This window comes from Pholis gunnellus (genome assembly GCF_910591455.1).
Source record: "Pholis gunnellus genome assembly, chromosome: 7".
NCBI lineage: Eukaryota > Metazoa > Chordata > Actinopteri > Perciformes > Pholidae > Pholis > Pholis gunnellus.
This window is the reverse complement of record NC_136533.1, coordinates 1,138,547-1,275,141: the sequence shown is the minus strand read 5'-3', so window position 1 is coordinate 1,275,141 and position 136,595 is coordinate 1,138,547. Positions and strand designations below refer to the sequence as shown.

The 136,595-nt window shown below is 43.0% G+C and overlaps 9 protein-coding genes across 10 annotated transcripts in view; 2 read left to right on the top strand and 7 right to left on the bottom strand.

Moving 5' to 3' along the window:
- Positions 1–5,441, bottom strand: part of syt8 (synaptotagmin VIII) — an 11,587-nt gene extending 6,146 nt beyond the window's left edge. The window contains exons 1-4 of the mRNA XM_079162819.1: positions 5,305–5,441; positions 1,509–1,667; positions 470–639; positions 111–206 (exon numbers count right to left, since the gene is read on the bottom strand). Of these exons, the coding sequence (XP_079018945.1) occupies positions 111–206; positions 470–639; positions 1,509–1,644 (402 nt within the window). The 5' untranslated portion in view covers positions 1,645–1,667; positions 5,305–5,441. The remainder of the gene's footprint in view (positions 1–110; positions 207–469; positions 640–1,508; positions 1,668–5,304) is intronic.
- Positions 5,442–5,961: 520 nt separating this feature from the next.
- On the bottom strand, positions 5,962–14,027 carry dld (deltaD). The gene is made up of 14 exons (XM_079162797.1): positions 13,905–14,027; positions 12,085–12,160; positions 11,758–11,837; positions 11,272–11,340; positions 11,039–11,108; positions 10,810–10,910; positions 10,571–10,714; positions 10,320–10,421; positions 9,781–9,971; positions 9,519–9,689; positions 8,858–9,047; positions 8,460–8,597; positions 7,340–7,429; positions 5,962–7,025 (listed from the first exon to the last, which is right to left on the bottom strand). The coding sequence occupies exons 1-14, from the start codon at positions 13,944–13,946 to the stop codon at positions 6,960–6,962; spliced, it is 1,530 nt and encodes a 509-aa protein (XP_079018923.1). The 5' UTR covers positions 13,947–14,027; the 3' UTR covers positions 5,962–6,959.
- A 1,616-nt stretch (positions 14,028–15,643) lies between these two features.
- LOC306698937 (uncharacterized protein) lies at positions 15,644–27,977 on the bottom strand. Its single transcript, XM_079163438.1, has 4 exons — positions 27,880–27,977; positions 23,181–24,568; positions 17,429–17,438; positions 15,644–17,202 (listed from the first exon to the last, which is right to left on the bottom strand). Exons 2-4 carry the CDS (start codon positions 24,557–24,559, stop codon positions 15,685–15,687), a joined length of 2,907 nt encoding a protein of 968 aa, XP_079019564.1. The 5' UTR covers positions 24,560–24,568; positions 27,880–27,977; the 3' UTR covers positions 15,644–15,684.
- Positions 27,978–31,026: 3,049 nt separating this feature from the next.
- Positions 31,027–32,725, top strand: pdcd2l (programmed cell death 2-like; the record flags this gene model as incomplete). Its single annotated transcript, XM_079162824.1, has 2 exons — positions 31,027–31,522; positions 32,064–32,725. 2 exons carry the CDS (start codon positions 31,027–31,029, stop codon positions 32,723–32,725), a joined length of 1,158 nt encoding a protein of 385 aa, XP_079018950.1.
- A 276-nt stretch (positions 32,726–33,001) lies between these two features.
- LOC306698466 (nuclear factor of activated T-cells, cytoplasmic 3-like) lies at positions 33,002–48,421 on the bottom strand. The gene is made up of 10 exons (XM_079162770.1): positions 48,048–48,421; positions 44,094–44,739; positions 43,572–43,973; positions 42,603–42,765; positions 41,122–41,321; positions 40,862–41,034; positions 38,763–38,903; positions 38,610–38,665; positions 36,743–37,424; positions 33,002–34,222 (listed from the first exon to the last, which is right to left on the bottom strand). The coding sequence occupies exons 1-10, from the start codon at positions 48,121–48,123 to the stop codon at positions 34,026–34,028; spliced, it is 2,736 nt and encodes a 911-aa protein (XP_079018896.1). The 5' UTR covers positions 48,124–48,421; the 3' UTR covers positions 33,002–34,025.
- Positions 48,422–49,539: 1,118 nt separating this feature from the next.
- Positions 49,540–58,118, bottom strand: dus2 (dihydrouridine synthase 2). 2 transcript variants are annotated; one of them, XM_079162800.1, is made up of 16 exons: positions 58,050–58,118; positions 57,010–57,147; positions 56,764–56,809; positions 56,558–56,649; positions 56,415–56,458; positions 55,944–56,004; positions 55,810–55,857; positions 55,412–55,477; positions 53,918–53,988; positions 53,381–53,467; positions 52,731–52,899; positions 52,372–52,493; positions 52,110–52,250; positions 51,601–51,688; positions 51,001–51,074; positions 49,540–50,303 (listed from the first exon to the last, which is right to left on the bottom strand). In XM_079162800.1, exons 2-16 carry the CDS (start codon positions 57,130–57,132, stop codon positions 50,033–50,035), a joined length of 1,503 nt encoding a protein of 500 aa, XP_079018926.1. In that variant the 5' UTR covers positions 57,133–57,147; positions 58,050–58,118; the 3' UTR covers positions 49,540–50,032. The 2 variants fall into 2 exon arrangements, with proteins under 2 accessions (XP_079018926.1, XP_079018927.1); XM_079162801.1 differs by having other exon boundaries at positions 51,004–51,074.
- Positions 58,119–62,603: 4,485 nt separating this feature from the next.
- Positions 62,604–75,929, bottom strand: slc7a10b (solute carrier family 7 member 10b; the record flags this gene model as incomplete). Its single annotated transcript, XM_079163437.1, has 12 exons — positions 62,604–62,734; positions 62,836–63,013; positions 63,281–63,430; positions 65,426–65,522; positions 65,614–65,717; positions 66,212–66,335; positions 67,110–67,263; positions 67,355–67,480; positions 70,894–71,045; positions 72,345–72,549; positions 75,728–75,804; positions 75,847–75,929. 12 exons carry the CDS (start codon positions 75,927–75,929, stop codon positions 62,604–62,606), a joined length of 1,581 nt encoding a protein of 526 aa, XP_079019563.1.
- Positions 75,930–90,388: 14,459 nt separating this feature from the next.
- The window catches only part of immp2l (inner mitochondrial membrane peptidase subunit 2), a 93,615-nt gene continuing 47,408 nt past the window's right edge, over positions 90,389–136,595 (bottom strand). The window contains exons 4-6 of the mRNA XM_079162843.1: positions 103,208–103,273; positions 94,041–94,143; positions 90,389–91,098 (exon numbers count right to left, since the gene is read on the bottom strand). Of these exons, the coding sequence (XP_079018969.1) occupies positions 90,973–91,098; positions 94,041–94,143; positions 103,208–103,273 (295 nt within the window). The 3' untranslated portion in view covers positions 90,389–90,972. The remainder of the gene's footprint in view (positions 91,099–94,040; positions 94,144–103,207; positions 103,274–136,595) is intronic.
- lrrn3a (leucine rich repeat neuronal 3a) lies at positions 116,712–118,844 on the top strand (the record flags this gene model as incomplete). Its single annotated transcript, XM_079162777.1, has 1 exon — positions 116,712–118,844. The coding sequence occupies one exon, from the start codon at positions 116,712–116,714 to the stop codon at positions 118,842–118,844; it is 2,133 nt and encodes a 710-aa protein (XP_079018903.1).

Sequence of the window (136,595 nt, the reverse complement as noted above, 5' to 3'; positions counted from 1 at the left end):
CGTCGAGTCTGTCAGCGTTGCGGGAGTGAAATGATTGAATCAGTGGAGCCCTGTGATGACGCAAAGGGACAGCGTGGAGGCTCAGAGGTGGGATGTGCTGGTTTAAACACCTCAGACTGAGCGGCGTTGTAGTCCAGAGAGTAGAGCAGCTTTCCTCTGTACTGTTTGGTCGATCCGTAGCCGACATCCGCCACATCGGGCTGAACCTGTCGGAGTGCAGGAAACACATCAGCACACCTGTTTTATTTAACAGAGAATAAGTCACAGGACGGACCCCAAGTGCAGACATAAGTTGTGGCCACACAGTTAAACAATGAACTCAAACGGACTATAAAACCCCTCGTTCATTGATTCTGAACACACCCAGCTGATCGTCCGACTCTCAAACTGTTTTCACGTTGTCGTTTGTCAGCGATAGTGAATCGTGTCATCAACATAGAGTCGGATTCCCCCCTCAGGCGGCGCTCACCAGAGCTGTGGTGGTTTTTCCGTTCACTTCGTTCAGGTTGATCTTCTCGTTCTTCTTCTGCCGCTTCTTCTTGTTCCCTTTGCAGCAGCACTTACAGCAGATACACAGGCAGCAGATCAGAATCAGCAGAACGCCGGCCACAAAGATGGCGTAGATCGCCCATCGAGGCACTGAGGGAGACGAGGAGGTGAAGCATAACAAGCTGATTAAACAGCATCATTGTTACACAGGTGAGCTTTGGTCTGAGGAAGCGTCTTAAAGCTGCATTCTCTCTAGTGTCCACCAGGGGGCGACTCCTCTGGTTGTATAGAAGTCTATGAGAAAATGACTCTACTTCTCTCTTGATTTATTACCTCAGTAAACATTGTAAACATGAGTTTATGGTCTCAATCTCTAGTTTCAAGTCTTCTTCAACACAGCATGATGTTCATTTAGTAAATGATGGTCCATTTAGAGTCACACAGACCATAAAGCAGGGGATGCTTTAGGGGCGAGGCTACACGGTGATTGACAGGTCTCTACCACGGCGTTGTCCGGTCTGGGAGTTGTCCGTGTTTTCGTCTCACAACTTTAACTCGTTCACAGTGTTTGAACTTCAAGAAAGTTAATTGTAACATTCTGGTCGACTACAAATATCTTTTTCAGTGTTTAGTTGTAGCTCCACCCTCTGGTGTCACTTCTGGTTGCATAAAAACCAAGATGGCGACAGCGAAAATGCAGAATTTGAGGCTTCAAAACCTCAGTCCACAAACCGATGGGTGACGTCAATGTGACTACGTCCACTTCTTATAAACAGTCCGGCTGGTCACAGTGAAAGGCTGCTCGAAAATGTTCACATTTTAATACACAACTACTTACTTACTTACTTCTGATACTTTAAGTACATTTTGCTAATAACATTCCTGTACTTTTGCTGAAATGGAATCTTAAATAAATGTTTACTTGTACTGGAGTATTTTAAGACAGTGAGCACTTCTTCCTCCTCTGATTTTTGTCTCTAAACTTTGGGTTTGGTTGAAGCTGCAGCTCGGAGACTCACGGGGAATCTTGTTGAGAAGGTCGCTGACGAAGTTTCCGGCCGGGTTGAGGGTGGAGTTGGTGTGGGTGGTGGTGGAGTAATTGGTCAATGGCAGGGTGGTGGTGAAGGAGTTTGGTGACGAGCGGAAGGCCGGCATGATGAGGAGGACGAAGAGCAGATCTGTGGAGGAAAGAGAAGAGAAAAGAGAGTCAGTCTGGAAGAAACTAAACTACGGTGGAACTAAGTACATTTACACAAGTAATGTACTGAAGTACTTGAGTATTTCCATTTTGCTGCACTACATTTACTTAAAACCTATAGTTAGTTACTTTTATATATATATATATATATATAAAACAAAACATACGCTATGTTGTTGTTGCTCCTATTTTGTTTTGAGTATTTTATCAACACATAAAAGAAGTAAAGTTAAGTTCCGTCATCTTTCAGTTAATCACAAACATTATTCCTACAAAAAACATAAACACGTCTCCATTTGTTACGGCGCTGGCTCCATAAATTAATTTGATATTTCATTGAACCGGAAACAAACTAAACGAGGTTCTGTCTACAACCAGACGTCAGATCACACCAAAACAAACGGATCATTAAAATAATAACAAAAAAGAAAAATTATATTTTAGAAAAAATTGAAAAGAAACATAATGTACACTTTTAAAATACTTGTATATTATACTTTAATATTTCCATTTTACTGCACTACATTCATTTAAAACTTTTAATTGATCTTTTTATAGATAAAATGTTGATGTTGCTGCTGCTTACTAATTCATTTGTATATTTTTAAAATGTTCTTTACACAGAAAGGAAACTTTAGTTCTTTCATCCTTCAGTTCATCACAAACATTCAACATCAGCACAGTTTTCATGCAAAACAGCAGCTAAAGTTATTGAAGTAGAAGAATAAAGTAGAATATATTGGAAATTGTAAAGGTACCTCAAAAACTCAAGTGCAGTACTTGAGTAAATGTACTTAGTTACTTTCCACCACTGCCTAACAACGGTGACGTATAAAATCAAACAAACATCAAGAAACCCTGAAATTCCGACATGACGGTGAAACTCCACCTTCAGGCCTCCACCATGAACAAACACGAACACATGAATCAGGTCTGATTCTCACTCCGATAACGACGACAAAGGAATCCGTCTGGTTGAGTCAACAGGCCTGGAAGCAACAGCTCACTGCAGAATACAGTCACCTGAACCCTAAAACCAGGTCTGGACCCTCAAAACACACTCTTCAAACGGTCTTTAACTTACAAAATACAACACTTTCCAAAAGAAACGCTCACTGATGCATCCAGACTGGACCCACGCACCACACACTGGTTCTCACTGGTCTGGACTGGTTCAGGAGTCCTGTCAGAGTCACGCATGCTTCTTCTTACTTTGACTTTCTTTAACATATAGTTTGGATGGTTTTAAAGGAGCGTCGTCGTGATTCTATTTGACACTTCCATAAAGTCGGAGGACCCACAAGAGAAAGAAGAAGAACGGTTTAAAACAGCAGAGTTTAAGATGTCTGACTTTTAGTACAAAGCGATAAAGCACATGGCTCATAGTTCCAAAAACACTGGAGCCTACATTTCCCACAATGCAACTGATGGCGCTCTTATTCAACTTTTCCCGCAGCGCACGGGTTTTAATGGCTCCAGACAACCTGGAGGTCGGAATTTTCCCGGTTGAAATTTCCAACTTTCGACCTGCAAACGTTCCAGATGCCAAAACGTAAACAAGAAACATGGCCGACGGCCGACGGCGACACGTCTCTCAGCTGAGCTCCTCATTCATTTGGCATTTTTAAAGTTTCCCAGATAACGTTCGTTCAGAGACTTTTACCAGCTAACAACGTAGCGACATATGTTGAAACCAATTTACATGCAGAAAGGTTTTACTATTTGACAGTATGTATTATTGTAATTAAATACAGACAAATGTACTTAACGCTGCCTTTTGGTTGACGCTTAACTATTTACAGCGTGCTCCTTGTTGTTGTGTGACGTCGGAAAACTGCTTTTAGGAACTCAGACTCAGAGTGATATTCGTTAGCAGTCGGTGAGCTAACTAGCTAACGCGGCCGCTAACGGGACAATAAGCTCACAAAGATTGTTCATCAAATATATTTTTACAGTCGACTCCTGTCGGCTGTGATGGACCGAACAGTTTGAAGATTCGATCTTAACGTTGACACTTGAATTTTAAATGAACATTTGAATGTATTTGTGTCGGACACAGATCAGGCTGAACTAAGATGATTCATATTTGACTGTTTGTAGACATAGATCCTAATCGTGGCTGCATGATCGTTCTAAACTGTTCTAATAACTTCAGAGCGTTTTAAAGTCAAAAAGACAAACTTTATTATAACTTACATGTATTTACCTACAATAACAAACACAACCTTTTTGTTTTAGGGTGATCATAAATTAGGAAAGATATTCAAACGCTTCATTCAAATAAAACTAAAGAACATTTGCTACATTCTAACTGATCTCCATCGAGCATCGTTACTGTTGAAGTAAAGACTAAACTCTCACGGAGAAAAGACGGAACATTTTACTCACTGATGGAGAGTTTGACAGAAACGTCGACATCCCGACTCGCTGATGAAGAGTCGTGTTGGAGAACGAGTGAAGAGGAAGAAGAGGAAGGAGGTGAAGAAGAGGAAGGAGGTGAAGAAGAGGAAGGAGGTGACGTCACACTGAGACTTTTTAGGAAAGAAAAGAGCAACAACAAACCTTCTGAACAGAGAGAGGAAACGTCTCCTCCCTTCATCTCCATCAACACCTCTGTGTACTCACACACACTCACAGCATGTACCAAAGTACTAACACGGTGTACAAATACTCTGTGACAAGTAAAAGTACTGCATTCAAAATCTCACTGAAGTAAAAGTACAAAAGTAAAAGTACTCATTCTGCAGAATAACATATATTATAGTATTGGATTATAACTATTACATTGAAACAATGTATGAATGTGTTCATCACTTCAATGTCAAAGGAGGAAAATATTCTGAAGACAGCGAACACTTAAACTGATATTGATTCTGTTAGGAGTCTAAAATACAGCAGTACATCTACTGTAGTAATACTCTGAGTATGTAGAAGTACCTCAACCAGCCTCACTCCTACACGTCACTACTGGTCCTTTAATCATCATCATGATGATAATAATAATGATGATAATCTCTTTTTACACGGCTGAACTCAGAGTAAAACATCTCAGAGTTCCAGATCGACCACCATAATAAACACCTGTAAACAGTGACCTCACCGTCACGTCACACCTCACTGAAGGACTCACTTCCTGTGTTGGAGCTGAACGTCGGCACCAGATGAAGACTTAAAGCTCTCGTTCTCTTCACGATGAACAGAATCTCTGTTAAAGTGTTTTTATCTTCACACAGACCAGATACTGAAAAACACGGTTCCTCAACTGGAAGAAGAGCCGACGGCTTCACAGACGCATCGTGTCGGTTCAATCAAAGAGTCAAACAACCAATGAAGACGTCACATGAACACCGGACAGGACATGGAGAGTAAGAGTGAATAACAACAGAATAACAACAGAAAGGTGGAGACGTGGAAGTATTAAGGTAATGGAGGGATGGAGTCAATAAAAGAAAGGGAGGTCTGGAAGAAGAGATGGAAAGAAGTGGAAGACGAGAAGAAAGGTGGAAAGAGAAGGAAACTAAAGGACTACAAACAATAAAGAAAGAGAAGAAGAGCTGATAGACGAGCAGCGAGAGTCCGTTAATAAAGAAATAAAGAATAAAAGAGTTTAACAGCACCTGACTCACGATGACGCTTTCTGTCCAGAAGTTTTATTTCCTTTTAATTAAATCTCATTTCTTCTTCTTCTTGTGTTCAGTCGGCTGAATGTTCTGTTTGTTTTCTGTCCCGTTGAACTTCAGTCGTCATCTTCAACTCTGACAGTGAGACGACTTCAAGCTGCAGCAGCACCACGCCTGCTGAACACACACACACACACACACACACACACACACACACACACACACACACAAACACTAGTTCAAACAGAGGTGGAGTCGTTGCTAAAATACCAGTTATTCTAATACGCGTCATGAAGTCTTGATGTCAGTAAAGAGAATAAAGTTCCTTTAATTAAACAAAGAGACGTTTTATTTGAATTCAAAGATTAAACTTCTGGATTGATTCATTAAATTAGTTTTTTACCATTTAATCCACTTATGTTTATATCTTTAAAAATGTATCTTCACTACATATATACACAATCATATATATATATATTATACATAATCATATATATATATATATATTATACACACATATGTATTTATATTATATACATACATATATTTATACACATATAAATATTTGTTTTATTACTTTTACTGAAGAGAACTCACTAAAGTAAATCAGTCGACGACGTCAGTAAAGTAAAGTTCCACTCGGAGGTTTTGTTGAACAGCATTTTATTTGATTAGTTGATGATAAACAGAGCAGGCCAGAGCCAATCACAGCGCAGCAATCAGAGCAGGAAACTCGTCTCCTGAAGTCCCGCCTCCTTTAAGGTGAATCCACAGCAGCTTGTTGTTCTTAAAGGTTCCGCTCGATGGCGCCAGTAAAGGGTTAAATTCTCCACATGGAACCTTTGAAGCTTCATAAATGAATCAGCTGAACTGTTCAAATCTTAATCCTCATTTTGTTCCTTCAATTCAAAAACTTTAAACCAAATCAGAAATAATCCTCAAACTCAAGGTGCACTTACGAGCTTCTCTCCGGAGCTTTCAACCACAACTCGGTGAATTGCTGTTATGACAAAAACACGCCAGTGAGGAGATCTTAAAAAAATGTGTTTAAGTACAAATGATGATGATTCTGTGTAGTTAGTTTCCTGCTTCAGTGGAACTTAACTTATTAAGTTAAGTTAGTTAAAAGTATTGATTTTGGGGGAACAAATGATTTAAAAGAGGTTTAACATAATTAATATAGTTCCCATTTTAAAAAAGCTTCTTCTGCGTTTCTTGTTTTCATATTTAATATATATATATATATATATTATATATATATTATATATATTAAATATGTAATCCAGCGTTGAATCAGCTGCTGTGATTCATCCGACTGAAGCTCAACATTTGAACGGTTTCCTGCTGCGATCACGCGTCACATTTGTGCCGTTAAGTTCTGTAAAAAAAGAAACTTCCTTTACAAGAGAAAGCCGCCCAGACAATAATAATAATAATATGTATACCTCTATGTGCTGTAAATGAATAATACGCTCTTTAAACTATGTGTTCGACCCTCCGTTATGGTTTTATTGAGAACATTTAAATAAGATATAAATGTGGGACAGTTTGGATGAACACAGAGGATCCGCTGGGTCTGGATGAAGCTTCCTTGTTTCCTGCTTCCTGGTTCCTCCTCTTGTTATGTACACTGAAGGTGAGACAGCCGGAGATCAGAAGTTGATCGCTTTGCCGAAGGAGGCGGCGAGGTTCGCTTCTCTGAAGGCCTCCGACACCGTCTGCAGGAGGAGGAGGAGGAGGAGGAGGAGAGGAGGAGAGGAGAGGAGGAGAGGAGGGAGGAAGAAGGATGAAAAGGAGAAAGAGAAGAGAGTTGAGTTTTAGTTTCAGTCTGGTTGTGTTTTAACTGGTTATATTTCTTTTTCTCTTATGATCTTTTGTGTGCGTGTGTGTGTGTGTGTGTGTGTGTGTGTGTGTGTGTGTGTGTGTGTGTGTGTGTGTGTGTGTGTGTGTGTGTGTGTGTGTGTGTGTGTGTGTGAGTGTGTGTGTGTGTGTGTGTGTGTGTGTGTGTGTGTGTGTGTGTGTGTGGACATACAGGGTGGGCGTGGCAGACTCTGGCGATGTCCTCACAGGAAGCTCCGTACTCCATGGCCAAAGCAGCTTCATTGATCATCTCTCCGGCCCCCTGCAGAGAAACAACGAAACGCGTGTGAAACACTAGAATCAGGTCATACAGGTTATAATGCTAACATGCTACAAGTGTGCACGTTACACTAACCGTGTTAGCAGAGCACAGTACCGGTTTAGCAGTTAGCATGCTAACTGTGGGGCGTGTTAATGTCAGCATGTTGCCATGCTAGCTGTGAGCATGCCAACACGCTAAATGTTACATCCTTACATTAACGACCAATGACGTTTAACCTGCACTTTAAGATATGTTAAGATGCTAATATTTAGCTCAAAGTACAACTATGATATGTCCTAAAGTGGCCACCGTACGGTACGGGTCACGTGTGTAGATGATGCACCTAATGTGGAACCAATGTTCACAAACGCGACACTTTAAGCCGGACGCTGTTAACGACATATGCTGTGGTTAGCACAACAAGCTAATTGGCATGCTAACTTCCTTATAACCAATCATGCTTCTTATCACAGCTTAGGAAAGCACGTTGCTGTCGCCAGATGAGCGACAACTTTGATTTAGCATGCTAGCTAGCTGGCTAACCAGCCGCTAAATGAGTAAAACAACTTAGTGCTTCATCCACACACTCTTGTCACAACGTGAGAAAGCACATTGTTCCCGTCAGATGAGTGACAACTGTGGTCGGCTCATTTTCGGTAACCAGTGTAGCATTAAAGCATTGGTGGAATTAGCGAGATAGCTAGCTGCATAATTCCACCATGCGTTAATGCTACCTAGCAGCCGCTGGTTAGTATAGTAGCCTAGTTTGCTGATTCCACTCTACTTTAATGCCAACTAGCATACAGCTCAAGAGTTAGCTAGCTAACTTGCTGATCCCACCATGCTTTAATGCTACATGTAGCATTAGGAGTTTTCCTTCTGCTTATTTGGGCGTTTCGGCATCAAAATGTGGAACATAGCAGCCCCGAAAACCTTTAACTTGATCAACTACAAACAGCAACTCGAGATCTACAGCAGGACTGAAAATGGCCGCCGGTCGTCTGCTCGGTGATTCAAAGTCAAGTCTTACGGTTCCCACGATGTGAGCTCCCAGCATCCTGTCCGTCTCCTTGTGGGCGATGATCTTCACCATGCCGTCAGTGTCGGCGTTGGTCTTGGCTCGGCTGTTGGCGGCGAAGGGAAACTTGCCGACTTTGTACGGGACGCCCTGGAGGAGGAAGAGGAGGAGGAAGAGGAGGAGAGGATCGTAAAAGCACTGCTGGAAAACATCTTTCTTATACTGAAGATAATCCACAGACGTGCTGTGAGCAGCTTCATGAAGGAAAGCAATTATTAACGCAACGTTCACAACTTGTTTCTGCTGCACCCAAGTGGCCAATATGAGTAATTACAAGATTTACACATCGGTTATATTTGATCTGTAGACAGCTGTACTATCATCCTCCTCTTCCTCCTCCTCCTCCTCACCTCCTCTTTGATCTGCTCCTCCGTCTTGCCCACCCAGGCCACCTCCGGGTGCGTGTAGATGACGGAGGGAACGCAGTTGTAGTCGATGTGCACGGCGCCGCCGGCCATTCCCTCCACGCTGATGATGCCCTCGTCCTCGGCCTTGTGGGCCAACATCGGGCCGGCGACCACGTCGCCGATGGCGTAGATGCTGAAAGGAGGACGAGAGTTTATTTACGCTCCGTTTCATTCTGTAGTTCATGGTGTCAAATTAAAACCAATGATGCATAATAGTAATTAAAGCTTTATGTAAAGCTGCAGAACTTTTAACTTAGTTTCTAATCTCTCAAACTTTAATCAAAGGAACTGAAACAAAAGTTGCATTTATTAAAATCAATAATTGATGATTTATATGATGAAGAAGCTCCATCTTACTGCAGATATAAATCACTGCACTAATATGTATTTAATGCGTGTTATGAGCCACATTTCTATACATAAATAACATTTTATCATATCACTATTACTGTTCTGCGTTGATATTGATGCTAAATTAATTTATATTATAAGTTTTCTTTGAACTGTGATGATTATTTAAGACGTGTTTTCATCGTAGGGAGTCTGGTTTAGTTGACCAATAAGCTGTAAGCTGTTTTATTGTCTCCGTGTCTCCCGGTGGTACCTGGGGACTTTGGTCTGGAAGCGGTTGTTGACGGGGATGCGTCCTCTGTTGTCCAGCTCGATGCCGACGGACTCCAGACCCAGGTTCTGTGTGAACGGCCGTCTGCCGATACAGACCAGCAGCACGTCGCACGTCAGAGTCTCGTTCTTCCCTCCGGCCGCCGCCTCCACCCTGAGACACCAACGCGTGGGTTACACACGGCTGCTTTACTTTTAAAAAGAACAGATTCGGGGCGTTTTCTGGATTTTTTTTTTTTACTCACGCCACGTCGATCTTGCCATCGGGCCTCTTGGTGGCGCCCATGACTTTGGTGCCGAGCTTGAACTTGAGGCCCTGCTTCTGCAGGATGCGCTGGAAGCTCTTGGACATCTCCATGTCGATGCCCATGCCGCCCACGTGGCCCAGGAACTCCACCGCCGTGACTTTGGAGCCCAGACGCTGCCACACGGACCCCTGCAGCAGGACGGGAAGACCAACAACGGCGTGACTTCAGGGAACGTTTAACGCTGAAGACGTCGCTGTAGTTTAAAAAGCTTGTGCAGGAACAAAGCTGTTATTGGAGCGTTTAGCGAGGACGTCATGATATTATTGGATGGTACTAACTCACACTAGAACAAGTCAATACATATGTCAATACCAAACGTCCGTTATCAGTTTATGATCCCTGTTTTGAGCTTTTCCTCTGTTTGAGTCTCTAAAGTACTTTTATGTCTCCGGTTCTAAATGTGTGATCCCTCAGCTGTGGCTACAGGCTGCTGTAGCGCGAGTTCTAGGCTCTGATTGGACAGAAGAGATGCTGACCAGCTCCACTCCGATGACTCCGGCTCCGATCACGATCATCTCCTCTGGAACCTTCTTCAGGGACAGAGCTCCTGTAGACGACACAACGGTCTCCTCGTCGATCTGAGAGAGAAAGAAAACACGTTACACGTTTCATTTTCACAGATTTAACTCCAGTACGTTGAGGAAACGGTCCTTTATATATCATCAGACTATGATCTGGTGATGAATGCCCCAAAAGTTCAGCGTCTCCCGGCTTCATGGAGTCCTACCTGGATGCCGGGGAAAGGCATGACCTCGGAGCCGGTGGCGATCAGGATGTTCTTGGTGTTGATCACCTGCTCGCTGCCGTCTGCTGTCACGGCCGTCACCTGGTTCTTACCGCTCACCCTCCCGTACCCGCTAACGTGGGTCACCTGAGGGGAGGGGGGGGAGAGGGTTACATTTAGAGAGAGACAGAGAGACAGAGAGAGAGAGAGAGAGACAGAGACAGAGACAGAGACAGACTGACTTTGTTCTGTTTGAATAGATGAGCGATTCCTCCGGTCAGAGCCTTAACGGCTCCGCTCTTCTGAGCCATCATCTTCTCCAGGTTCAACGTGAGCCCTGAAACTGAGAGACAGACGTGGAGTCAGCATTTATCCTGAAGAGACGACAGTGACATCCAACGTGAATAACAGAGTTATTGTTGAGCCGCTTGGTCTCAAACGTAAGACCTAACCGTGTTAACGGTTTCTTACTCTCGATGCCTCTGCTTTCGAAGTCCTTGCCGTGAGCCATGTGGTAGAAGTAGGAGTTGTTGAGCAGAGCCTGAAGACACAAACATCCAGTCAACGGTGGTTCATGTTTCATCATCTTAACCCACGAGGTGCTTCATGTATCTCATGTTCCACTAAATGAACTAGATAAACTATGTAAAACAGGATAATGTTGCTGTCGCTCAAACCACAGAAGAAGAAAACCAGCTGATCACCTTGGAGGGGATGCAGCCGACGTTCAGACAGGTTCCCCCCAGAGTGGCGTTCTTCTCCACACACACCACCTGTCAAACAGCTGCGTTATTCACCAAAATATAATATATTCCATCAGCGAGGATAAGACAGAAATAACCCTCAGATATAAGATCACAAATAATACGTTCATGTTCTGAAAACGTGGATCAAACTGTTGTTTTCAGACCGTTGTTGTAATTATTAGATATTCTGCAGACTTTATGAGAAACATGCAAACAGATTTCATTTAATTAATTACTTTCCAGCAAGATAACAATGATCAAACAAGCACAGATGCATCTTATCAGGGTTCAAATAGGATTCACAATTAGTAGAGCAAAGAATATTTAATAGATTTGTGTGTTAACATGAATTAGTGCGGGACAATACATCGGCTTTATATCTATGTCTATATATTGACAATAACAATACGTATTATATATATATATTATATATTATATGGTTACCTTGAAGCCGAGCTGCGCCGCTTTGATGGCAGCGACGTAGCCGCCTGGGCCGGAGCCCACCACCGTGACGTCTGCATCAACTACGGAGGCAACGCGGCAACTTTTATCAACAGAACAACAGAGAATGTATCCCTCACTCATGAAGAGCTGAGAGAACTAGTTCAGAGTCCTACGATAGAACGTTATCGTAGGATGAAGTTATAATAAACGATGTTTTCAAGTCTCTCGTAAGTTCACATTCAGTCCAGTGTCTCCTAAACGTAAACACAGTTCAAAGAGTCTCGTGCCGTCAACACAGCCGGTGATCAGATGTACGAGCAGACTCACTTGCTGCTTTGTCGGCGTAGGTTCTGACCGACAGCACCGAGGCTCCGTGCAGTTTGCAGGGAAGGTGGTGGCTCCTCTGTGACGGGAAGACAGAAAACAAACCTTAAAACAAGATGGTCGCACACACACAACGATCAAATACAGGGTCACCAACCACAACTAAAGCCAGTAAAGGTAATCCAATCAGTTCCTCTAATAACAAATGAAACATCTCAGCGTTTTCCAGGAAAATCTCAGACTCAACAACCTGCGTGTTATTTGTTTCATGATTTTCCTTGATCAGCCGCTCAAGTGTGTAAAACACACAAACACACAGTGACAACAAGACATCATGAAGCTAACGTCTGCATCACAGTGAAGACATCATGAAGCTAATGTCTGCATCACAGTGAAGACATCATGAAGCTAACGTCTGCATCACAGTGAAGACATCATGAAGCTAACGTCTGCATCACAGTGAAGACATAATGAAGCTAATGTCTGCATCACAGTGAAGACATCATGAAGCTAATGTCTGCATCACAGTGAAGACATCATGAAGCTAACGTCTGCATCACAGTGAAGACATCATGAAGCTAACGTCTGCATCACAGTGAAGACATAATGAAGCTAATGTCTGCATCACAGTGAAGACATCATGAAGCTAATGTCTGCATCACAGTGAAGACATCATGAAGCTAATGTCTGCATCACAGTGAAGACATCATGAAGCTAATGTCTGCATCACAGTGAAGACATCATGAAGCTAACGTCTGCATCACAGTGAAGACATCATGAAGCTAATGTCTGCATCACAGTGAAGACATCATGAAGCTAATGTCTGCATCACAGTGAAGACATCATGAAGCTAATGTCTGCACCACAGTGAAGACATCATGAAGCTAACGCTCTGATTTAAGATAAAGTTTATGTATCCAGAGGACAGTTATACAAAGACAGAAGAGTGCAAATAAACTCTTTATAAAAACATAAATATCATCAATGAGGTGCAAAAAAACAAATGTCAGAAATACATACAGGTGAAATGAGAGGATTGTAAAAAAACAAGTTAAAATCTAATCTGTAGTTAGCATGGAGCTAACGTCACATTAAGGAAACAGGAAATAAATAAGTTTATTAACTAATTAGTAAACTTATAGAATACATGTTTCTGAAGACTTTCTCAAAAAGAGAGAAGCTGTTAGGAATAAATGTGTGAGACGTCACAGCCAGAAGTCTCATAACAGTTAGCATTAGGTAACCACTGCTAACTAGCTTAGCGTGCTAACACCAGCTTAGCATGCTAACATGGTGTGTTGGGAGACGGCTGTCAACTGTAACGACAATTAAATTGACTAGTTAAGTTAACGTTACATCTAGAAACACGTTACCCTTAAACATAATACAAATGTCACGTGAGCTCGTCTCAAAATGTGTGCAGTTAGTAAACGAAGCGCCGCCAGAGAACACTGACGAACGAGCTCCACCAATGCGTTTTAAACATCCAAAACACCAAAATAAGTCTTTTTATTTAAAGGTTTTGTGAATTTAGCTTATGCCGAATTAATAAAAGAGGAAGTATAGAGTTAGTTAATGTATCAAATTGTATTAAGCGATATATTTATTCGCTGACAACCACAACAACCCTGACTCTCCCGTGTGACCGGTGGAGTCTGGCGCTACGTTCTCTCCATACGAGTTAACCAGGCCCGCCGGGCCGTAGGTCTCTAAACATCAGTACCCAGTAACCAGTACCCCTCAGGACCACACTCTAGTCGGACCCAGTTAGAAGCTGCTCCGGACAACACACGCTGGTTAAAATAAATATAATCCGTCCTTACCGTGGCCAGGGAGCGGTATAACTGCGTCCAGCTCTGCTGCATTTTAGCCCGTGTTGTGTCGCCTCTCACCGGATCGGTAACCTACAGCAAGGCCGACGCAGCCAAGGACTACCGTCATTGCGCACGCGCAATACACACCTTCCGTGTATGTCGCCCACATGTGACGTCATTGATTGTGAAAGCTGAAAGATCTTTCTCATCTCGTCACACCGACTCTCTGTTTGGGGAAATACTTTAAAACAAGTAAAACAACAAATACAGTGTTTCCAAAAAATATTGTTTCTGTCCTCTGTGAAATATCCAGAAGTATTCAGATCCGTTACTTTAGTAAAAGTACTAATACGACACTGTGGAAATTCACCACTGCAAGTACAAGTCATGCATTCAAAACCTTACTGAAGTAAAAGTATGTTTCTGCTAAATGAAGTCAAAGTAAAAGTATTTATTGATCAGTAAAATATCTTCAGATTATATCTTTTACTGCTGCATTCATGTGTATGTTACATGTTTTTAACTCCTTTATATCCTGTTGGTTGGTTTAATCTACATCAATTCATCATATTCTATAAAATCCTCATATGTTTGTAGACATAAAGGAACACTTCATCCTTCAGTTTATCACTAAATCTTCACTGTAAAAGGCGTAAAGCTCTCAAAGCACTACATTTGTTGTCTGATGCTGTTTCCTGCTTTGATCGTCTCCAGGTTCTCAGGAGGGCCGAGAGAACCCCTTCAGAGGGATTCAGGAGGTGGAATCTGAATGTTCTGGGTCTTTATTGAACCAGGAAGGTTTGGATTTAAAGCTGATGCAGATGCACTTTTGCTTACGACACCAACTGTTAAAGACAGACTACGAAAGATTGCTAAAAATGTTTAACTTTACACTTTTTCTGCAAGTGTAAAAACATTACAAAACAACATTTATTGCATCGTCTCAGGAGCGTAGTGCCCCACCCTCTAGCACTGTTAGCCTCCAGCCGCTGGCTCAAACATCAACACGTTGGAGGCAATAGATATGCTCTGAATTTCAAATTTAGCACTTAAAATACTAAAATAGAGAGCTTGTGATTTGTTTTTCACTTTTGCATCCACAATAATGAAATATCAATCACTTGTAGCATCAATCATCCCTTTTTACCTCTAGAATTCTACCATTTTCATCAGTTTGTAATTCCTGGCTTTTCCTTTTTAAACCTCTTATTGTACATTAAAGGTATTTTCATTCTCTTGATTGGACTAAATATATTTATACCTATGATTTAGTGAATACAGATGTAATTAACTCACATTTTTCTTTGTCAGAGGTCAGGAGGTCCTGACAGCTTAATGCATACAGTACGTTTACTGCCCCTCATTCAGTATTAATGTCGGTTCTGTGCATGACTTTTAAATGACTCTTCTTTGAGCTCCTTTGTTGTTTTTTCCACCTGTTTTAAATGTGTATTATTCATGATGACCTGAAGAGATATCCAGTTAACATACCCAGCAGAGAAAAGTGAACCACGCATATCTTTAAAGTATAGCGTTAAATCAAATAAAGTGTCAAACAGGTGAAACTGTACGGCATAGTTATCTCTGGTACTTGGATCAGAACCAGAGTCTAATCTCACTCCATCAGAGAGTACAACTACACTGCCAAAACAAAGACTACAAATTCAAACCAGGGGCTGAACATAAGAAAAGAAAGCAGTGATAAGAATCTTATAAAAACAGCACATGTATACGCCGTCATTCAAACATACATTTATTACATGAAAGTGAATCGAGAAAATCAAATGTATTACTGTGCAGAGTGATTGACAGGAGAGATGATTAATGGGGCAAAGTTAACATTATAAACATCATAAAAATAAACACCAGGACTAAAGAGTGGGTAGAGTTTCTCAGTGAAGCAGCAGCCAGTAAAGGAGTAGATCAGAGCTGCAGCATCAACGTCATAAAAGGAGACCAGACCCTCCTCATAATCCACAAACACCCCCACCTTCTGAGGCTGAGACTTCAGAGAGAGACGGACTTGAGGGTCAGCAAGAGCTATGTACTCATTCTTATTCCTCAAACATATCGTCCAGTAACCATTCTGAGGAGTCAGTGCGATTTGTCCCTTCCTGTTGATCGACTCTCTGGCCACTCCTAACTCCCACTTCTTCTTCTCTTTAACCTGAACCTCGAAGTAAAATCTTCCTGAAGAGAAACTCTGCTTTGCTAAGACAATAGTATGAGTATCAAATCTCTCTGGGTTATCTGGGTGATATGTCCATTCGTCACCATCATGTACTTGTTTTCCATCATCAGACAGGACAAGGGTGGGATGAGCTGTATCAGGATCAAGTGTCACATCCACTGCAGACTGCTGGACCCTCTTCAGCTCGACGAAAAGCAGATCATTTATCTCTTCATTAAGCATCTCCTCCAGCTGATTCACAGCTCTCCTCACAGTCCCCTCATGTGAAGGTGGACTGAATCTGACTCCTGTCCAGTCCTTGGTGGGTGGAGCAGTGTTCAGGGTCCTGAAGCTCTGGAGGAGGTGGAGGTGGTCTTCAGAGCGTGAGAGCTGCTCCACCTCAGTGCTTCTCTTCTTCAGCTCAGAGATTTCCTGTTCCAGCTCTTTGATGAAGCCTTCAGCCTGTTTCTCTGTCTTTCTCTGCTTCTCTTTGATCGTGTAGATGAGCTCGGCCTGGCTTCTCTCAACAGACTCCTTCAGAGCGGTGAAGACCTGAACACCATCTGCTATCTCTCTGTCTGCATCTTCCTCACTGAGCTCCACTGAGTGTTTGATCTCCTGAATCTTTATTTCTCTCTCCTGGAGCATCTGCTGGATTTCAGTCTTCGTCCTCTCCAGCTCGGCCTTCGTTCCCTCGTATTCTTCTTTCAGTAGAACAACAACCTGTGTTTTGTGGTCTGAAACTATCCAGAGGATGAAAACACACATCAGACCCAACAGGTAGAGCATCCAGGGCTTCAGTTTGGTTCCAGTGCAGACGTCACAGGGAACTTCTCCTGGTTTGGCAGCTTGTTGCTCTGAGCTGCTGCTGCTGGCTTTCTGTTGAGCTGACTGTCTGAACTGAGCAGCCACCTCAGAGATGAAAGTATTGACTCGTAACTCAGGTCTGCTGTTAAAAACCTCTTTACAGTTGGGACATTGATACGGGGCATCAACATCCCAGTGTTCAGTGATGCAGGTTTTGCAGAAGTTGTGTCCACATGATGTGCTGACTGGATCAGTGAACACATCCAGACAGATGGAGCACAGAAACTGATCTTCAGTCAGCAGACAGCTGGCAGCAGACATATCTACACTCTGAGGACAACAAGAGTACAAAACTGTTATTACATAACTTTTGATTGTTTGCTTAATGAAATCAAACTAGGATCAGTAGATTATAAGGAAAATCATCATTATTGCTGTTGGGATATTGCACCCAAGAAAAACCACCTTCTCTGTTCAAAGTGCAGAGCATCTCATTGCAAGTTTCCTCTCGACACAGTTGTCATTTTCATGCCCAGCGCCCACATTGTGTAAGTACTTGCGCCCATCTGTGCGCCCGTGGGCATGCTGGTCTTAAAATGAGGTGTGAGGAGAAGATTGGGGGACGGTGGAGGCAGCGGGTCCACCAGCCAAGAATCCCTTCCCTCCTTTCACAACATGTCAGGGCAACATTAATTCAGCAACCGCCGTCAATGGACAGCGACATATAATCTAAACTATCTAAACTATGAATATCAATATTTGAATGCTGCGGAGCTTTTTGTTTAGTGTGTCTATTCATTGTGTTTAAACACAGTGTTTCTACACAGGTCAGTGGCGGCTGGTGGAACATGTTCTAGGGCCATTCAATCAATGTCAGCAAACATTCCAGTACGATTTAATGCAAAAAAATTAAGGTATCAAACACGCATTACTACTTTGCAGTTAAATATTCAACATTTATTCCAACACAAAAAAAAGCAGTAAATAACACCTTGATAAACACGCCAGGACGTCTTATTTTAGTCACCTTCGCAGGCAATTTAGTATAATATATATATATATATATATACAGTATAATATATATCATATAATAATATTCAGAATACTATAAAACACACGCTTATAGATATAAGCGATGATGAGTTTTCACTGTTAATTTACCATCTCAATTAAATGTTGATGCCTCCATGACCAAGTTGTCATGAAACTATATAGAAGAAAAGATGTTCACTTTGCCTAATATGTAGCTTGACAGAGTTCTCATGTGTGCCCTGGTGTTCTCATGTTTCCTTACCTCCTCATCCCTCACTCCCTACCCTGGTGTTCTCATGTTTCCTTACCTCCTCATCCCTCACTCCCTAACTGTCCGTGCTGGATCTGTACCCGTTGTTTTAAAAAGCTAAATAAGTTATTAGCATGACATCATCCAGCTAGCCAAACCTGTCTGGTGCAGCTAGTAAAGAAGCTTCATGTTCTGCTTCCCTTTCCTGCTAGTCTGCTGTGTGATTGTGAGGTCAGGCTGATCTGGGATCAGCTCTTTGGCCTGAAGTTTCTCCTCAAACTTCTCCTCTCAGACGGGTCTTGGAGGAGTAGTGCTGGCGCTGGCGCTCACGCTCGCCTGTAGAGACTTCTCCTGACGAGAACGCGCAGCTAGTGGGGCCAAAACGTTTTGGCCCCACTCTGAATCTATTTGAGGACGCTGATTGGCTAAATTGTATGTCACTCATTTCTATCTTGAATCAGCAATTGGCTAAACTGCTTCATAGACCCGCCTCGGTGGGGCCAAATTGCGTTTTTTCGGGGCTCAAGGTGGGGTCAGGCCCCATGGCCCTCTATTGACCATCCGCCACTGACACAGGTGCAGATAAAGACCAGGGTCCTCTAATATTATCAGTATTATACTGTTTGTACAATTAGATTCCAGTGGTGGCCGAGGAGGATTGTTTCTGACTTCTGTGACTTGAGTCCAAAAGTCAAACTGTATTTAAAAAGGATGTTTTTTTATGTAACGAAATATTCTGCCCCCACAGCAAAGGAGCGATGTTAGTCGACCTTACAACTGAGGATAAAGTGGTGATATGATGTCATACCGAGCGACCTGCAAACGCTTTTCTGCCAGAAGAAGACGACGTGGACTCAGGCCCTAAATGTTTGTTTGTTTGTTCTTGTAAATTCTCTGCTGGCTGAGACAAAGCAGTGAAGATGAATTATAACATCATCATGATGTGTTCACGTGTAATCTGTAAAATGTAGTTTTGGTGATAAACTAGAATAAATCCAGTAGTTTGAAGGAGATGTTTTCACATGAATATAAAACAGATATTAGAGATGAATTATGAGCTGTTGAACTTCTAACACGAGCTCTAAGCACATTATTATACATCAGTATAAATAATAATGATGAGATGTGTTTCAATCAATACAAATAAAATCTTTTATTTCCTTTTTTATGCACAAAATAATGACTATAAGAATTTAGAATTTCTGATTGACTTCAGAGCTGTGTAAATTATTTTTTTGGGATGGTAGCGCAAAAAAAAAAAAATAGCCTGGAGCTAACCAACATGCACGCTCACATGCACTAAAAGGCACGCGGCCGGGTGGCTGTGTCAACAAAGACTGGAGAAGCTCTGACACCACACACACACACACACACACACACACACACACACACACACACACACACACACAGAGACTTTAATCTCTAACCAGGTGGACATTAGTCCTCTATAACTTCACAGAGACAATATATGTTTGATGCTAAAACAATGCTCAGAATGTGAAACACAACTTCTTTAAAGTTCAAGGCTATTTCCTATTATAGGACATATACTTTCTGTATATTCTACAATACAAAGGGAGTTTAAGCTAAAGGCTAGTTAGCTGTTAGCAGGCCTAGTTTCTCTGGTGTGTTGTCTTTGTTCTGGATCCTGGTTTGAACTAAACGAGGACCAAACATGAAGAGTCTGTAGAACAGTGTACTCACCAGTTAGTCAGAGACTCTGCTGGATTCAGGTGAATGTTTCTTTAGAGAGAAACAGAGAGACTTGTCTCGACTGCAGCTCTGCTGTCGCTCAGACTAACTTTCACTTTCACTTCAGGAGAAGTGAGTCTGCAGCTCTCCTCTTTCAGAGTTGCTCCTCCTCTCAGTGAAGCTCTGTGAAGGAGCTTTTACTGCCTCTTTGTGAAACACCCTGACGTTGTAGTTTATTCTTCCTTTCCTACTGAAGTATACAGCAGCCAGAAGAACACACAGCTACAAACAGACAGGAGAACATTTACTCTCCCTCAATCACTGCAATGTTCAGCTCACTGTTCATCCTGTAATCTTCACAAACTGTTCACCATCTGTTCTTTGAAGTGAAACATTTCTGATCATTACAGGAGAATAAAGTAAAGAAAAGCTTCCGTCAGCTGGACAAGTAGGCTTCTCTGACATGTAGAGGTTTGAAACGTTAAACTAGAAATAAGAGCTCTTGAAAGTAAAATAGCGTATTTTAGGAAAATATGTTTTATATTTATCTTTTTTATTTCTATGCAATATGTTTAAAATCCTTAAGTGAAGACATTTGAAAGAGAGAATAAGAGTTTATTCGTTTCTGTATCAATCAGACTGGTGAAGAAGTTATGAGCAGTTTGCAGCACCAGAGGTCTAGTATGAACTTATTGTGTTAACGGTAAATATGTGTTCGTGTTTTTCCTGTTTCTGTCTTATTCATGTTTCATGCTTCAATGATTTCACTTATTGTTCTGTACTAACTAAGAACCTCTCAGACTGCAGAGTCTGAGCTCAGTGGGTCACATATGAGTTGTTGATATTCTCCATGTGTTGGAACACAGAGACACGAGAGCATGTCTTCATATGAACACAGGCTGCAGTTTGTTATGAGCTCCTCTAGAGGGCGCCCTCACATCTCACTCATTCTCTACGAACTAGTAGTTCTGGTTTAACGTGATAAAACACTACATTATGTTACACTACCAACCATCTAATACGGGATGTTGTGCTGGAGCTCGTCAGCTCAACATGATTCTGAGGTGATTAATAACATTGTTTTATTCAACTTGATATTAATCAACAACAAAGTACCTACCGACAGACAGACAGGAGGACTGATTAAGAAACGTTACAGTAAACAGTGATTTTGAACAAAACTCCTGCCTCCTTTAAACAAAAAGCAGGTACCGTCTGCTTTCTTTGAGAAATGAGTCAGATTTAACATGGAGTCTAATGGAGCAGTTGGTTGGAGTTCATGTCGCTCTGCGGCTCTTTGAGCCAAATGTGTAAATCTGTTGGATTCCACAGACATCTGTGTGCGACAGCACAACATTTCCAAGCTTTTTGGCCAAAAATTGTGTTTAAAGAGTAAGAATTGTGGGAGCTGGAGCAATTTGTTTGGAAAAATCACAGAATATTTTCCTGCTCCGCTCCACTCTGACAGTTATATCATCACTCTAGCGCTGAACATTCCGTGCAATACACACCCATTATAAAATGGACCCAAAATGTTCCTGAAACTTAATCTGTGACTTAAAACTGTGCTAGCTATCAAAATGTCCATTTGGCTCAATAAAGTCCAGCATTTTGTCTATGTTTTAAACTTTGAATCATTTTTCTACGTTAAAGTATGGCTACTCAATATGGGCCCAAAGTTAAGTGTTTTTTTAGCTCTCTTCACGACGAAACCCCATTCAAGTGAATGGAGAAACTTTGCTCAGTTTTTCGGGATTTTCGGGAAAACCGCTGGGCAAATCTCTGAGAAAAGTCATTGCACACGATTCCCGATCAGGCCGCACGTTTTGATGTATTTTTTGTGCAGGTGTTGGCAAAGCTGTGTGAGGAGAAGCACGGCAAACTTTCTGGATAAAGATTTATTATTATTACTAGAAAATTCCGCAGGAAAGCCCGATGGATTATATACAGTGTGCTTTGACACAGGCAGTTTTACTGCCTTTGTGCTACAAAGCCACACATAATAGAGATCATGAACAACTCAAATACGTTTTTGTTCACTTCATTTTCTTGACCGCAACACATTTGACTTGATTTTTATTTCCTCAACTTTCTTTATCTACACCTTGATATAGTGATCGGATAACAGTCTATTGAACGATATATTTTATACTCGTGCGTAGAGACCAACAGATATGAAGCTCACGGTTGTTTATGGCCGGCTTGGGGCGGGAGTTTCCCTGATTCTCTCTTACTGTCAGAACGGATGTGAGTGTGTGAGTGTTTTGATTTGTGTGTCAGTAGCGTTGCTGTGATGTGATGTCCTGCAACTCACCCCAGAGGCTGAGCTCCTCCTAACAGGAGACCCCTCTGTTTAGATTCTGGTATTCTGTCATAATATACAGAATAATGTAATGATAACAGAAAAATGTAAAGTTTCCACTCGATTTATTTAATCCAATTCAGAATAGATTTCTTTTTAGTTCCAATACAGAGAAAAGGTAATCCACAGAAGGATTCCAACAATTAAGAAAAATAATAAAAACACTTTAATCCAGTGAGCAAGCGTTTCTCCAAAAGTCCAGAGATTTGATAAATCTACTTTTAATCCACACCTGATAGGTTTCCCCCCAACTACCGCCACGATCGTCAAAGATCGAGGGATTTTATAGCCAGCTTCGCAAAACCAGGGAAATCTATAGCCCCCCCCCTCGGGGCATGATAATTCCCCCCCTGCTTCTAACTCTAACACACCGACCTCGGCTGGTGTTCAGGACGTATGGCACACTTGCTCACTGGTTGACAACAATACAAAGTATCTGATAGATACAACATCGTATTCTCAACAGGTTACAATGGATACATGATATCACAACAAATATAAATGATATAGTAACAAGATACACTCTTTTCCCAGCGTAGGTTAAATACAGAGTAAACTTATATATATGTACCCTTCAGCAAGGGTGTGGACTTCCACCGCGTCTCGAGGTAGAAGCCACAGTCCTAAGCAATAATTGATTATGGTCAAATATCAAAAAAGGAGAAAAAGGTTATATGTCTGTATGTGTATGTGACTTTATGCATTAAGCCCTGCAGCACAACACTACGTGTGAATCACTGTGTACATCGGGGACCTCTGGAAAGTCTCTACGAACCCAACGACTGACATCTGTGTTGTAGTAGTAAGAAGCAATGTGACACATCAAAGAACAACAATTACAGAAAAAAACAGGGACAAAAACACTGATCAGAATCTGAGAAAAACCCAATAATGTATAAATTGTACATCATCAATGAATCTACATTAGATCATTAAATGATCTTTCTGTTGAAAATCAAATGGTTGTTCTACTCAGTGTGACTGACAGGAGAGATGATCAGAGGAGCAGAGTTATTAAACACATTCCACTTATGTGCCCAATCAAAACCAGGACAGAAGAATGGGTAGAGTTTCTCAGTGAAGCAGCAGCCAGTAAAGGAGTGGATCAGAGCTGCAGCATCAACGTCATAAAAGGAGACCAGACCCTCCTCATAATCCACAAACACCCCCACCTTCTGAGGAAGAGACTCCAGAGAGAGAGGGGCTGGAGGGTCATGAAGAGCTTTGTACACATTTCTCCACGAACAACTTATCGTCCAGTAACCATTCTGAGGGCTCTCTTTGTTTTTTTCCTTCCTGTCGACGGACTCTCTGACCACTCCTAAAGACCACTCATGCTTCTCTTTAACCTGAACCTCGTAGTAAAATCTTCCTGAAGAGAAACTCTGCTTTGCTAAAACAATATGACCAGTAAAAAATCTCTTTGGATTGTTTGGTCGATCATTCCATTTATTACCATGTTTAACTTGTTTTCCATCATCAGACAGGATGATGTTGATCTGTGCTGTATCAGGATCAAGTGTCACATCCACTGCAGACTGCTGGACCCTCTTCAGCTCGACCTCAGTGATCAGCATCTCCATCTGTTTACTGAGCGTCTCCCCCAGCTGATCTAAAGCTCTCCTCACAGTCTCCTCATATGAAGGTGGACTGACTCTGACTCCTGTCCAGTCCTTGGTGGGTGGAGCAGTGTTTAGGGTCCTGAAGCTCTGGAGGAGGTGGAGGTGGTCTTCAGAGTGTGAGAGCTGCTCCACCTCAGTGCTTCTCTTCTTCAGCTCAGAGATTTCCTGTTCCAGCTCTTTGATGAAGCCTTCAGCCTGTTTCTTTGTCTTTCTCTGCTTCTCTTTGATCGTGTCGATGAGCTCGGCCTGGCTTCTCTCAACAGACTCCTTCAGAGCGGTGAAGACCTGAACACCAACCGCTATCTCGCTGTCTGCATCGTCCTCACTGAGCTCCACTGAGTGTTTGATCTCCTGAATCTTCAGTCGTCTCTTCTGGATCATCTGCTGAATTTCAGCCTCAGTCTTCCCCAGCTCGGCCTTCTTTCCTTCATATCCTTCTTTCAGAGGAACAACATCATGGTTCTTGTGGTCTAAAACAGTGCAGAGCATGCAGACACACATCTGGTCGGTCTTACAGAACACCTCCAGCAGTTTGTTGTGCTTCGTACACATCCTGCCTTCCAGGTTCTCCACAAGGTCGATCAGCTTATGTCTTTTCAGACCTGATCTTGTCAGATGAGGCTCCAGGTGAGTCTCACAGTAGGAGTCCTGACACACCGGGCAGGACTTCAAGGCCTTCCGTTTGGTTCCAGTGCAGACGTCACAGGGAACTTCTCCAGCAGCAGACATATCTACACTCTGAGGACAAGTGTGTGGCAAAAATAAAACTGTTATTCATTTATTAATTAACAGTAAATCTATTATCACAGTAAAAGTCCTGCATTCAAATGAAGTGAAGAGTGAAAGAGAGTCTTCATCAGCACAATGTACTTAAATGTACTTAACGTCAGTTCAAGGTGGAGGTTTAAATTCTAATCAGATGTTGGATAGTTTAATGAATATTATTGCATCATAGTTTAATTGTTATATTTTTTTAGTCAAATCTGAATCTTCAATGTAACAGTAACATTTCCAGGTAAACGTCGTACTACAACTCATCCGTCTGAAGTAGAAGTACACAGTAAGTAGTATACGGTTGAGTTGCATATTTTCTAAATGTTCACACCTGGTCTGAGCACCTGTCTGGGATGATGTCATGACAACAGGAAGGTTGGAAGAGATGACATCACTAGAGTCACTAACATCATGCATTCATGTCTGTCTCTTTTATGACTGTAGCATTTGACTCTTAGCTGCTTGTTAGTTATTCTAATAATAGAATAAACTAAATACATAAATAAAACAATGATAAACCGATCTGATGTCTTCAGCATTGCAGTGAAAACATCCCAACACATCTGGTTCTAGTTTATATAATTTAAATAAGAATAAATCCCCCAAAACACAGAGTGATCCCTCCATTACTGTCACATCACACATTAAATAATATAATAATAATAATAATAATTAAAGCTGCGAGCAGCGATGAACGGGCCCTCGCCTCCCCCGGCGCGTCGGGGGTGCCGGCGGGACTCCGGGCAGGGCGGGCGAGAACGTCTGCGACCGTCGCGTCCGCGAGTGAGACGTTTTTAGTCCTGCTGGAAATGATGCTTTGCAAATAGTCCAATGCTTCCTGTATCCGCTGCCTGGCTCTATGGAACACGTGCAAACATGCATTATGTTGCTCTATGTCAAATGTAAACCACATTGTGTAAAAGTCATGTAAATCGGATGGTGTTTGTCAGAAAACGCAGAGTATCTTTCGCCAGCAGGTGGCGCTGTGAGTTCTAGTGAAAATTAGCTTGTAGACATCCTCAGGCCATGAGTGTTATCAAGCATGTGAAGTTTGGGACCGTTTGGAACAAGTCCAGTTGAGTTACATTAGTTTTTTGCATGGGAAATCACGTAAAGTAGCTGCCCATTACGGCTAAGCAATTCTGTCAAAAGTAAAGCTTTTTATAATTTTTAATCACAATGGTCTTGAGATTGTACTGACAAAATTTGAAGTGGATCTGACAAAGTCCCTAGGAGGAGTTCGTTAAAGTATAGTGACTAGAAATAGGCCGACATTGATCAAAAAATGACATAAAAATCAAAATGGCCGACTTCCGGTACAGTTAAGAGCATGGTCCCAAGAGCCTTATTTGTAGGTCTCTATGTGATACATGTTCTGACCAAGTTTCATACATGTACGTCAAGCGTAGCCCCGGTGCTGCTCTTTTGAACTGGCTAGGAGGAGTAAATAAAAGTATAAAATATGACATTTGCTTTTGCCAGTAGGTGGCGCTATGAGTTATTTAATTTATTTCAATTGATCTATGTTTAGGCTTGAAGTGGCATCATGCATAAGAAGTCTTGTGCGGATTGGATAATGTACCTTGGAGTTATAACAACTTAATTTGTCATGCCCAATGAGGTAAAATGGCCGCCACGCCACGTCAAGGTTCTTTGACGAAAACTCTAGCTTTTAATAATTTTTAATCACAAAGGTCTTAAGAGCATCCTGAACAAATTTGAAGTTGATCGCATAAAATCTGTAGGAGGAGTTCGTTAAAGTACTAAGGCTGAAAAATGGAAAATGTGCCAAAAAACACAACTTTGCGGGTTTACTGTAGCGCCCCCTATTGGTTGAATGCAAAAAAAATCTCAGGCTATGTTACAGGATGTGATGTGCACAAATGCTGAAAGTTTCGTGAATTTTCGACAAATGGTTAAGAAGTTATGTGTATTGATATTAAGCCACGCCCATAGGAAGTTCATTGGTCCATATCTTCTCAACGCAAAGAGATATAAAAAAGCTTTTGATAGTTCTGAGTGATCTATATCCAATAATGATCCGCAGCAAATTTGGTAGCAATCGGAGCCAGCGTGTAGGAGGAGTTCGCAAAGATGTGTTTTTCACTAAATTCAAAATGGCGGAACATTTTTCTAGGCGTCCTTTTGGGATCTAGCGGATTTGGACATGTGTGTTGAATTTCAAGTCAATCGGACAAACTGGCCGAGGGGCGTCGCCGGTCTGCCTTGTAGGGGGCGCTAGAGAGCCATTTTTTTACACACAAATATGACACCTATATCACACCTTTATTTTCGCCAGACCTGACACGTCTGCAAAATATGGTGAGTGTTCATGCATGGCAAGTATCCCCAAAAAGCCCCTTCCTGGGCAGAAAAACATGGACGCCTAGAATAACAATAGGGCCTTCGCTGGCCCGACGTTGTCGGTGGCTCGGGCCCTAATAATACTGCTACTCTGCTGCTTATATTGTTATTAGAGTAAAATATATGTTTCAAAGGTTAAACATTTTTAACATTTAAACACTCAACACAACTACATTATATTTTGTTGTTTGTAATGTATCGATTTGTTGTCATGTTTCGTGTCTGGTAAAAACATCTCGTCAATAATATTGTACGTAGTCTGATCTTATGCATATTCATTTATGTTCTCTGTAATATTGTCACATTTTAATATCATATCGGTGGAGGCTTCAAATAAGCCCAGTTGGCTTTTTGCCTCTTCCTGCTCTGTGATATTATTTATCTTTGTTATGCTTGTTTATTGTTATTGTTTAAATTGTGCAAAATCAATAAACTAAACTCAGTAACCCAATTCGTGTTTAGCAATCAATTTGTTGCCCTTGTTACATGATTTTTGTCTGTTTCAAGACGAAATGCTTTTATTTTGAAGGCGGCTGTCCGAGCTAAATGAAGGAAGTTGCTCTGTGCGCACGAGCTATGTCCCAATTCAGGGGCTGCATCCTTCGGAGACTGCGTTCGTAGACCGGTTATGCCACAGCGCGGCGACTAGGCTGTCCCAATTCGCATGTTTGTCGAAGACTCCTTCGAATGCAGCCGACGAATGCAGCCTTCAGACCCCAGATTTGAAGGATACATCTGATGTATCCTTCGCGGCCCAGCACATCCCGAGATGCATTGCGTGCCGGTGAAGATTTTATTTGAACAAACATGGCGGCGACTGATGCGAGAGCTGGTGTGTTGTCTTTGTTCTGGATCCTGGTTTGAACTAAACGAGGACCAAACATGAAGAGTCTGTTGAACAGTGTACTCACCAGTTAGTCAGAGACTCTGCTGGATTCAGGTGAATGTTTCTTTAGAGACGAACAGAGAGACTTGTCTCGACTGCAGCTCTGCTGTTGCTCAGACTAACTTTCACTTTGATTTGAGGAAAGGTGAAGTTGCTCCTCCTCTCAGTGAATCAGACTGGACATTAGCATCCCATGTTGTTCCCGCCTCACTCTCTGGGCGTGTCTAACCCGACATACTGTACGTCTCAGGGGAACAAGGCTCGTTTCCTTTCAAAGCTAGCCTGCTTTAGTAGACGGACTAAGTGTCCTCCACCATTGACAGCAGGAGGGTCCAGCTCAGCCTGGGTGGCGTCTTGCACCTTGGCCACATGTGTGTAATAGTGTATATTTTTACGTAGTTAGCTTAAAAACACATAAAGGTTGATGATCTGGACAGGATTTACACAGAAGTATTTAGATGTTGTATAGAACTAGATAAGCTACAACATAAAACAAACAACTTTAGGCTGAGTTTTACTATGAGGAACTTTAACTTTGTGTTGGTTCTGTCGCCCCCTGTGGTCTAAAGCTGTAGTGTCTCTGAGCACCAGAGTCCCTTCAGAAATCCGCTCATGTTACTGCAGCAGGTCTGACAGTCTGCTCCTCTCAGCCCTGGTTCTGGTTCTCCCTTTGCCTCCCTTCCAGCTGGTCCAGCAATACGTCCTGGGTCTCCAGCAGAGAGGAGAAGCTCTGCTCCTGGAGGAGGAGGTAGTGCTGGGCGGTATACCAACCCGGTATACCGGTATTAATTTCCCCCGTATACCGTCATACCGGAGCACAGCTTATCAACAACTGTCAATCTTCAGCAGTTGGCAAAATTCATTGTTCGCCGCGGCTTGCGTCACAGTCGGAGCTAGTTCTATGAACTGTATTGAGAGGGACCCTTGATCATGGTTCTAACTTTATAACACAACAATGAATAACCCACAACTAACGCTATTTAACAGGGCAAAACACCACGACACAACAGTTTGTGACACAGAAACAATTTGTTACACTAATAATTGTACATTTATAAAATTTCACCGCCGAACTGCATGCTGGGTACAGCTCACTCGCCTGCTAGCACAACAGTCTGCTAACAGCTGGGAGAGGCTCATCACGTGCACAACGTTACATTAAAGAACAGAACAGATTGATGCAGGATGAACATAGACAGACCGGAGATGCACCGACAGAGTTTGACACATATGCAACGCTGATTACGTTTAATATGTGTGGCATTTGTAATAGATGTACGTTGGTATATAGAGGGTGATAAGACGCTGTAAAGGGAGGGACTTAGGACCCAGGGGAATGTAGGTAAAGGAAAGCGGAAGACACGCCACACGAACAGCTGTTCACCGCTCGTCACGATCCTGCAGACCAGAGATTCTCAACTGGTGGGTCGCCGCGGACCCGTTTTCAGTGGGTTGCGGGCCTTTGCCTTATGCAGCGCACTCATTCACGCTCCTTTCCAGCATTTACGGCGCTTGTTAAGCGGTGCAGGAAAAACGCCGACCAATGCGTTGTAAATCACGTCACGTGATGCAGTTTAGCCAATCAAATAAGGGTATTCTGAAACGTTTCCTTACTCCAGTGAGATGTACCCACACCGTGACACAGGGAGGAGAGACAAGGAAAGACATTATAGAGCAGATCTCATGAGAATCTATTTTTGAAAGTCAAATATCTCTGGTCGATTTTAACAATTGAAATTGCTGAAAAGACCGTATTCACAAACCAGTGCTGCGGAAACATTGAAATAAAAGTTTTTCTCTCCCGCACACTTGGCCATATGGTAAGATATATGAGATTGAAAAGAATACCGTGATATACCGTGGTACCGTCGAAGTTATGCAAAATACCGTGATATGCATTTTTGGTCATATCGCACAGCACTACGTCAGCGTTGTGGTTGTCTGTCGTAAACCGACGTTTTAAGCCACATTTTTACGATACACATTTTAGATCTCAGCGGTGTTTAATTGGTTTTCAAACACTGAAAGAATCCTGCTGTGAAGACAACAACTCCCATGATCCCGTGCTGCTTCACCACGTCACCAAACTACGTCTTTTGTTATTGTTTTGATTGAGAGACCTCTAGTGGTGGAAAATGTTGCGCGTTTAACGAACTGAAGTGCTGATGTGTGTACCAGAGGTGTGGACGTCTTCTGCCCCCTGGTGGCCAAATAAACGTCCAGGCTGATCACACAGTCATCTTATTGGCTGCCAGTCCCTCTGCAGATGGAGACACGATGAAACTTTAGCTTAAAGTTAAAGTGTTTTTACTTAATAGACACACGCACACTCGTTTGTTTTTTAAGAATCAGCTTTATTAGCAAAACATGAACAAATGTTAGGGATTTGACTTCAGCGTGTTTACAAGTAAACCATTTGACTACAATGTACACACGTGCATGTATATAATGAACTTTATAAGCAGTAGGACACTTTTATTATTTGTATTAATGTAGTGTATTATTTAATTAAAAGGTGTGTGGATCCGTCTCAAGTCTGTTTTCTTATTCTTTTACAATAAAGCACTCTGTAACATTATACCTCCGGAACTGTGTTATTTAAATAATCTTAACTACAAAAAAGGTAGATCGACATACATATTTGTCCTTTTTTATTTTGAAGGCAAAATCACTTCGACGGAAATTACATCACTGTTCTTCCCCGTAACTCGAACGTCAACTTCCGGTAGGGTCTTTTCTAAATGTAGCTAAAGAATGAAACCAATTAAATCAGTAAATTATAGTAATTTATTATTTTGTATGTGTAACTAATAGCTTTTACTAAATTAACATTAGCGTAAGTATATATATGTATTTATTTTTTACATCTTAAAACTGTCACCCAGCTGACGGTAATATTTTGGTAACGGACCACATTCGCATACTTTGACTTCCGGTCAGAACGTTTCTCAGTCTAGCTCACAAAAAAACGAATTAAATGAGTACGTTTTCCATTTGTACCACCTTGTTGCATTTATAACGTTTTGTATGCGCAACCAAATGAACAGAAGCGTAATTATATATTTGTTACATCTTAAAACTGCCACCCAGTTGACGGTGATATTTTTGTAACGGACCACATTCGCATACTTTGACTTCCGGTCGGTGTTTTTTTTCCCAACATATGAGAGAGATGGCGTCACGTGCTGAGGAGTTAACTCTGGTCGGTCTGTGTGACGTAGAGGTCGACTCTAAACGACACGCGTGCTCGTTTCTGACCAACAAAGTCGGCGGTCTTCCGGACTGGTCTCCGTTCACCTCCCGCCGGTCTCCCCGCTGCGGTCGCTGCGGAGCCCCGCTAGCTCACGTGGTGCAGGTGTACTGCCCTCTGGAGGCCTCGCGCTACCATCGAAACCTCCACGTGTTCGCGTGCACGGGAGCCGAGTGCAGCAGCAGGTCGGACTGTTGGAAGGTGCTCCGGTCTCAGTGTCTGGAGGAGGAGGCGGTAGCGCGGACATCCAGCAGACCTGACCCGGCTCAGGAGGCTCCTCCTTCGGCCACTGACTGGTGTGACACCGCTGATGACTGGGGGGTGATGGAGGAGGAGGAGGAGGAGGAGGATGGATGGGGAGGAGGTGTGAAGAAGGACAGACAGGTTCCTGAGGAGGCAGCAGCTCCTCACACAGAGGGTGAGCAATATAAATACTTTATATATGTTCATAAAATAAACTTAAAGCTGTCTTAATATTCATATGTATGACCACAAACAGGCAGCAAATACTACAACTATCTTTGTACATCTGTAAAAAAATAAATAATCATAACCGCGTAAAGACTTTTGTGGGAAATATATTTACAAGTACTATTACTTAAAGTACAGTGTTTCATCTATTCCTATGGAATTAATATGGTTTACAATCAACATTTATTCTTCAGTTGAAGAGTTATATTTATTTCTATTTTTTAGTTGTTTACAAGAAACTCCTGACTTGCTTTTTAACATATATACACAAAATATATATATATATATATATATATATGTGTGTCTATATACGTGTCTATAATATATATATATATAGACACATTATTCCTCTCTTTATCTACTTACTCGTCTTTATAGTCGAAGTAAAATAAAAAGTTCTGTTAATGAACAAAATGAGTCACCGTGTCGTTTAATAACCTGAACTCCTCTTTGGTCATTTTGACTCATTTTATTTTTCACCTCAGCAGCCGGTGAGGTCGACGTCAGCAGCCAGCTTCAGGATCTCCGTCTGGTGGACTCCCAGGAGGAGGAGGAGGAGGAGGAGGTGCCCGTCCTCCGGGCGTTCTTCATCAGCGTGGTGGACGAGTCGGATCTGTGTGGAGAGGAAGACGACGACGACCTGCGGCACGCTCAGCGGCTGCTGAGGGAGTACGAGAGGAGGGAGGGCGTGGCGGTGGGAGAGCTGGAGGACGGGGGAGGAGGAAGAGGAGGAGGAGGAGGAGGAGGAGGAGGGGAGGAGAAGTACGAGAAGACGAGAGCCAGACACGGAGACGCCGTCTTCTCCAGGTTCATGAAGAAGATCTCGCTCTGTCCTCAGCAGATCCTGCGCTACTGTCGCGGCGGGAGGCCGCTCTTCGTCTCCGAGCCGCCGGCCGCGGTGGCGACGATGCCGGCGCCGTGCGGCTCCTGTGGAGGAACCAGGACCTTCGAGCTGCAGCTGATGCCGGCTCTGGTCAGTCTGCTGCGGAGGACGGACGGCGGTGGTGGTGGTGGTGGTGGTGGTGAGGCCGATCTGGAGTTTGGGACGGTGCTGGTTTACACCTGTGTGAACAGCTGCTGGACATCAGGATCAGCTGTGGAGGAGTTCTGCTTTGTTCAGACGGACCCAGACCAGCAGCTCTTTAAATGATGATGATGATGAAGAAGAAGATACATTTCTGGTTCCTTTTGAGGGGCCAAAGAATCTCCACAGCGGCTGAAAGTCTTTGTGTGTTTGAAGAACTCAGCTTGCAGCAGTGATGTCACTGTGTACTGCAGTACACAGTGACATCACTGCTGGGTGTGGCGGTTAAAGGAGCCGCAGAGAAACACGGATAAATACGCTGCTGCTACGGATTCTCATTGGAATCATGAAACATGTGTTTTAACCAATATTCACAGAGAAATAATACTCTTTAAAAACATGAACACAGCATTTTTTAATCTTGTGGATTGTGTCCTTTAAATGTTTTTATAACAAAATAAAAACAGATTATTTTGTGTATTTATTACGTGTTGAATGTTTTTCTCTCTGTGGTTCAGAGCTGATTTAACCCTTTAATCACATTCCTGCAGCTCGACCTGCTCTGAGAACCCGGAGTCAGTGCCTTAAAGGGACAGTACTGATGTTTAGAAGTACTTCTACATACTACGTAGTATTACTACAGTAGATGGAGTAATGTACTGCTGTGGACGTATCAGTTTAAGTGAAATCACGTCTTTATACTCCAGAACTTTATTTCCTGTCATGAACCAATCACTACATCATAACGTTATAATGTAGCTTCAGCCAGTACTCGTGTTCACTGAGCAGAGCCTGAAGGCATCGTGATGTCACTGAACCTCCGTTGGTTAGCCGTTAGCGGTGCTGCTAACGTTACTAGAAACATGAATGAAGCTCATTGATAAACACACAGACTCTCGTTTACTTTCTTTTTACTTCAACCTTTACGATACATTTCTATAACTCTGAAGCTTCATAAACATCTGAAGTTGAACATTAACGTGAAACGTAAACCGTCCAGAGAGTCAAACCAAACGACAGTGAACGATGGTCTGAAGGGCTTCTTACTGGATCAGATCCAGAGTATCAAAAATAGATTCCTTAATTAACTGGCCAATAAATAAAGATCGTTATCGTAGCCTCTGTGACGACGTCACTGATTGTTCTGATTACGTAAAGTTGACTTTCAGCCCTTTGGTTGTTTTTTTTTACAATTCAGTCACTTAAAGCTAAAAAACCGGCGTCTTTGGTTTGTCAGCGAGGGTTCGAGTCCCGCTGAAGATTCCTGAGGAAACCGCCGTGTGACGCCCTGATGAGTTCGAGCCCGCGGACTCGTCGGAGGCTTCTGATTGGTTCTTCAGGCACTTGAGGATCAGTTCGGTGACCGTTTGTCGCTTTTCGTCTCCAAGAAGAAGCAAATAAAGCGTCGCCGTCGTCGTCTCCCGACTTACTGAGCTCCTCCTCCGCAGAACGGCGAGGCGGCGTCAGCGGACGACTTGTGCTCCCAGTCGTACTGGTGGTACGGGTCCAACGGGTGGTACTGGTCCAACGGGTGGTACTGGTCCAGCGGGTCCAGCGGGTCCAGCGGGTCGGGCTGGGCGCCGCTGCTCAGGCTGCAGATGTCTCTGTCGATTATCTCGTTTACTGAAAGGAAAACAGAAGCACGAGACACGATTATTCATGACGTAACAGTTCGGTTGCAGTCTTTACCCAAATTTAATTTATTTGCTTGTTCTGGAGCTTTCGACTCCGTTTCAAAGTCTTCCTCAGAACTCAGCCCTGGAGAAGTGGTTGAAAGCTCCAGAAAAGACACGTAAGTGGACCTTTAGTTCAGACTTTTCTGGTCAAACAATTGTTTTCTAATGAACTTTCAGGATGCAATATTTTCACCAGATATCGATAAAGAACCCGTTTTTTCTCGACATCATTTTTTCAGACGACATATTTCCGTTCAGCTCGTGTTGCTTTTCTTTTTACAACCAAATCTTCCTTCTTGGTGTTTTTCTCGGCTCGGAGTCGACCGCCTGCTTTGGTTCTTTGGTTCTTTGGTTCTTTGGTAACTTGATCCAGAACGGTTGTGATTGGTCGTTTTTCCTTTTGGATCAAACATCAAATAAACTTAATCTGCTTTATTCAACATCACAATGTCGAGAGTCGGGTGTTTCCAAAGGTTTCTAGATGTTTCAAATCCTGAAACCTAAATTGTGAATCTTAAAAAAAAACAAGAAGTAAAAACATCAAAGTCATGGGACAGACTTTCCGGCCCAATGCATGCTGGGATTGAACCCCCAAAACACATTCTGCAGCTGATATCGCTTCATTTCCACCGTAACAAGTGCAAAGGCTCATGGGTGTTGTAGTGTTTAGAGCCATCCGTCAAAAAATGTAAACAATTACAAACGATGGTCACAACATAAAAGATGAGCGATCGTTGTCCAGGAGACTTATGTGGGAATTTAAATGAGAGTTAAATAGAATTAATGGTTCAAATATAGGTCAAACTAAACTATTTAAAACATCATTTTACAGACTAAATGAGAAGAAACAATAAATAAATATTAATACTTAATCTTTCACTGATGCATCTTCACGTGATGGGGAGGGGGAGGGGCTTAACCACAGGAAACATGAAATGTTTGTTTGTTTGTTTTAAATCATGAAGCAGAAATGATATTAAACCACATTGTGACCACATGCAGGTAAACGGCCACCAGAGGGAGCAGCTGCACTCAAACTGAGTCTGAGACGCACGCTGAGCTCTCAGAGGAGAGAAATGATCGAGTTCATTGTTGTTGTTGTTGTTGTTGTTGTTGTTGTTGTTGTTGTTGTTGTTGTTGTTGTTAGTGGCAGTAATGAAGCTGCTCTGCTGAGTCTAAACATAGCTCTGATGTGAAACAAGCGCGACAGTCAAATAGTGGACTAAATTAAAACCATTAATGTTGGTAAATATTCCCGGTGAGGAGGATCCTCAGCTTGCATTACGGCCGTCGCCATCTTGGTTTTTTTGCAACCAGTGAACAGGAAGTGACCACATCTGGACTGAGACGTAGAGACGCCGTATACGTCTCTGGTAGAGACCTGTCAATCACTGTGTAGCCCCGCCCCTAAAGCATCCCCTGCTTTATGGTCTGTGTGACTCTAAATGGACCATCATTTACTAAATGAACATCATGCTGTATTGAAGAAGACTTGAAACTAGAGAGGCCTGACGACAGCTGCTGTTCACCACAACAAATTTAACCCCATCTGCATCTTTCAGAGCAGCAACAAGCGGACTATTATTAACCCAGATCAGAGGGACACACACACACACACAAAACCACAACCACACACACACACACACACACACACACACACACACACAAACGAACAGGAAGTCTTTGACTACGGTTCAGATCCAGATCTGAACCTCAGGACCAGATCTCACAATTCTTTCTGTGGTGAAAGTTTTCTACTATAAACTACTACTACCACTACTACTATTACTACAAACTACTACTACTACTATTATAAACTACTACTATAAACGACTATAAACTACTACTACTACTACTATTATAAACTACTACTACAAACTACTACTACTACTACAAACTACTACTACTACTATAAACTACTACTACTATAAACTACTACTACTACAATAAACTACTACTACTATTATAAACTACTATAAACTACTACTACCACTACTACTATTACTACAATAAACTACTACTACTACTACTACTATTATAAACTACTACTATAAACGACTATAAACTACTACTACTACTACTACTATTATAAACTACTACTACAAACTACTACTACTACTACTATAAACTACTACTACTATAAACTACTACTACTATTATAAACTACTATAAACTACTACTCGGCTTCACCGTTCCGAGTCACAGCTGCAGTGTTTCATGTTTCATCACTGTTTCACAAACAGGTAAATACCGTAAAACAACACAAACAGTTAAATACCGTAAAACAACACAAACAGTAACTTGGGTTTTTGTGATCTGAGATATTGTTTAGATGAGTTTGAGATGTTTCTGAATGTTTTCTTTCCGGAATCTTTAAATCTTTAGTCGCTGCAATGAATCCCGGAGGACTACGGACCCGAAACCTCTAAACTCTACAGAGGAAACGTTACTGAACGAGATCTCCTACCGTCATCTAGTGTGATCTCCTGGAGGCCCAGGGAGCCCGGGTTCGGACCGTCATCCGGCTCCTGCTTCACGCTCGGGGCCCGTCCCGAGCCGGAGAGCCGAGGGTCCTTCTGGGGGTTTGGGGGGGTCACAAAGGGTCTTCTGGAGCTCAGAGATGGAGGGTTTCCACTCTGAAGGGCCACCGGGGAGGCCTGTTGTGGCAGCGGGGAGATCCGAGGAGGGATCGAGGAGGTCTGAGGTGGGACGGTGAAGGTCTGGAGAGGAAGCAAGCTCTGGAGGGGGACGGAGGAGATCTGGGGGGGCAAGGAGGAGGCGTGAGGAAACACTGAGGAGGTCTGAAAGGGGACAGAGGAGGGAGGAGGAGGAGGAGGATGATGAAGACGGGGCACGCTCTGTGAAGGAGGACCACAGTGCACCGGGATGTCACAGGAGTCATAGTAAACCAGGTCTGGGAGCCGGGAGAAGCCAGATGGATTGTGGGAGATGTGGTCCGTCCCCCAGCGCTCCTGTTTGACTCCCACAGCGGCGGCGGCGGCGTGGGGGGGGCGACACCGGACTCCGGGCAGGAAGGTCAAGCTCTGCGTTAGACTTCTTCTTCTCTTCCCGTTGGAGACGTAGAACTGGACCTGGACCGGATCGCTGGTCTTCTTGTTGTAAGGAGGAACCTCCACCACGATGCAGGACTGAAACACAGACGGGAAGAAAACCGCTGAGACCACGAGTCTTTAATAACTTCTATCTGTTCTGTAATAACCTCTATCTGTTCTGTAATAACTTCTATCTGTTCTGTAATAACCTCTATCTGTTCTGTAATAACTTCTATCTGTTCTGTAATAACCTCTATCTGTTCTGTAATAACTTCTATCTGTTCTGTAATAACTTCTATCTGTTCTGTAATAACTTCTATCTGTTCTGTAATAACTTCTATCTGTTCTGTAATAACCTCTATCTGTTCTGTAATAACTTCTATCTGTTCTGTAATAACCTCTATCTGTTCTGTAATAACTTCTATCTGTTCTGTAATAACTTCTATCTGTTCTGTAATAACTTCTATCTGTTCTGTAATAACTTATATCTGTTCTGTAATAACTTATATCTACTCTATAAATGTATTCAGATCTACAGAGCATTCTCTGCAGCGACATGTTTGTGACATAAACACACGTTTCATTGTATTTAATGGAATGAAACAGAAGTAAATAATGAAGACGAGTAAATGTACTCAGACGTCTTGGTGGTCTTGGTGTAGTACAAGTACTAGAAGTATTGTGTTTGTCAAGAATCCTTTAATGTGTAAATGTATGATAATATCTTTTGTCTTTTTGCTCATTGTATGTGTGATCTCTAGCTCTGTATGTCCCTCGTCATGGTTTGTCATGTTAGAGGTTCATCAGTGACGTCATCTACTCCAGTGGTGTTTGAGGTACTTCTACATACTCAGAGTATTACTACAGTAGATGTACTGCTATATGTAGCATGTTTTCACCTTCATGATGAGGAAGTGAAGCTGTAATCTATGATCTCTACACAGACACTCCTCCATTCATAAAACAGGAGTTCAGTAACTTAGTCTACCGGCTGGTTAGTTTGTGGTATTGTGTGACTTTTAGATCCAAACTAATCCTTTGCTCTACTCCATATAGATCTATATATATTATATAGATATATAGATCTATTATATATAGATCTATATATAGATGTCATGATGCAGAAGGGCTTGGGTAACTGACGCTAAGACATAATTAACTCAAAACAGGAATTGACTACAGGCCGTAGCAGGAAGCCACAGAGTGATATAAACACAAAGATAGCAGACTCGCCCTTTCCTCTTCTCTGTGAACACAGACGTGAAACATGTTTCTACTCACTCCGCTGCTTTTCTCTGGCACAACTCTGGCGTCCATTTCCCACAACGATCTTCCATCTGAGGGGACAAAACGCGTTAAAAGTTAAAAACATGTACGCAGGACGTTTGAGAAAACGTTCCACATGTGCAGTAAATGAAGGTGAAGCCGTCTCACCAGCTCCTTTCTCCATGAACACCACCCTGGACTGTGTGGAGATGTTGGAGCCGGTGATGAGCAGCTCCTCTCCTCCGTCCACAGAGCAGCTGGCTGGACTGAAGCTCTCCACCAGAGGAAGCTCCTGACCGGAGCGCTGGGCTGCAAACACCACGTGTACTTCAGTATATATACTACAACACGCGTACTTCAGTATATATACTACAACACGCGTACTTCAGTATATCTACTACAACACGCGTACTTCAGTATATCTACTACAGCACGTGTACTTCAGTATATATACTACAACACACGTACTTCAGTATATCTACTACAACACGCGTACTTCAGTATATATACTACAGCACGCGTACTTCAGTATATATACTACAACACGCGTACTTCAGTATATATACTACAACACGCGTACTTCAGTATATATACTACAACACGCGTACTTCAGTATATATACTACAGCACCAGCACGCGTACTTCAGTATATATACTACAACACGCGTACTTCAGTATATATACTACAACACGCGTACTTCAGTATATATACTACAACACGCGTACTTCAGTATATATACTACAGCACCAGCACGCGTACTTCAGTATATATACTACAACACGCGTACTTCAGTATATATACTACAGCACCAGCACGCGTACTTCAGTATATATACTACAGCACGCGTACTTCAGTATATATACTACAACACCAGCACGCGTACTTCAGTATATATACTACAACACGCGTACTTCAGTATATATACTACAACACGCGTACTTCAGTATATATACTACAACACACGTACTTCAGTATATATACTACACCACGCGTACTTCAGTATATATACTACAACACGCGTACTTCAGTATATATACTACAACACACGTACTTCAGTATATATACTACACCACGCGTACTTCAGTATATATACTACAACACACGTACTTCAGTATATATACTACAACACGCGTACTTCAGTATATATACTACAACACACGTACTTCAGTATATATACTACACCACGCGTACTTCAGTATATATACTACAGCACCAACACGCGTACTTCAGTATATATACTACAGCACGCGTACTTCAGTATATATACTACAACACCAGCACGCGTACTTCAGTATATATACTACAGCACCAGCACGCGTACTTCAGTATATATACTACAGCACCAGCACGCGTACTTCAGTATATATACTACAACACCAGCACGCGTACTTCAGTATATATACTACAGCACCAGCACGCGTACTTCAGTATATATACTACAGCACCAGCACGCGTACTTCAGTATATATACTACAGCACCAACACGCGTACTTCAGTATATATACTACAACACGCGTACTTCAGTATATATACTACAGCACGCGTACTTCAGTATATATACACTACAGCACCAGCACGCGTACTTCAGTATATATACTACAGCACCAACACGCGTACTTCAGTATATATACTACAACACGCGTACTTCAGTATATATACTACACCACGCGTACTTCAGTATATATACTACAGCACCAACACGCGTACTTCAGTATATATACTACAGCACGCGTACTTCAGTATATATACTACAGCACCAGCACGCGTACTTCAGTATATATACTACAGCACCAGCACGCGTACTTCAGTATATATACTACAACACGCATACTTGAGTATATCTACTACAACACGCGTACTTCAGTATATATACTACAACACGCGTACTTCAGTATATATACTACACCACGCGTACTTGAGTATATCTACTACAACACGCGTACTTCAGTATATATACTACAACACGCGTACTTCAGTATATATACTACACCACGCGTACTTGAGTATATCTACTACAACACGCGTACTTTAGTATATATACTACAGCACCAGCACGCGTACTTCAGTATATATACTACAGCACGTGTACTTTGAGAGGAACAGGAAGTATTGACTGATTGTGATCTTGTAGTTTTGCCTCCTCTGCTTGTTTCATAATGAATGAAATTAACCTTTGTGTCTCTCGACGTCGACCTCACTGGAAGTCGCTCTAAATGACAAAAATCTCACGTAAATGTGACGCCTTCGCATCAAAAGGCCGACTCACAGCACTCCACCGGGTTGGACGTCGTCTGCAGCCACAGCATCCGGCCGTCCTGCTGCGGGAGGGCGACCCTGAACACGACGCGGACCCTCGTGTTCTTCCTCCCGATGTCCATCTCCCCTTTCTTCAGCTCGATGTCGGCGTTACGCAGCTTCAAGATGCCGGCGCAGTCGATGCTGAGGAGCAAAAGGATGCACAGGAAGACCGCCGGTTGGTAACGAGATGCACCAGCAGAAGCAAACACCGTGAACCCTTCTGTTTACCTGGCGGCCATGTTGTTATCTGGGAGCAGAGGGATCTCCAGGATCTTGGTGCCGCCCGTGATCTTCTCGTGGCAGGTGGTGGTGACCGTCTTCCCCGTCACGCGGTGCACCTGGTAGAAGGGATGAGGCCGGAGGTAGCGGTCGTCCGCCGTGCCGATAAACAGCACCATGCTGAGCGGCTGCTCGCCGGACCCGCTCAACTGAGGAAGACACAAAGACTCAAAGACTCAAATATGCAACAAACCAAAGATGCAAAGAATCAAAGACTCAGATATGCAAAGAATCAAAGACTCAAAGATACACGTCTGATGAAGAGCTGCACAACATCTCACCAGACATGTGGAGCATCTTCACCACCAGAAAGAACTCTACTAATACAATTAAATGTAAAATAATAATATTAATATTAATCAAATCTGTCCAAGTTGTACTAAACTCAGAGTGAAGTTGGCAGCATGTTCTAGTGTTTTATATAATATAATATAATATATAATAGATATAATTAAGAGTCCAACATGTTGGGTGAGAAGGGAAGATCAACATTTACTTCATAATTAGAAGTTAAAGAAAGTCAGACTAGCTTAGCTTAATGCTAATAGTGAGGAAAGACGAGCAAGAAGGATTTCTTTGTATTTGAAATATACAATTTTATTAAAAAAAAGCCCAATAAATATTACTGAACAACGACAATAAAAAAAGTAAATAATGAGAAACCATAAAAAATAAAATAAATAATAAATAGAAAATAATAATAAGATAGTAAATACAAATAAAATAAATAATACTAAAATGAATATAAATTAAACAAATAAAGTAAGTTATTAGAATGTGTGTGAACACATTGTAACACATGGACCCCGTCCCTCAGTAGAACACAGCGTTGCAGCAGCAGGAAGCTCCTCTGGCCTCAGAATGTGACACCAGAATAGACCCGCTGGTGTCCGTTACATACGAGGCCTTGATGGAGCTTTACTTCGCCTCCGTCCTCTGATCCACGAGCTCAGCTGCTCGGTGACGCGTCACCGGAGGACCCGAGAACCTTCGGACCCACAAACCGACCGACGCTGGTGGACGCTCGGTGTTTCAGAGTTCTTATCTTCTTAATAACCTAAAACGATGAACGATTATCTAAAGTGTTGTCGGTTCATTTCAGAAAGTACCGGATGAATTCATGGACCGTTATGGGTTTGATTACAGGTTAACCAAGTCATGACATATTCGAAGGGATTGCTCATGTTTTGTGTAAATACTTCATATCTTGAAGCCTCCAAACAAACATCTCTTGACGTCGTGTGTTCCCTTTAATGCTTGTTTCCTAAATAAAGAACCCGGCTGTGAGTCATGTTCACTGAGATCACAAGGAGAGCTTGTGCAGGAACGCAATCTACATCTTGCACAATTTGAGTGTAAAGAGAACAATGTGTGTGTGTGTGTGTGTGTGTGTGTGTGTGTGTGTGTGTGTGTGTGTGTGTGTGTCTTACTTTGACGAGAGGATGTCCTACAGTAGCTGCCTTGATGGAGCCTCTGCTGCCCTCCGTCTCATAGTGCGCCCTGTGGTACGATCTGGGCTGGACCTCCACCTTCAGCTCACACTGGTCGTACTGGTTGGGCAGAGGCCAGTCCAGAGGAGGGGGGGACGAGGTCCTGGAGGCAACGGACACATAAAGAGTAAAGATCCTTTAAGTACTGGATCCTTTAAGTACTGGATCCTTTAAGTACTGGATCCTTAAAGTACTGGATCCTTAAAGTACTGGATCCTTAAAGTACTGGATCCTTAAAGTACTGGATCCTTAAATTACTGGATCCTTAAAGTACTGGATCCTTAAAGTACTGGATCCTTAAAGTACTAGATCCTTAAAGTACTGGATCCTTAAAGTACTGGATCCTTAAAGTACTGGATCCTTAAAGTACTAGATCCTTAAAGTACTGAATCCTTAAAGTACTGGATCCTTAAAGTACTAGATCCTTAAAGTACTAGATCCTTAAAGTACTAGATCCTTAAAGTACTAGATCCTTTAAGTACTGGATCCTTTAAGTACTGGATCATTAAAGTACTAGATCCTTAAAGTACTAGATCCTTAAAGTACTGGATCCTTAAAGTACTGGATCCTTAAAGTACTAGATCCTTAAAGTACTAGATCCTTAAAGTACTGGATCCTTAAAGTACTGGATCCTTAAAGTACTAGATCCTTAAAGTACTAGATCCTTAAAGTACTGGAGCCAGGCTAGCTGTTTCCCCCTGTTTCCAGTCTTTGTGCTAAGCTAAGCTAACCAGCAGCTGGCTGTAGCTTTATCCTTAGATATGAGAGTGGTGTCAATCTCCTCATGTCATTTAGAATGTTCTCACACTACGTTCTTTGTATTGTTTCAGCACTAAATTCATCACTTACATGATATCAAAATCAGAGAACGAGCATGTTTTACTAATAACGGTTTGAAGACAAACCAACCTGAACAGAGGAGGGTTCCCAGGTTTGGGTTTGTTCCAGCTGAAGTGGGACGGCACCTGAAGGAAGAGATCCTCCAGGATGTCCTGTTCATGTCCCTCCTCACCGGGAGAGTCCAGGAAGGGCTCCATCCCCGGGTCTCCCTGACCGGCCAGGAGGCCCAGCTGGATCCCCGACGTCCTCCTGGTCTTGGAGGGGACGTCCAGCTCCTGGTAGCAGGACATCAGGAGGGGCCCCAGGGCGCCGGGGCTTCCCGCCACGCAGGCGTCGTCCGTCATGCTGCCCCGCGGCGAGGCGCCCGGGGTGGGACTCGGGGAGTGGTGAGGCGAGGGCGAGCGGGTGTGGGGGGGGTCGGCGCTGGAGTGGCGTCTCTTACCGCAGGGGGACGTCGGTCTGGACGACGGCCTGAGGAAGAGGTTCGGTCAGGATTAGCAGGGTTTAGAATGAAGAAGAAGACAAGAGATCTTTGACCTAGTTAAATAAATAAAGGTGCTAATCAGACGCTAGTGGACCTGGAGGACGTACCTGGAGGCGGGCCGGCGGTTCAGCCAGCTCTCCTCGGTGACGCTGGTGCGAGGGGAGTGGCAGGGCGACTGGTGGGGCGACAGCGCCGGACTGAAGGCCGAAGGATGTTGGTATTTCTGTTGCCACAGCTCCACTCCGAAGGCCCCGCCCCCGCAGCCCGGGGACCCCAGGGGCGACCCGACGGGGGAACCGAGGGCGAGGCGGGCGGCGTCGCTCAGCTCCACCTCCACGTCGTCGTAGACGTGGGAGAAGGACTCGCAGGAGGAGAGGTCGGACATCCAGCTCCTGGAGGACAGGCTGCTGCAGGGGCTCGGGCAGAGCGCCGGGTCCCGGTAGCAAGGGTCCAGGGGCAGGTAGAGCTGGCCTCTGGACCAGGACCCCTCGGGGTAACCCCCTTCAGCGCCACCCACCGCCAAAGCTCCATGGTTACCGACCGGCTCCACGTGGTTGTTGGGTGCGATGGAGGTGATCTGGATACTCGGGCAGTCAAAGGTTCTGGGGTTCCCCAGGGCGCCGTACTGGGGCCCCTGAGACTGGTAATGGTCATTTTGCTGGTAGGGGAAACTTTGCAGCTCCTGGCTGACGAGCTGCTCGACCAGAGCCTGAGCGGAGGAGGAGGGAGCAGTCCTCACGTTGAGGTCTGGACCTGAAGAGGTGCAGAAGAACCGACATGTAAATCAGACGTGTGATCATTTGCATTGCAAACACTCGTTTTGTTTTTCTCCTTTGTTTGACGAGCAGCTGACACTCCTCCATCATCTGGACACCAGCAGCAGGCCGACGCTCTGAAACCTTCACGCAATAAAAAGGAACTCGTTCACACAGAAAATGCTAAATATTGAATATGTGGCTGCTGTTTAGGTCGACGTCTACAGCATCAGTTTACAGTTCAGATCCTTGTTAATACGCAGCTTTTCTCTGATTAATATCGCTGTGAACTGAATATATTAATATAGTGACGTTAGAGATTGTTTATGACAATAATATTTATTTCATTTATTCAGATTAACCGCTGATAAAAATGAGTTGCAGCTCCTGTTAACACGCGTCTCTACCTCTGTGACGTAGTTCACACCTGTGGACGTCTGGTGTCACATGTTCACTCAGGACTTCTTATCTGCAGCTCAGTGAATTCATTCACACAGCTGCGCACACACACACACACACACACACACACACACACACACACACACACACACACACACACACACACACACACACACACACACACACACTCACCACAGCCGTCTATTATTACTCCGACACACATCTCGTGGGTAACATGCAAATAAATAAAAACTAAAAAAAGGCGTCAAAGTGATAACGGTGATCTGCTTCAGCGGCTCCACTCGCTGCTGCTTTTTGCATGAAACCCTCAAAGAGGCGACGAGAGGCCCGCTGCCAGCTGGCTGCCACAGAGCGGTTAGAAAACCAGGAAGTAAAACCTGCAGGCGACACGCTGTCTGTCTGAAACACAGCCAACACGCATCTAACATGTCTGTCTGTCTGTAAAATGTCTGTAAATATTTGTTAACGGTTCCTGTCAGAGAGCCACCAGAAGATGAAAACTAATAACTGTTATTTTCATAAAAATCATCTAAAAGCTCACATTCCTCTGGAGGAGCAGGAACCAGAGAGGAGCACCAGAGAGGAGCACCAGAGAGGAGCACCAGAGAGGAGCACCAGTGAGGAGCACCAGAGAGGAGCACCAGAGAGGAGCACCAGAGAGGAGCAGTGAGGACCACCAGAGAGGAGCAGTGAGGAGCACCAGAGAGGAGCACCAGAGAGGAGCACCAGAGAGGAGCAGTGAGGAGCACCAGAGAGGAGCACCAGAGAGGAGCACCAGAGAGGAGCACCAGAGAGGAGCAGTGAGGAGCACCAGAGAGGAGCAGGCGGATCGCTGGTGAACTGTCAGTGCAGGAAATACTGCTGCAACCTTTCTGTTCGTCTAGAATCCTGTTTGTGAGGAGAAACGAAGAATATTCACTGAACTCCACGACGAGTATTTAGAGAAAAAAAAGACAAAAGAGCCGCTCGATTTAACAGAACGCTCCCGGTGAACTCCTCAAAGCGTCTTTCAGACAGTCAGTTGAAAAGCAGTAAATTCTTCCCGTTAACAAACTGGAACTTAAGATTTTTCCATATTTAGCCGCCATAGCAGCGTTTCCTCCCTTTGGTCCAGACTGAAACATCTCGTCATAGCGCCACCATCAGGTCAACGTGTGAATGTGTCCAAACCTGCAGAACTAAACACGTTCAGTCAGCCTCAGATGTATAATCGCTAATGTTAGCATGCTAACACGCTGAGCTAAGATGGTGAACGCAGTGAACTTTGCACCAGCTAAACGTTAGCATGTTAGCATTTAGCTCCACACCACTGGGCTAAAGTACAGAGCTGCTAGCGTGACTGTAGACGCTACGTGTTGTTACTTAATAAAGTATTTTAATGATTAATCAGTTAATTGAACAAAAACATTTATTTATCAACAAATTATTAACAACTTTTTCCAGTTTTGGTTCGTTGGAGAAAACCAGCAAACGTGATGTGAATTTATCTCTTTTTTTCCAGACATTTTATGAATCAAACAATTGGTAAATTAACTAAAAACAAATAACGCAAATCATAAGAAATCAAATAATCAAAGTGAATAACAGACTCGATACTCGATTAGTTGTGAATGAATTTCCCTGATTCTGACACTCGGTTAATAGTTTGAGTTATTTTAGTTTCTTGAATGTGAATATTTTCCTCCTCTGTGACGGTAAATTAATATATTTGAGTTGTGGACACACAAAGACATTTGATGACGTCATCTTGGGCTTTTCCCCCCAATTTTCTGCCATTTTATGAACAAACAATGAATCAATGAATCAAAAATAAGTTTAATGACCAATAAAAAACAATCATTAGTTGCAGCGCTCACAGTGAGGACTAAATAATAACTCATATTTAATATAATTTAATGAAGGTTTAGCGAGTTAAATCCTAAAATATAATTGTTAACGCGATATAAAACACGAGCTGATCAGCTGACCAATAACAATAATCAATGTAAAGAGTCTCTGCAGCTTTCACTGGTTTATTTATAAAAACAACTCAATTTAACAGCAGACAGCTGGAGGTGTCACATCCACTAAAGTCAGACAGCACAAATTCCGGTTTTCAAAGTAAAAGCCCGCGCTCTAACAACCCAACAGGGAAAGTGTTCTCTTCTACACATCTGATATAAACATGTAATATTATTATATATTATATAATAATTCAGGTCCAGGTGATGAGATGGCTGACTGTTTTTAATAATATCTAACATTTAACAGTCTAATAATAAATAATATGAACACATTGTTGTTACTAAACTCTAAGACACAAATATACACATAAATATACAAACTACATTTATCAAGCTTGATGCTATTTATTAGGAGTTTCAATCATAATTGCTCATATTTGATATAGCATTATTGTTTTATATTTGACTGAATCCTTTAATTATTGAATTATATGAAGCTGCTCATCACACTGCTGTACATGCACTCACATAAACTCACATAATAAATACAGAGAAGTAGTCCTTATATAAAAGTCTGAGGCTCTCTCCATCAACACTCATTAAATATGTTTATTTTATTTCATGTAAGAATAAAAACACGATCATTTAAATATAAAATAGTGCAAGTTAGAATAAAATAATAAAATATAACATTAAAATATAACTTTAAAGTTAAATAAAACAAGTTGCACAGTAAAATGTAATGTCAGCTATTAAAATTAAGAGGAAATATCATATAAAAGATGGTTTAGTGACTTATCTAATCATAAATTATGTTTCCGGAACAGTGTTTTATTTTGACGGCCACATAACTTCCGGTGTAACGCTCGCTAGTTCCCGCCAGCTTCACGCTTCGTGTTGACAATTTAACTAACTAACGTCGCCAAAATGAACTGACCCGTACCTGCCGCAGTCCGTCTGGCGTCCTCCTCGAAGACGAGCCTGAAGTCCAGCTCCTCCGCGCAGTTTGCTGAGGACATTGAACCGGAAGACACGCAGAGCGTCCTCAGAGAGACAGCCGTTAAAACGACCTGTCTGTCTGTTAAAAGTGACCCGTCTCACTCACTTCCATCAGAACTCCGACAACAACAATAAAACACGTCGACTAATTTACAACTAATTTCCCCCTCGATTAAAAGTTGTTAGCCGGTAATCGACTCGATCAATAAATAAAGTATCGTACTCCGAAGTGTGAAAACCGGAAAAAGTCTCATTGTTGTGTAAACTTGTTGTTCTTCTTCGGTGGTTTCTGGTTAGAGAGTTTTTTTTTTACTCTCCTCCAGGTTGATCCTTGTGATGCGTTCACGGTCTCCTCGAAAAACTCGGGACGTTACCTCTTCCAGCGACGTATATAAATATAAAATATAAATTAAATATATTATTCTAAAAAAATAAATATATAAAATATAAATTAAATATAATGTAAATAAATAAAAAAATAAATATATATATATTAAATATAAAAATAACGCCAAATATACGGAGGCATTTAACGGACTAAATTAAAATGTAATCTCAAAAAAATATTTCCCACTTGTGTCAAATTTTATATTTAAATTAAATCCTGTAATTTGCATTATGAAAATTCTATTTGACTTTTGTTCTTGTTTTGTATTTATATATATATTTTATATAACTATACATTTTCTTCAACACAATGTTTGTATGGTGTAGTACCTTTATTTTGTTGTACTTTGTTTTACTATTATTAATTCATATATTGATGAATGTAAAATAGCTCTTTGACTTAATAAATGTAGCGCAATAACTTTTATATGTTAGTTTATTTTGAGACGTAGATGAGCCGCATTAACAAACATGGTGTCAGAGTTATTGTCATAATTCCCAGTGCTCATGAAGGCACCATTAGCCAGCCCGGTGATGACGTCAGGAGCTGGGCGTCAACATCTCTCAGGTTCAATTCAGGACTTTTTAATCATTAGAGCAGAGACGAGGAAGTATTTACATCCTTTAGTGTAGTAAAAGTACTAATACCACACTATGAAAATACTATGTTACAGTGAAAGTACTAATACCACACTGTACAAAATACTATGTTACAGTGAAAGTACCACACTGAAAATACTTTAACATTATTATTATTATAAAACATTACATAATACAATATTACATGTTTGAGCTGCTTGTATGAACTTGTTGAATTCATAACTAAACATAATATTCTATAAACATGTTTATTTGTAAAGTAACTGAAGCTGTCAGATAAAAGTCGAGCAGAAGGAGAAAAGAATGAAGTAAAGTAGCTCAAATGAATGAAGTAAAGTAGCTCAAATGTGTACTTAAGTACTCGAGTAAATGTACTTAGTTACATTCCACCACTGCATAAATACATAAATAATAATAAATAACACACAGATAAAGACATGCATCCTCTTTGTTTGTGTCTTTTTAATAGTTTTCAGTTGAGACTTTAACTTCAGAAAACAATAAAATGAACAAACATGAAAGCTTCAGGTTCATCATGTGAACGTTTCTCAGCTGAAAACTTTAGTGAACGATGACGACGAATAAAATAAAACTCAATCCATCATCAACGGAGGAAGCAAACCATTATACGTTTCCAAAATCATGATTTAAAAAAGTTCCATAAGGCACCGAGTTCATTCATGAATATTTAAACCATCAATCGTGAATATGAAGGTTCAGCTCCGCCCCCTACTGGCTGAACACCTGAACCTCTTCAGTTACCAGCTCAAAAAGAAACGGATTCTATTCAAATACAAATATATAATTAATAACCGTTGTATGACCGACCCAATAGTTTGTGTTTGAGACACAATAATCTGAACTTAATGAGAATCATTTTGATGCAGAGAAACTCAAATAAAGACGCTGTTGATTTGTTTCTCCGTCTCGTCTTCTGACTCCTCATGACGTCATCGTTTGTTTGTGACGCTCACCGTTCTCCACGCCGACGCTCTTCTTCTTGTCGTCCGTCTCCTGTTGGGTCTCCAACACGTGACGTTTGTTGCTCCCCTCTTCCTCTTCCTCCGCGGTGCCGTTCGGCTTCCCCTCCCCCTCCCTCTTCCTCTTGCAGACCAGGCCGGAGTCTTCCTCGCCGATGCGACCCTCCGGCACCCCGAGGACTCGCAGACAGACGACGGCGGCCGCTTGCTCCGCGAATTTCTTTGACTTCTCCCTGAAAAAAAACAAGATCATTCAGCAGCTGAAAATCTAAATAAAATCTGTTATTAAAACTAAATAAAATCTGTTATTAAAACTAAATAAAATCTGTTAATAAAACTAAATAAAATCTGTTAATAAAACCAAATAAAATCTGTAAATAAAACTAAATAAAATCTGTTATTAAAACTAAATAAAATCTGTTAATAAAACCAAATAAATCTGTAAATAAAACTAAATAAAATCTGTTATTAAAACTAAATAAAATCTGTTAATAAAACTAAATAAAATCTGTTAATAAAACCAAATAAAATCTGTAAATAAAACTAAATAAAATCTGTTATTAAAACTAAATAAAATCTGTTAATAAAACCAAATAAATCTGTAAATAAAACTAAATAAAATCTGTTATTAAAACTAAATAAAATCTGTTATTAAAACTAAATAAAATCTGTTAATAAAACCAAATAAAATCTGTTATTAAAACTAAATAAAATCTGTAAATAAAACTAAATAAAATCTGTTATTGAAACTAAATAAAATCTGTTAATAAAACCAAATAAAATCTGTAAATAAAACTAAATAAAATCTGTTAATAAAACTAAATAAAATCTGTTAATAAAACTAAATAAAATCTGTTATTAAAACTAAATAAAATCTGTTAATGAAACTAAATAAAATCTGAGTGTGTGTGTGTGTGTGTGTCTCCTGACCACCGAGTAGATCTGTATCTCTTCCCCTCCAAAGTGACGGTGGACTGGAACGATCGGTCCTGAGAACGCTGCGCCTGAAAAACACAAAACAGTAAACTTCATCTCCACCGATCAATAAAACACAAATATGATCTTTAATGTTTTGACTGTTGGAAACCAAACATCTTGGAATTGTTTGCTTTAGTCGTCACATATTGTCATAGTACTGCAAGTACTGTAAGTACTGTAAGTAGAAGTACATTTAAACTTTAAATGTGTACAATCAAACGTAATGAATATGGTGCTTTGGAATAAACATTTTGCACATTTCTGCATCTCTTTAATCATTAAAACAGATATTTGTTTATAATACTTTTTCATATTTTAAATAGTATTTTTTCTATTTCCTGTTTCTTGTTTTGATCTATTAAATAACCGCCTCCATTCCAGCAGCAGAAGAAGAACAGAACCAGAATCCATCATTTTGACCTGTTTCAGTGTTTCAATCTCTGACGGGTGAATTCACTCAGATTTCATCACATGTTGATGAAATGTTCGTCACGCGTTGACGAAACGTTCGTCACGCGTGAAGCCGTCATCTCATCGGTCCATCAGACTCACCATCTCATAAAGCGGCTGCTCCAGCTTCTCCTTCCGGCTCCACTCCAGCAGGAACATCTTAGGAGTGATGTGAGGAGGATACTCCCTCCTGGAACCACACACACACCAGATCACCACACACACACACACACACAAACACAAACACAACACACACACACACACACACACACACACACACACACACACACACACACACACACACACACACACACACACACACACACACACACACACACACAGCTATAAATAAAGTCAATAAGAGGTTTTTACTTTTTTTAAATGAAAGAAAAATGGTTAAAAACTCTGTTATATAAAATAATTGAATGAATCAAATGTTTATCATCTGGATTTACAAAGTAAAAAATATCTTTAAGGTTAAAAGAATAAACAAAACTGGAAGAGAAGAAGAAGAAAAAACAAGAAGAAGAAGAAAAAACAAGAAGAAGAAGAAAAAAACAAGAAGAAGAAGAAGAAGAAGAAGAATCTTCTCATTGAGTTCAGTGCCTCACCGCTCAAACCTGACGGCCATGGTGGTGACGTCTCCGTCCATCACCAGCGTCTCCGGCTGGCTGCTGGTCTGCAGGCCGTCCCTCTTGACCTGCAGCTGGTCCTGGGTCTGCTGGTAGAACTCCTGCAGCCCCAACGCCTCGCTGCAAAAAACACACACAAGGTCACCGACCCGCCGCTCAGAACCACCACGAGACCACGAGACCACGAGACCACGAGACCACGAGTCACTTCAACAAATAAAACACAAACCGGCGGTCGTACCTGAGCTCCGCGCTGGTCTGAGCCGCCTGCACCTGCTTCCCCAGAGGAGACTCCACCTTCTCTCTCAGCATCTGACACAGACAGTACTTAGTGTTGAAGGCGTGGTTGTTGTACCGGATCGCCTACGAAACCACAGAAGAAGAAAGTAGAGTCAGAAGTTTACACTCTACAGGTGAACATGGTAAAAACAATGTAATTAACTCAGATATCAACATGAAACCTCTCCAGTTCATTACTGACATCAAGATCATTATTTACTGTTTTACATGTTTTCTGACATGTGATGTTTAAATATGCAAATGAGGCGTTATCTGATGGTAACCTTTGGTGAATTTGGTAGAAACTCTAAATGTTCTCACGTGTTTGAGGTAGTCCTCCATGACGGTCTCCAGAGGAAGAGGTCCCTGGTCTCTGAACACTGAAGCGTTCCACATGGCGGCTCGAGCCAACATGACCGACGAGGCTCCGGTCGCCTTCCTGAAGTCCTCGATGTCCATGTTGGTCTTCACCAGATCCAGAGATCCTCCACTGAGAGACAGAGGTACTTTATACCACACCTCAGAGGTACACGGTGTACTTTATACCACACCTCAGAGGTACACGGTGTACTTTATACCACACCTCAGAGGTACATGGTGTACTTTATACTACACCTCAGAGGTACATAGTGTACTTTATACCACACCTCAGAGGTACATGGTGTACTTTATACCACACCTCAGAGGTACATGGTGTACTTTATACCACACCTCAGAGGTACATGGTGTACTTTATACCACACCTCAGAGGTACAGGGTGTACTTTATACTGTAAATACAACAACGATCACATTTTTCAGAGTATAAATGTGTTTTATAAATAAAGGTGTAAATGCTTCCCTGTGATTATTTTTTGTCCCAAACTGATCTCAAGTCTCTGCCAGTTGTGTTCACTGCCCTGTTTAACAAACCGAAACCGTAGTTCTCTGTGTCTGTTGGCGCTAGAGGGACGAGGAGGTGCTGAAGCTTACTTGGCGATGACGGGGATGGAAACCGCCCGAGCGACGGCCTGAATGTGGTCGAGGTGGAGCGGGTGGCGAGGACGCTCCTCCTTCAACCTGAACGTCACATCAACCGGTCAGTGAACGCACCGCAACACACCAAGACAGCAGCCAATCAGGTTAATGATCATTAGTTATAACATATATGAAGAGCAGCACGATGAGACACGAAAGAAAATACACAAAACTAGACATTTACTACACAACTTTACTACAAAAATATTTAAATCAGCTTTTAACCTGTGATGATAGTAAATGCTTCTTTCTGTTTGTTTACTGTTAAAACGTCATTTATCTGCTTTGTTTATATTGTTATTACTTTTACTGTTTCTGTCTTTACCATGTCAAGTGCTAGTATTATTATTATTATTATTAAAAGCCAAATAAAAATGTTGAAATAATATTCAAAACATGTCAAACGTGGCTATTAGAAAAGACCAAATATTGAGTCAAATAGTGTCAAATATAATGTAAAGTAATATTTCACGTCGTCTATATTTAGTTTACCTGCCGTGAACGGCGACGGCAGCGACGCCCGTCTTCTCGATCCTCCGGACCAGACGGACCGTCTCCTCCAACTGGAACCAGTGAAGAACATGGAACCAGTTACAGGACATGGAACCAGTTACAGGACATGGAACCAGTGAAGAACATGGAACCAGTTACAGGACACGGAACCAGTGAAGGACATGGAACCAGTTACAGGACATGGAACCAGTGAAGGACATGGAACCAGTTACAGGACATGGAACCAGTGAAGAACATGGAACCAGTTACAGGACATGGAACCAGTGAAGAACATGGAACCAGTTACAGGACACGGAACCAGTGAAGGACATGGAACCAGTTACAGGACATGGAACCAGTGAAGAACATGGAACCAGTTACAGGACACGGAACCAGTGAAGGACATGGAACCAGTTACAGGACATGGAACCAGTGAAGAACATGAAACCAGTTACAGGACATGGAACCAGTGATGGACATGGAACCAGTGAAGAACATGGAACCAGTTACAGGACATGGAACCAGTGAAGAACATGGAACCAGTTACAGGACACGGAACCAGTGAAGGACATGGAACCAGTTACAGGACACGGAACCAGTGAAGAACATGGAACCAGTTACAGGACATGGAACCAGTGATGGACATGGAACCAGTGAAGAACATGGAACCAGTGAAGGACATGGAACCAGTGAAGGACATGGAACCAGTTACAGGACATGGAACCAGTGAAGGACATGGAACCAGTTACAGGACATGGAACCAGTGAAGAACATGGAACCAGTTACAGGACACGGAACCAGTGAAGGACATGGAACCAGTTACAGGACATGGAACCAGTGAAGAACATGGAACCAGTTACAGGACACGGAACCAGTGAAGGACATGGAACCAGTTACAGGACATGGAACCAGTGAAGAACATGAAACCAGTTACAGGACACGGAACCAGTGAAGGACATGGAACCAGTTACAGGACATGGAACCAGTGAAGAACATGGAACCAGTTACAGGACACGGAACCAGTGAAGGACATGGAACCAGTTACAGGACATGGAACCAGTGATGGACATGGAACCAGTGAAGAACATGGAACCAGTGAAGGACATGGAACCAGTGAAGGACATGGAACCAGTGAAGGACATGGAACCAGTTACAGGACATGGAACCAGTGAAGAACATGGAACCAGTTACAGGACACGGAACCAGTGAAGGACATGGAACCAGTTACAGGACATGGAACCAGTGAAGAACATGGAACCAGTTACAGGACACGGAACCAGTGAAGAACATGCTAGAAAAAGCTGGAATGAACTTCATGAAAGCTCTTCCTTAGACTTAGACTTCATAATAGAGAAGAACTATTATTGAAGGAAGGAGGAAAAACATCGATCCAACAGCTGAATCATAACTTTTCAACAGGAGCGTATTTATCTGATATATTTAACCAGAAGCAGAAACAATCAGAAGACGATAATAAAGTTGTTCACATCTCACCGAAGGCAGGATTCGGATTTTACACGTGACCGGTATAGAAACTCCTGTGACGAGCTTCTTGAGGATCTACGGATAAAAGAGGAAGTGACATTGACTAACTAACTAACGTTGAATTAATACGTGAAAAATGACAAAGAAAACATGTCAGAAAATATGAGAAAAATGTCCGACAATATTATAAAACTATGTGAACAATATCCAACAAATATGTGAAAAATGTCCGACAATAATTAGTAAATAAATATATTACAAACACTTTGGCATCAGGCTAAGAGACGCCTTCTTCTTCTTCTACTGTTGATATAATGGTGGATGGTAGCCGTGCGTTTTGCTGCTGGACTGAATGTTGAAATGTTCCTGAACGGTTTCTCTCGTGATCTACAGGAAGCCGTACTCACCGCCTCGATCTTGTCGGGATCTGACAGAAGAGCAGCTCCCATCCCGCCCTGCAACAAGTCAACAGGTCAAGAGGTCAGAGGTCAGAGGTCAGAGCTGCAGGCGGTTGGGAACTCACACACTAACACTAACTCACCTTCGTGGAGTATTCTTTGGGACAGCCCATATTCACGTCGATAGCAGCCACATCGTGCTCCCTACAAGACGGGGAAAGGTTCAGCAATGCATCATGGGAAACAAAATGGATTCTGATCGACTGATGCTGTGTTTTTAGCTGAGCCAGATAATGTTCAGTTAAAACACATCGACGATGCCGTTTCTGAAGACGGACACAACAACGATAGCAGCGAACCAGCTTTAAGAGATGCATTGCATGATAATTATTATAAAAGAAACGTTTACATTTGGTGTTGTGTAACTTTACTGAACTGAAAGAAGCTCAAAGCATCCAAACAGCTGAGTTATGTGATGTGTAGAAGGATCAGTGGATCATATTCCTCCACATGTTGTTCTGTACATGTGTATTAAACTGCTCTGAGACGGAGCAACAGCCTTTAACTTTTAATTAAACACAGTTTAAGGTTCAGACGTTTAGCGGTGGACTCACACTAGCCGGGCTACGATCAGCGCTCGGTCCGGGTCAGCAGTTCCCTAAAAGTAAAGAAGAAGAAGAAGAAGAAGAAGAAGAAGTAAAGTCACAGCCGGACTGAGAACGGTCTACACATTAAGTGTGAACGTCTTCTGTCTCACCATCTGGAAGACGACTCGGTCCTTCTCTCTCTCACAGGTCCTGAACATCACTCGCTCATCCGGGGCCACGAAGTCCACCGTCTGCAGCACCTCTGGAAACACACATTACAAAAAACCTTTATTCATCTTAACGCTGTGAAACACAGGATCCAAGTACTGCCTTCCAGCGCTGACGGTGTTCAACTTAAAGATCAACAGACTCTCACCGTTCACCACTCGGTGACATTTCGCCATTTTGATGTCGATCAACTCCTGAAACAGACAGAAAAGAGTTTACAGCACGTCAGCACTCAAACACACACCGACAGCAGGAGACCAAATACAAGTGTGTGTGTGTGTGTGTGTGTGTGTGTGTGTGTGTGTGTGTGTGTGTGCACTGTCCTGTACGAGGACGGTAACATCCACGTGCACAGAGCTTTGTATTTCCCTCGTTAGCCCCTAACCCTCCTCACCTCACAGTAAACCACGTCCGCTCCGTAGTCCAGAGCCAGCAGCCTCATGGGCAGAGTCCCGACCCGGACCATCGGGGCCAGAGCGGTGATGTTCCTGAAGCTCAGCCGGCCTGCTGCCATCATGGAGGCTCAGAGGTCCTGTGACCCACACGGAGACAATATAGTACAATTATATTATATAACATTAGTATTATTATTGTTCAACATCCATCAACTGTTCTTGATTCATGTTTATTATTATTTATTTTTTAATTACAATTATTGTCATATTATAATATAATATTATGATATTATAATATAATATCACAATATAATATTGTATATAACATTATAATATAATATAATATATTATGATACGATTATTATCATATTATAATATTATAATTATATAATAGTATTATATAATATTATCACATAATATTATTATTATAATAATAATAATTAGACATCGAAGCCTCGTTTTCTCACCAGACTTCGCTCAGAAACCAGCTGATTTAATGAGGTTTCGGGTTTTACACAAAGTTCACATTTAACAGCCGACAACTAAAAACCACAAACTTTAAACCTGAATTATGTTGATTAATAGTTCATCCGGCAAACACAATACAACAAATCAACAGTGAGCGTTAGTACCGGCTGTGCGGCTCCATTTCTAGCTGACGTCCCTCCTTCAGGTCGGAGGATTAATCCGTCTCTCTCCAGCGGTGAGAGCTAAACATTAATGAACATTTTATTGACTTGTAATTGCAATAAACGCTGTAAACGTATGCCGGAGTAACAACAGAGCGCTACTGATTGATAAACCGATGATATTTACACTCTGTCATGTCTGTTAACAAACCGACAAGCAAACGAACTTTAAACTGCGAGTTTTCTGAACGGAGTCTGGTTATGCTAGTGCTAGCATTGTAGCTAGCTGCTCCATAAACAGTCTGTTTGAACCCAATGCGAGCTAAAGGATTAATTAATATGCTTCAGATGCTTCTGCTGATACACATGTGTATCTGTATAATGTATAACTGTACACCAAATGAACTCACCGGCATTTATGTAACAGCAGCTGTAACGTGGGGAAGAAAAACCGAGCGTGCTGTTTCTACTTCCTGTTTGGACTCCTACGTCAACACAGCGTCATAGTCCACGATCATGTAGATCCGCACGACATAGAATAGAGCCATAGTTATATATACTGTATATGTATACTCAGAGCTATGGAAGCCCATTCCCGATAGCAAAAAAAAAAAAAAAAGTTAACTTAAAAAAAAAGAAAAAGAAATCCACTTTTTTGGGGGGGGGGGGGGGGCTGGCAAAAAAAAAAAATAGTTTATTATTTTTTTTTTTCTTTTTACTTTTTTTCTGCCAGCAAAAAAAATAAAATAAAAACCCCCCAGATGTTTCCATTTGCTGTTTATTGAAGGATCAAATAAAGAGTTGAAAATGCTCTAGAAAACAAACTAAATATCTTTTATCAAAAACATTTCCTTTCACTGTGAAGTTTAATTTCAGTCGTCCGATGTTGCAAATGTTATTTAATCCACATTTGGGTTCTGTTGTACAATTGAGGTACTTGTACTCGATTTGAGTATTTAAATGTTATGCTACTTTATACTTCTACTCTACTACATCTCAGAGGCAAACGTTGTACTTTATACTTCACTGAATTTATTTAATAACTTCAGTTAGTTGACAGATTCAGATTATTAAAACAAAATGTAATCAACTAGTAAATCATGTATTATTATAGATTAAATGACTCAACAGTGTATAAAGTCATTAAAATGAGCTCCACCCTTAAAGTGATGATCACATTATTGCATTGATAATTATAATTCAATAACATAATATATATTATTCTGCAAACAAATAGAATTTTAACAAAGTATTTCTACTTCTACTTCTGAACCCTTATTCCACCGCTGATAGTTTCCTCTTCAGTATTAATTGTTTGGTGATTTCTTGTATACTAACTAAGAAAACAGTGTACTGTAAAAATGACTATAAAGCAGGTGCGGTACACAGCTCGTGTGTTTTATGGTTCCGGGACACAGTTTTGTTTCAAACCAATATCAATAACTGCATGAATCATAAACGTATCATCAGAACTATTGAAACCAGAGATTCAGATTCGTTGTGATAAAAGTAGGATCAGTAGGATTATCACATTTTACAAAGTGTGTGCAAACTTAAACTCTGATTATTATATTTAATAATATATTATTATATTTATCATTATGACACAATACAGACAGTCTTCTCATATGATAGTGGTTATGTGCCAAATGAACTCATAGAATGATAAGTGAGCGCAGAGTCGGGAGGAACTGAAAGTTGGCTGTGTACCGTTTATAGAGTCAACATGGGCAAAGTGATTCATTCCTATACCAAGAAGAAGTGGAGCTACATGTATAGTATTAGTCACACATTTCATTAGCATGGCTTAATAAACATAACAACATTTTAAAATCGTACTTTGCTGCAAAGATTTGTGAGCACGTCTGCAGTAAATCAGAGGATTCCAACAGACCAGAGCGATGTGCAGCGATGTGAGAGAGCAGCAGGCGAGATGGACACGACTACTTCCTGTTAACAGCAGATTCATTAACTCGAGCTGCCACTGGGGCTCAGGGAGTCGACGGTACTTTGTGCAAAGAATGAGTCCAGCGCCGTCTGGATTTACAAAGAAAAGAGTTCAGACGGTGGAAGACCAGAGTGCTTCTCAAATATACAAATGCAATACACTAAAGCAACAAATATATTAACAATCTAATAGAGTGAATCAGTTAATAAACATTTGAATATACATTCCCCCGTAAAGGCCTTTTCACACAAAGTCTTAAGTTTCCATGAAAATACATATTTTTAAAGTTAACACATTCAATCTATGATTCAAGCAGTCTGCCAGTGTTGGAAAGTACATATACTAAAGTACATTTTCGAGGTACTTGTGCTTTACTTAAGTACTTCCATGTTCTGCTACTTTATACTTCCACTTCACTACATTTATTTTAGCTTCTAGTTACTTTTCAGATTCAGATTAAAAAAACAAAATATAGTCAACAAATAATCAAAATATAATGAACAAAAGTGATAAAGACACTTTAATGCATCAAGAAATATAATGCACCAATAGGATATGTATTATTCTGAAATAGTCTGCATAATGAGTTATTTACCTTTTGTACTTGAAGTATATTTAAATGCTGATACTGTTGTATTTTTACTTCTTAGTATAAAACGATCTCTCTCTATGTGTCTGTGTGTCCTTCACATATCTCGACAACCGTTCATCCGATCTACTTCACACTTGGCTGGTGTATAGCTGGGGATCCAAAGATGTGCAGTGTTCAATTTGGTGCAATTTGGCCAGATGGTGGCGCTATAACGACGAAACTAAATTCCAGACGTCCAAACTAATCTATACGCAGAAGCCACGTTGCAGCTAGATTGATGTTTCAGTTGTTTCCAAATCAGTGTTATTAATGCTCCGACTCTACATTTTGGAGAAATTGTCACTCAACTTGGTACAGAACTTCTCTGGACCAAGCCGGTAAAAAGGTTTTGGGTATTTGGGATGTTCCATACAGTTTGTCTATAGCTGGTTAGCTCATTACCTGTGGGCAGGTTTTATATATAAAAAATGCCATATCTCCTGAAAGCTTTGTGCTATTGCTACCATGATTTGGTGGACATGTGTAGATATCATGTCCGAGTAAAAATGACAAATTTGGTACCATTAGGCCCATAGGTGGTGGTGCAGCAGTATCATCTATCTATAAATGGAGGATTCTCTGCTTGTCTGTCTGTGTATGTATGTATGAATGAGTTCCCTTTGCATATCTAGAAAATTGTTTATCCAAACAACTTCACACTTGGTGGACGCAAGCACTGCACAAGGAAGTCCAATTCTGAATGGGGGACTTGTAACTAGTACACTGTAGTATACTAACTTACTTACTACTACGGCTAAAGTAAAAGTTGTGACTACGTTTTTCCACCACTGCTGTCTGCAAACACTGTGTTTTGTTGGTGCATTTTTATTCTACGCTGTGTTTGAAGTTTAGATTTATATTCTGCCGCTCACATCATAAGTCTAAAAACAAATACATCGTCCGAACAGCTGAAACTTGCACCAAGAGTTGTATAATGAACGGGACGCGTTCCAAGATTTGACATCAGCACATGTTCTAGATTTATCCAGACGACTCAGTAAACCTGCCGTCTGGAGGAGAATCTGTGGCAGATTGCCAACAACATGGAGAAATAGGAAGCTGAAGTCTTGACGTGTGACGTCCGGCCTGCACGCTGTTCTGCTAGCTTCTGAGACTCAATGCAATCTCTCATTGAGAGAAACTTCTACTGGTGTTTCTGAAAAAGTGAAACGCGTTCTGTTTCCATATGCTGAGATAAATTAGCTTCTATCAGAGGATATAAGAATTCAAGTTAGCAACAATTAATTTGTTAGCATGAAACAGAAAAACCCCAGTCCTCTTAAAAAAGTAACTATTGAATTGGCAATATAATAAAATAAACATTAAGATCTAATTCAAACCAGTCTACAGCCATGCAGCTCTGGGCAGGTTTGCAAAGTTCTCCTTCTCAGTTTAGCGTGTTAGCATGCTAACATTAGCTATTTTGAGTTAACACAAAGTCTATCTGAGGCTGATGTGAATGTCATTAGTTCTGCAGGTATTTGGTCATGAACCAAAGTGTTGGACACATCAACAATTAACAATCAGAGGATCCCCAAAGTCATTAGGGTTCATCATCTGGGGAACATGAATGTCTGTACTTAAATCCATGGAAATCATGGCCGTCCTTATCTAGACACAGAATGAAGTACACAAAATGCTTATTTCTTTTGTCATTTCTGCCAATGTGATTAAAATCAAGTTTCCTTATTTCTGTTAAAGAAGCCAAAGTTCTGGTTTTCACTTTGGCTCTTCATATGGACGGTACTATCGTGTGCATTATCGATCTCTAAACTGTGTCTCAGCCTCTTATTCCAGTAGAACAGGATGCAAGATTGGTAAAAATGTCAAAAATGTGTATATTAGTAGGAACAACATGACACTACAAGCAGTCATGCAGCAAGAAAGAAGAACAAAAATACATGAAGGCTGTTGGAGTTGTACTTCACTCAACTGCAGATCTGTTCTGTAATAATACATTTTCTTAATTCTTTTCAGAACACTGGCGACAGATTGGTTTGGGACTTAGTGTGAAAAGGCCTTAAGGCACGATAAAACAGCAGCAACATTCAGAAGAAAGTGCCGCCAGTCGGTCAGAGTTCTGTTACGCTACAGAAAAAATAGGAACAAATGGGAATAAAAGTCATTTCCAACAGTGTGAAACCGTTGGCATTAGGTTGTTGTAACTTGGCGGCTTAGTAGAAAAGAGGAGGACATAAAAAGTGCGAGCAGCCCGCTCAGAAGAACAGGCGTTTCCACTCGACCGCAGGGGAAACCAGAGTCTCAGAGGGTCAAAGGTCAGACAGGAAGCTCCCAAACCAGGAAGAAGTGTCTGGACTTGTGACGGAATAAAAACAAAGAGGCAAAAACAAAAAATGATCTTCATATATTCAGAGAAAAGAGTTTTTAAGAATTGGCAGACAAACTGCTCCTGCCTGATGACCGGTCAGTCCATTCTGAAGGATCGTCGGTCTCGATGGGGTCGATCTGAGGAAAGACCACGAAACACAACCTCTGGCCCACGTATGTCGCCCTCTCTGCAGGAAAACAAGAGTGACGTTAAATTATATATACAATATATATTAGCTACAACAGACAGAGTCACAATCTTTTAACAAACCTCCTTTTGGAAACTCACCAATGAAGCTGTAGATGCACTTTGGTTTTTCTTTCCAATGGACGCCCAGGAAGTAGACTGGTACACCGGTGAGCATGATGACTAAACCGACGCCACAGACCACCGGCTCTGAGTAAAGACTGAAACCCAGCAGCAGCACCCAGAACATCAGGTAGCACACAGGAACCAACAGGTTCACCTGAAGGAAACGTGGTTTAAAGTTACAATCATTCCCAGATTATGCATATATATATATATATGTAGGAAATAGGTAATAAATCAAGAGAGAAGTTGAGTCATTTTCTCATAGACTTCTATACAATCAGAGGAGTCGCCCCCTGGTGGACATTAGAGAGAATGCAGGTTTATTTGATTTCCCTCGCAAGTAAAGTACCTAAAATTTGCAAAGTACTTTTGTAAATCTATTTGGTTATATTCCACCACTGGTATAAAGAAGTATCGGTACCTTGATGGGTCGGAACAGGTTGGGTTTCTTCCAGCGGTAGTACAGCAGGCCTGCGATGGTGACGCCGTATGATAGGTAGTTGATGAAGGAGACATAGTTGATCAGGTTGTGTGTCTCTCCGATGCAGAGTATAACAATCGTGGCAGCGCACTGAAAAACACAGCGAGGCATGACAATGTGATGAATATTAAAAAGGCACTCCACAGATGTTCCATCTTAAAAGATCAAAAATACTTTGGAAATATACCATTACATGCATTTTGAATTCAAAAATAAAAGTGTCTTTCCTTTCTGTATGTTCAATACAACATAATATGGGATATCACACCCCGCACCACCTAACTAAAGACACTTATATTGACGTTCTTACGCTCTTAACTTCGAGAAGAACATCTCTGCAGAGTAAGGCCATTTAGCCTCAGCTAGTTAACTCTGTTTCGTTAGCGGGCTACTGCCAGCTCAAAGTTAGCTTGACAGCCCCTGTTGGTGAACTTCGAAGCGCTGACTTCGAGTTCCTCTTTCCACAAGCTTTATGTCTCGGATTGAGCTTCAGGCATTCTGTCTGCCCCTGTCCTCGGGGGGTATGGCTTCATGTTACTATCACGAGGGATGTCCCGTCTGCTCGTGGATTGTCCATCCAAGCCGGGAGAGCGTTCACTGAGCCCGAGTCCTGTGCCTTTTCTAGCCAGCTCAACCCGGGACTGTCGCTTATTTGCTTCTCAGCTGGAGAGGATTTACCAAGCTCAGACAGGCACCGCCCGGCCGCTGAGCTCCATCCTCTTACTCAAGATATATCAAGTCTGGCAGAGATTGGTACACTGGTGCCCCCCGACGGTCCGCTGGCACGTCTTCTCAATGAGGTCAGGACTGCCATGGATTACATTCTCTGCTGTGCAGCGCTCTCCCTGGGAAGAGGGATGGCATCTATGGTGGTGGCGCAGAGATTCCAGTTGCTGACTCTTTCCTACGTTCTAGATAGAGACAGGGACATTTATTTGGATACGCCAGCGTCCACTGAAGGTTAGTTTTAGTCACTCGATGCCATCGAGGCGAAGGTTAAGCTGCAGAAGAAGCAGACGGAAGCTCTGCTGCTGCATCGTTCCTGTATGCGTTTCATACAGCATGGCCCACCAGGTAGGGAGCCCAACACTTTCAATGCATCACTGCTGCCTTTCAGTCAGTCCTGGTTCAAGAGGCAAACTTCCTTGCATAAAATCTTGCAACGCATCACAGTCGTAAACCCCAACATCTTCAGAATACAAAGACCCCAAAGGAAAGACCCCAACGCCCCAAATGTCTGGGTAAAGGACGGTCCAATCCCTTGACCTGATAATGTCAGCTACATGCCGGGGCCTGGTGATGAATAAGGTTGCAGGATACTAGAAAGAACTGCAGCAGTTACATACCTACCTGTTGAGAGGTCCAATTAAATGACTAAGAGTCTGCCCCGAAGTGTGGCATGATCCAAAGATCGAGGGCGTTCCACCAGTGTTGTCAGGACCGAAATTTACACCCAATTCAGTTCTCCATTGTAGATTTTTGGATTTTCTTTATGGAGCTACTGAATAAGGGTCTCTCTTTTTCCACGATTAAGGTCTACTTGGCAGTTATATCTGACTGTCATGTTTTAAAAGGAGTCCATCGGCTGAGGCCTGTGGGTAAATCTAGCATCTGGTCCCCCATTTGAGCCCATTTAAATGAGATTTCTTTCATACAAGACAGAGGGATCAGAGCTCAGAGGGATCTTTGTCTGGTTGAACCATTGTACAGCGTTCTGTACTCCATCTACTAAACTAGAATAACATCTGGTAAAGAGGAAGCTACAAGCATCAAAGAACATTCAGACGTATAGAGTCCTCCTCTCAGACATCTGGACACAATCAAGCGTTCGTGGTTTAAATTTAAGAGTCAGAAATAAAGCACAAAAGCAAAACCGGATTTCCAACTTCAATTCATGTTAAATCAACTATTTCTTTACCCTTAGCAAATCTGTGATCCAAATTTCCATTGATACGTATTTTAATATCCTTCTGACAGTCAAATAAACGCAAACATACAATAAAAAGAGAGACAACATCAAAATGAATACTGTATATAGACGGATGCATCATCATTGGTGTGTCGTCAATGTGAGGTTGTACGTACGCAGACCAGCAGGGCAGGGATGGGTGTGCAGTTCTTATAATGGATCATGGCCAGCAGGCTGGGCAGGTGACCCTCTCTGGCTCCAGAGAAACACAACCTGAGGGTCAGAAACACCAAGACGGCCCGTCAGCGGCCGTATCAAAGCAGAGTACAGGAGCAACGAGGGAGCGCGAGGGAGCAGCTCTCACCTGGAGGAGGTGAACAGGTAGCCGTTGATCCCTCCGAAGGTGGACAGAGCCACGGAGATCGGCATGATGACGGAGAACATTCCCAGCAGCTTCTCTCCAAACGTCTGGACGGCAGAACGACAGACAGAATCACCGATGTGATGAAACGCCACAACGTGAATGTGAGAGATGGACAATTCTACTGCTGCACTCAATAGTTTGACGTTGACTTTCAAATTCTAAATCAACGTTTGTACGCTGCACAGCTTCTTCGTCTGTTCATTGTGTTTAAAGCCGTTTCTATCTCACGACTTGTTCTGCTTCAATCTATATTTGTTGCCTTTTATCTGATATTCACTTTATACTCTGTGATATTTACAGCATCTTATCGAAATGTATGAATTCTGGATCTACTCGTCCTCTATTGTAAATGGAAATGTAATATTTAAACGTCATTTTGTACGTTTAGATTGTACTTGAGTACATGTACTTAGTTACATTCCACCACTGGTTGCTTGTTCCTGATCTGGAAAGTGTTTTTTTTTATCCACCGCTGACCTAAAATATCTGAGAGAAGAAGCAGAACTGCGACTCATCGTCGTATCGCCGCGTTACTCACTACGGCCACGGCATTGGACGACAGCAGCTCCTCGGGCGACATGGAGGAGAAGTAGGCGATGTTGGTGAGCGTGTACACAAAGGTCACCAATGGTATGGAGATGTAGATGGCACGAGGTAGATTCCTGACCGTGGTCACACACCATGCACAGATGATACAATCAAAACCAAAGAGAGCGATCAAACATGCATGAAGGTCGGGTTCACACACAATCATAAAATGTAGAGACTGGTGGCAGAACGCAGTCGTGTGAATGGTAAATGGCAACCAACACAAAACTCTCCAATAACTGGGCTCATTGTTTTGAACTTTTATCAGTTTTACCCTGAATATCTATGGAAGAAAAAGCCTGTGAGTTTTCTGCTGCAAGAAAACATGAACAGAAAATATGGATCTGACGAACACGGTTCATAAAATAGTTAAAGAGTAAACTGGGGAGAAAATGCAAATGAGCCACCGGTTATGCTCCTCTATGACATCAAACATGACATCACAAAAAGAGCGTAGATGTGAAGGCCAACGACGGATATGAAAGGAATAGTTCATATTACATTTTAGTGTGAAACCGACAATTTGTTTTAAAACAGGGCTCAGAACTATTTCTGCACATTTTGCCTCGTAAAACGACAAACCGTCACGCTACACTTTGTTTTCTGTCCAGATTAAACAATCGCAACACAAACATGCTGAAGAGATGCTGGTCGGTGGATTTTGTTCCCATTGGACGGAGCCAGACTAGCTGTTTCCCTCTATTTCCAGTCTTGATGCTAAGCTAAGATAACCTGGCTGCTGGTGGCCATCTCAATATTTAATGAACAGATATGAGAGTGGTATCGATCCTGAGCAAGCGGAGCAAACAAACGAAGATGTTGAGAAGGTGATATTCGGGTATATTCACCGTCTGGGTTCAACCACTTCCTCCGTGACGTAGTTGAGGAAGTTCCAGCCGCTGAAGGCGAAGGACGCCTGCAGGAAGGCCAGAGCGATCTGACCCACCGTCGGCGTCCTTTCCATGGCGAAGGCCACCTGTGGAGTCAGCGCCTCGTAGTTCCCTGGAAAGATAAATCAGACGTTTGAGTGGTTTCTTTCTTCTTCAGGGGAGCAGCAAAAGCTTTATGGGGTCACACAGGCTGAGGATTTTACCTTTGCAGATCTGGACCAGGCCGACCACAATGATGAGGCCCAGAGCCATCAGCTTCCCCACCGTGAAGACGTCCTGGATCCTGGTGGCCATACGAACGCTGGAGCAGTTCACCCAGGTCAGCAGCACTGAGCAGAGAACGCACCGTGAGGATCCCAGTCAAACCAGGAGGACTCTGGGAAAACTGACTGTATTCCCTTTACATCCCGACACAAGATTCAGGTATCTGTTGTTGTCACATGGCTGCAATAAGCCAACAGGTCCAGTCATGTAATTCAGCCTGAATGTAATGAACCTGTCTACCTACGGTCACTGTGCCTGTTAAGTGTAAGAAGTATAGTCATCATGACGTCACTCATTGGTTTGTGGACTGACGGTATGAAGGGATTGGGGTTTTTTTTTTGCAACCAATGAACGGAAGTAGAGACGCTGTACACGTCTCTGGTAGAGACCAGGCCAGGTACTATGAAGGGATATAGGTAGCAGGTATGAGCCAGAGTAAGAGAGAGAGACTGCAGGAGCAATGTTTGCTTTTGTTCACAATAACTAAATCAACCTAAAACGCAGTTTAAAATGTGCAATTTATTCAGACGGAACCAGGATGATGATGTCTGCTTATAATGGTAAAAGGATTGTTTCTGTCTGCATATGACACTGTAAATAACCATAATAATACATTTCACGGTAATTCCCATGGAACGTTTCCGCCTTCTGACAGTCTTCTAGCATAAAAAGGCCCGGATCCTACATTTCCCATAATGCAACTCAGCAGCACCTTTTCATTAAATACAAACATCCTCAAAACTCCACGCCTCCAGTTTGTACGGCCAGTTTTCTGATTTATAATCTTCTTTTTTTTGTCTCAAAACCCAAACTGAGACGAAAACCCTGATGACATCACCACAGTGTGACATCATCCAGGGTATTTCCTCAGAAGTTGACAAAAGTTCCTGCAGAGCAACAGAAGACTTTATACAACAGGCCTATTGTTACTAACCACGTTGAGAAAAAGTGACTTTAAAAAACGTACAATTGTGCAAGAGTGCTCCTTTCAATGCTTCAGCGGCCGTAGAGTCACAGCCCCGGGGAGCCGGTGCTGCTGCTGCTGCTGCTGCTGCCGGCGGTGGGCCGCAGCAGCCGGTTGCCATGGGAGGCAGGAATGTGGGAAACGGGCGAGTTGAGGGAGGGCTCGATTGTTTCACCTCGTCCATCATTGTCACCGGCTTTGCCCCGCTCGCTCTCATGGTGGCCTCGCTCTCCGACACAAAGACGAGCTGTCAGCCCCGCAAAACAGACCACTTCCGTTGCGAAGAGCAAACAAAAAACGTGGCAAGGTCCCCCCCCCCCCCCCCCCCCCCCCACACACACACACACACACACACACTGCAGACCCAAGAAGCCTGGGCAGAGCTCACGTTTCAGCATCCAGCTCCAAAAAACATACAAGTGAACGATGGAGTCAGAGGAGAGGAATCACACGCTGAAGTCTCGCCGTTTCACCTCGCAGACTGTGATTTCACGCCCGACGGTTATTTACTCATTGACAGGACAAAGAGGCTTTGTGGATTGATGGCGTTCTGTGCAGGTACCAAGCAATTAGGCAGCCTGACGGGTCCACACGGACCGATGTGGACTCAACACTGACATCCTGCATCGTGGACATCATCGTCCTTCTAGTACTGACAGTCCTGAAAGTCCTGATGCAGCATTTCTTTTTTGATACAATCAATTTTTGATGAGAACACGAGGAGTGAAGAAGCTGCTCTCACATCCCCAAACTCTGCAGATACTTTTTGCTGAGGTTAATAGTCTAGTTTTTCCGTCTTCCATGAAATATTAACAACGCAAAGTGGAGTTCGTCACCTTTGAGCCCTTTGCTAATTGTTCAAGTCCGACTGTACATTTTGTAAAAAGGTTTCGGGTGCGCTTGTTGGAAGTGACGTAGAGACGCCGTATCTCTGGTAGAGACCTGTCAATCACTGTGTAGCCCCGCCCCTAAAGCATCCCCTGCTTTATGGTCTGTGTGACTCTAAATGGACCATCATTTACTAAATGAACATCATGCTGTATTGAAGAAGACTTGAAACTAGAGATTGAGACCATAAACTCATGTTTACAATGTTTACTGAGGTAATAAATCAAGAGAGAAGTAGAGTCATTTTCTCATAGACTTCTATACAACCAGAGGAGTCGCCCCCTGGTGGACACTAGAGAGAATGCAGCTTTAACACGTGAAGCTTTGGCTTCTCTCGGCAGAACCGGAGGTTGACGTCTGGTCCAAACCTTTCGATTAACCGTTCCAGCGACTCTAACTAGACTCAGCAGGTCCGTCACTTTTGGGATTTCTTCCTCTGATAAAACCAGCTTTCTAATATAAACATCCCATCTTCTAGTCCTGCTCTCCTACTACAGCCATAAAAAAGGTATTTAAAAAGCCTTCAGCCAGCTGTTACATAAGAGACTCTTCACATGTGACCACTTCCCGTCTGACTCACAAAGGATCAGACCTGTAGTTTATTGATGAGCCGGATTATGATAAGCATTAGAGAGGAAAGATCAGGATCCACCAGCAGCAGCCGCAAGACAATCATCCTTCATGAATGATGCAAGCGCGCTGAGAGCCAGTCGCAGCACAAACGCCATCTCTCCACGCAGAATCAAATACAGAGCAGTGGTGGAGCTGTTATGTGCGATGGCGTATTCTGGCCGTTGTAAGTCAAAATAAATATATTACGGAGCCGTCAGAGAAAAAACTCAAGGTTTACGAGATAAAAGTCGTAAATTTCCGGGAAAAATAAAATCGTAAAATGTTTTGTTCAGGTACCACGTTGTTTTCCTCGTAGATTATTTTAATTTTTTCCTGTAAATTTGCTAATAATCTCAGAGAATATCTAAACTTTTCACATAAATGTAAAACTTATTTTGGAAAATTTGTGATTTTTCTTCTCGGGAATTCACGACTAAATCTCAAAGAAAATCTACTTTTTTCAAAATTTCAATACTTTAATCTGAGATTTCTTTGCAAAAATAAAAGTCCTGCATTCAAAATCTTACTCAAGTTAAGGAATGAAGATATTAGTATCATCAAAATATACTTATATTAGTATAAATAATATAAAATATATTATTTTATTGGGTTAAAATTATTGATGCGTTATTGTGTTTATCATTTCAATGCTGAGCTGATTTTATTTACTTTATACACTGCTGAGTAGTTTAATCTATCATAACACATCATCATTTATTAGCTGATTATATTTAGTAATCTAAATCTGCAAAGTAAAAAGTTCCCTCTGAGATTTAGTGGAGTAGAAGTATAAAATACGTATAATACATAATAAGAATAGTTCAAGTACCTCAAAATTGTGGTTAAGTACAAAAGTGCAGTACTTGAGTAAGCGCCTGTTTCAGCAGACGACGCTAAACATATATTGTTTTTTAATAAAGAGTCCTTCATCTCTGCCTCCTTGTAGGAGAATCTGAGGAACAAAAGAAGAATTAAAATCGATCAAAGACTGCAGACGGTGAAGAAGCCACTTACGGAGACACGTGGCCGACAGCATCCGCGTCGCCATGTACGGAGGAACGCAGTCGGGGAAGACGGGCTGCAGGATGTAGCTGGAGAACGTGAGGGCGATGACGGCCAGCGTGGTCGGGTACATGATGAGGACGGCGCTCCACAACAGGAGAAACCTGAAGGAGAGGAAGAACGCTCAGCAACTAGCCCTCTCCATACTTTAGATTACACACATGACATACACATTACATGTACTGCTACTGTTACAGGTGAGGTCGTTATGCTGCATTAAGGCAGTTTACGACTGTTGGCGTTGGACCATGCTGCACCATAATGTTGTCAACTGATAGTATGGTTTATTTTAGGGCTGCAATTAACTTTTCATTGTTTTCATTATTGATTAGCTGACAATTATTATTATTATTTCTATTTGACAACAAACTTATAATTGCAGCTGTAATGCGTTATACTTATGGTCCCAAAAATTTTAATGTATTGTTGTGTAAGTGCACTAAAATGTTAAATATATCAGTGCTGTGTTGGCGAATAAAGGAAATGTAAAAAATATTTTGGGTTGACTGCACCCAAAAAAAGTTATTCTTTGAATCAACTTAATTTAATGGTGGAAAGTATTTCCACCATTAAACTGCTTTCTTTAAGCACTAAACAATTCTGTTGGTCAACTTAATTTACTGCTGTGATTGTACTACTGTAAGATGAGTTCAACCAACCCTATTAAGTTAAGTCGGACCCAACACTGGTAAATAAGTTGAACTAACCCGAATAAATTAAGTTGATCCGACCCCAGTAAATTAAGTTGGACCAACATAATTGCTTGATGCTTAAAGAAAGCAGTTTAATCGTGTGCAAATACTTTCCATGATTTTATTAGGTTTGTTGAAAGCGTTGTTTTTTGGTGTGGTGTTCGTGTCCCGTTTTCAACGGAGAGTTTTAATGTTTAAAAAAATAATAATAAATAGTAAATGAGTGAATAAATAAATCCATCTTCACCCCAGGTAGCTGAATTGCGTCATCCGCAGGTGGTGTAAATGTGTTACACCTGGTTGCCACTTACTTTGACTTATTGATGGACGTTTATGGCAAAATTTGAAGAAAGTCCCTCAAGTATTTCCTGAGATATCGTATTCAGGGTTACGGACGAACAAATTAACGAACAGACCGATGGACGGACAACCCAGAAACATAATGTCTTCGGTCTCGCCAGCCATATATCCTGAATCATTTCCTTTACACTAGTAGTCCACTATCTAGTTAGTGGTGCTAATGTCTGGTGAAAGTTGTCGCACCCTGTACCCCGTCCTCTGCAGAAGACCCAAACCTTCCCACAAAGCACGGTCACTAACCGAGAGTTAACTACCATCACGCCCCGAGCTGAGTAACGTCCACTGATCCCGCCATCGGACGCTCTGCGGACTCAACCCCTCGCGGTCGTACAGCGGAAGCTCTTCACTCACCCCATCAGACCGCCGAATATCTCGGTGACGTAGGAGTAGTCTCCCCCAGACTTTGGGATGGTGACGCCCAGTTCGGCGTAGCAGAGCGAGCCCAGGGCCGCGATGCAGCCCCCGAGTACCCAGACCACCAACGCCAGGCCCACCGAGCCCGAGTGCTCCAGGACCCCCTTTGGAGAGATGAAGATTCCGGAGCCGATGATGTTCCCTGAGGAGAAGAGGGAGAAGGTATCAGGAGGTGTATCATTTCTGTTAATAAAATGAAACTAAGCCTCCTCTTGTTATCCAGATAAAACATGGAAATCACATGTTCATACCAGGTGAACTAGAGGTCTTCATATCCACGGAAAAAAGGGAATCTGACTAATAGTTGAGCTACACGATATACTTCTTCCTTCCTGTGTGAATGTGTCTTTTCACTTGTTGTGTTTTTGCATGTAATCACAGGTGTGGACTCGAGTCACGTGACTTGGATTACATATCGATGGTGTTGTTGATAACATTGATGGCGTCGAGCAACATTATCCGTGTTCAACGGTTCGTATATCACACGAAAAGTTAATCCTCATTTTTTGGTGTGTTTTCCTACAAAAGTCCAGCAACTCGTGTCAATTGCCGCTCGTTACGTCACATCACAGTCATTTTTACATGAATACAGTCTTTTCAAAATAAACTTCTGTCTTCACAGGAAACTTTAAGTTTAGACAACAAAGCTACTCGGTTAAGTTTAGGAAAAGATCGTCGTAAAAATGAAAAATGATCACGCAAGTTACCTGACAAATAAATCAACATTGACTTCTTGTTGGACTCCTGCAGAAAGACCCGCCCCGCGTGTGCTTTAGTGGTCTTATTAACAGTCTACGGACTTGAAACAGAACTCGCTCTGGACTTGTTGGACTCGTTGGTTTTGACTTGACAGCAAAACAAAGACTTTGCCTCACCCTCTGCATATTCTTTAATTTCTTAAATATATAAAGAACCTAACAGCTGGTGAGGATAAAAATATACATGAATCCAGCCCAACGTGTTCCCACATTAACGTCAGACTTGTTTGGAAGGGGTTTTCTCATGGTATGCATCACCCGGAGCATCTCCAACATTTCTCTACTTAAAAACACACCAGTGACCCGTTGGGAGACCTCAGTCTGCACAATCCAAACTGTTCCCCTCTGAGTCTATGCAGAGGGCATTAAAACACAAAGAGCTCTATAACGGAGTGAGTTAGAGAAGGAGGTAAAGGCCATCACTCAGGCCCGGGACAATCCCTCCTGCCCCCGGAGCCTCAGTATGCAGTGTGGAGTACCAGCAGATCCGACACATTCAGACTACAGCGCTACCAGTAGCGCGGCAGAAAGCAGCCAAGTGGCACAGACGGCCATTACATAACCGGACATAAATTATCCACCCGAGGGCTGCAGAGGTGGGAAGTGACCGACTCACCTCCTGCATCCCTGCAGCTTCCTAAAAGTGACAAAGAACAAGAAAACAGATCGTGGTGTTGAGCAGATGAAGCTCTACACAAAGAGCTGCAGTTCACTTTATAAAGTGGCAATAAAATGTCTGTTAAGCATCGATCGCTGAGGGAGGAAACACAAGAGGCCCGCTCATGAAGGTCTCGAGCAATATTTATATATTTTGCAGGATTACAAGCTGGGTGTCAACGGCGACATTCCTGTGGAAACTGTTTTCCTCCATTCTATGCACACAAAAAAGCCAGTTAATGTGGGTTTTCAGAAACTCAAAGCACAACTCTTTTGTTTCCACTCCAAAGAGATGTTGAGATCTTAAGGAATGCCACTTTGATCCGGAGGCATAACACGACTCTGGATGCTGATCCCGGAGCAGCCGGCGTGTTCACGGCGCCGCGCTCCCTGAATGGAAAGGTGCTTCAGCATTCTGCACACATGGACCTCTCTCCACAAAAAAAATGTCCGCCTCGAAGCGAGTAACAACAGCTCGGCCGAAAGAGGGAACACGTGGTCCAGTTAGCCAGGAGACTCCGTCCTGAGCTACCGATCAGACCTCCTGGAGGGTCTCTGTGACGCTGTGGCTGCTGGATCCCCTCCTGAGGAACCCTGAACGCCTCCAAACGGACTGCAAAGGGATTTAAATATTCCTCTCATTCACACCAAGACGTGAGACTCGAGCTGTGTAGAGTTTATTCTCCGTGAGCTTCTGAGACACCAGAGGACCAACAAACTACGTGAAGTGTGAAGAATCAAGAACACGACGAGTAACTCAGAGATCTGCTCACAGGCTGAAGGTGAAACCGACCAAACACATAAAGTAACCTCCACTAGAGAGGAGGGGTTGTTATTATCTGTAAACTCATATCTCATATTCAGAAACTACTTTATTACCTTCATGCAAAAGTCAAGTATTAAATGTGTTATAAAGAAACAAAGGCTGAATATCCTGTAAACTATTTTTAACACTTCCTGTTTCTAAAACATCTCAAAATGAATTGAGCTTCTTTGTAAAAACCCTCTGACGTGTTAAATACTGTTTTTATCATCTTTTATTTCTTCTTGGTATCTTGTAGCGTCTTAACTGAGAAGACGACGGTAGATTCCGTACAGAAGCTTCTCAGCCTTTTTCTGAACGTATCCAACAGAACTCGTCCTCGGTCCTCGTCACAGTCAGGACGCTGAGTCACAACGTCGACGAGAGGAACTTCAATACATAAAGCAACTCTATAGAAACAGACCGTCTTCTCTCTGGTGGTCTCTTTACTGATGGAGGTCTGAGACTGAGACTGGTCCAGGACCAGGTTAAAGCTCCTCACTGTACTTGAGGTTTGAAACTTAATGCAGGTTCTCTAACTCATCTGGTCTTGTTTTTTAAGTCCTATTTAGAAGAATAAAGTGAAAAAAAGTGACGTTTGGTGCTGAAGGTTGAAAGCAGAGAGCTGGTTCTCCATCAGCCTCCTGAGAGATGAACTTCATATCAATAACCCGCCGGTTATTTCTAAGAGCAGAGTGGTGCAGACCTGGATGCTGCTCGTGTGTGTGTGTGTGTGTGTGTGTGTGTGTGTGTGTGTGTGTGTGTGTTTTCTGCTGGCCGTTCTGCTCCAGCAGACAATGTTCTTCTGCTTGACCACCAGACTGCTGCTGGACTTCACATTATATTTTAGCCACGTAAGCACTTACAACTCAGTTTGGATGAACATGCAAACAAACATGGAGACTTTCTGACGACCGAGCGCGCGCACACACACACACACACACACACACACACACACACACACACACACACGGCCCCCCTACGTGGTGGTCCTGGAGCTTTATTCTAAGCCTGCTTGTCATGCATCGGGTCCTGCACAGACACTTTGGTATGTAGAGCTCTCTGCAGCTCTCTTGCTTTTTTTGTTTTTTTTCCTGCCTCACCTATGATGATGGTGCACGCGCTCAGCAGCCCGATCTCCTTCTTCAGCGTCACCCTGTCGGGGATTTTCTCCTCCTCCTCCTTCTTCCTCCTCTTCTTCTCCTCCTCCTGCTGCTGCTGCTTCTTCTTCTTCTTCTTGCCGTCCGTCACGGAGCCGTGCGGCCGGCAGCTGATGCCCCCGCTGCTGCCGTTCTGTCCATCCATGTCCGCCTGCCCGGGTCCGGTCCGGTCCGTCCAGTCCACTGTGTCCACCCAGTCCCAGTGCTCCCAGTGCTCCTGTCCTCTCCTCGCTCCGTATTCATGCACACTGAATGGGCTGCGCTTGCGCAACAAGCTGCCGCTGTCCAGGGTAGAATGTTAAATACCCTGGGCTCTCCGCGGTGCGTTCAGGGACGCCGGGAGGAACCGGTCCGTGTTTTTACTTTATTATATAAATGTATGCTCCTTTAGATGAAGTCAGACACTTCAAGCGCAGCATCAGTGGTGGAGAAAGTACTCAAGAAGTCCTGTAACTAAAAAGTACATCTTTAAAGATTACATTAATAGTATTTGTATTTGTGAATGAAGTCAAATGGAGGCGACCGAAGAAAAGTACTCATTCCAATAAATACAATAAATCATAATAATATGCAGAAACATTTCAACTCTCAGTCAACTTTTTATGGAAGCCCATTCCCGGAAAAAAGTAAAATAAAAAAAAACATCATAATCTTTTTTTGTTTTTAAACTTTTTTCCGGTTAAAGGAGCTTTTCTATTGACTCAACATGGCGACGACTGAGCCTGCAGTTAGCAGTTAGCAGTTAGCGGCTTTTTTGGTGAACATAACTGTTTGTCACAAACAAAAATCCCATCAAGGAACCTCGATATGAATATTAAGGTGAATATGCTGCTGAGCTCAGTCAGCCATAATTAAAATCATCAGAAATCATTTATTGACATGAAATAGCAACGTTACAGTTGCTCTCACACATATCAGACATAAGAACGATATAAACAAAGGACAATGTAGAATATAAGTTACATACATAATGCTATAATATATAGCACAATATTTAGAGAATATAAGTAAATATTAAATAATGAGAAATATTAGAAAAATGTGCATCAAACATAAAACAAACAATCGAACAAAGAATTCTGAAACGTGGGGTTTATTAAGTGTTAAATATAAATGCAGGAATAGTAATATGATAAGAATGAAATAAGATAACTGCACCAACAGCTCCTCTCTGCTCATCTTCTCTTCTCCACATCAGCCAGTTTTAGGAGTTTTAAACCTTTTTATTCCAGAGGTTTTAATCTGGATCCTCGTCTGCTGCTGATGAACCTCTGAGCCTTTAAGAGACACACTAGTGACGTCACATGTTAAACTCTTTACTACAAATCACCTTCATTCACTCTTTCACTTACATACTTAAGTATTTGCATACGTACTTACATACTTAAGTACTTGCATACGTACTTACATGCTTAAGTACTTGTATACGTACTTACATACTTAAGTATTTGCATACGTACTTACATACTTAGGTATTTGCATACGTACTTACATACTTAAGTATTTGCATACGTACTTACATACTTAAGTATTTGCATATGTACTTGTATACTTAAGTATTTGCATATGTACTTGTATACTTAAGTATTTGCATACGTACTTACATACTTAAGTACTTGCATATGTACTTACATACTTAAGTACTTGCATACGTACTTACATGCTTAAGTACTTGTATACGTACTTACATACTTAAGTATTTGCATACGTACTTACATACTTAGGTATTTGCATACGTACTTACATACTTAAGTATTTGCATACGTACTTACATACTTAAGTATTTGCATACGTACTTACATACTTAAGTATTTGCATATGTACTTGTATACTTAAGTATTTGCATACGTACTTACATACTTAAGTATTTGCATACGTACGTACATACTTAGGTATTTGCATATGTACTTGCATACTTACCCGCTTAGGTAATTACGTTCTTACGTAATTACGTGCTAACCTCCTTACGTACGTACTTGCTTACTTATTTACATACTTACCAGGGACAGTGCACATTAATCAACATTTCAGTTTCCACCTCGATGTAAATGAGTTAGCTAGAGAGCTCATCTTCGTCTGTAGTTCCTGAGCAGGTTATTACAGATTAGTGGCCTAATATGATCACTGCAGTGCTACAACAGGTACTATTGTACAACACTGTACAGCACAATACAACACATTAATGATACAATAAATACACAAACACTGAACAACAGCAGCAGCGATGTAAAAACAATGCTGAGAGAATCAGTGTTCAGATGTTCCGTCTTTGTTTAAGTCACTTCACAGACGTGACGTCGCTCAGAATCATAATCCATCACAATAAACATGCTGCTCAGTTCTATCTGACAGCTACTGAACATTAACCAACATTTCACTGCACTTTCATGTCTGCTGCAAAACTCTGTTTCTAAATCTTCCCTCAAAATCCATCGTTATCGACCTGCTGTCCTGCAGAGCCATTTACTTTTTATTCACTGTGTCGTCTCCTTTTACGGCTTCATTTCTCGATATTTGTCGTAATGCTACGTTAGTATATTAGTTTTATTCTTGTGTATTGTTATTTTTATGGTTTTCCATAAACAGACTTTACCGTTTTATCTTCTTTCCCTTGAAAGCACCGTTCACTCGTTCAGAAGCTGCTGTAGAGAAATTAAATCGTTATATTTTATATTTTATATAACTGTTTTGAAGAAACCTCAGACTTTAATGCAGCGGTGGAACATCAGTTAAAGTCAAACCCAGAAGACAGACTAATGTAACACATTGTAACACAAGAAATATGGATTCATATCTTTGTGAAGCAAAATGTCGTCTTGCACATTGTTCCATCTTTAAAAACAATCTTCACTTCCACATCTGTCACCAGACGACGATGGCGACCTCTGAAAACAAATGAGACGACGCTCTCTGTGATTGGTTATCGATCTCAAGAAAGATTCCAAAGAAAAGTTCATTTCTCACACGTCTGTGATCATTTTCAGCTCGATACTCGAGTACTTCTGTCTATTCTAGTTATTATGTAGATTAAAAGATGAACCGTAAATATAAAGGGACTCTGGTGCTCAGAGACACTACCGCGTTAGTCCACAGGGGGCGACAGTAGAGATAAATGAACGTAAAGCAGCAGAATCCTCCTCAGGCAGCGACGCTTTCACCTAAGACCCCGTGACGTCACAACAAGACGCATCGGTCTGACTCCGCCCTCTGAGCACAGACAGGAAGTGGTGTAGCGTTCAACTGTCTGTACCAGAACTAAAAAACGGCTAATGCTAATGCTAACGCTAAAAGAAGAATATTTAAATAACTACTCAGACGCCTCGCGTTTAAAGAGCAGCAGTGACGTTTAGAAGTTTGTACAAATCACTTGCGCTACACTCACGAGCACACGAGCATCAGGCTAACTAACGCTAACTGTACTTTATAAGAGCGACTAAACAGAACTACGATCAAAAACTATCAAGAATTCAAACCTGGCCCTCAATGTTTCGTCCTTTTTCCTGATGAGTCAGCATTATTTTGTCCGGTTTAGTAAACTTTAGTTCAGCTGTTGGTGTGTTTTGCTAAATGGATGCTGTGTATAAAAACGTGTATTTCTACGCATTAGATTAGAGTTTTATGAAGTATTGTTTCACCACATGAAGGAATTCTTCAACATTCTTCAATTCTTATTGATCAGCTGATCTTCATTTTTTAATAAAGTGGATTTTCTACCTGCAGGCGTTTCTTCATGTTTGTGTTGATGCTCACGCTGTTTATGTTCCTAAAATGAAAGAATATTAAATTATTTATGTTTTTAACTGAGTCTTTGTTTTCATTTTGTATAAAACAATATTCAGGTTTTTTGTCATCTTTTTAAAAAACGTACAAAACACGAGTTCAAAATGAGAGTTTGGAAGTGTGGAGTTTATGCTTCAGGTGATTGTGTTTTTATGAAGTTATTGTTGGAATAACTTTGCATGAAGAGTCTCTTTTCAGATGTTCCGGCTGGTTTTACTGGTTTTACTGGTTTTAGGTTGTTGCAGGCTCCAGAGCTTCATCTCTTCTGAACTTTAGTTTGTTCTTCTCATCTGGACTCTCTTCCTGTTTACACATTGTATAAATACGTTTACATTTCGTACAAAGATTTAAAATATGAATACAATAAAAAACAACAACCGTAGGAGTTCAAACCGATGAATGATGAAGTGATGCCTTCATGACATGACGTCACTGTGAAGAAGCAGCGTTTCAAGACGTTTTTTATGAAATACTGAACTATTTATTTTTGACATACTACACTACGTGTTGTGTTTTCTCATCTTCACAAAGTCAACTAAAGATTCTTGTCACTTTGTTTTCCATCGTTGAGTAAATGTCCTCCGGCCAGCAGGGGGCAGTCACACTTCACTCTGGTTCCCTGCGTGATGTTTTCGGCCTCTCGCTGAAGACTACTCCACGTTATGATTCATAATTACTGTAATTATTATCAGAGACGTTTTCAGAGGGAAAGAATCTTTCTCTTGTTGCTCTCAAATAATCATAAAACTGCAGAAAGTTTAGAACAAAATGTCTTTTATATCAGATTTAACATCAATAAACACAAAACCAGTGGAACCGAGTATATGTACTCAAGTACTGAACTAAGTATGAACTCATGGTACTTGTACATTACGTGAGTATTTCCATGTTCTGCCACTTTCTACTTCTCCTCCTGCGGTAAATGTTGTACTTTTTACTACATCTCAGAGGTACATATTGTACTTTTTACTGTACTACATCTCAGAGGTACATATTGTACTTTTTACTGTACTACATCTCAGAGGTACACATTGTACTTTTTACTGTACTACATCTCAGAGGTACACATTGTACTGTACTACATGTGTCTGGCAGCAGTATTTGTGTGTATATTGAATGTTTGTGGTAGTGAAGTCTGAGTGTGTGAGCTGGTATATCTATATATATATATGGTGTTTGAGGTCGTGCTCACTTACCAGCGAGTCTACGAGGAACCTTCTCTGAACCAGCGAGTCCAGATCTCTGCAGGTTGATCAGACTCCAGAGGTACAAACGGTGGAAGTGGAGGATCATGGACTCCTTGATCTGCGTTAGTCAGGGAGACTAGAGGCGACGTTTGAACGTTTGTCCTCCGTGTTAATAATCATCATCTGTGTTTGTGCTGCTTTGAGAACAGAATATCTTCACTGTTCTATATTAACAGAGACGTCAACAGAGAAACACACAAATAAAGAAATGAAATGTGACTCAGTAGTGATAGTAGTAGTCCTACTGTAGACCTCAGTATCGTAGTATATTCAGTAGTAATACTACCATATGACTCAGTAGTGATAGTATATCTCAGTAGTAATACTACTATATGACTCAGTAGTGATAGTATAAGACATAAAATAAGTTGGATGATAAAACCCAAGAAAATATGAAATAATCATAAATCCTTTGCAATAAAAGTAAAGTGTGTCTTATTAATAATTATTATTATTATTATGTGTCTGTTCACAGTCGAGTACGTGTATTTACTGTAAACATGGAGCTCTGGGGTTAGAGTGATCGTCCACAGCTCGTCTCTACGCGGCAGCGTCGCCTCGAGGGAAACAAACACGATATGAAACGTGTCCGACATCACTGCTGTTAATTACCCTCGATCGCCCTCCACACGCTGCCTGTTGTGGCCCCCGGTGCTGGAGATAGTCCGGGTCGGACCGATGCTCCCTCCCCGAGGGGCGTGTTGTAACTCATGACGCCGTCCGTCTCTCAGCAGGACTCGAAGTCTTCTGTTGTTTAATTGGTTTGTGCTGCGGTCCAGGAGCCTCTGCTGGAGCCTCTACAAGGAGCCTCTACAAGGAGCCTCTGCAGGAGCCTCTGCAAGGAGCCTCTACAAGGAGCCTCTACAGGAGCCTCTACAGGAGCCTCTACAGGAGCCTCTACAAGGAGCCTCTGCAGGAGCCTCTGCTGGAGCCTCTACAAGGAGCCTCTACAAGGAGCCTCTACAGGAGCCTCTACAAGGAGCCTCTACAAGGAGCCTCTGCAGGAGCCTCTGCTGGAGCCTCTACAGGAGCCTCTACAAGGAGCCTCTACAGGAGCCTCTACAGGAGCCTCTGCTGGAGCCTCTACAGGAGCCTCTACAAGGAGCCTCTGCAGGAGCCTCTACAAGGAGCCTCTGCAGGAGCCTCTGCAGGAGCCTCTACAAGGAGCCTCTACAGGAGCCTCTACAAGTAGCCTCTGCAGGAGCCTCTGCAGGAGCCTCTATAAGGGTTTATTACCCGGGATTAATATGAATAATTCATTTAGAATATTTCTAATATTTCTATTGTTAAGCAGCTCCGGACTTTAACATCCTCATGCAGCCAAACACCAACTTCTTCTACAACATAGTTTGTGATGATGATAATACTGCTGCCACAACTACAACTTGTAGTACTTCTGATTAAAATGTTAATACTTCAACAAAGCTTCGTCCATTAACAAGTATTGCTACCGAAGTAAAATATGTGTGTACTTCTCGGTCAGAGCTCTCTATGGAGCAGCCAATAAAAACCAACATCAAACTCATCAAATACATTAAAACCAGTAAAACACAGAAACATCTCCACAGTAGAAACAGCATCAAATACATCAAATCCTTTCAACAGTAAATCAATAAAACTTCATTTTCAGATGAGGAAGAGTCTGCTGCTCTCTGACAGTAAAATCCTGTTTTTAAACTTCTAACAGATCCAAGAAAGTGCTGCTTTACTCCTCTTCCTCATCCCTCTTCATCCTCTGGAGAGCTTGGCTGAGGGGCCCGGGGCTAAACACACTTCCTCTGTGTGTGTGTGTGTGTGCGTGTGTGTGTGTGTGTGTGTGTGTGTGTGTGTGTGTGTGTGTGTGTGTGTATGTGTGTGTGTGTGTGTGTGTGTGTGTGTGTGTGTGTGTGTGTCAGATGATGATATCAGAATCCATAATGAAGACGGAGGATGCCTCCCAGAGGACGAGTCGGGTTCAAGAGCCGCTGACCTGCATCTCTGAGCAGCAGCGTAATGACACTTCATGAATTGGTAATCTCTGAGGGGCCCGGGGGCCCACGAGGAAACTCTGAACAAACAAACACAAAGTCTCCTTCTGGCAGACAGAGAACACGTGATCAATGACTTCCATTTATGAAGAAAGGTTTTTGAAAATGATTCCGTGATGGAAAGTTTTTTCTGCTTGAGAAACGATTTTAAAGAGAATTATTGTTATTATTGTGACATGTTAAAGGTAGAGTCCTTATTTGTAAATATGTGTTAATCCAATAAAGATATTTTAACAAATGAACATGTTTTTCCCCTCAGACCTTCCCCCCGTGGACCAGTGGACCAGATCTTTACCCTACAGGGCTGTTGGATCGCTCACAGGAGTTTGTCCGTCCAGTCTATAGGAGTTCTGTGGACGCCCGTGTCCCCGGGGGTTGGGGGTCCTGTTGGGGATCCTGTTGGGGATCCTGTTGGGGGTCCTGTTGGGGATCCTGTTGGGGGTCCTGTTGGGGATCCTGTTGGGGGTCCTGTTGGGGGTCCTGTTGGGGGTCCTGTTGGGGGTCCTGTTGGGGGTGTTGTTGGGGATCCTGTTGGGGATCCTGTTGGGGATCCTGTTGGGGGTCCTGTTGGGGGTGTTGTTGGGGATCCTGTTGGGGGTCCTGTTGGGGGTCCTGTTGGGGGTCCTGTTGGGGGTGTTGTTGGGGATCCTGTTGGGGATCCTGTTGGGGGTCCTGTTGGGGGTCCTGTTGGGGGTGTTGTTGGGGATCCTGTTGGGGGTCCTGTTGGGGGTCCTGTTGGGGGTCCTGTTGGGGGTCCTGTTCAGTGGTGCAGAAGTCGTTGCAAACAGGCGTCAACCTGTTTTTTAAAGTCAACTAACAACTAGAAAGGAAAGACTTGAACTCGAGATCAGAGTCGACGTACAATCGGATATTTTCACAAGTAGCTAGTTCACAAGCTGATCTTAAACCAATAAAAAGCTAAATCATAATCAGCCGACAGACGCTGGGTTATATATAGGACTGTTTACTTGATCGGTCAATGCTACTCGGACTACAAACGGTAAGACGCAGCGCTTCCGAAGCTAAATTCTTGTCCTATTTAAAGAGACCAACACCGCGGTGGAGGCAGATCAGCGAATGCATTGTTCGTAGTCCGTAGATCGTCTTCATCACTGCTGTGCTTCATGCGTGGAAACAAGGACATAGAGATTCTTTCATCTCTTTATTCTCTCTCATTGTGTGAGGAAAATACATTTAAAGCTCCAAAACAAAAAGAAACAAAGCCGATAGAAACGTGAACAGGAGGAGCCTTAACTTTGTCTAAAATAAGACGGCACGATCCCCTTCGTCCCTCTGAGCTCGAGGTAGCCGCCTGACAGAAAGTAGCGCGCTACAGAGTTACGTTACGTTGGACTGCAGCCGCTGTAACATGGAGGTGTGAGGTCTTTCTGCTGCACATTCATGAATCAGTAGCAGACGGGGGGGGGGGGGGGGGGGGTCGAGAGGAGGTCAAAGTCACACCTCATTCACAGGACCCCGAGGCGCTCCTCCCCACAGCGAGGGGAGATAAATGAGGGTAACTCGGCCTGGAAGAGGATGTTTTTTATTCCCCAGACAGTTTGCTCAAGGGCAACAGCAGCTCACCGACACCTTGAACGTGATCGGGGCTGTAGGAGGAGAGGACTGAGCCGGCGTACAAACTGGAAACATCACTTCCTGTAAATGTCCGACTGTCCCATTCAGGAAACAAATACCAAACACGTATGAGCCACTTGTGATACATTTCATTATGAAGCTCAGATCTGTGTTTCATTATCTCCCCGCAGGCTGTAAGAAGCCTCTCTGTGACTAGAGGGATTTATTCAAGACGAGCGCTGATGTGGATCTCTGAACCCAACTCAACATGTTAATGTTATCACGAGAGGCCTTAACGTCCACGAGGGCGTTTCTTCTCCCGTTCACTTGCTTTCTCCAACCAGACGGTGAAATCTGAAGAAAATGAAATTTAACTTCTGTCACAGCAGAAAACTTCACCGCATAACTTAATAATCTAAATATTAAGATTTTTCAACACAACTTTGACATTATTGAAGGAGAGCTCGTCAGTTGTTATCTCTCCAAACCGATACTTTTCTTCTTCGTTGTCGGAAGCGTGACGTGCCGATCCGCTGGAGAGAGAACCGGCCGTCTGAGGAGCTCACGAGGATGAACCGCATCAAAGCAGCACGTACAGCAGAGACCACGCGGCGCTTTAATCCCTCGGATACACTCGGTTACATCATCCCACCGCTGCTGCCGGCTGTGGGAACCTCTCGACCTCCTTAACTTGAATCCACCATGTTCACATGAATCCACCGTGATCACATGAATCCACCGTGTTCACATGAATCCACCGTGATCACATGAATCCACCGTGTTCACATGAATCCACCGTGATCACATGAATCCCACATGAATCCACCGTGATCACATGAATCCACCGTGATCACATGAATCCACCGTGATCACATGAATCCCACATGAATCCACCGTGATCACATGAATCCACCATGTTCACATGAATCCACCGTGTTCACATGAATCCACCGTGATCACATGAATCCACCATGATCACATGAATCCACCGTGATCACATGAATCCACCGTCATCACATGAATCCCACATGAATCCACCGTGATCACATGAATCCACCATGATCACATGAATCCACCGTGTTCACATGAATCCACCGTGATCACATGAATCCACCATGAATCCACCGTGTTCACATGAATCCACCGTGTTCACATGAATCCACCGTGATCACATGAATCCACCGTGTTCACATGAATCCACCGTGATCACATGAATCCACCGTGTTCACATGAATCCACCGTGTTTACATGAATCCACCGTGTTCACATGAATCCACCGTGATCACATGAATCCACCGTGTTCACATGAATCCACCGTGATAACATGAATCCACCGTGTTCACATGAATCCACCGTGTTTACATGTATCCACCATGAACACATGAATCCACCGTGTTTACATGAATCCACCGTGAGCACATGAATCCACCGTGTTCACATGAATCCACCGTGATCACATGAATCCACCGTGATCACATGAATCCACCGTGATCACATGAATCCACCGTGTTCACTCTCTCTGGGCGAAGCACAAAGACTGAAGACGAGGCCGGCTGAGGAAGAGAAGAAGTCGTCTAAATGTTTTCTTCTGAACCTCGTGGAGGAAACACAATTATAAAACTTCAATCGTTAAGAACGGAACAGAAACTTTGTGCAGCACGATAACTTATTGTTGTAATCTTGCTTAGGTTTTTGGTAATTTAAGGGTCTTCTTAAATCTGCTGTGTCAGCCTGAATAATAGGCTTTAATTAGTAAAGAGTGGAAATCGTCTCTTTATTGTAGCTGATGGTTTGTTAAGTTGCTTTTGTTTTTTAAGCATTTCTTAAGTGCTAAGCAATTATTGTTACCATTAAGAAGGTAATGACATAGCACCGCAATTTAAAAAAGCAACAACGGCGTCACCCTTCAGAACGGGGGAAGGTTGTCGGCGGCTCCCTCGCTGGTTGATGTGATCCGGCCGTTTAAACACACGCAGCGTGTTTGGCCTCAGCCTGACACTCAACTAATGAGTCACTGCAGAGAGCTACTCACCCGACTACCCGGGGACGCTGGAGCTCTCTGGGCTGCAGCGTCCACCGGGATAAAGGTAATAACCAATCAGACATTTATCTGTTTACTTCAAAAAGAAAAAACTATTTTAAAACTCCGTTATGAAATGAAAACGTGTTGCTGCCTCCTTCAAACTACAGAAGTTCATCTTCACTGAAGATCAATGCTCGTGGTCAGTCATGTATTCTAGTAATGGGATTACCCTCTTTCAATAGATTACTACCTGAGATGTGGTTGTGTCTTCTTATCTTGCTATCATTGGTCACTGGTGAAGCTTAGCTGAGGATAGAGTGGTGGAGATACAGCAGATCTTTATATTCATCACTGACATCACGTGCGCTGGTTGTTTGTTGGCTTCTGTTCCCGTTACTCGTGTCGGGTTCAGGTTCAGCCTTTGGTTCAGATGAGATTCATGAAGACATTTCTGTCTCTGACCTTCTGCATTTATGTAAGTCCAGTTGTACAAGCTATGACGTGTCCACTGGAGAGCGAGGAGGAGCAGAACCAGAAGGGTTCAGGTCTGTACAGAGTCTGAAAGGTGCAGCACGGTTCCTGGTTTTAGACCCGACTACAGTTAAAACATGACCCACGAGGTCTGTGGACAGAATTCACTTCATAACGCCAATTATTCTCCGGTTGGAACGCATCTGCCGGTTTAACGTTAGCAGCATCAGCATTGTAGACAATGAACGATATTTAGGAACTTTCAGCAGCTACACTGGTTTCACAACAACACAGCCGTCAGTGACTGCAGGGACCGCACACGAGGACATGAACTGCTTTTTTTTAAGCTTAGCAAGTGAAGGATGACAAAGCTGGCGACGCAGATTACAAAATGACAATTAATACGGTGAATAACGGGGACCCTCTTCCTGGACTTACTGTGCACAACCAGAGTTAAACGAATTTCCCAAAGACAGATACCTCGTATGTCTGCAATGCGTCCACGTTACTGTGATTTGCTCTCAAACAACCTCTGGTGGGTCAAACAAACACGGGACCCACAACCAGGAGAACGGTGTTCGTGTCCCAAAGTGTTGTTGGGTTTCTTTCGGACGTCGTGTTGTTTTCTGTACTTATGTAACGTTGTTTATGTATTTGACTTCGTTCACAGTTATTTTCGGCCCATCATGAGCTTTTTCCTAAACATAAACCGCCGCGGTTTCCCGTTGTTTCGTTCTCTAAACGTAACATCACCGTGTGGCATTAAAGGTGGAGAGTTGCTTATAAATGACGTGTGAGAGGCTAAAATGTCCTTCCACACAAAGGAGAAGTTCGGGAAATGTTGAGCTATTTATAGGTCTTCCCATGAGATCGGGTTGCAAAATACGTGTGTTTGCAATTCGTTGATGTCAACTTCTGTCAAAGCAGCAGTAAGAGGACACTTTGACACGCGGACGTCTATGTTACTGGAACTCAACCCGATGATTGGTGTGACCCGCTCTACAGCTGCATCAACCAGTTCTCACAGACTTTATAACAAGTCAATAATCGTGTCTGTCTTTGGAATCGAGCCGCTGCCCTCCGGACGCATTCATTAAGACAAAGTGCTTCTGACATCAGCAGGTTTGACTCGTAGTCGGATGAAGCATCGAGTTTGCTGCCGCTTCCTCCCGGAGGTGGCCTGAGGCGACCTCGGACCAGCGGAGGTTAATTCACATCGCTCCCCTACACGCATCGGCCAAGCTCTGTTTAATATCTATTACAGGCTGCTGCATGAAACCCATTCATCCAGCGGGGCTCCGGGGCTCAGCCGTTCACAGGACTGACCCCGCACGCAGCTCCGATTAGCATAATTGCGTTTTCAAACCGGTCAAGATTGCGTTTGCGAGAGGAGCAATCAAACAGTCAAACGAGCCGTGGAGTGTTTAGAGACAGCTCTGAGATTTCATTAGGGATCCAGAATGGTGCGGGGCAGTAAATGGGGGCGAACTGCTGTAAAATGCATGAACCACGTGACATTGATGTGGGGATAAATCTCCCCCAGTGGACGATTGGTTTGATTCATTCTGACACACGAGCAGCGATCATATGTTGCTTTAGAAGGCGTCTTCAGACAAAAGGCTGTCGGGTTAACGTTGATGAAGAGAGATGATGAAGAACGGCCGCATCAGCAATACGAGAATCAGAACGAGCCGGCTTGTCCTTGAGCGTGAACGTCTTATTGACATGTGGTTTGAATTTATGATCTCATTACCTGAGGATTCATCGCTCTGACAGAAATAAATAAATAAATAATCTCCTGTGTGAAGATTTAACACACAGAGCAGATGCAGCGAGACAACAAGTCTCCGTCGGGACAGAATTATGAATAAAACCAAATATCCACTTTATCATTAAAGGAGTTATGAACCCATGAATGAGTTGGACCTTCATCAGGATTCTGTTCTAACGGCAGAAATAGAGTTTAGATAGAAAAACATCATTTGTTTAATTCGTGCCCCAATTTAAACATATTTAACGTACAGATTTTATAAATAAATATAAAACATCTTCACCTCTCTTGTGAACAATATGAATATTCAGTGCTGCTGCTTTGACCTGCTTGTTCACGCGTCGACTCGTCTAAATAAATACAGAGAGCTGAACTCCTGCATGACTGGAAGAAGTTATGTTTTATTCAGAACTAGAACAAATCTAAATTAAACTGATGAGACGTGATGAGGAATGAATGTCCTTAAATATCGTAGCTCCTGTTACATGTCATGTGATGAGCTCTTTCTCCTGCATGAAGGACCAATGAAGACGCTCAGATTCAAAAACAACAAATGTCGTCAGCAGCTTCACTGACGGAGGAAGCAAGTCTACACCTCACCACGGCAACGCCGGTATCCTAGCAGCTGCAGCGCTACAGTTGGCACGGTAACGGAGCTCAGCGACACACACACACACACACAGATACTAACACGCACACACAAACGGTGAGTGTGCTGTGTTGAGTGTGTTGTGTTGAATGTGTTGAGTGTGTTGAATGTGTTGTGTTGAGTGTGTGGTGTTGAGTGTGTTGAATGTGTTGTGTTGAGTGTGTTGTGTGTGTTGAATGTGTTGAGTGTGTTGTGTGTGTTGAATGTGTTGTGTTGAGTGTGTTGTGTGTGTTGAATGTGTTGAGTGTGTGGTGTTGAGTGTGTTGTGTGTGTTGAATGTGTTGTGTTGAGTGTGTTGTGTGTGTTGAATGTGTTGAGTGTGTGGTGTTGAGTGTGTTGTGTGTGTTGAATGTGTTGTGTTGAGTGTGTTGTGTGTGTTGAATGTGTTGAGTGTGTGGTGTTGAGTGTGTTGTGTTGAGTGTGTTGAATGTGTTGTGTGTGTTGAGTTGAGTGTGTGTTGAATGTGTTGAGTGTGTTGTGTGTGTTGAGTTGAGTATGTGTTGAATGTGTTGAGTGTGTTGAGTGTTGTGTTGAGTGTGTTGAATGTGTTGAGTTGAGTGTGTTGTGTTGAGTGTGTTGTGTTGAGTGTGTTGAATGTGTTGTGTTGTGTTGAGTGTTTTGTGTTGAGTGTGTTGAGTTGAGTGTGATGTGTTGAGTGTGTTGTGTGTGTTGAGTGTGTTGTGTTGAGTTGAATGTGTTGAGTTGAGTGTGGTGTGTTGAGTGTGTTGTGTGTGTTGAGTTGAGTGTGTGTTGAATGTGTTGAATGTGTTGTGTTGAGTGTGTTGAGTGTGTTGTGTGTGTCTGTGACTCAGCTGTGCATCAGCTCCGTTTTATCTTAAAAGCGTCTCTTTAAATAAAAACACTTGATCTGGAGTCAGCTGGTTTTCATCTTTAGTGGTTTCTCTGTAATTTAGACTCTGATCAGCTGTTGAACTCTGTTTCTCCTCAGAGCCTTTAATGAAGACGTGAATATTCATGAGCTGATCCCCCCCCCCCTCACAGGTGACAGCAACACAAACTGAAGCTCAGTGAAGAGAGATTTTTATTTTTAGATAATGACATTTGTTTTTGGCTCGTCGCACTGACGAATAATTAAATCATGAAGAGCACCGAGAGGTCCCGAACATGAGGGTTGTGTACCGACAGTAGCAATGAAAGGAACATAAAGCCATAAAGACGAACATAAATCCATAAAGACGAACATAAATCCATAAAGAGGAACATAAATCCATAAAGACGAACATAAATCCATAAAGACGAACACGGTTTTATAGAAACGTTTTCAGGATCTAAAGGTGCAGCTGGAGCGTGAAGACGTCTCCAGTCTCCGGTTTGTGAAGTTAACAACTATAATGTGGCAAAATAAAACAATAGAACAATAAATCCATATACAGTCACAGTTTACATCACAATAGTTCAACAATCTCATGACTCATCGTTTCCTCCTGAAGATGACGTTATAGAGAAAATAACGTTTGGTTTCAAAGTTCTCCAACGATCTCAGTTCAGCTGAGACGACGTGAACAGTTATAGAAAGAAAGAAAGATGGTTTCATCCCTCCTCTTCCTCTTCATCCCTCCTCTTCCTCCTCTTCCTCTTCATCCCTCCTCTTCCTCTTCATCCCTCCTCTTCCTCCTCTTCCTCTTCATCCCTCCTCTTCCTCCGTGTCCAGCGGTCCTCGGTTTGCCGGTAGAGACGCTTTGATTCGCTGCCAACGGTTCGGAGGCCAGATGATGTGAGAAGCTCGACCGTGAAGCAGCCCCACAGACACCTGGGTAAAAAAATAGATAACTGTAATAACTAATAACTGTAATAACTGTAATAATTAATAACTGTAATATCTGTAATAACTAATAACTGTAATCTGTAAGACGACTCCTGTTATCTCAAAATAAAGTCGGCGTCTCTAAGAAAACATCTTCAGACCGGCCGCAGACGGACGAGGAGGCGTTTGATTCGACCTCCCGGGGCGTCCCGACGGCTGAGGGTGGAGACGAGTTCTCAGCAAACCTCACAAACTGTCGACAGCTGCAGGTCAAGATGCAGTTTAATAACGTGAAGTAATGAAGAAGACGATTAATATTCATCTGCTGGGAGGTGAGGAGCAGGTCAGCCAGATATTAAAGAATTTTATTATGAACGTTTCATATAAACTGCTAACGGACGTTCTGATTCATCTCATTCTTTAAAATATCTTAATCTGAGAAACATGATACAAGTTGGTTATTGGTTCCTTATGTGTACTGGTTCTACAGTTCACTTTTCACTGGTTCCCTTTCCTGTTCCCTGCTTCCTTCTTTGGCTCCTTGGTTTATTCGTGGTTTCTGTCTTTGATTATTTCTCTTATGATTCATCAAATATAATTTCTTATTTCCGTCTTTGTTTGGTTCCTTGCAGCTCATTTGGTTCCCAACTCGTTCCCTATTTGCTTGTCATTTGATCTTTTCTTTGATTCCTTCTTGAATAAAGTTTCTGTATGTGGTTAAACATGCAGTTTCTGCTCCTTAAATACAATCACTCTCTTTATTACGTTAATCTTCCAACATGTTACGTTACATTTATGCCACTACAGTACTTTGTTAGGCTCAGGAAAAGATCGTCGTTTGGGTTAAAAGAAGTATGTTTGTTATGTAAAACTGTTATTTTACCAAAGTATTTATATTTAAACTCAGCAGTTTCTCTGAACATCTAATACTGAAGCAGAAGGGTTCACACTCAAGGGTTGGTTCCTTCTGCAGTGGTTACTCGTCTTGTTCCTTAGATCCCTCAATGCTTCATCCTTTTGCTCTTTAGCTCTCTGGATCTTTCTTTGGTTTCATGTTTTCCTCCTCAGCTCTTCCTTCCATTCTTTGGCTCCTTCTATGGTTCCTTGGTCCATTCTTCCTTTTTATTTGGTCTTTAGCTCCTTCAATTCTTTAGTTTCCTCATCTTCACATCTCTCAGCTCTTCCTTTGGTTCCTGATGTTGTTCTTCGGTTCTTTGGTTTAGTGGTTTCTCTTTAGGTTCTTTGGTTCTTTGGTTTCTCTTTAGCTTCACTGGTTCTTTGGTTCATCCTTCAGTTCCTAGTTTTTCTCTTGAGCACTGGTTCACTGGTTCCTTCCTGTGTTAATGTGCACATCAGGATGAGTATTGAGCTCTGAGAGGTAGAAACCTCAGAATCACTGGTATTGATCTACAACCCCCTCTTTAATAGGCCATAAACCTCACACAGCGTGAGATCGACCAACATGCGATCTTATCTGTTTATTGCATTCAGAGTTTTCCTCCATTTCACATGATTTTTAAAAGTTTAGGAGTTTTTGTTTTAACCTCTCAACAATACAAACTTTGAGAAAAGACAAACTCCCCAGAGTTCCTCTACATACTGTATGTAGTGATGGAGGGTGTTTGTTTTGGGCTCTTTCTGATCGAGCTATAGTGCATCATCTGTGAGAGCTGATGAGAGTCTTGTGTGGCAGCAAACACTGCAGGCATTATTCAAATGAGACCTCCTCCTCGCTGGATGGGATCCATCCTGAATTCTCCCCTTTGATTTAACGTTTCTTTAGTCGCGTTCGTCCTGGGGTCAATGTTTGATGGTGACATTAAACTGTCAGATGTGAGTCCGTAGTGCGACGTGACGTTTTCCTCCCAATAAAAAAAGAAACATTACGTTGAGATTCCGCCGCCATTCAGAGTACGAAGAACTCGATGTGATGCTGTGAAGAGCGTGTGATGGTGATTCAACCGCACTTTAAAACAAACATTTACACCAGCTGGTAAAAGTTTCCTATGATTTACAGCACAAATGATATATGAAAGTGTAAAGGTGACCTGGTTCCTCTCTTTGGTTTTTAATGAAATAGTGAAACAGGTCTGGTGTCTCGTTGACGGGATTCGTCCTGTTCCAGAGCAACTTGTGTGAAAACGTTAACGTAAATGTTACAACATTTAAATGTTCACATCTTTAGATCTTTAGTCCGGGCCTCCACATGTTTGAGATATTTGTAACCTGAAGGCGTCGTGCACCGTTTAGATCAGCTGTTAGTAAAGTTAAGTAGTTTATGTTTTATTATCTGCTACGTTAATAAGCTGAATAAGCAACAATGTGAACCCGACCATTCAGTCCGATCGTATCTTATTTTACTGTTTACTTATTCATTACACATTTACTGTTTGATTACTTATTTATTACACTTTTTTATTTTATTTCGTCCACTTTGCTGCTGTAAATTTCCCCGCTGTGGGGATAATAAAGAATAATCTTTTCTCGTTTTGTTTTCACTAACTGTGATTATTGTGTTCTGGTTCTTCTCGTGTGTTTCCCTTTCAGTAAATAAACCCCCAAAAACATCTATAAACACTTTTTTACCTGGTAAACTCAGACTTTTTATGATGAAAATCGATAAAATGTATTATTACTGTTTGTAAGTTATTGTATGAACGGTTTCAGAGAAACGTCTCAGGAGGAAACCGTGCAGCTGGAGATCTTCTCTCCGTCCACAGCGAGCAGCACGACAACCCGAGAGGGTCGGACTACAAACGGTAGTGACGGTAGTTATAGTAGGACAAAATTATACAAAAACTTTAAAGTTAAATATTTCATATTTTGGACAACGAGATGTCTTTAGTTACGTAATTTTTGGGGGGATAAACGGTCCGTTGTATTCGTTAAACGATGGGGGTTTACGTCGTGTGTCTGCTTGGTGGTGCAACAGCAGCTTCAGTTCTCACCGGTCCGAAGCTGTTGCTGTCCAGACTGTGTCCGTGATGATCCCCCTCGATCCAGAAGTGACCGTCAGGAACTCGAACGTACCGGTTCTTGTAGCCCAGAGTTCTGAAGAGACGAGAAAGCAAACAAATATATATATAAATATATAATTTTTAAATCTAAAGATGTTAAAACAGCAGAGTTTCACAAAATCAACTAGAAATCTGCAAACTTGAAGCTACAGCAGAAGGTCCTTAAAGCTGCATTCTCTCTAGTGTCCACCAGGGGGCGACTCCTCTGGTTGTATAGAAGTCTATGAGAAAATGACTCTACTTCTCTCTTGATTTATTACCTCAGTAAACATTGTAAACATGAGTTTATGGTCTCAATCTCTAGTTTCAAGTCTTCTTCAATACAGCATGATGTTCATTTAGTAAATGATGGTCCATTTAGAGTCACACAGACCATAAAGCAGGGTTTGAAACTGTGACTTATCCAACCTGCAGTTACGGTAAAATCCCGAAAGACCTCCTGAGTCTGCTGGTAAAATCACATTTAAATATTTATGTTGTAGGCAAAATCAAGCACATCCTCATTGAGTATGCAGTAGCTACGTTAGCACGTACGTTAGCATGCGTTAGCATGCTGTGTGATCACTTGTGGCCTCTACAAACGAGCACAATCCAAAATGTATTATGCAGTCTGGTGCAGCAGTACGCAAGAGTAGCCGTGGACAGACACACACACACACACACACACACACACACACACACACACACACACACACACACACACACGTCAGATCTCATTATCTCCTGATGGAGAAAAAAATAATAATTAAAAATGCAATTTAGAGCTCAGCGCTAACATTAGCATACGCTTAATGTTCACAACGTTAAACAAGCAGGCGATGCATTGTGGGTAGGGAATGCATCTTTTTTAAATGAAAAACATAAAAGAGTTTGAAAAAAATAAATCGGTGAACTGAAGTGCTTCACTACCTTTGATAAAAGGAAATAAATGTAAGATTCAGGGAAGCAGAATTGCGTCTGAGGTCCTCGGATCAAATCTCCGGGACAATTACGTCTTTCATTTCATTATCGTTAATCATCGGCCCCCCGGCGTCACATCGCACCGCCGCCTTATCGCTCAAACAGAGATCCGATCCGAGGACACGTTCAGACTAATAAGGGTGGAGGAGGAGGTGTGTGTGTGTGTGTGTGTGTGGGGGGGGGGGGGGTAGCTGCTTCAATCAGGTCGTCATGTTTATGAGGAGAAGGTCCAACGCCCTTCATCATCGCTCTGCACCGTTATGGGCCCGTTCCAGCTCTGATTTATCATTTAAGCAGCAGAACATTGTGAGTTATGGCCGCGCTGACTTTTTAAATGGAAATTTCGTCTGCGATTCCTTAATGTGTGTGTGTGTGTGTGTGTGTGTGTGTGTGTGTGTGTGAGTGTGTGTGTGTGTGATTGTCGGTCTGACCGAAGAAGACCTTGGACACATAAATATTGATTCAGCCACAGCAGCTGAATTTACTGACTCACAAAAATAAAAAAACCAGCCGGGACCTTTACGCAGGAATAATAGAAAATAAACGAATGAGGAGAAAGGTTACGGGACTATACGACACCGATTCTCTGCTACGTTTCAGAAGGAACGGCTGTGAAATCTTCACAGAACCGGACGGTTGACTTCGCCGTGTTCAGCCCCGTCTTCAGTCCGTGACGGAGAATCCTCCCGGGTTCAGTTCAATAAATCAACCTGTGGTTAAATTCATCTCAGAAACATTCGGTTTCTCCGTTAACTCGTCTGATTTATTATAATTATGGATCGACCACTTTCTCCGTCTTCACTGGATTCTTCTTGTTTTTGATCTCAGCGCTGCTTCACAGCGTTTAAACCTGAACTAACCTCAGAGATGCTTCAGAGCTGCAGTCTAAGGAAAGAAGAAACATTCACATTCATTTAAATGAGCAGAAGGCAGATAATCCATCATCTTCCATCTCTGACCCGTTTGACCTCAAATAGAAAGTGGGTGAAATGTGAACCATGAATCTCGATATTCATCAGATTGTAATGTTTGTGTCTTCAACATAGTTTTGACGCGGGAAGTCCAGAACAATATTTTGGGGGAAGTGTTTACATTTTCGGCAGGAAACTGCCAAAATCTGTCACGGACTCTGAATAACCAAGTTATGTTGAATGAACACATGAAACCCGATGCTTATTGGATGTGAGTGAAGTAAACTTTAAGGTTTAGCGTGCAGGATTTAGTGGCGTCTAACTGGAACTCCTCCCGAGTGTCAAGTGTAGGCTTTACCAAAACCAATGAAAATATTCAAGTAAAGTACAAGTACCTCCAATTTGTACTTAATCACAGTACTTGAGTGAATATACTTAGTTACCTTCCAACACTTTTTACTTTTAAAACACGAGGATTGAACACCGTGTGGATTCAGCATCTTCTGTCTTATTATGTTTTTATGAACACGTGTTTGAAACTTTTCCGATGTCTTAAAAACATGGTCGTCGCCATCTTGGATTACAGCGGTTGCCATGTTGTTGTTTTTTGCAACCAGTGAACAGGAAGTGACCATATCTGGACTGAGGAGGAGTGACGTAGAGACCTGTCAATCACTGTGTAGCCCCGCCCCTAAAGCATCCCCTGCTTTATGGTCTGTGTGACTCTAAATGGACCATCATTTACTAAATGAACATCATGCTGTATTGAAGAAGACTTGAAACTAGAGATTGAGACCATAAACTCATGTTTACAATGTTTACTGAGGTAATAAATCAAGAGAGAAGTAGAGTCATTTTCTCATAGACTTCTATACAACCAGAGGAGTCGCCCCCTGGTGGACACTAGAGAGAATGCAGCTTTAACACATGAAGCTTTAGCTTCACTTCTCGTCCTCCACGGACGCTTCAAAGAGCTTCCAGATGCTACACGTTGCCTCATCAAGAAGTGTGTTTCTACTGAATCTGGACACACACACACGCACACACACATCTTCTTTCATCAGTGTTAACAGCAGCTGATGAATGTTTCAGAGGTAGAAAGGTGTTTAATGAGGCAGAGGTGGACAGCTGCTGACGGCTCCACACACTGGATTAAGAGGCTCAGACCTGCTCTGACCTGAGTGTGTGTGTGTGTGTGTGTGTGTGTGTGTGTGACTGACATGTGCTCCTGAAGGCTGATGCTGATCATCATATCTCTTGGATTGAAGCTGTCATCCCGTCACTGTTTATTATCTCTGAATTTGTCCGTTTTCATGCAGAGTTTTGAGTTTTTCTTCTAGATTTTCCTCCCGACGTGTCTGAACGATCCTCTCTGACATCAGCTGATGTTCACGACAGACATCGCTCGGCTTAACGGGATGAAAATATGTGGCGTGAATATATATATTATATATATTTATATATTGAGAGATTTACTGGCGAGTGGATTTCATCACGCATGAAGTCCAGAGTTGATGTAAAGTACCAACACTAACGGGGTCGAGGGTTCAGTTCAGTATGAAAAACATGTGAACGAATGCCGGCCGACTGAATACTTTTGGACTGTTTTGAAGACAAAACGAGGCATTTGAAGGCATCACTAAAACAGACCAATCAACAATATAAAGAATATGGATAACACACAAAATCATTTTGAGGAATATTACGGTTTATTACTGTTTTGTAGGTTTAGCTATGAACGCTGGATGAAAACAGCCTCGTGTAGTTTAGTCTTGTTTTAACAACGTTAACCACGAGTTTAAAGCTGCGACCGTCTCATGAAACATGATGTGAGAACGCACTGAAGTTATACGGGAACATTGCTTTTGTAGGATTAAGGGCTAAAATGACTTACGACTTCTTTCTCTTTTGGTTTTTGTTTCCTGCTGAATGTCCATTCTGTGGCGATCAGGATAAGAGTAAACGTTCAATAAAAACTCATCCGGATACGTTGGACAAAGAACATCTGCATCACTCCGACTGATGCAGATGTTTCAGCCGCGACCACAACAAGCCAAACACAGGCTTCGTTGATAATGTGCGACCATTCGCCGATGACGTTGTGTTGTATCACTGAAAGACAACGTGTTGACTTCGGCTGTGAGAACTTCACCAAATTCAACTTGGGTTCCAGTTTTTCTGTCAGGATTTTGATGAAAACCTGCAGAAGATGAAGCAGCCAGCTTCTCTCATGTGTTCACAGATGAAGTTCATTAAACGCTCTGGAGGACCTTCAGCACGGTTCTGTGAGTGAAGCTGAGAACTTGATGTTCCTTCAGGTTCTGTGTTCTTGTGTCCGTCACTCTGTTGGCGTCGGAGTGACTTCCTGCTGGAAGGAGACTCGTGTAAACGGCTCAACAGACAAATAAACTTTATTTACGAGTTTCCATTAGTTCATTGAACATTCTGCTGCTCGGTGACACGATGTCGGGAGATTTACGTTTTGGAGATGAATCTGTAACACAATCCTCTCTCCCTCTCTCTCTCTCTGTCTTTCTCTCTCTCTTGTCTCTCTCCCTCCCTCTCTGTCTCTCCCTCTCTGTCTTTCTCTCTCTCTTGTCTCTCTCCCTCTCTCTCTGTCTCTCCCTCTCTTTCTGTCTCTCTCTCTCTCTGAAATGAAAAGCGGAGCTATGATTCATGGCGGCCGGCGTCGTAGGCTCCGCCTCCTCCTCCAGCCCATCACAGGCCCGTTAATGATGACCCCCCCACAGCCGGTGACCTGTGGACACCAGACGCTGTCGGGATGAATCGCACGATGACGGCGTGTTTTCATGAAACTGAACACGACTCTGAGGGTCTGAAGACTCGTCACGTCCTCCACGAGGTCTCATGTGTTTCCTGGTTCAGTTCTGATGCTTCATGTTCTGCTACACGACCTCAGGATTTTATCCTGAGACGCCTGAAGCGTAGTTTAGAGTCTAATTTCAGAGTTTGTGCCAAAAGTTTGGTGTTCTGATTAAAAGGTAGAAATGAAAGAGACTGCTGATTGGACAGAGAGACAGACTCTTTGTATTAATAAAAAAATAAATGAAACCCACCTGTCCAACAATCAGATGGTGAGTTTTGAGGCTCGCTCATGTTCTCCTGCTGAGTCTCATTATCTGAACTGTGGAGCTCATTTCCTCCAGAGAACAGGCTCACACACACACACACACACACACAGAATATAAATACCTATCTGCTCCCTGATGCTCTTAATGTCTGTTCAAATGTAATTCAGGAACCAATTTTCAAGCCAACATTAAGCTCTGAAGAGTTAAAAATGCTCCAGTGAAGTCGGCTTCAGAGCACTCACACTGACCTCACACTGACCTCACACTGACCTCACACTGATCTCGCACTGATCTCTCACTGATCTCGCACTGACCTCGCACTGATCTCGCACTGACCTCACACTGACCTCGCACTGACCTCGCACTGACCTCACACTGACCTCACACTGACCTCGCACTGACCTTGCACTGACCTCACACTGATCTCGCACTGATCTCGCACTGACCTCGCACTGACCTCACACTGACCTCGCACTGATCTCTCACTGATCTCGTACTGACCTCACACTGACCTCACACTGATCTCGCACTGACCTCGCACTGACCTCTCACTGATCTCGTACTGACCTCACACTGATCTCGCACTGATCTCTTACTGATCTCTCACTGATCTCGCACTGACCTCGCACTGACCTCACACTGACCTCTCACAGATCTCGCACTGACCTCACACTGACCTCACACTGACCTCACACTGATCTCGCACTGACCTCGCACTGACCTTGCACTGACCTCTCACTGATCTCGTACTGACCTCACACTGATCTCGCACTGATCTCTCACTGATCTCTCACTGATCTCGCACTGACCTCGCACTGACCTCACACTGACCTCTCACAGATCTCGCACTGACCTCACACTGACCTCACACTGACCTCACACTGATCTCGCACTGACCTCGCACTGATCTCTCACTGACCTCTCACTGATCTCGTACTGACCTCACACTGATCTCGCACTGATCTCTCACTGATCTCTCACTGATCTCGCACTGACCTCGCACTGACCTCACACTGACCTCTCACAGATCTCGCACTGACCTCACACTGACCTCACACTGACCTCACACTGATCTCGCACTGACCTCGCACTGACCTCTCACTGATCTCGCACTGACCTCACACTGACCTCGCACTGACCTCGCACTGATCTCTCACTGACCTCGCACTGATCTCTCACTGACCTCTCACTGATCTCGCACTGACCTCACACTGACCTCGCACTGATCTCGCACTGACCTCGCACTGATCTCTCACTGATCTCTCACTGATCTCTCACTGATCTCGTACTGACCTCACACTGACCTCGCACTGATCTCTCACTGACCTCTCACTGACCTCTCACTGATCTCGTACTGACCTCACACTGATCTCGCACTGATCTCTCACTGATCTCTCACTGATCTCTCACTGATCTCTCACTGATCTCGCACTGATCTCTCACTGATCTCGTACTGACCTCACACTGACCTCGCACTGATCTCTCACTGATCTCTCACTGACCTCACACTGACCTCTCACGGGGGAAATCACAAAGAAACATTCATTTTTAGAAACACTTCCAGAGCTGGAAACCTGTGTTTCTTGGAGGAGCTTTTATAAAAACCAAATCTGGAATCAGATGAGTGATGAGAGTCAGTCAGTATGTGACGAGAACATGTTGGTGTTTCATGAATATTTGGCACTTCACAGTTACTATGTTTACATTGAATTAATCAGATTATGACAATATTCTCAATTGGGTATTTAGAATGATGATAATCTAAGACATGTGGAACATGTTGATATTATTTTAGAAGCATTTTTTTGTCATGTAAACAGCAAACGTGTCCTCACACAACGGTTCTTATATCTCATGAAAAAGTTACTCCTCATTTTTCGTGCGTTTTCCTACAAAAGTCCAGCATCACGTGTCCATTTCAGCTCGTTACACAAATACGGTCTTTTCAAAATAAACTTCCTCGTTACATGAATACAGTCTTTTCAAAATAAACTTCCTCGTTACACGAATACGTTTGTTTCTAAATAAACTTCTGTCTTCACAGGAAACTCAGTTTGCTTTAGGAAACATGTTTAGCTCGGTTAAGGTTAAGGAACAGATCGTGGTTTGGGTCAACAAAGCTACGGAAGTGTTGTTACTGAAATACACGAGTTACGTGACTAAAACATCAACGTTGACTTCACGTTTCACACGGTGAACAAACGGCGGTCAAATCAATTAGAAACATATGCTGCATTTAAACGTGAATTAAGTTGCACTGAATGTAAATAACACTTCTTAGTTTGATCACTTGATGAACTACTTGACCTGCAATAATTACTGGAGAACGTTTAGTTGATGAGGTACCCCCCCGGCATCACCTCTGATTAGTTTCCTGTGAGATTCCTTTGTTGTAATTCCGTCTGTTTGTCGGTCTGGCTGCATGCAGTTGTTTCCGATTTAATAAATAAAATAATAAATAAATAAAAAAAGGAAATAAAAAAAGATTTCTACCGAGCTCTCAGACGTTTTTGACGTGTTGGTTTCATGGTGCGCTGCACCAAAAAATCCTTTCCTGTAATTTGTTCGCCCGCCTGACAAACACAAACCATCGGCCAACTTTAAAATCTGCTTTTTGTCGTCAGCGAGAGTCTGTTTGTTCAGCCGTGCAGAGGAAACCGGCGTTATTAACGGGACAAAGTCTCGCTTCTTGTACACGACAAACTGCTGAAGGTCACCTCAAAAAAACGAGAAAAGAAAAGAGAAGAACAGCTGACGACATTGAACTTTGTGTGAAGTGTCTCAGCCATGAAGAGTCCTGGAGGCTGTTCCAGTTTACTGGATCAATAAATGACTTAAATCCATCATTTAAAAGAGGACTGATCTAAATATATACAATAACAAAAAGTATCAAAATCAGAGATCCAGAGTCCTTTTTATTCCACAAATTCTTCTTCTTTGTCAAAACCTGCCGCCTACATTACCCATGATGCAACTCCCATTACGCTAGCAGAGGACTGGTAAGATTGCTTCTATCTGAATCCAGACCTACGATTTCTGTTTTCACTGCGAGTCTTCAGACCGAACCAACGCTGACTTCTATTGGACAATATATCCCAGAAATAATTGCAATAAACAATATTATTGATATAATGATAATATGATTGCGTAATAGTGCAAGTAAAGCCTTTCAAAGGGCTTTGGATGCTAGCTTGTATTTGTTTCCTCATTCCACAGCGTCAGGAGGAGCATCTCAACGCTGATAGGCTATCGCGCCGCAGCGTCACGCCATTTTTTTCGCCATTTTTTCGCCCGAGTTGAAAAAATGTCAACTCACACGAAAGCCGCAAAATTCGCACTATTCGCTTCAATTGCGCTGTGCCATCGCGAATTAGTGTCACTCCGGTCTCATCGCGTCTGTGCAGAGACTTTGTATATAAACTACTCACGCGAATAATTTGCACCACGTTTGGCATTAGTAGAATACTTCTGTGTGTTGGTTAAAGCGTAAAATATATCCCGTATTTAGGCCGAGTCTACACGTTTACAGATCATTTTTTGCGTTTCTTTAAAAGCTGCATTCTCTCTAGTGTCCACCAGGGGGCGACTCCTCTGGTTGTATAGAAGTCTATGAGAAAATGACTCTACTTCTCTCTTGATTTATTACCTCAGTAAACATTGTAAACATGAGTTTATGGTCTCAATCTCTAGTTTCAAGTCTTCTTCAATACAGCATGATGTTCATTTAGTAAATGATGGTCCATTTAGAGTCACACAGACCATAAAGCAGGGGATGCTTTAGGGGCGGGGCTACACAGTGATTGACAGGTCTCTACCAGAGACGTATACGGCGTCTCTACGTCACTTTTCTTTTGACCACCAGGTGAGTTAATCTGATCCTCTGAAGCCTGAAACCATTAGACGACTAACAGCTGTTCTAACAGGCTGCTGCTTCACATCAACAGGAAGCTTTGAGTTCATTACAACATGAAGGTGATATTCAAGAGATCTGCTCCTTTCATCAGACTGTTAGTGAGGCTTTGTTGCTGCAGGAGGAGGAGGAGGAGGAGGAGGAGATGAAGGGGGAGGAGAGAGGACTGAGGACGAGCGAGGAGGGAAGAGGAGAGAAGAGGAGGAGGGAGGAGGAGCTTCCTACCTGATGAAGTCTCCCTCCAGGCCGATGACCCTCTTGATGATCTTCTGTTGAGGGTTCTTGGGGGACCTGAGGGAACAACACTCCACACATTAAACACATTAAACACATTAGTTTGGGTTTGATGCTTATTGACTCATATATACATATATAAATATACATATATACATATATTTATATGTATATATATATGAGGATCATAAGGGTGAAGAGTCTGTACATCCAGAGGACTACGGACCAGATACTGGTCTGTAGACTCGATCACAGTCATGAATGTGTGTTCTGCTGCACTTTAGGTCATTTACTTCATTATAACAACAATAATCGTCTTTATTCATAGAACTTGTTGAAACAAAGTTACAGAATGCTTCACACAGCAAGCAAAGAACATATAAAACAATATAATACACTTAAATATGAACATCCTCTTCCTCCTCTTCACCCCCCCCCCCCCCCCCCCCCCCCCCCCCCCCCCCCCGTTGCCGTGGGGATACAGGGGGATCATGACTGACAGCTCACTAAGCCAATCGGATTCACCCCGAGCTGTAGAGCTGATCACTCATTGGCCGGTCTCTGGGGAACTGGAACGTATCAATGTGTGTGTGTGTGTGTGTAGGTGTGTGTGTGTGTGTGTGTGTAGGTGTGTGTGTGTGTAATAGAGTGATGGATGATCTCCTCTCCAACAGCAGAGGAGAAGAAGGATGGAGGAACGACAAACACGTCACATCATTCACTCCTCCTCCATCTCTCTCTCCATCTCTCTCTCCCTCTCTCTCTCTCTCTCTCTCTCTCTCCCTCTCTCCCTCCCTCTCCCTCTCTCTCTCCCTCCCTCTCTCCCTCTCTCTCTCTCTCTCTCTCCCTCCCTCTCTCCCTCTCCCTCTCTCTCCCTCTCTCTCCCTCCCTCCCTCAGTCTCTACCAGAGTGTGTCTCTCTCCACGTCTGTGTCGCTGTTCAGAGGAAACGAGAGCTTCTTGGAGATACTCAAGGAAAAACGGGAAAATATCTGCTGCTGGATGTTAACATGCAGCGCTGCACGCCTTAAACCACACACACACACACACACACACACACACACACACACACACACACACAGCTGCAGCCATGCCAGGACTACCTGCTGAATATCTGCTGCTGCTGCATGGAACGTGAAGGACAGAGCTGCTACTGGTGAGTGTTTCAGCTGTACCACTCTGTGTGTGTGTGTGTGTGTGTGTGGGGAGGACTGCGGTAGTCCTTCAGCCTGTTCTGACAGCTGAGAGGAGAAATAAAAACAGGAGGCTTTGGTGTGTGTGTGTGTGTGTGTGTATGTGTGTGTGTGTGTGTGTGTGTGGGGGGGGGGGCTGATTATTTTGTCGCAGGTTGTTGAGATGCGTTCGAGGACGCTGCAGCTCCGTTCAGCTGAGAGGAGATCGGTGTCGGTCCACAGGTTCACCCTCTGGGGGGGGGGGGGGGGACCAGGTCCTAAACACGGAGACATCTCATCAACAGGCTCCGTGTCCCTCAGGGAGCCGGAGACACCGGAGACGCTTCCGGAGCGCTAACGAGGGCGGCGACGTACGAGGATAAACATGAGTCAGGACGGGGTGCAGGTCACAACACAGCCTGATCCACCAGCAACACCTCCTCTGCTCCTCTGCTCCTCTGCTCCTCTGCTCCTCTCGTCACGAACACTGAAGGTCTCTTTAAGTCACATGTTGGAGGTTTCCACCCGACTAACCGCTCAGCTCCTCAAGTCACAGTCGACGTTCAACCGTTCATTTACGTCACGTGATTTCTCATTTTGCTCCGGTTGGGCTGCACAAGTTAAATAAACAGGCCGTTGTTCAGTAATCTCATGTGATCGACAGTAACGGGAGGATTACTCATGAAAGAATGAACCTCACACGTCTGGTCTGCTCAACATGAGACAGCAACAACGTCGTTGACCTCCCTGGTTTTCCAAACAAACTTCTTCTCGTCTCTGATCGCGTCTCTGCTTCATCGCTGGGGTTGAGTCCTCTTCGTTTTTCATGCACAGAGAACTCATGTTGCATTGAAAAGCCTCCACGTCTCAGCTCACAGGACGTTTGTCAGAGAAGCTTCAGGAAGTAGAAGAAACACTGAAGTCTTAAACCAGCAGCAGCAGAGAGCGACACCGACTCACTGGACGACGTATAAACGGCACGACGTCTTAAGGACGTTTCATTTTACGTGAAACTCCAAAGAACAACAACACTGAGTTCGGTTTAGGCAGAACATCACGCTGGGCTTAAAATAAGTACTTAAACTAAGCAGAACAACGTAATCTAAGAAACATCCCCGACGTAACTTCAAAATAACTTCACAACACTTTGGGACACGAACACCGGTCTCCTGATGAAAGTCCTGTGTTTGTTATAAGTAGTCGAACACGTTTTATAACACGTCACTTCCTCTGAGTGCAGCAAATGATCCAGGTTTTCAGCTGCATTCTCTCTAGTGTCCACCAGGGGGCGACTCCTCTGGTTGTATAGAAGTCTATGAGAAAATGACTCTACTTCTCTCTTGATTTATTACCTCAGTAAACATTGTAAACATGAGTTTATGGTCTCAATCTCTAGTTTCAAGTCTTCTTCAATACAGCATGATGTTCATTTAGTACATGATGGTCCATTTAGAGTCACACAGACCATAAAGCAGGGGATGCTTTAGGGGCGGGGCTACACAGTGATTGACAGGTCTCTACGTCGCTCCTCCTCAGTCCACATGTGGTCACTTCCTGTTCACTGGTTGCTAAAAAACCAAGATGGCGACACTACAACACTAAAGTAGCGCTCATGTTACTGTATCATTAAAATGATAACATAACACCGTTCTTCATAGTGAATACTTTAAATACCTACAGTAGTCAGTATTACCACTTATAATATAATATCTCTAAATAAACAGAACATTTGAAGTATTTTACTTTTACTTCACTTAATTATCTGAATATATTTTCATCAACCAGCCGGAGCCAGATCGTTGAAAAATGAAAAATGAATTCATAATTTGCTTTCCTCTGCCAGGAATAAAGTAAAGTAAATGAATTTAAAATGAGATTACATTTAGAATTAGATCTTAAACTTAAGTCTAAAAATCTAAAAGTATCCACCTTTTAAAAAGCCACTAACTTTGAATTATAAAACGTAAACTGCACTTATTAAGTAACTGATGGTCGTTTTTCATTGTCTATTAATTCTGTCCATCAGTGTTTCCCAAACTAAAACCAGAACGAGAGAATTTAGACTTAATTACCTTTTAAAACGTACTCAAACCAATTAATCTATTTACTAAATAATTGAAAACTAATTGATTTAATCTTTGCAGCTCTGATATTAAAGCAAAGCTTCAAACGTCTGAAAGTCTCGATCACGTCTCGGGTCTAAACGGGACTCGTGTCCTCTTCAATAAGAAATGTGTGTGTGAGTTTTATTCAAACATTTGTTTGAGATTCATCTTTTTTCTTAAACATCGATATTTCCCCTCTTTGTTTTATGGATGCTTGACGGAGAACTTCATAAAAACAAACACCGTCTGTAATAAACGTTGACAGAAACTCATTTGTCACATAAATCATGATGCATGTGCTCGGATCAACAAAGACTATTACTCTGAAGCTGCTCCTGCAGTCTGAACCGCCTCCTCCAGAAGAAGTGATGAAGTCTGCAGCGAAGGAGCTTCGGATCAGAATATCAGCAATAAATATCAATATTCTGCGGTTTGGTTTCTGTTTTAAAGCCCAGAAATTCAATTCAAAGCCGGTGATTTGCATTGGTTGTTAACACCACAACAAGACGTTCATTTTCTTTACCTAATTTAGTATTTTACGATCTTTTCCTAAACCTAATTTAGTATTTTACGATCTTTTCCGAAACCTAATTTAGTATTTTACGATTTTTTCCTAAACCTATTTTAGTATTTTACGATCTTTTCCTAAACCTAATTTAGTATTTTACGATCTTTTCCTAAACCTAATTTAGTATTTTACGATCTTTTCCTAAATCTAATTTAGTATTTTACGATCTTTTCCTAAACCTAATTTAGTATTTTACGATCTTTTCCTAAACCTAATTTAGTATTTTACGATATTTTCCGAAACCTAATTTAGTATTTTACGATTTTTTCCTAAACCTATTTTAGTATTTTACGATCTTTTCCTAAACCTAATTTAGTATTTTACGATCTTTTCCTAAACCTAATTTAGTATTTTACGATCTTTTCCTAAACCTAATGTAGTATTTTACGATCTTTTCCTAAACCTAATGTAGTATTTTACGATCTTTTCCTAAACCTAATTTAGTATTTTACGATCTTTTCCTAAACCTAATGTAGTATTTTACGATCTTTTCCTAAACCTAATTTAGTATTTTACGATATTTTCCGAAACCTAATTTAGTATTTTACGATTTTTTCCTAAACCTAATTTAGTATTTTACGATCTTTTCCTAAACCTAATTTAGTATTTTACGATCTTTTCCTAAACCTAATTTAGTATTTTACGATCTTTTCCTAAACCTAATTTAGTATTTTACGATCTTTTCCTAAACCTAATTTAGTATTTTACGATCTTTTCCTAAACCTAACTAAGTTGTGAAGATGGACGTCTATTTTGTGTTGCTGGACGAAAAAAACGCACGAAAAATGTGCAACTTTTTCATAAGACATCGTTGTTCGAGGATACGTTGTTTCATGACACCGACCTCCTCGTTCGTCCGTTCATGAGGTATTGATGCAATCATTTAAAATCCTAAACTCGTGGTTCATATCAAAGACTTCGTACATCTCAGAGTCAACGCACAAACCCAGCTACACGTGTACAGTCACAAAGCAACAAACAGAGGTCACGCTGTTGAACTGTGAGTGTGTGTGTGTGTGTGTGTGTGTGTGTGTGTGTGTGAGAGACTGTGTGTATCTGTGAGGGTAATTAACAGTAGACTGGCTGCTGATTAAAGAGAGAAATGTGACTCGTGGGAGTGGAAGCTAAGTGCAAATCCTGATGCTGGCGATGCTAACAAGGAGGAGGAGGAGGAGGAGGAGGAGGAGGAGGAGGGAACAGACTCACATGGGACTGGTTTAATGGTAAATCGATGGCAGATGGAGGGAGGAGAGGAGGAGGGATTTAGTGCAGAACCGTTGATGTTATCTGGATGTTTTTAGGGATCTCGTCCTTTTTAGTTTCACGCCGGTGAAATCCGTTCACGAGAGAACACGTCGTTCTGTCTCGGCTTTCTGCTGCAGACTGGAGTCTCATCGATGCTTTGATTTAAACTAATATCACGTGGTCGTATTGATCCACATTAGTCACATTCATTTAACCCTTTGAACCCAGTTTTCTCTCCTTCCATTCTTCTCTATTCCGTCACTTCTTTTGAGATATTTTGTACTTTTGAGTATTTCCATTTTCTGCTACTTTACATTTCTACAGAAGCTTTCAAACAAGGTTTACTTTGATTATCAACGACCCCATTTCTGTTTTTTAAATATTTCTTAAGTCATGAAGATGACCGAAATCATGAACGATGTCTTCACAACGTCCTCTCCTCTTCCTCGCAGTAAAGAATCCCAACAGTGAACCCGCCGCTGAGCAGACGGATTTAACATCTAAAGTCTAAACCGTTGAATCAGACGAGACATGAACAAAGACATCCCAGAACAAACAGCACAGATGGAAGACGGAAGTCCTCAACCTGCTCCAGTTTAAGTCCAGAGTGCATCCAGACCTCGTTATTAACAATCTGAGTCACAAGTCCTCAGAAGTGAACAACAGTAATGTTGTTAAACATAAAAACAATCCCGTTATTTGGTGCACGATCATCAGCAGTTATTCTCTTCATGTATTCTGACCGTCTCTCGTCACAAAACGACGGTTTACTGTAAAACATTAAATAAATCATCATATATGTTAGCAGTATCGGGAATAGTTGGAGCTGGTGGCGAGCGTCAGAAAAAGGTTTTTGTTTCCAGTTTAAAGTAAATAAACATGTTGTGTTTCTCCTACAAAATAGATCCGATGTTGCACATTATTAGTTGTATATTAATGTCGTTTCTAGGAGAGTTGGTTTCGACATAAAAACCAAATGAATCCGTTAAAGGGGACAGATGCTTATTTTAAGGCTCATAGTTTTTGTGGGTATTTAAAGGTGCAAGAACTGAGATTGTGAGCGTTTCGATTGCCTCTCGACGGCTCTCAACATGTCGACGGCTCACAGCTAACAGCGCTAACAGCGCCAACAGTGCTAACTACAGCCAAAGTGCTGACAGAGCATCTTTAGATAGACAATAGTTGTTTGATCCCTTTTATGTTGAAAAACACATTTAATTCTCATCCTGTAAGTCTGAACGTGCCCGTGTTCACTCCGTCTGAAACGATCCGTTTTCGTGCCTGTCTCTTTAAGACCCGCCTCCTATTAAAGCCAGTTTGATTGGCTCGTTGAATCACATGTTTTCCGATCTGGGTCGTCGTATTTCAGTTTGCGGGCTGGTCGGAACTCCAGATACCACGATGTTTCTGCACAAGTACTGAAAATGAGCTTTTCACGACATATTGATCTTTTCTGTAAAGTTGTTAAATGTTTTGGTTGAAACTTTGGACTCTGTTTAGCGAACAAACAATGTAAAGACAACATTTTGGATATTTGTCATCATTTTGGGCATTTCGTAGCGCAAATATTGAATAGTAAATATCAAGGTATGATTTGCAGCCCAGAATAAGTAAAACCCTCCGTCAGGTGTCGTATTTATCGTATAAATAGATAAAGAGGATTTTCAATGGATCAGCAGATAATTCCTCCTCTCTTCATCAACATAACAGCTGTTCAAGAGCATCTCGCCTCCTCTTAAAACCTGAAGAGAGACCTGGCTCGTCCTGCAGATATACACTGTAAAAGAATCTGTGTCGTATTCGCTAAAACACTGCAGCTGTTTATATGACAGACTGTGGCTGTTATATGTATAATACGTCAATAATTCCGTCAATGGTCCGTAAATTTAACAGTAACAAATTGTATTTTTTTTAAGTAATAAATGCAAAGATTACGGTATTACTTGTTTATATTACGGTGTATTTCCGTTATCAGTACAAGGTTTAGTACAATTAACAGTAACAAAATGTTATTTTTTACAAGAATGCACAAATTATTGTTTGGGCTGATATATATATAAATATATATATTTACGGTGTTTCATTGTCATGTAGACTAAATTAACGGTCTCTTACTGTCGTGGTTTGACAGTTTTTCACTGTAATATCGACAGACATTTTTTTACAGATACATGAAGGAACATTGAACACATCACTGGTCCGTGTTGCTCGTGAGCTCACACTGTACTCAGTAATGTGTGTGCAGACAGGAAAAGCATCTTCTTTATATATTCATATATATATATAGATATAGATATATATCTATATATATATATAAATAAAGCATCTGGCTCTTAATTGAGTCTCACACTGAGGTTTTACTGCAGCTGTCGGCGCTGCTGGAGGAAATAATCCTCCTCCGCTCCGTCTTTATTTAGTTTTTTAATCAGCACTTCCTCTTTCTGTAAAGCAGAAGATTAACGTGTTCCGTCAGACTGGCAACTAAAAATGCCGGCAAAGAGAGAAGAGGTGTTTGGATTTTGTTGAGGTAATTTCCTAGTTCCTAGACTTATAAAAGTACGGAAGACCAAAGAAGTCTAACGTCAGAATGAAATGAACAAATGAAAGTGTTGAGATCATCCACACCGAGCTGCTTCCTCTCTACGCTCAACATTTTAGGAAATGTATTAAATCAAAGAGCTTTACACATCAGGGTGTGTCGTACAAACATCACAAAAATGAGAAATACTCGCCTACAAATATTATACGTCTCGGGCTTTTATTGTGAAAGGTAAGATCTGGTCTGCGTTAGTATACGTTTGAATGTTTATTGAATGTTTATTCTCTGTGTGAAAGAGAGTTAAATTAACAAAAAATACCTGAAATGTTTTATTTCTATATTATTGTATTTTATCCTCACTTCTGCACTATTTTAGGTTTTAGATTCTCATTTTCCTTTTTTTATTCTTTTAGTGCAAATAGTTTGATTATTATAACTAACAATAATAATAACTAACTAAAGAGAAATACTTTAATACATATGTGTATAAAGAACAGGGTTAGGGCCACATGGGAACTAAATGTGTCCCTATTTATCTTCCATACATTTATAATGATAAGGAACTAAACAAATATAAAATGAACTGCGTGGAAGACAGATGCTTTGAGTTAACAACATCTCACGTTGTTCATGACGGACGTGACTCATGAGTCACACAGTGAGTGTGTCGGGTAAACACTGGTGACTTTAGGCTCTTGTGAGGACATTCTCGGTTCAGTAGAGTCTCCTCGCTGTGATTCAGACGCGTTCTTACATCTAAACGGCGTCGGAGCAGCTTTGGAAATAAAGTGAATAGAAGTTGAGATCTGCTGAATGAGATGTCCTTGAGAGGTAAAAAGCACTTTTTTGTAATTCTTCATCAAAAGGAAGTAATCAGCCTTCTCTCTCCCACGGGGAGGTCAGAGGTCAGAGTGGGCGTTTGGGTATCTTCTGGTGTTTCAGGAGGTGAAGGACAGCAGCCTGCTGACTAAAGGTTAAAGGGTTAAACTGACATTTATGGCTGACGCCAAACCACCGTCAGTCTGCAGGGAGGAGAGTAAATAACAAGAGATCTATAGAGACGGAACGCTCAGACACGGTTCAATACAGTTTGGTTTGAAGCATCAGAAATCTGTTATTTATGAGCTCATGTTTTTAGGTTCTTTTTACATTCAGAGCTTCTTTCAATGAAACTTGGGTTTGTCATATTTTACGATGAGGGCCATGACATCGTACACACTTAAAATAAACAGTTTGAACAGGAATGACATCACATTAGTTAATTAATAACAAAAGAAAGTTCCTGGTATTTTAAGTCTCGCAGCTGCTTTTAAAGTAACTAAAAGGTTCCTTCAGTTGGTTGTCTGTATTTACTGAAGCACGATGAATGTAAGAAGTGGGCGGAGTCATCCTGACGTCTCTCGTTAGTTTGTGGACGTTTTGAAGCCATGACTTCAGCATTTTGGCCGTCGCCATCTTGTTTTCTTGCAACGAGTGAACAGGAAGTGACCATATCTGGACTGAGGAGGAGTGAAGTAGAGACGCCGTATACGTCTCTGGTAGAGACCTGTCAATCACTGTGTAGCCCCGCCCCTAAAGCATCCCCTGCTTTATGGTCTGTTTGACTCTAAATGGACCATCATTTACTAAATGAACATCATGCTGTATTGAAGAAGACTTGAAACTAGAGATTGAGACCATAAACTCATGTTTACAATGTTTACTGAGGTAATAAATCAAGAGAGAAGTAGAGTCATTTTCTCATAGACTTCTATACAACCAGAGGAGTCGCCCCCTGGTGGTCACTAGAGAGAATGCAGCTTTTAAGACACTTCCTACAAGGCAGAACCTGAGGTTGCTGCTTGGTTTGACCAATCATCCCTGTAAACCCCGCCCCTAAAGTTCCTCTACTTACCGGAAGTATTTACCTCCTGACCGGGGTCTTGCTGGGGGATAAAACGTCCCTGTAACTAACTGTAGACTTTGGTTCCTGCTGTCAAAACGCAGCTATTGACACCGTTTGGTGGAACCTTTAACAATGTGTCTGCTCAGAAACCGCTGTTCGCTTTGATAAAAGATTCGTTGTGACATTTCTGTCATCTCCAGCGGTCAGACAGCGTTCTTCATTTGTGATCCATCAGTTAAAAGAAATGGAAAGTCTGGTAGTTTTTAACTTGACGTGATGGCGGCAGGCTGCCCGTAGCTGTGAGCGCTGAATAAAACATGGCGGAGTGGGACCACTTTATGAGACGTCTGCCACATTAAGACCGGAGAGCTCTCTCTCTCTCGCTGCTGTATAAGAATATACATAAATATTTCACATTTGGCGGCTTTAATCCATTCACAGAATGTCAATACTCAGCACTTAAAGTGCTCAAGCTGGCGGTCCTGCTGGGTTACAGAGAGCTGCTCATAGAACGCATCACTAAATACTCTTAACAACAAACGTGAGATTCTTTCCTCTCTTTCTGTGTGAATGGGTGGAGCTGAAACCGGTTCTTCTTCAGGCAATGAGATGAATGCAGACCGGGACCTTTGACCTCGGAGGTCCTGGCGCGTCAGGAGAACACAGCTTTGTGAAGGGCTGCGAGGAGAGAATCCTGCGGGCCAATCACAGCGCAGCGTGGTCCAGCTCTGACTCTCATCAATGGTTTCAGGCTGATTTAGTGGATTTCAGGAGTCAAGCTGCATTCTCGCTAATGGCCACCAGGGGGCGACTCCTCCGGTTGTATCGACGTCTATGAGAAAATGACTCTACTTCTTATCACGATGTTGTTATCGTGGCAAACTACATTGGTTGAAGGAGATGTTTTCACATGAATATGAAATAGATATTAGAGACGGAATCAGGTTTATCTTTTGTTTTGGAATCGGTTTTATATGTTCATATAAATATATATATATATATATATATATAGAACTATATATATATATATATGATAGTAGTTGAGATGAACACCAGTGAAACTACTCGTGTTGCCTTCAGGACATGTTGTTCTGCACATGAATCACTGCTGCCAATCATGTTACAGTCGTCACATTTCAGCCTACGAGGAGAAGCTGTTCTCCTGAAATGTAGAAACAAATCTGGAGCTCATTTACATAAAATTGGCTTTCAAGCTAAAAAAAAAAAAAGCACACTTCAACATTTCAAACCTGGACAATTGGACAGAGAATCAGCATATTCTGCACCGATATACCTATAAATCTATATTCATGGCATCATGAAAGGCAGCCACCACCGTGTGTGTGTGCGTGTGTGTGTGTGTGTGTGTGTGTGTGTGTGTGTGTGTGCATGGAGGGGAAATGAGGGAATTCATTGCAGACTCTTTGTAATAAGAGGGACGCATCTCGTAAATGAACAGGAGAAATTAAATTAGCGCACAGCAGCGTCTCATGAGAGCACACTTTCCAACCAAAAGAGAAGAAACGTCCACATTTAACGCTCCATTTAACATCCAAACCACGCGCGCTTCATTAGCATATAAGTTGTTTTTGTTGTAGCCTAAATACTGTACATAAACGTGTTGTTTCCATCTCTGTGGAGGGGCGATTACATAACACTAAAGCGTTGGATACAGTACGCTTCCTCCTCTCTCGGGTGAAGGAGGCGGACGCCTGCGAGGGTTTCAATGAGCTGCATGAGAGCCAGAAGAGACAGAATGATGGGATGTAGAAGCCACCACGTTGGATCAGTGCTCTAACGTTCTCGTCTTGGAGCAGCTGGGACGTTAACGTCGCTTCACTCAGATGATTGCAGAGATCTTTAAGGGAATTCTTTTGAAACGTCGCAAAAACACAAAGCGAACGAGAAAACGTGTTTCCATCGACTGGTCTGGAGCCAATAAAGTAAAGTAGCTTCATCACATGTTAGCGCTGAAGGCTACTCTTTATCCATGGCTGTGATCTGCCAGTAAACACACACATATATACACATATATATATATATATATATATATATATACATACAGTATGTACATCTCCGGAAACAGCGGATCAGTCATGTGAGTTAAAGGTTTTTGCTGAGTCAGCATCTATTCCACGAAGGCGTTTCCCAGAATCCACTCTGCTTTGAATAAAGACAAAAAAACACCTCAAGCCAAAGTAAAAACTTGTTTTGATCGATTTAGGTTTTATCACATTTCCACACAGCTTCTTTAATACTTCAAACAGAGCAGACAAATACATCGATGGAAACACGGTAGAAGTGTTCCTAACATAAGTAAAAGGTGTGAGTATTGCATTTAATATTATTGAAGGAACACCGTCTATCTGTCTTATTGTACTGATGCAAGTACAGCGTCTCGCTGACGAGTCCTCCGAACTAAATGAAAGTATTTCTGACCAGACAAACAAACTCTACTTTGGTTTTGGGGAAGTATTGCGGTTGTACTACTCAGAGAGTATTTGCTGTACTATAACACCACCAGGCTGCTTCTTCACTGTAGTCTCACTACTCAAAGGGCTCCAACAAGTCTTCTTCACCTTTACGTGAAGCACACGGACCTCAAACACATGGTTTTTGTATCAATGAGCCTCACTGTTGTTCCTTCATCACCACAAGTGCCAAATAAGTAGGATATCTGAAACAACACGGTATATAACACAGGCCTTTTCTGTTAAACATGTATATTTACGTGTATGTTGAACGGTATCAGTAAAGGTATTTGTAGCGAAACAGTCGGCTCAACACTGTCGTACTTTAGTCAAAGTTCTTGTACTTTGAGGATGAAGTGAGAGAGGAACCATAAACGAGCTGATATATGCAGGAAGAGTCTCAGCTCGTCTTCATCAGCCGCTCCACAAACTTCCCCGACAGCTTCATCTACTGTCGTACGCTCGGCGGTGGCTTCTGCACTCAAGGTCACAAATTAATCAAAACGTCAATACGTGCCGTCGACATAAGCAGAAAGAACAGCACCGCGCCGCCGCGGACCCGTCACCTGCACCAACGGCATCGATCCGGCGCCTCATGAATTATGCAATAAAAAAAAAAGCAGCTGGAGACCCGCGGCGAGCTGCTTTCAGCAGATATTTTGGGAGCTTCTACAAATCCTGGAGGTTGTGTGCGTCGGGCTGCTGTTTAGTGTGGGAGCGTTGATGAGTGTGCACAGGTGCATTGTTCACAGCAGGAGAGGTTCATTACAACACGGGGGAACGTGCATTGTTTGGTGCATTGTTTGGTCTCTTGAATCAACAAACTGTGGAGCATCATCTCAGAGCTGCTTGTTTTCTAGGACTCTTTATATTTTACCGCTTTGACTGAAATAGCAATAAAAACCTCAGGCCGCTGTTTCGCCCTTCAGCCGCACAAAGAGACTCAAACGCACCGTCGTCTTTGTTTCAAACCTGTCAGGAAACACCGGCGTGTTCATCACACCTTACGAGGAAAGAGATTAAATCAAATGAGGCTGAAAAAAGCTTAATACGTTTCAATATTCGTCAATATGCCTTCATAGCTCCTCTGCAAGGTGTTAAGTTGGACTTTTCTTTCTCTCCTGTCTCCCCAGATGGAAGCTGACTCAGGGTGACAGCGACGGAGGATAATAATGATGGAAGGCAGAGCGGTTCGTCCCCAGCCGGAGCCACAGCATTCCTCAACCGCCCCTCTGCCGCACAGCGCCGCTCCCTGAAGGATACGCCGACCGTGACGAATCGCCACACGACAAACCTGGCACGGACCGAACTGAGAAAGGCCGCCTCTCTTTGCCAAGAGCCGGGAAAAAGGCAACGGGGACCAAAAAGCTCCGGGGGGAACAGGCGTCGGCAGGAAATCCACTCTTGTCTCGCTGCGTTAACAAATGAGCTTGTATTTGTGAAGTTAACGGCGCTAACAGCTGACTCCATAAGGGCCAATTACTGGCTGAAGAGAACACAAGGGGGGCAAGATGAAGGAGACAGCAGTCGTGGCTTGTTTGCTGGCCGAGCTGTCTCTGGCTGCTTTTGTTCTGGCCTCAGAGGGGGCCGCCGCTCGCTGCCCGGCGTCGTGTCGATGCGAGGTACGACCCTGGTTCTCGCCCAGCTCTGTTTACGCCGAGGCGGCCACCGTGGACTGTAACGACTTGGGCCTGTCGGTGCTGCCGGAGACGCTCCCCGCGGAGACGCAGGTGCTGCTGCTGCAGACAAACAACATCGTTAAAGTGGAGAAAACTTTGGAATACTTGGCCAACATCACTGAGATCGACTTGTCTCAGAATAACATTTCCTCCGTGAGCGATGTTCGTCTGGGGTCTCTCCCCCGGCTGCTGTCGCTCCACATGGAGGAGAACTGGATTCAGGAGCTGTCTGACAGCTGCCTCGCTTCCTTGCCCAACCTGCAGGAGTTCTACATTAACCACAACCTGATTTCCTCCATTAACGCCGCAGCGTTTCGGGGCCTGAGTCGGCTGCTGAGGCTCCATCTCAATTCCAATCGTCTGACGAGCATCAACAGCCAGTGGTTCCAGCATCTGCCCAACCTGGAGATATTGATGTTGGGAGAAAACCCCGTCGTCGAGCTGTCAGACATGAACTTTAAACCCCTGGCGAACCTCCGGAGCCTCGTGCTTGCCAAGATGAATTTGACTGAAATGCCGGACGACGCTCTCGACGGCCTGGAGAGTTTGGAGAGCATTTCATTCTTTGACAACTTGCTCAGTCGAGTCCCACGAGCCGCGTTGACGAGAGTGAGGAATTTAAAGTTTCTGGATTTGAATAAGAACCCCATCGAGAGGATCCAGAGAGGCGACTTCATGGACATGATGCATCTCAAGGAGCTCGGCATCAACAGCATGCCGGAGCTCGTGTCCATCGACAGCTTCGCCCTGAACAACCTGCCGGAGTTGACCAAAATCGAGGCCACCAACAATCCCCGGCTGTCCTACATCCACTCCAGGGCCTTCTACAAGCTCCCCAGGCTGGAGACGCTGATGCTGAACAGCAACGCTCTGAGCGCGCTCCACCGCGGCACCGTGGACTCGCTGCCCAACCTGCGAGAGGTCAGCCTGCACAGCAACCCCATCCGCTGCGACTGCGTCATCCGCTGGGTCAACATGAACCGGACCGCCGTTCGGTTCATGGAGCCCGACTCCCTGTTCTGCGTGGAGCCTCCGGAGTACCAAGGCCAACGCGTCCGACAGGTGCACTTCAGGGAGATGACGGAGATCTGCCTCCCTCTGATCTCGCCCGGGAGCCTCCCGGATCGGGTCGACGTCGGCAAAGGGAGGTCCGTGTCGCTGCACTGCCGGGCGTTCGGAGAACCGGAGCCCGAGATCTTCTGGGTGACGCCGTCGGGTGACAGGATGCTACCCGGGAGCGTGTCCGATAAGTACTACATGCACCCCGAGGGAACCTTTGACCTCTACGACGCCACGGAGCAGGAAGCAGGATCGTACACCTGCATCGCCCACAACCTCGTCGGGGCAGACCTCAAATCTGTGACGGTCGCTGTGGACGGATACGCCGCCCGGCGTTCGAATCAACCTCTACAAGTGTACGTCACATCCGTCCAGTCTCACTCTGTCAGGGTTTCCTGGGAGAGCACGGGGGGTTTGGTATCACAACTAAAATGGTCAATTTTAGCCCACGGCGGCAGCGGCGGCCTCTTGATGCCGGTCACAGCCCGGCTCCCCGCCGACGTCAAAGAGTACCACATCAAACGGCTGAAGCCCTCCACTTGCTACCGGGTCTGCGTTCAGGTCACTGCAGCGCAGCCCGGATACAGCAAGGACTGCGTCAACGTGACCACAAAGGAGGCAGCAGCAGCGGCGACCCCGGGAGGGAACGCCGAGAGCCGGGACGGCCTCGTGATGGCTTCTTGCGCCGTGTTTTTCATCGTGGTTGCCGTGGCGTGCTCCGTCGTCTACACGTCTCTGTACAGCCAAGTGGTTTACAGGAAACTGATAGCGGACCCGGCTGAGACGCTGCTGATTCCCAGCACTCATTGCTCCTCCTCATCATCTTCTTCTTCTTTCCTGGAATTCGGTGTGTCTGGGATCAAGGTGAGGGCGACTGTAATAGACTTACCGGATGACTCCGTGTAAGAAACGTCCTTGTCTGTAAGAGCACTTTGGGATTAAGCGAAGATGGAGAGTGATGGACGCCGGGCGATGTGATTTACGAGCCCTCTTCTCAAAGACCTTTGACGGGACGTTCTGCACTGGGACTGAAGCCGGGCGGCATCAGAGGAACATCCTCAAACATTTACATAAATGGCGAAAAAGCAGAGACTATTTTGTATTATAACGAGCTTAATCAGGCCGATCTCTGGACTATAACCTCCACGGCTACTGGTCATTCATGCAGTGCATCCAGAGTGAAGCGCAGCAACAGGAACTGTTCTGTCTCAAATACTGTGTTGAAGACGGCTTTGATGTCTGCAAAAAAAAAAAAGAAAAGAAAAAAAAAGCATTTTCTTTGCTGTGTTACATTAAAACGGTGCCGAGCGAAGATAGTTTATAAAGAAGATATTGTTAATCTCGTGTACGATCAAGTCGACTATAACGTAAACAATTTTATGAACGAATACATTTTTCATTAAACCTGTGTGGTGTCTTATAACTACAATCTTCTCTTGTTCAATGTGGACATTCTTTTACAACAAAACACGTCTTTTTGCCACAAACCAAAAAAAACAATGAAACTCTTTGAAATGCAAAAAATACTAATTTGTACGGCTGCGGTTCATAAATCTGGTTCAGCAGCGTGTGTGAGGTCTGCTGTAGACAAACACAATCACAGCAGCTGCCCTTCAAGGCAGGCGCTCTAACACTGTTAGGGAAATGCAATGCAATCTCAAACTGTGTGTGTGTGTGTGTGTGTGTGTGTGTGTAAAGAGCGAGGACATTGGCAAACCCATTGACTTTGAATTGCATTATATTCCCTTTCATTAAAAATCCAATATGGATTCCCAACACAAACCTCAGCGGCGGGTGATGAATCGGCGTCACGCGCGAACTGATGGGAGGCATTTATCAGCGGGACTCAGTCATAGATCAACCGGGTTTCAGCACCTCGGACGGGGCTTTTAGAGCGCGGCCATTTGTCAACCGCCAACGGGAAGCTGAAATATGACCCATTAGAGGCGGGTAGTGGATAGGTCAGCAAGAACCGCAGCAACCCGAGCCATCCTCTCCTCCCCGGTGTGACCCTGGAGAGACAACGCCGCCCGCCATCGCAGGGACCAGCTCAGCAACTATTGGGCTCGTTTGTTCAGCGTCTCGCATCGATATGGATTGGGGGAGGGGGGGACGGGGGAGGGGGGAGGGGGGGAACGGGGGAGGGGGGGGGGGGGGGGAGGTCCACAAAAACCAGGACAAAGTAGTTTCGGCTCCAAAAAGGACAGCGAACGAGAGCGGCCGACGCCTCACGGCGCCGACGTTACTGACGTGCCGTAGAGAGGCTGCTGCTGCTTCTACGCTGAAGAGCATTCTGGGTATTTAGGAGAGCGGCTGCGTGAGGAAAGGAAGGATTATATAAATAAGGAGATGACTTGTTGTTTCTTTTCCTGCCTCACTTCTGCTTCTGGGTTCAACTCCGGTTCATGGAATGAAATGTCAGCGTGTGAAACTAAACACAAAGAGGAGAATCTCTGTCAAAAAAGAAAAGACGATACAAGAAAACAGGCTCCTCAGTGAGTAATCGCTCACTGCTGAGGGCGCACACACAATATGTCGTGTCAGATCGGGGGGGGGGTCTCGACCAGAAATAGTTTTCTACGCAGCACCACACACACACACACACACACACACACACACACACACACACACACACACTGGCAGGTTAAATTAAATCCACACGGTGAAATTGAAACCGGAAATCTGCCTCGTCAGGAAAACCAATAACACGAACAGCACGAAACCATCGGGAGCCGTCGCAGAGTTCCCTGAACCCCAGAAGAGCCGAACGCACACATCTACATAATGACAAATCTCTGAGAGGTCCGGTAGTAACGGGACTGAGTGTGTGACGTGTGTCCTGAGAATCACACAAAGAAATAAGGTCAAAAGGTTTTTAAAATCTAAAATGGTTTCATGTGAGGAGCGAGAATGAGCTCCGCATGTTTCTCTGCAATCCGGTGATGAGATCATGTTGAAATGACTCGTGTGTAAAGTTTGGATCTTGGTCTGAAGATGACGACGCTCCGGGAGGTTCGGGGGTCAGGGGAACGTTTTCGTTTTAATCATCTGGGCACCATGAATATCCAAAACAATATCCAAAACAGTTTTGGTGGGAAATCAGCCAGCAGATTTATTTTTATTTCTTAATTTTTAAATATGTTGGTCTGAGTCTGGTGGTGCAAGTAAGAAGCTCACGTGTTGAAAATGGAAAGGTTCGTCCTCTGGGGAGCATGAACGCGCTCAGATAATTCAATGGTCGTCTGCAGCTACAGCGAAAGTCAGGAAGCCACCAAATAAATTGGCGATCGTGAGGCGGACCAACATCCCAGGTATTAACTCGCATGTCAATATACGTTCTTTTCAAATAATTTTTTTTGTCATTTAATACAGAACGCATAGATTGAAGAACAGCATCGTTCTTTTCTGGAACGAGGTCCATTTTTCAGAGCTTTCGCACCACAAATGAAGACATCGACCAATCGGGTTGTGCATATATTTATAAAACAAATACACAGAGGCCCCGAAGTCTGAACCATAGACTGTAAATGAGACGTAGACGTAGTCATCATGACGTCATTGGTTTGTGGACTAACATTTTAAAGCCACGAGTTCGGCGATTTGGCCCTCACCATCTTTTTTTAGCAACCAGTGAACAGGAAGTGACCATATCTGGACTGAGGAGGAGTGACGTAGAGACGCCGTATACGTCTCTGGTAGAGACCTGTCAATCACTGTGTAGCCCCGCCCCTAAAGCATCCCCTGCTTTATGGTCTGTGTGACTCTAAATGGACCATCATGTACTAAATGAACATCATGCTGTATTGAAGAAGACTTGAAACTAGAGATTGAGACCATAAACTCATGTTTACAATGTTTACTGAGGTAATAAATCAAGAGAGAAGTAGAGTCATTTTCTCATAGACTTCTATACAACCAGAGGAGTCGCCCCCTGGTGGACACTAGAGAGAATGCAGCTGAAAACCTGGATAATTTGCTGCACTCAGAGGAAGTGACGTATTATAAAACGTGTTCGAAACACAGGACTTTCATCAGGAGACCGGTGTTCGTGTCCCAAAGTGTTGTGAAGTTATTTTGAAGTTACGTCGGGGATGAACACATGAAGCGTTAGCTTCACTCTTCAGATCTGGAGGTTAGCACCTGGTCCCAACCAAGGGGGCAAACTTTACCTTGACAAAGGCAGCGCAGACCAGATCCACTGTTCTTAACTTTCACAATAAAAGCCCTAGACTCCCGCTGTGTAAAGGTCTTTAGACTTTATCAACAGTCCAACCGCACTACGACCTCTGCTACTAGCATCACACCAGCTAAAACAAGTATCAGCGAGCATCAGCGATTACTTGTTTTAATCTGATGATCACATCATATAACAGTTGTATTTAGATTAAACTCACATTTCAAAGACGTGTAAATGATCTAAATAACCTCCAGAGTGTCTCATCTCTCGTCGCTGTGACTAATCTAATTAACGTTAAAATTATAAAGTCGTGCATTCTGCAGATTATTCTCACATCTGCGCAGGAAGCCGGTAACATCCCCACCGCACAGCTCCATTCATCACCGAGCGACGCGCAGTAAATGAGATGCTGCTTCATCAGGATGGATGGGGATGATGAAGGCGGTGGGCGGCGTCTCGTGGCTTATTTGTGTTGCGGCCTTCAAGTGACAGCCAATCAGAGGCGGGCGTTGCTCCGCTGCAGACGCGATTAACTCGCAAAAAAAACACGCCTGCTCATTAATACCGAGCACGACGAGCAAAGAGCTTACGGTCAGCTGCATGATGATGATGATGATGATGATGATGATGGTGATGATGATGATGACTTTCTTTTTCCTTCTTTCCTTTCTTCCTACCTCCCTGCTATGCTTCCTTGCCCCCTTTCCTTCCTTGTATCCTTTGTTTCACCCTCCTGACTTCATCTCTCTTCCTCTTTTATTTCTTTCTCTTCCTTGTTTATTCTTTACCTTTTTATTTAACTCCTGAAAAAGTGTTTTATCAAACAATCACACTGAGACTTCTGAGCACATTTTCACTGCAAATATTTAATTTATTCCGCTAATGAAGGACCAGATTTGAGTTCTTGTGATTAATCCTTTAATTGAATCCATATACTTTGCAGCTGAATGATGATATCCGCGGGGTTCATCCAGCCGTCCTGACTCCACACAGAACCTCACACATAATCACTCGTCTTCCTCTTAATGTCTGACAGTCGCTTGACTGAACGTGTGCAATTAAAAACATCCTACAAAAAAAAATCAAAGTGACAATTTCCATCCAAGAGCTGCAGCAGCGAGATGCGCTGATGGCAGAAAGAGAAAGAGCTTCACACGCTGGAATGTTTCTACCCGCCGCTGCTCGTTAAGGTTGTGAGTTAATGAGCGGACTCAATGGGCTCTTTAGCAGCAGCAGGATTCAGACCCTCGAGGTTCTGGATCCGCTTCACACGTCTACCGCCGACGTGACAGCGTCTCCGGCTTCCAGACGACGGTGGAGAATGAGAGAAGCCTCCTCGTCTGCTGCAGAAACTCTCTGAGTAACAACAGCGGTGATGATGAGGCGGCGACGGACTCATCAAAGAAAACGCCAAAACAACAAACCCGGACGCCGAGCTTAACGAGCTCCGGCTGCACGTCGGGTCCCAGCAGAATCATATCTGTAGTTTATAATATACGATTACATTACCGGTGTTTACCCGCCACCGTTCCTCCTTTTTCATTTCCCGCTAATAATCCGTGAAAACAAGCCTAACGACCCCGGCTGAAGTGAACTAATACGTCTCATTACGACGCGTCCTGCTCTTCAGATATATATATATATATAAATGTGTCCCATTCCTCTGCTGCACGTTAGCGGGTAAAATGAACTCGGCGGGAGAGCAAAACTATTTTTCTCATGAATTATTACCCCCATTACAAACATTCTGAATCCGGCCCCGCGGCTCGCTGCTCGCTGCTCGCGGTGAGTAGAAAGCAGAAGCACGTTTATCGAGCTCTCCTCGAGCAGATCCTCCCGAGCGTCGGAGGTAATTATTCTCCCGCTCACCGGCCCGTTACACTAAAACAACACCGCTGACTTTGGGTGATCTTGGAGCCAACGCGGCCTTTCCTGAGCTTTGTATTATCGTTTCACTGATGGAGAGAAGCTCGCTTAACCTCCGCTGGAAACAAAGCTGAAGCAGATGCAGCAGTCAGCTGAGAGATTCAGTGTTTCAATCTGAGCAAATGCTTCATTCGAGACATCGAGCCTGAGATGAAGCGATGCCCGGGGACACGTCGACGTGGATCGGAGGAGCCGGGAATCAAACTGCGATCCTCTGATTGAAGGACAACGCGCTTCACCTCCATCCAGGCCAAAGCCGGCTCAGTTTGCACCATTTTATTTTCCTACGATTAGAATCACTTCTCACTGCCGTCATAAACGAGTTTGTCCAGATTATAGAACTTCTTTAGGAGAATTACTCATCATGTCCTCAAACAGCGCTTTGTGTGATATCTTACAAAAAGTCATTTTTCGTGTTTTTTTTCCGTACGAAAGTCCAGCAAACATCGTCCTCTCTGAGCTGCATTATCCTCCGAACCACCAGAGGGCGTAGCAGCAAAGAGTGAAGAGTGTAACCGGCAAAAAACCATAAACTCACCACCGCGACCTCTTGGGGAATTAGCCATCTTTATACGTCGTTCATGATAACATAAGAAAACTATTCCGTAGAATATCTACGTATCGCGGTGCATTATTTCTCGTAGGTTTAGCTACGAACGCTGGAGGAGAACAGCCTGAATCCTGGCGTTATGTTGTGCTAATGAAGTGAGATCCAGCTGGAAGCCCCAGAGAGAGACCTTGAACTATTATAATATCTGGTCCACAGTAAAGAGGAACTCAACAGCTGGATTTGCATCTTTATTAAAAAGCAGCTCTGTCCTCGACCGTAAGAAGGTTAATTCATGATACATTCATCAAGTCATATTCTTCTTCCGCCGCCCTTACTCAGACCCAAACCATCTTCATGTTTTATCTCAACTACACAGCTGTAAAGTTTCGTGACGCTCGTGACACCAAAGCGTCGGTGGAATCTGTAGTTTCTGCTCCAGTAGGCGGACAGACTCCATCGTGAACATCATGCTGTAGTGAAGAAGACTTGAAACTAGAGATTGAGACCATAAACTCATGTTTACAATGTTTACTGAGGTAATAAATCAAGAGAGAAGTAGAGTCATTTTCTCATAGACTTCTATACAACCTGAGGAGTCGCCCCCTGGTGGACACTAGAGAGAATGCAGCTTTAACACGTGAAGCTTTGACTTCACTCTTCAGGAACTATTTATATTATATTATATATTATATATTATGTGTTGTATTCAAATATACAAACCTTTGACAAGGGACAAGAACATATTTGATCCAAAATAAAATTCATGTTACTTTAAGTTAACTTAGTTCGATTAGTTTACGAGTAAATATTTAAACGTGTTTTTACACAGAACCGTTTGTACGGAGTTCATGACGAACACAACGCGCCTCAACAAAGTGTCACCCGAGCTGTCGGGTTCCCCAGAAAAGTCCGAGTGTATTATAGTTGGCTAACGAGCCTGTAGTTCATGACCTCTCTGTGGATCCTGTGATGTCTCCGGTCCCTCGTGGAGACCCAGAACTCCCCTCAGCCTGAAAGGGCTCGCTCTATGATTACAACATTCTGTGATGAATAATTTACCTTTTCCTAATCACCCAGTAAGCTGCTTCATTTAAAAACGCTGGCTTCCTCCTCGTGCAGCGATTAGAGGCGGGAGCCGAAGGTCGAGGGAGGAAGATTAGAGGACGATTAAGGCCACAAGTCCGGAGCGGTGACGCCGCCGTGATGCTGCGTTCCCAACGAAAGGATTACATACAAAGACGCAAATGAGGTGAAATATTTAAACCTGAGCCAAAGATTAGCTGCGTCGGCGTCAAGATTCTCCTCCTATTTTTATATATTGAGCTCTACGACACCTCAGACCAGACGAAATGTGTATAAATGTACGTCTACGATGTTAGCGTAGCCTAGCACCGATCCATCCGAGCTCCATTCAGAAAACAAGTATTTGAAGTTATTTGCTCGTCGTCTTGCCGAGAGAACAAAACGTGAATTCAGACTTTTTACAAATCAGCATCATTATGTAGTTATTTCTGCATCCTTAGAAGCTGTTTATTGGGAATAAATCACAACCAAATCGGTTTATTTTGTGTTCAGCTGTAGTAAACAGGTGGGATTCATGATGTTATGAACAGACACGACAGCGTTTAGTTTCTGCAGATATCTTGAACTTCCACAACACGTGCAAAGCAGCACGAGAGGTTCTAGAGATCAAACACAACGTCAGAGCTTCAACCTTTAGCTCGTCTTTTAGCTCTTTCAGAAAATAACGTCACATAAAAAGATCCGGTGGCTCTAAACGAGCCTCTTCCTCTGAGAACAGCTTCTCTGATGGATCTATTTATGCCTTCAGCTGTGGGTGGATTCAGCTCTGCAGGACCGTGTACACATGCGTCCGGCCGTGAAAGCTTTTTTAAAAGCACAGATCTGACTCTGAACTGGCAACACTTATCTCAGCCGGTCCGCTCGAGAGTGCTTCAGTCAGAAGGATTCCTCGCTGGGAGCGCTTCAGCGGACCGATGACAGGAGGCGGCGGTTGTGAAGGAGTAACCGGCGGGTGGAAACGGCTGAGTGTGAAGCCGAGCCGAGTTTTAAAAATACACGAGAGTCTGTAGGTTGTTGAGAAGTGACACGAATAGTTGTGTAACACCAGAGAGAGCGGTGGAAACGGTGCTCACGTCCTCACCTCTGCACAGCTGATCTCTGCGTTCAGTGTGAAAATAATAAACATCTGCTGGAACATTGAAACTGCTGCTGAACTCAGGTTGAAAATAAACCATCATATTTGAAAGGAGGTGGATGAGTTCGACCAAGATATTACACACTGATGTGTGAGGGTACTCGTACAGGTTTCTCCTTAAAGGTCTCGATGGTCTTCAACCGTCCTCGTCCGCGTAGGAAGAACATATTGGATACGAACCCTTCAAACCCATTAGAGTCTAACGGGGAGACGTCCCAACCCTCACAGACGCAGCGAGCATGAATCAAGCTTTACTGTAATCTCTTCAGGATTCAGCTTCTGTTCACTACGATGCTGTAAATCTGTACTAACAAAGCTCATCAGCCTGAAAAAACAATAGGAATCAATCAATGACTGGAGGCTTAGACGCTGAGACGAGCATCCCGATGATGACTTAACTGTCACAGTCTGAGGGATCAAACTATTCCTTTATATCCTCTACAATCCGGCTAAATATAGACAAAAGTCAAAGCGAGCGTTCTCTCTCTGTGTTCAAACAGAAGCGGCCTCAGCAGGAGGAAGCTGATGAGAGAGAGGCCTCTACAGAGACGCAGCAGCCAGGGGAACCAGCATCTCTGATACTCGTATCAAACTACAGACGAAAGAAATCAATCATTTACTGATAAACCAAAAGAGCCGACCAGGAAGCAACGCTGAAAGCCCAGGAAACGCAGCTGCTCTGACAGCGAAACAGGAACCTGGACGGCTCAGACGGGGAAGAAGGGCCGGACTGATCAACACGCCGCAGGCTGTTCTGAGTCGGGTTGAACACGTCAAAAGCACAGAGAAGAAATCTGCAGGTGTTCATTACACACCAGAAAAGAAAAGAAAGAGATGGATGCAAATCACCACCAGTGAGACAAAAGGAAAGAAACTAAAGTCCTGAGGGACAAACCAGAAAGGTGCAGCAGAGCAGATCTAAGTCAGGTGTGTCTGCAGCCACCGCTGCTGTGTGATCGAATGAACACAAGCTAGAACTGGCTAACCTCTCCGTCCAGACTCCAACCACACACTTCATCCATTCAAAATCAAAAACAAGCAGCGATGTATGCAGGCAATCAGCTCAAAGTTATGTAAAAGACACGTAGTTTACAATTTAAGCACAAACTAATTTAAGAACACAAAGCTGCCCGTTTAGCAGCGGCCGAGTGCGGCGATGTACTCAGCAGGTTGTGTACTGGTAGTTCAGTTAGCTGTTAGCTGTTAGCTGTTAGCTGTTAGCACACACTCCAGCCGGGGGCTGTTGAGAGTAGTGAGCAGGAGGCAACCTCCGGTTCTTCAAAGAGAAGTCAAAGCTTCACGTGTTAAAGCTGCATTCTCTCTAGTGTCCACCAGGGGGCGACTCCTCTGGTTGTATAGAAGTCTATGAGAAAATGACTCTACTTCTCTCTTGATTTATTACCTCAGTAAACATTGTAAACATGAGTTTATGGTCTACAACACGTCATAAAAGGTGTCCTGAGAAAGTGAGAGATTCACACACTCAACCGATCGCAACTCTTTCTGGTACCAATCTGAAAATCGCAGCCATGTGACATTACATCTGCCAGTAATGATGAAAAAATATGAATTATAAATGTTCAAAATCCCAATTTACTGGATTTAGGGACACAGTTGTTGCTCTGATCTCTAGACGCCTCCAGACCCTCCCAGCTACATGTTTTCTGTACTGATGACTGTCGGCTGTTTGTCTCTAAGCCGTCGTCGGACTTGACCCGATGTGTTTTTCTTCGATCAATCTGAATCTCCTCTCTGTTCTCTGACGTCTACGCACGAGAAGAGAAGCAGCCTGAACGTCCGTCCACCCGTCCAGACCGGCGGACGCCTCGGTCGCTCCGTTTGTCACCTCATGTGACCTCAGGCCGGAGTGATCGATGGGACAGTCTGGACTGTAGTGAGTTCTGCCCGCTGGTTAAACGCTCCGGGGATCGATGACATAATGACTTGCCTGAGTTCATCCGCTCCAAGGTGTACTTTTTGGAGGCCAGACGGACGTTTCCCCTCCTATTGAGCGCAGTGTACTGTGGCGGGGAGTCACTGCCCGACAGATAGTCTTTACGCTTACAAGACGGGCGACTCAGAGAGAAAATAGATCCATCAATCTCCTCTTAACGCCGAAAAAAAAAACAGATGAGAAAACATTCGGCGGACATCGAGCTGGAATGTAACCGTCTCCGTCCTGCGGTGAAAATGACCCGAATTCATCACCGGACGAATCTACTCACAGAGGAAACACTGCAGCACGCCAAGTCGAGCCGGGTCGCTATCGTCAATAAATGTTTAAAGCTACGCCGTGAGAGTTTCAGAGAAGAAAAAAAGAAGCTCATTTAAACCTATACAAAGTCCAGGAGAGGGTGATTCATCTTTAGCGGTGAGCTAGTGGAGCGTTCAGAGAGCCAAACGGCTCCCAGAGCTCCCAAAGATATAAACTGAGCATCTCCTCCACCTCCTCATCATAAAACCTCCCCAACGTCTCCAAATGCTTGTTTTGTTCTGCAATGAGAGAACTGGTTCATCTTATGGATTGACAAACAGTTGATTTCTAAAGGATTGGAAAACAAACTGCAAATGTGTCTTCACAGCGACTGCAGAGCCCCGATCGGTAGTTAAAGGCTGTAATATGAAAGTCCTGTCAGTTGGAGTGTGACGTTAATGACACGTTTGTCTGAATCATTGGCTATTAGCTGTTCTGCCATTGTGTCACATCGATTTTAACCTCTTTCCACTTCCTCCCTACCATGTTTTAGGGGGGAGACGGGATCTTTAGGGGGAGATAGCAGGAAGTTACCGCAGCACATCATCCAAAAGATGAGAACCTGAAGATTCATTTGAGATGCATCTCAGCAGCGTGGCAAGTTTTCTCGTCATAAACATTGGCATTTGGTTAGACACCTATTCAAATGTTCAAAGCTTAGAGTTTAAAACATTATGATGGAAGTATATGATGAATAAACAATGCTTCATACAGTGAAGAAGTTTCAGAGTCAAGCTGTTGAAAGCGAGACGATCTGAGTGATTTCTGGTTGGTCTTGTATTTTGGGGTCAAACCCCCGCTGGCTGCTGTCAGGATCGCTGTCAGATCTCAGTCTTGGTGAGCGGCGGGCGGCCTCACACCGGATGAGCTCCAACGAGCTCAGCATGACGAAATCAAACATGTGTAGAGCACGCCGGCTGAGGAGACGGTGTGCAGTCTTAAACAGGAGAGAAAACCTACCTGTGCTTTAACTTAATGGATTAAAATTGTAAGAATTGTAAAATTGTAAAAAAAGTAACTCAGGTATAAAATTCAGTGATTCAAGTTTTCATCAGGACGTTGTGCACATAAAATGATGAGATAATAATGAAGGCATTTCAAAATGACAAAGAGATGTTTGTTCATTTATGTTTCACACGTGAAACCAAGATTCAGCAAACAAACACAGGACGGGTTCACTAGTGAAAACACAGCTGAGTGCATCTCCCACACCAGGTTTGAGGGATAACAGTTTGCGAAGTGTTTGGCTAACCGCTAACAGAGCTAACAGTAAACACGCTGCTGAGTACCTCTTAACTGCTGCTCTCTGGCTCACTTATATTTTTCTGGACGATGTGTTTGGCTAACGGCTCAGAGAGCTACCAGTCCACTCTGCTGAGTACCTCGCCGCCACTCACACAGACATCTGAGTGAGTTTAGTGCGTTTTTATGACGCATATTATACGACTGTGAGCTGCCTGTGTACATCGCTGCTTGTTTTTGTGTGGGTAGTTTGGTGCTTAACTGTTTTGATACGTTCATTCTTTAAGGAATGATATTATAATAAATGATATTAAATTCATTATTTGTTGACATCTAAGTTCTGTGAGCACACGTGCTTTGAATTCCAGTGTTTTATTGAAGGTCCAGCGCTCGTCTCCCCTGCGGGATGCGGAGAGACAGACTGAAATATTAAGAGGCTCTTATTAAAGATGGAAGTGGCGTCTGAAGAACAGGAGGGAGGAGGCGAACCAATAAACACAGTGAGGTAATCGAGAGACAAGGAGAACAGGAGTCAAAGGGCAGACGTCCCTCACAGGAGAATAAAAACCAGGAGGAGATAAATCACCGCCGGCTAGAAGACGGACAGCGGCCGTCCCTTCCAGATGGCCACCTCCAATAAACTTGTCATCTTCAGAGAAAGAAAACAGACGCATAACAACGTTCATGACACAACCTTCAAGATCCAAAACACCTCCGAAACTTTGAGCAAAGAGGGATTTTATATTTTCCTCACAAGCGAGAGAAGAAGCCTCCGGGCCAACCAGTAAGGAGGCTACTGGGAGCGCAGCCAATCCTGCCAGCAGCGCTCCTACGCTGTGACATGCTAATAAAATATTGATCCATATGACTTTACCATGTGTCCCTTGAATTATGCAGCACATAATGCACCTTATTAATACTGAACATGCTGTGCTTTCATTTTCTTTCACTTGCAAAACATAAAGAAATCACTTAGAGGTTGAGGAAGAAAGTCAACTTAAAGGCTCAAACAGTATTTTCACATTTGTACTATAGAGTATAGTGCATTATAGATAAATAGTAAATCAATAACGCTCTCTCTTATATTGCTCACTCACTCTGCACACGTTTGAAGGGGAATGATGTGATCAGCTGGATCAGAAGCCTTTAAACTTTACACACATAATAATGAGGTTTGATTCCTGTGTTTGTTGTGTAATCTCTACGTCAGCTCCTCTGAGCTGCATTAACGAGTGTCTACACCGCACGAAGTAGAGACGACATGACATCCAATGAAAAGGCTTTCACACGATCCGTCTTATTTCTATATTATAAACAAAGCGATCGTTGAGATCTGCTCCAGACATCTCGAGGCTAAACGAACGGATTAACTCAAAGTACAGTCATTATGTTTGAGACTCCGTCTGTCATGAACTGAAGGGTTGAACACGAGGACGCCTGATGAACAATAACAGCATCATACTCTTCATCTTTATGAAGACTATGACTGGATGTACTAACTAGATGAAGACACAGAGCGCTCTGCCTCAGGTTCATATTGTGACGCTCACCATCGCCTCCAACACGGCGAGGACAATAAAGAGAAGAGCGTGATTGACAGGTGGCAGATCATTTAAATCTGTTATTAATGCTGTCGCACGGAGAATAATGAAGCCGTCAGCAGCAGACGGGGATACGTTGACATGTTTCCTGGTCTGTGAGAGCGTACGTGCGCTGAAGAGACGTGACCTCTGATACCGATCTCCATCATTATCTCCGCGGCCGTTCAAAGCGCCCTTCAGGAACATCAGATAACCGTAACAATTAACTCCGACGATCGATAGTTCAGAGCGGCCGCGACGCTGCAGGTCACCGAGGTGAAAGCACAACACCGGCATCCTTTACTTTAGGCGGAGAAAACACATTTCAGCTGTCGAAGCGGCGTAATGAACTCACGTCACAGCTGTTCGCTCTCTGTGGTTTCCTCTGCAGACTCTCATTACATCTCCTCTTCTTCTGCTTTGTTGTCAGAATCAGGAAGACATTCATCCCCTGATGTTCTAGTGAACAATGATACTTGGGTTCTCTTCAGTTAAAGAAATTAGGCTTGTTAAGGTTTCTCTTTCTATAATGTGATGTTTAATAATTGTCATATAAATGCTCGCATCATCATAATCATATTTCAGTTAATCAATTCATTTCTGGGGCATCTGAGCAGTCAGAGAACTTGAATATTTGACACAAAACTAAAGAAGATTTACTTGCAGGAGGTCAAATAGAGGCGTTAACACACATTAGGATTAATATCAGGATACAAACTAAAAAATGGTACAAAGCTGAACTTTATGTTGTAGTTTGAAGTAACAGAATGTGATCTCTCATCTCAACGTTAGAGACGAGCTGGTGAACACAGCGGAGGATTGAGCAGCTAAAGAGACGGATGAGGAGACTCGACACAGAGCTAACAGAGAGAACGGGACTGAAGCTAGTTTATAGTCGCTGTCGTGAGGGCCGGGAAGTGACGCTAAGGCTACGCTAGCGGTCGCGGTGCACCTCTGAATCTTTGTAACCTGCCGTGCGTGACCTCGTGACTGTGATCAAATAATGATTCTACAAAGAAGGACGATTAGTTTATAAATGTTTTAGAAACATTTAGCAGCCAAATCAAAGACCGGATATTCAACGGTTGTTTCTTTAGAACACATTTAATGCTTGACTTCTATCTTTACAGGGTTTCTTGAAGGTAATAAAGTAGTTCATGAATATGAGACACGAGTCCTCCTCGTCCCTGTGGAGGTTGGTTTATGGCGTCTTTTTGATTCTTTAAAGTTCATTTAGTTGTCTCCCCCTCTGGCGTATTTAGAGAATAATACAACGGACAGCGCGTTGCTAACGTTGCTAATGTTGCTAACGTTGCTGCTGGAGAACACATTCACCATCACAAGGTTTTCACCCTCGGTGGTAAAAAAACAAAGTGTGGCGAGAAGAAGCGGGGGTTTGAGTAATATGGTCATTCTGTTCTGTTTCTGTGACGTTTAAAATCATTTCCTCTAACGTCGAAGCACAAACTCGACTCGGACGCTTGGAGACGTGTCATCTTTCTCTAACGCTCAGAGAGAGACGCTCGGTTAGAAGCCGGCGATGGCGGCGGGTCCCTCCAGAGGAATCTCTCTTAAAGAGATCTAATTGTAGAAGCTCTGCTCTTCAGACCATCTGTCTCTCTCAGATGTCGGCCTCCAACCACTGCTCTGATGTTTACATCAGACACATTTCACTCGGTTTTTAAAGGAGAAATTCCTCCAAAAAGCGGTGAAACAGTTGGAGCCGACTGCTGAGGACCAGCCTTCTCGTTCTGGCTCCGTTTAGCGGGTTTACCGTTTGTGTTTGTTCCTCCTGTGGAGAACGTAGACAATGTGTTTGTTGCTTCCAGGTGTTTTTCTGCAGTTTTGAAAACAGAAATGTTTTAGTGATCTGAAGGATTCACAGTAAATGTCAGATCATCACAATCACAGAGAGGAAGAGGACTTCTTCCTGTGCCGACCTGATCCACCAGAGAGCGGTTTCTGCACCCACAGGGGCAGAGAAACAAGACCAGAATGCATTGCAGCTACGAGACAGGTTGTGGTTTGAATAAAGCATGTTTTGAATAGAGCTGAAACAAGTTCACATCCCTTTGGTGGCCGCAGAGTGGCATTCTGGGAAAATGCATGAAATCACATCGTGAGAGTCAAATGAGACGAATGAAAGAGAACTGATGAGATCCAACATGAGAGGAAAGCAGAGGTTCTTCCCTGAAGCAGGTTAGCCTTCATGTCCCGTCACAACGTCAGAAAACACTTTTCATCGCTCGCTCCTCGTCCTCCTGAAGGAGGCGGCGGCTTATTCATTGAGAGCGGCTCTTTTACAGGCCGGCCTTCGGCTCAGCTGTGAATTCATAAGTGGACAATAGGCTCTAAGTCGGGCATTCAGCCCGGGTTGGTCCTCACGTTTAGGAAAAACAAAAGCAGGAGCTGTGTAGACGGTGAAGACGAGAGAGTCAGAGGAAGAGTCCCGGGAGCTTCATTAGGAAATCTGTAGCCTAGTTTAAGAGCCTTGTTAAAAGAAATCACAGAGAGGAAGCTCGTTCCGATCCCCGGTGGGAGAAAAAAACCAGCCGCCACCGTCAACATTCATCTTCTAGTCCAATGAAAACGTCCCGCACTCAGCCAATCAGAGAGAAGACGTGATGTCACAAAGACGAGGAAGAAAAGGGCAATAAAGAAATATTGAGCGGAGCGATCGTTAAACTGTAACCAGCGATGCTGCAGTTTGTAGTCTGGCAGCGTGCAGAGAAAATGTGACGACGGGAGAACCAGAGAGAACCAGAGAGAACCAGAGAGAATGAGGGAGAACCAGAGAGAACCAGAGAGAACCAGAGAGAACCAGAGAGAACCAGGGAGAACCAGAGAGAACCAGAGAGAACCAGAGAGAACCAGAGAGAACGAGGGAGAACGAGGGAGAACCAGAGAGACTCGAACACGAGACGCATCCAGCAAAGCTGGCAGCGAGTGACACGGACGTAGCGTTCAGTAACGTCTGCTTTATGTCTTGTAGTCTGAACCGACTGCAGTGAAAACGCACGACCAGGACGCAGAATGTTCTCATGCAGCGTTAATCAAGAACCACAACAACCTTTACTGTTGTAACTGTTGTACTTCCGTAATTATTTAAACCCAAACAACGATCTTTTCCTGAACCTAACTAAGTTGTTTCCTGTGAAGTCAGAACTTTATTTTGAAAGGACTGTCTGGATAACGAGCACAGAAGTTGGTAACTGTTTTGTTTGTGAGGACGCGTTAGCATGCTACGCTCAGAGGAAGTGATACAAACACAGGACTTTCAACCAGGAGACCGGTGTTCGTGTCCCGAAGTGGTTTTCTTAGTTTGTGTCGTTATTTCACGCCCGACCAAGATGTTGATTTTGTTGTATTTAAGTAACGAGCAGGAATTGACACGTGTTGCTTTACTTTCATAGGAAAACGCACAAAAAATGTCTCCTGTGGCCGTTCCTACGCTGTAGAAATGTGACCGGAACCGGGATGTGAAAAGAACTCTTGATGCCTAAACTAAACCGAATCGTTTCCTGTGAACACAGAACGTTATCATCGTTCTCCTGCTGTCGATGCGTGTTCACACGGAGCAGGTTTACGGCCACTCGTGTCCTTCACTTGACTTTGTGAGCGATCGCGCAGACGGAGATTCACGCCGAGACGTCGACATGCGGACGAAACAGCCGAAGCTTCAACGGTTTCAACATCACACGTTCGTTAAAATGAAGGAAAAACAGAACGAGGTCTGGCAGCAATGAATAATGAGCAGACCACCAGAATCCCGTTTCAGGGTCAATTACGTGATCAGACTTCGGGATCTGCTTTGTCTGAAAGCAGCATCTGTTATCGGACCTTCTGACAGAAACCCGAATCCTCCAGAACTCTCTGAGGAGTTTGAGCGTTTTCTTTTCCCGTCAGCAGAGCGCTGATGGCGTCTGATGTCCTGATCAAAGCCTTCGCTGCTGATTCTGACCTCGTGGGGGATGAAAGCTTTGGGAGGATTTGTCGCCTCCTGTTTGAACATCACAGTCTAATCTCCTCTGGAGAACTCGGACTCTGATGAACACTCACACAACCTCACCGCCATTCTAATCTAATTATCTCCAAACACTGGCCTCTGTATTTTGGCTGTGGCTGAGCTGCATTGGTGACAATCTGGTGTGAAAACTGCCAGCTGGGTGGAGCAGAATATCAAAATAATCTCAAATATAAGAACGACTGCAGCGGTTTTTGGAGTCAAGCTGCTAAAACAAACCAGCAGAGAATATTAAAGAGGAAGTCAAACTAACAGAGTCACATGAGCAGCAGTCAAGACCGCGTCATTGATCTGCAGCATCAAAACCGGTCTGAGACCTCCGGATCCACACTTCAGACCCCCTGAAAACCACTAAAATGTGGTGACAAATGCCCAGTTTTCATCATTCAAACTGCAAAACATTCATTCACGAATCTGGAGAGCGAGTGCGAGAGTTGATTTCATGACCGTCGGTCCGGTTGTGGATCTAAATGAACCCCCTTTGGTCACATTGATCCAGAGTCTTATAGTGAGAACCTGGACTAAAGCCGAGCCGAGGTGTGTGCGTGTGTGTGTGTGTGTGTGTGTGTGTGTGTGTGTGTGTGGGGTTTCATATTTCGTGAACATCAGGTCTGAATACTCCTGACGGGTGAACTCCCTCCGTCCCGCTGCCTTCAGGCTACAACGCTGCAGCGTTCATCTGAAGG

What these genes read in the sequence shown, in the direction of transcription:
- dld (XM_079162797.1), bottom strand. Translation starts at nt 13,946, where the DNA reads ATGCAGCAGAGCTGGACGCAGTTATACCGCTCCCTGGCCACG. An exon ending in TATACCGCTCCCTGGCCACG is followed by an intron (nt 12,161 to 13,904) that starts GTAAGGACGGAT and finishes TTCCCGTCACAG; the next exon opens with AGGAGCCACCACCTTCCCTG. An exon ending in GAGTCATCGGAGTGGAGCTG is followed by an intron (nt 9,972 to 10,319) that starts GTCAGCATCTCT and finishes GTCCTGCTGCAG; the next exon opens with GGGTCCGTGTGGCAGCGTCT.
- LOC306698937 (XM_079163438.1), bottom strand. Translation starts at nt 24,559, where the DNA reads ATGTCTGCTGCTGGAGAAGTTCCCTGTGACGTCTGCACTGGAACCAAA.
- LOC306698466 (XM_079162770.1), bottom strand. Translation starts at nt 48,123, where the DNA reads ATGTCCTCAGCAAACTGCGCGGAGGAGCTGGACTTCAGGCTCGTCTTC. An exon ending in AACCGCCGGCCCGCCTCCAG is followed by an intron (nt 43,974 to 44,093) that starts GTACGTCCTCCA and finishes CCTCTTCCTCAG; the next exon opens with GCCGTCGTCCAGACCGACGT. An exon ending in GTCCAACCCGGTGGAGTGCT is followed by an intron (nt 38,904 to 40,861) that starts GTGAGTCGGCCT and finishes TGGTGTTTGCAG; the next exon opens with CCCAGCGCTCCGGTCAGGAG.
- dus2 (XM_079162800.1), bottom strand. Translation starts at nt 57,132, where the DNA reads ATGATGGCAGCAGGCCGGCTGAGCTTCAGGAACATCACCGCTCTGGCC. An exon ending in GCCGTCGCCGTTCACGGCAG is followed by an intron (nt 53,468 to 53,917) that starts GTAAACTAAATA and finishes TGTGACGTTCAG; the next exon opens with GTTGAAGGAGGAGCGTCCTC. An exon ending in ATGGCCGTCAGGTTTGAGCG is followed by an intron (nt 51,689 to 52,109) that starts GTGAGGCACTGA and finishes GTGTGGTTCCAG; the next exon opens with GAGGGAGTATCCTCCTCACA.